Source organism: Pezoporus flaviventris, unplaced genomic scaffold, assembly GCF_033815535.1.
Source record: "Pezoporus flaviventris isolate CSIRO_AGI_PZ_B2104156 unplaced genomic scaffold, CSIRO_AGI_Pfla_v1 ptg000009l, whole genome shotgun sequence".
Taxonomy (NCBI): Eukaryota; Metazoa; Chordata; class Aves; order Psittaciformes; family Psittacidae; genus Pezoporus; species Pezoporus flaviventris.
The window spans coordinates 4,585,867-4,711,454 of record NW_026892557.1 but is presented as its reverse complement, the minus strand read 5'-3'; the positions used below and the strand labels follow the sequence as shown (position 1 = coordinate 4,711,454).

The following is a 125,588-nucleotide window of genomic DNA, read 5'->3' as shown; positions in this document are numbered from 1 at the left end:
CAGACAACGGAGAAGGCTCCGCTTCCAAAGCGGGAAACGAGAGGTACGGGCACGAGAAGAATTGGTTTGACATTCAGACATTTCACTGCTCAGGTTCAAACTGAATGCGAATCCTAAACCAAGCATCTGTGAAAGCTCCGAAGCATCGACCGTCAGCTGCTCCTTCCAGCCTCCTGCCACTTTGTGGCTGGAACATAGTCAGAAGCGCTCCAAGACCATAAAGCAGACTCTGACCTCGGGTAGAAAGGTTATAACCAGCAGGGTCAGTGATCACAGTTGTTCTTTGCCCAGTCTTTCTAGGCACTTGGCAACATTTTGACTGTTCAACGCCAACAGAGGGTACCTCTCCCCTGGGACTTGCTCACTCAGCTCCTGATGCACAACGGGCAGTACACATCTTACTCTGAACTGGCAATGCCATGGGAAAACAGAATCCTCTCCTAGTCTCTTTGTCTCCAGATAATTAAGTTCAATATGACAAAGCATCCAAGGGGGATTATTGTGAGGCTCTCAAGAGCTGCAGTAACATTAATGTTCTAAAACTATTGATCACTCGTCCCATCATTTATATTCCAGTACAAAAGCCGCTCACGTCCCCAGATGCACAAGAGGTGTCAAGAGTAAGAACCTTGAAAAATACATTGAAAAAGTTACAATAGCAAATGGCTTGTTTATGCCATAATTGGTATTAGGCAATTAATGGTGGGATGAAACATCACATTGCTTCTGCAAACAAAAAGCAATGCTGTTTAAAGACCATTTAATGAGCACGTTTTATGTTGTCCTCAGCAAGTTCACTGCCAAGCCACAAAAGACATTTATACACGCTCCCTTTTGTCTCTAATGAAAGGGTCATTGCTACCGGCCTCTTGTTAGATTCACAAGTTAAAAAAGGAAGACAGAAAAAAGCACAGATGTGATGCTTGAAACTTGAAATTCCCTCTTGAAGAAGCAGTTTCAGTTCAAAGCTCTTTGCTCGACAGGGACGTTCAGTGCTGTGCAGGCCATCAGAACGAGAGGTGAACCAAATCAGAGCCAAACACCTCCAGGAGGAAAATGGAGCTCAGTGACCACCTGCCCCAGAGATCCATTGTACACCTCCCGTACCCAGATACTCCAGATACTTGACATTCCCAAGTCTTCACTATTAATGAGGTGGGATCCTGAGCAACCAGGAAAAACAAAGGTGGAAATAATGTATTTATTTGCTAGGAATAAGTATTCCTCTGCGCAGATCAGGGCTGTTCCCCAGCCCGCAATGGAGGGGGATAGTGCCTAAATCACTTTAAACCAGAGCAATTACCTGATCTCCTGTTTCCCAAAACCCATTTTCTACATCTGTTTCTCCTACACATTTCAAACACCACCGCTCTCCATGGGCACATTTAGAAAGGCCCAGGTCAATGCACTGCATAGGAATTGGTGCTGCACTTCCAGCTATGTGAAATGGTGGTACAGACACCTCAGACACCTCCCTTGTAGGAGACCTGAGTCGTTTATTCCTTGCAAGTCCCCAGAGTAAGTCAGTGGCAGGGTTTTCCTCACGAGCCTTTTGTCTAGGTTTGAGATGAAATGACTTACAAACCTTCTCAAGAATATGGATTTCTGAAGCGTTGTGCCTGGGAAACACACACAGGAAGGAAGAATCTGAAAAAGCCTTAGAAAGTGGGGTATTCCCAGAACTAATTCATACACAGACTAAGAAACTAGCAGAGTGTGCTACGGAGATGCATCAAACACCACGTACGAAGTCTCGCAGAAACCTCAGCTCCTTTCTGATGAACGGCCTGTGTAAAGTAATAGCATTTTGATAATGAGCTGGGGATAACAAATTTATCCCCAGCTATGCCACGGTGCATTCTGCATTCCTACTGTCTGCACGCCTCAATGGTCTCTTTTTAGCCATCTCTGCAGTTTAAAAATGTGTGGTTTTAAAGAGCATATCCTGTTACACTGGAGACTGCAAAGTGAAAAGCCATGTCTTACTCTCACATAAGCACAAAAACATCTCTGGCATTCCTTCACTGAAATCCTTGGAGTTTTCTAGGGATTCGGTTTACAAGTTAAATGCAGAATATAATTTTCTGGGCAAGTTTATCAAGGCGAAGCATAACAGAGCTCCTGAACAAATACAAATCACAATTTATTATTTGACTTTTCCACTTGTGATTGGCTTGGGCTGCTTAAACCCATTATTTATCAGTTAAAGAGAAGCCTGATAACATCTGAGATACCAGTAAATTGTGGGAATTCAAGCTTCTCACGATGAAATGTACAGCAGAGGAAGTGACGGACAATTTGCAGCTGGTAAAAAGAGGTATCCTCTAATGACATACATCTGGCCTCCATTATCTCAGCATCTGCTGTACTGAAACCCAGCCTGCCTCACGAAACACAGTGGTATGCTGAGGAAAGGCACCATATCCCCTGGATTCTCTTCAACAGCTTAAAACCCACCCATCCCCTTTATCCACTGCTCACCGTTCCATTAAAGCAGCGAAAGGCACCCAGCATCCTACCCATCACTCACATTTATCACACAGGGCTGAATTATTTTGGCTCTTTGATCTCCGACGATCAGACCAGGACCACGACTCAGCATGACTGACCTCCATTATCGTGGATTCGAAACAACTGCTTTGGAGCTCTGGTTGTGATCTAGCCAGCCTTTAAGCAAGCCCTTAAATCTCTAAAGAAAAAGAATCACTATTTTAATTGGCAAATATGGGGGTTTCTACATCTTTGTTGTCACTGTTCATTTGTACTGTTTGCAGTGGGGTCCCACCTCAAATCAGTGCGGTAAGAGTTAAATCACTGCCACCTACAAGACCTCTTTGTGAAGCCTGGATGAAGGCGCCCGAGCAAGGGAGATGCACTTATTAGGGTGAGAAACATCCACTGCAAAGCTACCAATAGCCACGGCCTGTGTGCACCCACAATTGAGCCGGCCGGCCAATGACATGCACAGTGATGTGCAAGGCAAACCTCAACAGCAATGACAGTGTCCTAAATGACAGGCTTTTCAGCTCGTGGCCCAGCATCAAGGGAAAGCAAACCAACACGATGTTACTTCAGAGAGCAGCTAAAGGCCAGCAGCCCCAGTGTCTAGCCTGTGAGAGACGGTCCATGGAGGAGAATGGAGTTTGGTGGGACTTCTTGGCATCACCATGCGGGGCCGCCTGCTGCTCTGGGGTTGAGTGGAGGGCTTCCAGATTCAACTGAGGGTTTATTAGCTTGGGGAGGCAGAAGACAGACAGTTAATATGCATTCACATACAGCAAACTAAAAACACCTGCTGGCCTTCCAATACGCTTCTTGGCTGGTTTATGGAGACAGAGGGTCTAACCCCTTCATATTCCCATTTTAAAGGGGTTACAAAGGCCCCACGAACACTGAATTATGCAAAGACAAACTGTCTGCACAGCTATATACAGCACGTGTCTGCGTGTGCACGCGGAGCCACTTGGCTTTGGTGAAGTGTGAGTCTGGGTGTGCCAGAAGGGTCTGTGTGCTCGTGTATGGCCAGGATGATAAAGAAAATAGGGAAATAGTCACTGCGCTGCAAATCACTTCCATGTTTCCAATGAGGGAGCTGTTAAAATGCAATATATGTTCTTAAATACTAGCTGGTGGTATTAATATGCTATAAGCCACGTATATACTGTTATATCCTGCTGTTCACAAACCTCCATACACAAATATACGCACAACAGGATGGATTCCCATTTTCCAAAATGCCATTTTTCACCTGAAGTTTGTAACCTATTTCACAGTAAAAAGCGGCTGTAACAAACGCCTTTGCTGGCTCTGCCACCCTTAATCTGCTTGTGGGGGATGTCAGTGGGAGATTTCCCTCCCCTCTGTTATCAACCAACTTAGGCAGGTTAAGGCAGCACAGAAGAACAAGCTTATGGCCCAGGAAAAGACCTGCATTGCACAAGAGGAATGCACAAGCACTTGAACTTGGATCAAGGATATACAGAAAGTGTCCTCCCTTCCTCTGATAACTCTCATTAACTAAACCTCTGGAGCAGGAATCCTCTGAGCACCTTCCTGGGAAGAGGAGCATCTGTAATGACTGGAATCTCAACGTAGGCTTTCCTGAATTATCACACAAGTTCTACAGCAGCGCTGAGACCAAAGGAGAGGAAACAGACTGAAACACAACAAATGAAGCAAGAAATGAAAAGCAAACCTGCGGCTGAGGTGGAGATAAGGGCTTTCAGAGGCTGGTTAAAAGATGTTATCACCTGCTAGAGAGCACTGCTGTACAAAAACGCTTTGGAGAAGGCAGCACATAATGAGGAAGAAAATATTTTCTCCAACCTTTCCAAACCCAGAAATTGGAAGCACAACATTCCGATGATTTATTACAGACCGTGCTATGTATGCAAGCAGGAATTAATCCTGAAAATCCCAGGAAGGTTTCACAGCAGTGCTTATCTTTTCTGCGTTGGCCTCCGCTCCTCATTTCACTCACTAAACCCCCTGTTTTGGTTGGAACCCGTTCCCTTGTGCCTATGGCCAGTGTGGATCCCGCACCACCAGTTTCCACGAGATCCCCAGGAAACAAGGGAAGATTAGGTTAACAGTTGGACTCGAGGATCTGAAAGGTCTCGTCCAACCTAAACAATTCCATGACTATTACAGGTCCTGAGCATTAAGCCGTCCTGGGTCACTTCTCTTCCATTACACACAACAGCCAAACGCAAAGGGGCGAGTGGCCAAGCACAAGCAGACAGAAGCGGCACACCTCAGCCATGCCCCCGAAACGGTCCTTCCATAGGCTGGACCACTCTGTGGTTTGTTATCAGTCTGTCTTTTCGAGGAAGCAGCCAGCTGGGTGAGCAGCTGGAAGCTTGGATGGCCCTTGGCTACCAGACCTGGGGGATGATCTCGTCCTCTCCAGTAACGGTCCAAGGATTCAGCATTAATTCAGTCTACTTGGCACTCAGGTATCCAGTTCTTCCTATTGCCAATTACACGATGGGATCCCAGTGCTCCTTTGTGAGACTGGAGTATTTTTCATCGCTTGGAAAACAGTCTGCTCCCCTATATAAATATCCCCTGTCTCAGCTCCGGGCTCTGTTACTTTCAACAGATAGTTTAGGAGAAGAAAATGCTTAGGGTAGGCTACCCTGCTCCCTAAATGTAAAGCTCTTTGGAGCCCTGTCAGCTCCGAGAGCTGCCTTGCAAACACAACCCCCCTTTTTAATTGGTCACAGCCGGCTGCAGACATTCCCGGAAATCCTTGCAGGGAGATTAGCGCGGAGCCGACCTTCTGCCATGGTGCTGGCACTGCAGTAATGAAGGATTTGATCACGGGAGGTGCTGAGGAGTTTCAGTCCTCACAAAGGGAAACAAACCCCGTGCGTCACTTTGAAGCACTTCACAGGGCTTGGACCAAGGTAGGAATCCCTCAGAACAGGGTGGAGATGTGGTCTTCTCTGCATGGCACAATAGAAATCCCCTTCCAAGCTTTTCTTACCCCTGACAGACCTTAATGTGGGAGCAGTAAAGATCTACATGGAAATTTCAAACCCGTGCAACGTCAGCGAGAGGATTCCTCTCTCATTTGTTTGCCAAAACCTGAGCAAAGAGCTGCAAGTCGTCTCAAGAACTTAAGCCATACATTTTTCTTGCACTGAACACAATCACCTCTTTTAAATTATAATGAAATCCTTAATTCTTGAGTTCAACCCAAGGAAAGCTTGAAGAGGACAAGAAAGCCATGTTTCAAATCCAGTAAGGCCCTGAAGACTTTAGTCTCTTTTTCACCCACTATCATATTCCTTTAAACAAGCATGTCAGTAGTATTTTGCATGTGCATACACTACATCACTCATAGATGATGCTGGACAAAGCTGGACCACTTTAAACGTGAGAGCGTACATGCAGAGGGCTGTTCACTGTACTCCAGTTAACCTCTGGAAACTCAAATCATATGAACTGTGAAGTTATTCATAGAGTAATTGCCCTGCATTTACGTCCAGGTTTCTATCCAGAGATCGTGCCAGGAAGCTTGCAATGAGCACTGTGTTGTGCGTCCTGGTGAGGGATCCTGGGCCCCCGGTTTCCCAAAGGATGGAAGTCCAAGGAAACTCATTTCGCAGGTACTACCCCAGCTATTCCTCCAGCTTCAGCACCCTTCCTCTTCCTTTAAAGACTTGCTTCACAAAAGACTCCTTCTTTTTAACTGAATAAGCCCCTGCATACCCTTGGCTTGTTTCCTCTCACCGACTTCTTCAAAGAGTTCAGTGCTACCTGTTTGCCAGCTATTAAATACCTCGTGTTTGGCTGATGGACAAGCAGATAGCACAGGACGAAGCAGAGCTCTGCACAAGCTGCTCTTGTTCCACTGCCTTCCTGAGCCAAAAAGAGGGAAAATCCCAGCAGGCAGAGCTGCACGGCAGAACCACGGACTAGCAGAAATGTCTGGGCTCAGGCTCTTCTCCCCTCCACAGCAGAAGGTTAAGCCTTTGCATCAGGAGACTGCTTATAAGAGTATCCAGACTTGTTGGCTGTTGGAGAAACACTCAGCTTAATTTAGCCCTGGTATTGTTAAATATGTACTCTCTCCAATAAACTGACACCCGAAGAACCATTGCCACTATTTCATCCCACAAATGGGCTTTAAATCGGCCTTGTGAACTTTAAATCCATGCAACACCAACACAATATCTTGCTATTGTCATTCTGGAATCAGCACTGGGATCTCCCTGGTGCAGGGAAGTCACCTGAGCCCAACCAAGCATTGTCACCCATTCATGCTCTCTGGGGGCATCTTTCCAACTTGGAAAGAGGCTCCTGGGACCAAGTCTACAAGGTGTTTTCCTTTCCCCCTTTGCTTCCAAAGACAAAACCTTTCCCATTCCAACTCTGTGTGCTCTGCAGGCCTGTGTCTCTCTTTGGTTACCACCTCTAGCCCCAAGGCTGCTGCAAACCCCTCTCTCCCACGCCTCCACCCAAGCAGCCCATGCCCTAACACACTGCAGAGGCTTCAACTGAACAGCTCCAGAGATCAGCAGGAGAAATAGGGTCGTTAGTCAATCAAACAACACGGAGGGCATGTCAAATGCTTGTGTAAATGAGGGCAGCGCTAGGAAAGAAAGGGGCAATAATGGTCTCCTGAAGCGGTGACAAAGCCATTTCAGCTGCCCTTGCAAAAGCAGACACTAATCACGGGCCCTGCTTGCTTACAGTTGACCTCTCCTTTGTGCACAGCTAAAGAAGCCCGGGGCTGGCCGAGCATTCAAAACGCAGCCGGGCTAATTAGGAAGGGTCCTGTCCCTGCAGCAGCATTCCCACAGGGAGCCCCAAGTCTGAGTGTTGCTGAGAGGATCCACTCCACCAGGAAAGGGTCAGTAAGCAAAGGCTGAAGCCGAGCAGCTGATCTGCAGCACGAGAGGCAGGCAAATAACAACAAGCTTTATGCTCCCCATCCCTGCCGTGAACGTTCCAACCCCCGGTGAGTGAGGTCTCGGGCAGCACCGGAGCTGCTCCGCTGCTTGGGGATGCCGAGTTCACCTCACCCGGACCCCGAAGCCTCGGGTGGTCTGAGGGTCCTTTGGGAAGGCTTGGAGCAGAGCCCAGGCTCCCAGCACCCCCTCCCTCCCGGCAACCAGCCCTCTGCAGAAAGGTCATTTACATCCAAGCTCAAAGAGGGGAGCTCCAAAAGACAGCCTCAGCCCAAACCAAACCTCAAACACTCCATTTACAACCCTTTCATCTACCAGACATGGAAGATAACCAAGGAGTTTGGGACAACCCAGCTGCTCCCTCCGTTCCGAAGCAGTCTCTCCAGTCACTATAACATTGCTCAGCTCAACCTCCTCTTTTGTACTCCACTTATGGCAGGTTGGCAATACCACATTTGGGGGGGGGGAGATAAATCCCAACAGTGACAGCACTTTACTGGATCAAAAAGGCACCGAGAGGTAGCAGAAAAGGTGCTGAAACTGGGATAGGTAAACAAGATGTAGTGCAGACCTTCCTGAAAGAGCTCTCGTGGCCCTATCGAGAGGTTCGCCTTCAGAGTGAGAGGATTTAATGCAGATGGACAGTGCTCAAACACTACCACTTCCAGCAGCTAGGGAGCTCAGGAAGGACATCTCACCCCTGAGAGCCAGACTGATGGGATTCCGCCTGCTCTCCAGCCAGGGTAAGGACAGGATTGCTGCTGCTCTAGGCTGGCCAGTAAAAATATCCCATGCTGAAAGGTATGATAAGAGCCTGGCCAGAACAGAGAACGTCCTGCCTTTAAAACAGACACATCCCTATTTCCTCCAGGAAAGAAAAGGTGATACCATTAAGATCAGACACTGAGATTTCTGGAATGACACTAAAGAATATCACCATGGAGCAACTCAGCATTCCCTCTGGGTTATTTTCACACTGTTTATTAAACAGCCTCTCTATCAGAGAGCCCCAGTTCAGCCCAGTAAATGCTGCACAACTGTCCTGGGGAGCTGTTTCTCAAGAAGGCATCACCATCTCCAATACCAGGATAGCTTTTTAGAGGTGGCAGGTGAGGAAAAGCCTCCCATCCTTAAGACCCAGCACAAATGCTGGCTGGCACCACAGAAGTTAACCACCCTGAGTCCTTTGAGCAGTGAAGGAGAAGACGGGAATACAGACAAGTAGATTTCCTCCAGGAATGTGTTGAAAAAGCATTTACCAAGAAAAATCATTTACAGGAGTCAGTGAGAAAGGAAGCGGAAGGGAATTTGTGGCAGGGATCTTCCCGTATCCTCCATCATCACATTCCCTGTGGCAAGGACTGTGGCTTTTGGAAAATGCTATAAATAATGGAAAGCATTGCAGGGGGTTGGACTAGATGAGCCTTGAAGGTCCCTTCCAACCCAAACTACTGTATGGGTCTAAGACCTCGCCCTCTCATAACACAGTGGCAGGATGCACATGCTCCCTGAGCTGCTGAGCTCTCGTGGTGACCTTCCCACCCTCTGTCCTGGTCACTCTGGGGCTGGGTTTTTCTGACCGTGTGTGCAGCGCAGGGAACCCTTCCAGCTCTCAGGGGCTGTTTGCTATAGACTCTCATGTTACCAGATCAGAACATCTGTGAACCACCGAACACGGGAAACACAAGCACCTCCGGAAGAGCATTTGTATATCACATGAAGGCTAATTAAATAAAGCTTAGCCGCCCCAAAATGAAGCCTAAGCAGGATATCACTGATCCAGTTGTGGCAGCCCATCGCCACGCTCCCCCAGGCTGAGCTTCACTCCACAGGCCACGACCCCGGGGTTTCTTTGTTTGACCCAACTTTAATCAGCTTCCTTCTCCGATTCCAGCAAATCCCACTGCTGATGGCAGCCAGGAATAAAGGCTATTGTACAGTGCAGGGCTATGCTTCACAGCAAGTCACGATAAGCATTTCCTTTCCAAACATCCAAGTTCCCCAAACGTTACAAACAGTGGCCAAAACCAGGAGAGAGCGGATTATTGGAGTTCTGCAGGTAGAACAGCGGCCAGGGGCATCCCTTGTCTTTACCCTCTCCCCTTCCACCTGAAAATGAAAGGAAGAACACGCAAAGGCTCCTTACCGTACTGACAGCGGGGTCCTTGGAAGCCAGAGGAGCAATGGCAGAGCTGCGATGATCCCTCTGCGCAGTTCCCACCGTTGAAACAAACCCCGTAACCACAGGCAGCTGCAGAGAGGAGGGATACAAGAATTCCCCAGATCAGGATGGGAAGTGCACACGCACTAATAAACACCCATTCCCTGATGAAGTTCCCACTCAAAATTCAAAGCACAGGAGGTAAAATACCTTGGGCAATGTCTAAGGGTTTTTTACAGTGCAGCTATGTGAGGATTAGCAGGAAATCAGCAGCAGAGCTGCAGGACTGTTGATGCAACAACACTTTTCCAGCCAAGAAGTGGGCATAATAGTCAGAAAATGGCTTGTGCAGAATCATATCAGGTAAAGAAGTTATTTATTTTGAAATGGGATATACCTGTCAGGAATAACCCCTGGAAGGTGCTTCCCACCTCTCCTCTGAGCTTTCCCAGTGACCCAAAAGCAGCGTCACCTTCCGAAGGGGTGAGGGATGAAATAGAGCTAAACTGTACGGAAGCCTGAGCAGCCACGTTTCTCTGTTCTCACCAAGTGAAGTGTAAAATGTACACAGAGACAGAGAATGCCCAATTAGGCTTCTGAAATCCACCTTTTGAAATTGCCCAAATAAAACCACAAACAAGGGTGTGTTTTTCCAGTGAAACGTCTATTTCCCATAACTCACACAACACAGCCAATGGTTTCAATTTCCACTAGAAAATGATCATCTTGGAAGGAGAAACACTGTGAACAAGCGATGCTGTCACATGTGCCATGCTTTGTCAAAGTGTACAGACACAGAACAAGCTCCTGTCGATGGGGAGCAAAAAGAGCTTCACCTGTCAACATGGTGCAAGAGATCTCATGGTATCATCCAGCATTTCTCAGTGGGAGCTGGTCCAGCAGTTCCCAGTCACCTACCCTGAGGTGCCTGCTCAGCCCAGGCTGGATTGCAGACACCTCTGGTCCAAGAGCAGCAATGGGGACCCATGGATTACAGTTTAAGCATCCTGGCAAGGAATATGCCGCAACTGCCAACAGCATCACGGTCACCTGCGTGTTACTGGGGCCCTTGTGTCCTATTGATCCAGCTGATGGATCCAGAGAACATAATTATTTCAAGTAGCTGAGATTACAAAAGACAGACCAGGCAATCCAAAACCTGTTGGCTCAGAAACACAGATTGAGGAGGAGAAGCACAGAGCAAGCACTGATGGAGCCACCAGTTATGGTGACTGAAGATGCTGCTGCCCTGCACAGAGCAACCTGCCAGCAGAGTAAGTGAACCATCAACCTGCGAACACACGCTGCATCCTTAGGAAAGCATCCTCTGCTGAAGCAGAGATGAGATTTGGCTTTGGCTTTAGTGGAAATAATATGGGGAAAGATGACAGCGAGGTTTGTCTCCTGCTGGGAGAGTCAGGGTTATCCCAGTCCCAAGGCACACACTACTGGGAGCCAAAGTCCTCAAACTTTGCACCTTAGATGCACTATAGCTGAAATATTCGAGCCTCAGCTTTGGCTCCTTTAAGGACCTGATGATTCTTCAAATCCTGCCTCCAAAATAAAAGGATTATTTAGTAATACAAAGGTAGCATTGAAACCCAAATACTCACCTCCCTAAACTAATGAAACAGTGATGAAATGTTGGTTCAGAAACCTGCTATTTTCTCATCTAATGTTTTAGTTGCTCTTCATAGCCACATATCCCTGGGGACCACTGTGATCCCATCTCAACCCCGTGCTGGGCTGCTGGTACAGAACACTGGAACCTGGGAATCTCTTTCCCAAGCATCCTGCCCAGCTGAGCCATGCATGTGATGATCACAAACCCTTCCCTGTGCCTGTCCTCCCACATGGCAAAGCAGAAGGAGCTCTGGGCAGTGACTGTTTCATTGCAACTTCCCATCTCCAGATGTGCACCAGGATTTGCTGGAGCTGCAGCCTCACGTGTGGCTGGCTGTAGGCTTGCAAGAAGGGCTGGCTTCTGCTTTATGCCTTTTCTTCAGGCCCTAACACTGTTAGACAGAATTGGCTCTGTGGCCAAATTGCATAGTGAAGTGATTTGGTTTTCCCTGCCTACTTCACCTTGGTCCCCTAAGAACCATGCTTTAGGCAGGGGCCCAGTGAAGCTCAGCCTGTCTCCAGCCCTGTGTGCCAGCATCACTCAGCCCTCTGAAGCAGTTCAGTGAAACCCAAAGCGCAACAATGGAAAATATGAGGAGCAATTGCAGCAACACAAACCAGGGATTAGAAGATACGGGTGTTATTCTTGGCTGTGCCCCAGAATTCCTGAATGAGCCGGACAATTCCCTGCTCTGTGTTTCAGGCTGGCACAGCCAGAGTGGAAATCACAACAACCCACTTCCCAGCCCAGGGGGCCCGGGGGCCTGCGAGTCTCCCTCTCTCGTGTCCTCCAAGCCTTCTGCAAATCAGCTCCTAATTCAGAGCGACAGAATTTAATGGAAAGAAATTTGGGACTAGGGTAATGGCACTGTTGTGGGAAACAGGGAAGACAGGATAAATCACAGAAAGCATGGCTGCCTTCTGCTTGAAAGGCCAGACAGCATCTTTGGTGCGGAGTTAGCAAGGTGGGGTTCTTGGGAAGACAAGAGATTGATTTAAAAGGAAGAGTGATGAGGAAAAGCACTTTTCCTTCAGCGCATGGGCTCCCTGAGGTACAACGTGGCCATCCTCCGCGTGGACAAAGACGGTCTCCTAGGGGAGCCCACGGTGGGAGTCCAACCAACACCGAGGTTCAGAAGTTCAGGCAAAGCCTTTCAGCTAACAAAACAATGAGCCTCCAGGAGCCAAGAGGTGAGACACAAAGGGAAGCCCTAATAGGGAAATCAGAGCAGAGCCTGATCTGAACAAAAACTCCAATTAACGATAACCGGGAAGGGTGACTGAAGCCTTAGACCAGCAGCTCAAACCGAGCTTCTCCATGGAGGCACCAAAAGAGCAAACCACGCTGCTGGCAGAAGCAGCTATCCAGCCACACAACGGCCAAGCTGCTTCTTGGCCAGCCTCTGCTCACTTAGGCTGCTCCATTTCCTTTAGCCTGCTCATCAGAACTGGGCTTGGGCATTCCCACCCATCGCCGTGAAAGGAGAGGCCACAAGGATTGCCAGACATGCAGGCCCCTCATCCTAATCAGCAAGGGCTTTAACTGCATTATTGAACCCATGTGGAATTTAAGTAGCATCTCAGAGGCCACTTGAAACTGAGAAGCTTACTCTGGAAGTCAATCTATCAGTAATCAAGCAGGGAAAGAACCTGATGCCATGCTAAAAATGCAGAGGGTGTCTTGACTTCTGACCTTTTTCATTCCCAAAAGGACTGAGAGGATGAATGCTCCAGGACAGAAGGCAATGGAAGTGCAATAAGCCCTCATGCTCCTACCAGAAGGCTCAGCTGGCCTTGACCAGCTACACACAAGTCTACAGTGGTGAAAATTTCCCCTAAGAACACATCAGATGGGTTGATTTCTAAGTATTTTAATGGAAAGTGATGAACAGGCCAGCATTTGGGGCGAGGAGAGCGCTGCAGTGATGGGATGCCAGCCTCCGAGGGAAGGCAAGATAAGATGTCCTTGCTGGAGCGATTCCATCGTGTGGCCTCCGACAGCTCTAATTAAACTGTCAGCAGCAACAGCCTTCCCCACCTTTGTGCTCCTGGAACACGATCAATGATCTCTGGAGACAGATAGGAAGGGCCACAAATCCTGCTGACATATTTTGGCACAGCTTCGCTGTGTTCAGCTCAGCTACACCAGTGATCACAGGCTGCCTGGCGATTGCTGTGTGCAGAGCAGAAAACCCTCTAACACACATCATGCCCTGGCTGTTTCCCTGCCTCAGCACTACACTAATACTTAGTGACTCATTTCCCCGGCCAGTCCTTCCTACACCTTCTTCTGGCCCAGAAGAACAAGCTGGTCAAGGCCACAGCAGGAAAAGTCATCACACCCCTGCAACCCGAAAGCTGGGAGCTCCTCGGGATGAGGGTTCAGTTATGAAGAAACCAGAAGCATTCCTTAGGAGAGTCTGAAGATCAGGATAGAAACTCCTGCATGGGTACCAGCCAGGCAGAGCCACCCCATGGGCTCGGTCCAGGCTGTGGGATGCTCCTCCAGCTACGCTAGACCAGCCATGGCACAGGATGCATCCGTGTCCTTCCTCCTGAAATACCATTTAACTGATCACATCACCCACATTCTCGCTTTGAAGTATAAGGCTGAATGGGGGGAAGCAAGGGAAAAGCTAGGACTTTGCAACCTGGCCTTCAGCTTACTCTCCAGCTGCAAAACATCCACTAGTTTTCCTGCTCTTGGGAATAATACACAGCAAACGTGTAAACAAGACCCATTTAAAAGAGAGCAGCAGGAACTACCGACGGAAGCACGACAAGAAAATAAACACCAGCAGCACATCAGCAGCGAGTGTGACATTAACTGGGAGTCTCAAAGAGCTGCACCTCCCTCTTTTCTAGTCTTCCTCTTTCTATTCTGACCCTGCAGCCAGCAGCCTGTGGAGACCATTGTCCAGCTTCCGAGTGTTGGTCCCAGTGATGAGGATGATGAGTTAAGAGCGTGCCCTGAGCAGCTTCATTTCCTTTTCCCTGCTTCCTTCCTGGATGGAATTACTCACTTCCTCAGCAGGAAAAACCATCACAGCCCGCACTGGTCTGAGTTCATTTGAGGTGGTTATCCGTGCACCGACAGCAGGTTATTGGGCACCCATGGAGCTTCCTCTGGCACAGTGGGGTTGCTCTCCTGTGCTGCAGGCTTTTGAATAGAGAGAATAAAGATTGGCTGCTAGGCACACCTTTTTCTTCTTGCCTTTCAAACCTTTGCTTCAAGCATCACAGCACACAGAAGGCATACGCAGCTTCTCTATGGAACAAAAGGTGACTACCTGTGGGAGACATTTTCCTACATTGTGGCTCAATTACAACCTAAATCACCTTTACAATGGAGCTGGCCACAGCATCTTTCATCCCCTTGCTGGCAAGGTAGGTTGGATCCCAAACCCTTTGTTGGCTTGCCTGCCTATTACTTAAAAAGAAGCTGCTTTTCTATGGTGCAGGCAGGAGCACACCTCCAATAGCATAGTTCAGAAAGGATCAGAGCTCTAGTATGCAGCCAGGCAGAGAATTAATAACACAGCGCAGGGAGCCTGGGTGATTCTGCCTTGATAGCGACATTTATTCCTACACACATGCTCAGATAAGCCTTTGTTTGATTCAAGAGAAGATTTTACTTTGCTCTCCACACCTCAGAAGCAAAGACCAGTATATCCCCAGCAGGACGCGGCTGATGGGGTGCCTCAACATCCCTTGCTGGGTCCCACAAGGACCAAATGCTCACCCTTTGGCTATGGAGGGAGCAGGCGATGGGGAGGACAAGGTGGGTCTCAAGTTCAGTGAGTATTCAAGTAACAGTTATAGCACCCAACCCCCCCCCTTTCCAAAGTAGCTGAGGAGCCTCATCCCAGTCAGTTGAGAGATGAATCCCACTCTCACCCACGGTTTGGAGTGGGAATGGCCAGGGAGCAGGCTCCAATGAGGAACCACTGGCCAAAATCCAGTCCTTTGGGAGTGCAGCACTGAGGCCAAATTCCCCAGCAATTGGCCTAAGGCTGCCTTTTCCAAGGAAGCATCTCTAATGAAGGCCGAGTAAAACCAACCAGCCGGCACATCATCCGTCACTGGCACGTTCGATCACACAGACAGCAATTACTGGCTTTTGTAGTGAGGGACAAGCCCACTCAGGGCTCGGATTACAGCTTTCCAGAGCTTCTGCCAACGGCACCACTTGAAACACCAGTTTGGGCCTGATTTTATACATTTAGTGGCGTTTGGCAATGGGAGGAATGAATGTGACTGAAAACCCTTCCGTGCTGCGATGGGGAAATGGGAAAACCGGGAAGCAACACACAGCACTTCCTGGGAAGCCAGAGAACCCCCCCCCGATGCACAGGAAAAAGGAATACAAATAACAACCCCCCCATCCCAGCTCTTTTTAAAGCCTTTTTTATACCATTTACTGCAGGGATAGGGCTTGAACTGAGCATCCTCAGCCCAAACCCAACCCTGCCAGCAGCAGAGGGAGACTCGCACCCGAGGAGCACGATACTCACGGTAGAGACAGCCGGCATCACCTCCAAGCTGGGACCACCCTGGACAGCACTTGTACGTGGTCTGGTACATCACCTTGTAGACCTGCCTGTAGCCCGTGTAATAGCCAGTTCTGAAAGACAACAAACCCAGATTCCACCCGGACAACGTGAATTCCTGCGGAACACGGGAACGGGAAGGCTGTAACTCTACCTGCGGGTGCACACAGAGGCAGGAATTAGCTTTTCAAATGTGCTGACATTTTCCACCTGGTCTAGCAATGATCGCTGATGCCAAGGAAACACTTCTTAATGTGCTCCAATTGGGAAGAGGAGAGATGAGCGGCCGGGTCCTATAACACCCCTGACTCTTCTCCTTTGCTAAGCTATTTCACAGCTCCGAGCTCCTCTCAAACGACTCATTCGTAAAGGAAATTTAAATGTTAAGGTAGTTCAGTCAGTTCTAGTGAGCAAAGGGGGTGTCTGAGCTAAAAAACCATCGGAATCCTGATGGAGATATGAGAGACTATGAGGGTGTTGAGGCGCTGGCACAGGGTGCCCAGAGGAGCTGTGGCTGCCCCATCCCTGGCACTGTTCAAGGCCAGGTTGGAGCAAGCTGCTCTAGTGGAAGGTGTCCCTGCCTGGGACAGGGGTTGGAACCAGATGAGCTTTAAGGTCCCTTCAACCTAAACCATTCCCTGACTCTATGGCTCAAAAAGCTCATCACGTAGTTGTGTTTTCCACAGCCAGGCTCGGCAGAGCCGGGACACCGCGCTCCACTGGGGGCTGAAGGTCCCTTTAACGCCTCCTTCCAGTGACTTCCAGGGTGGAATGTGGGGCAGGGAAGCAGGGATTGATCTGAAGCACAAATAAACAGAAGTGACCCTTTCCCCTCCCCGGAAATTCGCTGTTTTGTCTCTGGGAAACCTGAAACAGGGACCACGTTTGAAGCTGATTCTCAAAAAGCTCCTTTGGCACAACATGAAACCGAGCACACCAAAGCGAAGCGGACAAACAACAACAGCTCTTGGGTGCCGCAGATGTGTTGTACGTGTCCACTGGAAGCATTTACCCCAGCTCAGTCTGGCTCTTTGGGTCTGGCTGGATGCTTGCAAACCGCCACCTCTCCCCCCAAAATCACAGCGAGCCATTAATCCCCATGCAGGAGCCCTGTGGCTGCTCTCCTGTGCCAGCCAGCACATGGAAGCACAGCTGACAAACAGGAGCAGACACCAATGCTTCCCTGGACGAGCTGTTAACAAATTCAGAAGGAAATAGTTGTGTCCCAGGAGCAGCTGAGAAAGCAATTTGCAGTCCCTCAGACACCAGAGCAACCAGCAATTGGGCTTGGGTCCAGCTGGACCCACATGGGACTCAGAGTGATCGCCCAGCCCAGCCCATTATGGCAAACACAGCACCTTGGGAAACAGGAATGGACACAGTGGATGCCACAGGCTGGAAAACACCATTCTTCCCATGCATGGCAGTGAGCAGCCTGTTCCACAGCCCTGTGTAAGGTCAGAAATGAACGCAGGACAGCTCAGGACTAACCCCAGGCTCTCTTCTGCTCCCTCCCACCCTCATCTCCACAAGCCTTTGGACACTTCACATCCCTAACTCGGCTCAAGTGGGTTCTCAAGGAGATGCAAATATTTTGCCAGGCTCAGCTGCCTGTGGGTATCCGGATGCTGCAGACTGGAGAGAACCGCAGAGATTCTTTATCTTCAGTGGTTCTGTTTTCCTTTGTGCTTTAAGGAGTCCCTGGCACAGAAAACATTGAACAACCCAGAACTAAGGCTTGAAAATCCTGCTCCTGGAAAACCGGCATCCAGCCCCTCTGGGGCAGTGCTGCTGCTCCTCCAAGATGCATTACTGCAGGGGGAGCAAAGCTACCTCCTATCCTTACCTAATTCAGGAAGACTGCACAACCAGTAGGAAAACCATCCCATTCCCAGGAATAGCGGGATGTGCAGCCCAGGGGATGCGCTGGTCAGCTGCCAAGGAGCAGACAGGCAGGGCCCACATCCTGGGCTGGTGCAGAGCAAGGTTTGTGCTCACTTTTAGGTAGCATTGCAATCCCATACATGCAAGTCCTCTGAAAGCAAATGCTCCTGGCTGCAGAATGCACAAACTCAATAGAAAACCACCTCCTGTCCCCAGCTCACCCCCCTACACTGCACTTGCAGGCACAGCAATGGGGCTGTGGCAGGGTCTGCAGCACCCTGAGCATGCCCATGGATTTTAGGACACTAACTACACATAGGACACAGCTCTAACACCTATGGATATGGCACATCAGCAACTGGTGCTGCTCCTTGCCAAGCGGCCGAGTTGGGCAGCAGCACCGAATGATGTGCCAGGGAAGGGAAGAGCAGATGCTGGATTTTCCTGGCTGCATCCATGTCCTCAAAGGCACCAGGAGCAGTTCCAGGCCAGCCCCGTGTGTGTCAGATCCTGAAGCTGTTAATGCGCTTCCTGCTCCCTGTGCTGCCAGAGCCAGGTCCAGCTGGAGCAGCTCCAGAGGGAGCATCCCTGGGAATGCTGAACCCGTGCTCTGCTGCCCTCGGCCGCTCAGCACAAGGGAGCTTGGCAGGAGATCTTCCACCTATTGGGATAAGCTCCCAGAAGAAGTTCAGAGGGAGGGGATGTGGGACAAAACCCTGCCTGGGGGAAGTTCTGCTCTTGTACTGCTAAGTTCTGCTCACAGTCCTTTTGCTGCCTTGCTTTTAGAATTCCTTGTGTGAAAGCCCCCATAGTACCTCCAGGCTTCACCTCTGTATTCCCACCAGGAACACAGGTTTAGCATAGGCTGTTCTGATCTTTATAATGAAGTACAACAGAGTTTTTTCACTTCAGTCCCTTGACTTACAGCCTCAAAACCAGACATGAAAGGACCAAAGGGGCATCTGGCTCTCAAGAGTTCCCAGCCTTTGAAGCAGGAGCAGACAGGGCACCTCTCATTTTGAACATTAAACACAGCCAAAAGAGGGACTCTGCTCCTTTGGAACCACCACGCAGATATCATCACCACGGTAATTACCGGCAATTACAGGTTAGGAGGAATTCCTCAAGCCAAGGCTTTAAAGCTGTCTCTAGTCCAAGATGCTGCTTTGAAACTACTACCGTAATCAGTGCTTTGGGAAGGCTTGTAGCCGGCCGATGAGGCCGGAAGAGCAGGTGGAGCACAGAGAAGATCGGGCACAGCAGTTTGCCCACCGGGTAGGTAACAAAGGTCCATTACTTGTCCATTATTCGCACTGCTGCCCATGCTCACAGCCCCTCCTGCCTGCTACGGCTCCTCTGAGGGTACCACGCAGTTAGTGAGGCTGGTCCCTGGGCCGGCCCCCCCCCAGGGCAACGATGGGCTCCCCGTAACCCAGAGCGCTCGGAAGGAAGAGCACGCACCTGCGCTCGTAGCCCGCGCACCGCCGCCGGGCGCCGCAGTCCGGCTTCCACACTTGGACGCTGCGGGTGAAGGCCTGGACACGCGGCTGCCGCTGCCCCACGATGAGCACCTCCGGCTCCGCGCAGACGTTCGGCCTGGACACAGAAGCGATGGTGAGGGAGCTGCTTCCTGAGGGACAGGCTGCGCCGCGCACAGGACCTGCCTCCTCGTCTCACTAAACCGGTGCGGGGACGGGCACCCCGCTCCCAGTGCGGCCCAGGCACCCCCCGAAGCACTGCGATGCCCTGCTGAGCAGCCTGTTACCAGTGAAGCACACGGGGCAGAAAGGGCACCTCTGTCTCTCAGCAGCATGTCTTTAGGCCTGAATGAATCGGTAAAACGTCGCAGAACCGCACCGCGAACATCACAAACCCGTCCTTACAGATGGAAAATCTCCATTCCGTCCACTCTCGGTTAATGAAGAATGCATGTGCGCTCTTTGCGCCTAGGGGACTGGTTTCCTGACTGTTTTCAATGCAAACACCGACGACATCTGCATCTCCTGACTGTTTGGAAAACAAATTATCCTGCTGCTAGAAATGAGATACTGTTTTGTTAATAGTGCTTCAGATTAGAATTCAGTCCGCTTAGATGCTTTCTCACTCATTCAGAGCTAAGGGCTGTAAAACTAATGCCATTAAGTAAGTGAACTGAGGGAGCTCAGGGGGAAAATGAGGGAAGCACCACTTGCATTTTATTTCTGTCTAAAACTAATGCTCTTTCACCAAGATTTGAACTAAGAAAGAGGAGGGAAACCTTTGACTCGGTAAGTTATGAGCCATTCCTTACTCGGGATCATTCCTGTTGCTTCCAATCCTTTCACACACATACTTCCTATAGAAGAGGTTCCACTCAATACCCTGGACGTTGAGAAGCACATGGGGCTGCTGCAGGGCACTCACTACCCCTGGCAGTGCCTGTGGGATGAGAGCACATCTCCTACTCTCCGGCATCGCTCCCCTCCTCACCCCACCGTGTGCCCACTGCCAAGCCGTGGCCTTGCCAAGCTCCACACACATCACTGCAGCAGCACAAGGGCTGCAGCGGAGCCGTTTCATGCCCCCAGGGGCACACAGGGACTGCTGTGAGCTGATGCTGGGGAGGGGGGGGCCCACCTCTGAGCGTCTGCTCATCCAAAACCAGGGCTGGAAGGATCCCCACGGACACGTCTGGCAGCAAAACCCTGCGGGTGTCATTTATTACAGAGAAGAAAGGGTCCTGTGTGCCCCAGAGAGTGGCTGTGCGTGCAGCGGTGCCCTGTGGGAAGGGACAGCACTTCCCAGGCGCTGCTGCTTTCTTTTCTGCAGTGCCTTGGCACACATCCCTAGGGGCTCATCCAAGAAGTTCCTAAAAGGAGTTGTCGAGGCAGGAGCACAAAGTTCTCACAAAGGGAGAGAAAGCATCTTCTTGTGGGACCTTTATCTGCTGAAAAGGGGCCCTTATCGATCAGGAAGTCAAAACCACCCGGAGAGCAGCTTGGAGCTGGCACACGGCACGAGCGACGCCGCTTCGCTACCAAAGGGATTAGAGCAGCCCCCCCTGCATGGGGAGATCATCTTCTGGCAGGGGACCAGATCCACAAGGAGGGGTTCCAAGGAAGCCAAAGGAGTAACACCCGACGGTAACTGTAAAGTGTAACTGAACAGAACGGGCTGCGTGCTGCTGCCGACAGCGAAAGGGGGAAGGACCATGCGTGAAGTGCCATAAACCCAGCAGGCCTGGGAGGAAAGGGCACAGCTTTCCCACTGCAGTCACCTCCTGCACTCCCACAATAGGCACCGTGGTTGCAAACAGTGTTACAGCAAGCAAAGACTCTGCATTCTCAATGACTCTTCCCCTTTCTGTCCCGCTGGCAGCAGAGAAAGCAGCACAGGACCCCCCCCCTCACTCTTCTGCTCTTCCCTTCCCCCTAGAGCTGGAAGTACCACATTTAGCTTCTGCTTTACACTTCCCTGCCCTACAACCTCCCCCCCACCCCCCCATCAAGGATGCTCTTATTGCTACTTACATATGGGGCTGGAGCTTGCTCCCAGAAGCAAGAGAGGACACTCGCAGGGCCAGGATGAACACCAGTGCTGCTGCATGAGACCCCATCGCACCCACAGTGCTTCCAATGCCTGGAAAACCTCGGAGCCCTCTCTCCTGTTCCTCAGAGGACACTCCTGCTCCCAGCTCATTGGTGTGCTCCTCTTCCAAAGGGAATGCTATAGGAGCACATGGGAGTTCTTGCACAGGGAGGGCAGGTTCATCATTCCTGGATGCTTGCTCCTGCACCGTTCAGCTCAGCAAGTTCCCTGGGTCCATGGGAAGTGATTACAGCACAGGCTGTCACCGGGATGTCCCCCAAACCAGACCTGGCTTCCGATGCTCATCTGCTCGCAGGGAAGGGCACAGAAGTGACTTTTCCTTCTGGCATTTGCTTCTTGACAGAGCCCAAAGAGCCGGTGGCTCACAGGACCCGGGCTCCCTCCAGCAGCGAAGCCTCATGTGGGTCTGGAGCCGGTTTGGAGTTGTGATCCGCTTCACAAGGCAATATGAAAGTCAGCACCCGGGAAGAGAAAAGACTCTCCCGTGCATGGAGCATTCCAGCTCCCAGAGCAGGCAGAGAGCTCCTTTATCCCATCTGCATCCATGGAGCCATCCTCTGCTGCTGCCACAGTTCCCACCTTCCTCCGGAGAGGGGATGGAGTCCCGCACACACGGAGAGCAGCTTCCCTGCTTTCCAAGGCAGTAACTGAACTTCCCTCCTGCCTTCCCAGGTCCGGCTCCGCTCCCTCACATGCTCTCTTGTTTCTCCTCTTGCTGACAGCCACAGATCCCTCCCACCGGCCGTGTCCAACCCCGGAGAGGAGGGGGAGACCCTGCGGAACAGTAGCAGCGTGATTCGGGCTGGTTTCTCCAAGGCAGCTCTTTGCACTGCCTAAGGCCAACGCCGCGCACACCACCCCAACCCCCTTGTCCAGCAGCTCCTAGAATATCCCCCAGAGGCTGAATCTTCTCCTCTGTGCTCCAGCAGGTAACAAAAAGGATCAGTTCCCAAGGAATAAAGGCCATAAACCAGCCAAGGACACATCCGACCTGTGCTTAGCGCTGTTAACAGCCAGCTCTTGGGGTGGTGGGGAATGCACCAGGCAAAGAGGGACTTGGGGAACGAGGTGAGATTCCTGCCTGCCTTTTCCCCAGCAAACTCCCTGCTCCATAAGGAAACAGCACGAGCAGAGGCACTGGTAGGGATGTTGCTGGAGCTGGGTGACAGCTCACTGGCCCCTGTGAAATAGAGAACAGGAGGAGAAGTGCCAAGCCTAGCGCTGAGCTGGTTCACTGCAGTTTCCTCTTCCAGAGAACTGCCATGGGCATCAGCTGCCCGGCCTGGCAGAGCGCTCCTGCCATCCTTCCTTCCTTCTGTCCTGGTCGGAGGGATGGACGGGTGCATGGCAGCCAGGACAGCAGGACGGGGAAGAGCAGAGCGGAGCAGGGATGCTGCACTACAGCTCTCCCACCTCAAGAACATGCAGCAACCTCTCCCCAGGGTGAGGGGGAATCAGTGCAGCTGCAGACCTGATCTATGGCACATACAGACCCTGAGAGAGCAGGAGGGGAAGGTCTGGGTGTTGCAGTGCCCACACCACACACGTATTTTGCCACCATTCCATCAGGACTTAATGCCACCAAGGAGCCGGGCCCAAGAGCTGGCAGCTCACAGAAGGAAGCAGGCAGCTCCTTTTTGCACCTCAACCCTTCCCAAGTCACAGGACTTGCACACATCCCCCGGGTCAGAGCAAAGCGTGGGTAACAGGGGCTCATGCTTCCACTTAAAGTGAAGTATCTGCCAAGCAGAGCAGATGGGAAGACAACACCGTTCATTCTTCCTGGAGAAGAAAGGCAGCTCCATCAAGATGTTTTATAACGACGGGGAGAGCTCCAGGGTACAATAAATTCAGGCCTCCGCTTTCCTGTCCGGACGTTAAACGTCAGGACTCCTCTTACAGCAGGGAACGCCAGGACTGCTCCCAGGGACTTCCAGCACGCACTTCTGCGACCCAAGAGGCTTCTTTGCACTCGGCCGTCCTCGCTCTGGGTCCGGCCTTGGTGAATGCGGTACCTGGACGTGCAAGAGGTGAAAGCTCAGGGCCCTGCATGAGACACGGCACAGACCCCGACCAGATGCCCACCGGCAGGAATGGTCAGAGGGGTTTGTGCTCCTTGTGCTCGGAGGGAGCAAGCATAGAACAGGAGCGTGGCTCCCTCTCCAGGACACAGCCGGGGATGCGGATCCAGCCCCCCTCAGCTCCACGCTGTGCCTCAGGAAGCGATGCTGGCCACAGCGGGCAGGGCACAACTTACCAGGAGCGTCCGGGCTGGTCTGGCTGCAAGGGGCAGTGGCGTGGTCACCCCTCGGGCTGTGGCCATCCCTCGGCCACCACCATTCCCTGGGCCATGACCGCCCATCCCCTGGGTTTGCAGGGAGAAGAGGACGCTCTGATGCAAAGAGCTGCAGCGTTAAAGGTTTCCCAGCATTAAATTCAACCCTGTAACGCTTTTATAAGTCACCTTAAAGAAAGCCGCGATGCTCCCCATGTAAACAGGCTCCTGTGAGCACGGGCTGCAGCGAGCCCAACAGAGACCTCTTGTAGCACGTGTGAAAGGTGGGTATCTGCAACCCCAGCGTCACTGAAGTCAATTTAGTGCGTTCCCAATTGGGTACCACATCGCAGCGCTGCGGAGGACGTCACCCCCTGCCTCTGGGTAAAGCAGCCCTGGGAAGCGCTCAGACAGAGCATGAAGAGGGATAGCACCTTCAGTAACGCCGGGGACCGCAGGGCAGATGCCAGCCTGCCCTCCATCCCCAGCGCTCTGAGCTGCAGGATGCGGTGGGGGCCGCAGGGCTCCGCAGGGTCCCGCCGCCCTCCTGCGCTCCCCCCCGGGGTACCGCGGGACCCGGTGCGCCCGGTCCCGGCTCGCTCCGGCAGCACGGCCGCTGCCCGCGCCGCTCACGCGTGCCCTTTGTGCTCCCCAGTCCCGCCCCCGGCGCGGGGCGGGCTCGGAAGGGGGGGGTCCCGGTGCCGGTCCCGCCCCGGAAGGCACCGAGCGCCCGGGCCGGCCGCGATGCTGCAGCTCCGGGACGCGGCGGAGGGCGGCGAAGGGGACGGCGGCGGGGACGGGGGCAGCCCCGCGGCCGCGGTGCTGGTGCCGGGGGAGGCCGGGCCGCTGCTGCCGCCCCGGCAGACGCTGCGGCCGGTGTCGGTGCGCACCGCGACCCGCGGCGGCCGCCTGCGGGAGTACTTCGTGTTCCGGGTACGGCCGCGCCGCCGGGGCGGGGGGGGGGAGCGGAGCGGGGCGGAGCGGAGCGGCCCCCGCAGCCGGTAACGTGTCCCCCCCTTGCCCCGCAGCCCGGCACCATCGAGCAGGCGGTGAGCGAGATCCGCGCGGTCGTGCTGCCCGCCGAGGACGGGGAGGTGCAGAGCGTCTGGCTGCTGGCGGAGTGAGCGCTGCCCCTGCCCCTGCCCCAGCGCGGCCTTGCTTCCCTCCCTGCACCCCCTGCGGCCTTCCCTCCATCCTGCCCCCCCCAACCCGCACATCCCCGCTTTGCTCTGCTTTAACTGCTCCTGGTTACCTGCAGAACAAGCCCTGCAGGGGCTGAGGCTGGCTGCATCATGCTCCTATCCCCGTGCAGCCCAAACCCACCCAAGGGTGAGATGCAGACCCTGAGTTAACTTGTTCCAAAATCTTACGACCCTAAGGGTTAAAACATAATCTACTCCTGGGTTGCCCTGACATTGATACAGTATTATAGCTGTGATGGCTCGGCAGCAGGTAAAGGTGAAATCTTTTATCCATGAAATGTGAAGAAACAGACAAGGTTTTCTGTGTACAGGCTGTTCTTATAGAGGAAAAGGCTGTCAGACCACACAGGTAAAGGAAACCGTTTCTTTCCCCTGAGCATGCACCACTGCAGTTAATTCAGCCAGCATGGCAGCACACTAATGGCGTGGTGTTAAACACGCTCTAGTGCTGGTGAGGGCTCATCCGCCCTGTTTAAGGGGCATTTGCTCTCCAATAACACCTCCAAATCCTCAGACTTACTAAGAAAATCAGAGTATTCCCTCTGTTGTGACACTCCCCCTCCTGTCGGACTTGCTGACTCAAAGCAAAGGCCCTGATGGAATGGGTTCATTCTCCTTCGTGATTCTTCTGCCCATGACCAAGACCGCTGAAGCTCGGTCTTGTTGCCTGGCCAGGATCGATCACTGGAACAATGAGAAGGAGCGTCTGGTTCTCATCACAGACTGGTCCCTCCTCATCTGCAAATACAACTTCATCAGCCTGCAGTGCCAGCATGTGACTAGGATCGCCCTCAGCGCCGTCGATACCATCTCGGTTGGGCAGTTCGAGTTCCCCTCTAAGTCTCTGAACAAGTGAGTTGATGCAGTAACGCTGCAGTGTTATTGTAACTCCTGTTGTCACTTTGAGCAGTCGGAGCTGTCAAACCTTTGCTCCTAACTGCTGGCCATGGCTGAGAGCTCTCCTTTTGCTCACCTGACTTCGCAAACTATTGCTCAGCCTTACTATAAGACCTTGGAGTAGCTGCTATTTTGGTGGGGCAATCAGCACTTACATTAAAAGCAAGTTGCTCAAGGACTTTCAATGTAAGATGAGTAGATTTGGGAGCAGAAGTTCATTGCCATTAATGTTCAAGGCCAGGCTGGACGGGGTCTAGTGGAAGGTGTCCCTGCCTGTGGCAGGGTGTTGGAACTGGATGAGCTTTAAGGGCCTTTCCAACCCTAATGATTCTATGTAGTGCAGTAGTAGTACCACCTTAGCATTACTAGAAAGCCATGTGTAAATGTCAGGTCATACATCAACACAGGCTATTACAGGCAATGCAGTTCAGATGTTGGGTCCTGGGCATCTAGCAAGCGTCACCTTCTTGCCCCTAGCTTATAAGAAGGTATCTTTGCATATTCCAGAGGCCAAATTCTTCTCTTACTGATCTAGAGGAAACACTTACTACCAAACTTGTATTTCAGCTTCCAGTTCTAAGCCTGTCTGTTTCAGACAGCATGTTTCCAGTTGAACTGACCTCAAAGAGTCCAGAGTCTTACCCTGTTACTTGTGTTGTCTTCAACATCAGGCGAGAAGGTGTCGGGATTCGAATTCAGTGGGACAAGCAGAGTCGTGCTTCCTTCATCAACAGATGGAACCCGTGGTCCACCAGCATCCCCTACGTCACCTTCACCGAGCACCCCATGGCAGACGCTGATGAGAAGGTGGCCTCCCTTTGCCTGGTAAGGAACTGGCCTCCCCTGCTCTAGATGGGCTGTTGAGCTCCTAGGCTGGGCATGTCTTGGATGATTTTGGAAAGATACAGCAGTTAGGTGGAAGCAGTTAAGGCAAAGAGATGGATCCTTCTCTGACTTACCCCACAGGCTGATGCCTGATGACTTCTAGGACTGCCAGCTAAATAAACACTTTAATTGCTGACTGCAAACCTTCACTTAGGTGGTTCTCCATTTTACTTGCAATAGTTGCTTTCCCTTAAAACCAGAACACCATAGTAATTTATGTTCAGCACGTCAGTGATAAGGGCAATCAGAAAGAAACAGCATTAAGTCACTGGTAAATCTTTACACATCTAGGCCATGCATTTCAGTTACACATAAATAGTGTCCTGGTATTAACTGTATCATGAAGGTTAAATGTCAGAACGTAAAGTTTATCATGGCATGGAAGATACATGATGACAGCAGTGGCATTCAGCCTTTACAAGTCAATGCAAAGGCTGATGAATGCTAGCTGTTTATCCAGCAATCTTTAAAACAAAGGAAGAACACCGAGATGACTTTTTTCTTTCAGCTGGAAAACTTCAAAACTCAGCTCATCCAGGCCGTGAAGAAAGCCCAGAAGGAGTCTCCATTGCCAGGAAGGGCAAATGGTGTGCTTGTGCTGGAGCGTCCTCTGCTGATCGAGACCTACCTGGGATTGATGTCCTTCATCAACAACGAGGCCAAACTTGGCTACTCAATGACAAGAGGCAAAATTGGATTTTGAAACTCATTGTGGGGCATCTTTTCAAGGGCAAGTGATTTGGTATGGGGCTGGGGAGAGCAGCAAAACATCAGATAAAGTGAGGAAGTCGGGGGAGCACGAGGAGGGTGGAGAACTGGAGGTTCACAGGAGGCCTGAGTTGTTCTGAGAACACACAGGCCAGGTTAATCTGACACAAGCAGTGTCACTCATACTGTGTATTGGATTTACACAAGGCTAGCTAGCAGCAGTTACTTTTCATTTCTAACTACATGTTCTTCTAACTAAATGTTAATTAAGGGCAATGGGAATCTGCTACAGCCACTGCACAATTTCCAAGACACAGCAAGACATTCATGCCCTGTTGCAGCTGTCTCCCTGTGCGTGGTGTCAAACACTGCAGTGTGCTTGGGCTTGATTCACGTTGTTTAAAGAGGTGGCAGCGGTCACAGTTCTGGTACCTTAGCGCTTAGATTAAGGCCTGTGAAGTCATTCTGTAGCTAACCAGTCAGCTAACAGTGTTAAACACCCCTGTTGCATCTGCTCAGAAACAGTCCACATGAGCTATGCTTGAATAGGACTTTATTGGCTTCCTAACTTCTTGTGTGTGTGTGCTTGCTGTAGCCACAGAATAAAGACTTTATGGAGAGAATATTGCCAAAAGCCCTTGCCAACACATCTGCCTTCAATGCTATTATTTATAAAACTGAAAAGGAATCCTATTTTGATTAGATTTATATTCTTAGCAGTTTTTCTTAAATCAAGTCTGGGAGAACAGCAGGGCAGGACTCATCCTGGAGCCCAGTAAAACTTTGGTGCCAACCTTGATTTACACTTCACCTTATACAGACGCCCAGTAATGAAATGCAGAAGCAGCATAAGAGACTGCAACAGCAATTGTGCCCAAGGTTACTCTGACCACCTCTTTCATTGCGTGTGACCTTCTAGGTGTGCTGTTTATCAGAGCATTTCTCTGCACAACTGCAATGCTGAATAAACGCTGTGCTGCAGTGGTAGATTTTGGACTAAGATGTGCTTTTTATGAAGCCTCTGTAAAGCTGAAATCATGATGGAATGCAACAAGCTGCATGCCCCTCAATTCATTTTCTATGATACCTGTTTAATTATAATTAATCTTGCAGTAAAGTTAAATTTTAACTCAATTTGTTTGTTTCTCTTCATTGTGGGGAGACTGAGGCTGTGAAATTAAGTAGCAATTCAAAAACATCCAGTAAATTCCTCAGCAGTGGGCTCCCTTCCTCTGATGGACCCAACAGCCAGCTACATGGGTTACAGAGATAGGACAGAACAACTGCTCCTTCCCTGACCACCCACCCACTCCTATCTGGCATTAGGCAGTTGGGTCAAAAGCTCCCATTTCAACTGGCTTTAGTGCATCATTCTAAAGTACCAGCTATGATCCTTCTTATAAAGATTTAGTAAATCTATAGTAGACCAGGTGCAATTACTGTCACCTGTTAATACCTTAGTCTGGAAATTACTGCAATGACTAGAGAGGACTTGATTTGCTTCTGAACACAGAACTTGTACTGCTTTAACACTAACTGATTCCCTAGAAAGTGTCATCCTGGTGTATCTACTTCTGCTACAATATTTAGTTCTAATACACCAGAAAGATCTTGTTGTCTTACCAGCCTAGATACATTGGTGTGTGCAAGTAACTGTCTTCTTGTGCTCAGGTTAATCACCTCACCAATAGCAGAGAAACAGACTTCAGAATGGAGTTAGAGCCATTGCAAGTTTGTAACTATCAAAGCATTTATTGGAAATTATAAAATTTAAATAGCTATACATTATATATACACAGCTAGTTTTAGAAAACAAGGTTTTATAGTTGATAAAGTCCAAAAGAAAGTTCAAAGACCTAAGTACTACAGTTTTCTTGCAATCCAGATCTCATTCTCTACACACAGTTGCTACATCACTTCATTCAATCACAGTACTTCACACACTGGAGTTTGGGTAGGCTTCTTCAATAAATAATCCATAAATACAAGAACTTCACACTGGGCAAAAAGGCTTGGCCCCTGTCCTCATTCCTCCTCAAACTCGTGAGCAGTTTTATGCAAAGGGTTGTTACTTTACCTCTTCTCTTTCCAAGTAACAGACACAAAAGTTGTCCTTACTCAGGAGCACCATGGAGTCTCCACTGGAATGCCAGGACAGAGACACGATTGGGAAGTCACCTGCAGAAACGGATCAGACCGATAACTGGGAGTAAATTTAGTACATAAAGCTGCTGATGGCTTGTGAAGTTCCCACAGACCTTACCTTCCACTGGGACCTGCACAGACACACAGCCGGCTGGGGACCACAAGTAGACATTACTATTCCCTGTGCATACAGCAAGGCGGGGTTGTCGGGGGTCCCACTGGAAGCACTGGATGGCACACAGCTGCTCTAGGACTACAGACAGCTTCAGCTTTTGAATATCCCAGATCCAGACAGCGTTAGGAATGTTATCTGTTGGAAAAGGAAGAGGTAATCATGTCAATACCTGAAGGAGAAAAAAAGTAGCGTGATCTTTTTACAACATGGGCACTACTGATGTCAAACACAACACAAACCCTTTGGGTACACCATGGGTGTAACACCACTAGAGTTTTGCCCAGCACTGCCTTCAATTTTGCCTTGGAAATACTGCAAAAAGGATAAAAAGTGACTTAGTTTGTTTTCCAGAACCACAGCTTCTGTGACACAGACACAGGCAGCCCTTTAGGAGCAGAGAAGGGAAAAGATTAAAGTTAAATCCATGACTCTCACCATTTGAGGTAATCAACTCCCCCACTACAGGTTATGAAGAATTCTACCTTTCAATAAACACTTGCTGTAAATGGAGGAGGAAACCTGAACCTTTCATTTTCTAATACAGCAAACTCACCTACATTTGTAGAGATATAAAAAGCATCCTACTCATTAAATACAAAGCCAAGGCCAAGTTACTGCACTGATGAGTAGCTCTGGCAGCTCATAACACTTTATGTACGCTATAAGACATAGGCTGAACTTCCTCTGTAGTTGCATGTTTGCACAGCAGAGCTGATTTTAAAGCCCACATGCAGTGAGTAAGTTCTCTCTCCAGTGTAGGGCAGCAGGAACTCACCATTTTTGGTAGCCAGGAAGCAGTTATCCGGACTGAACGCCAACATCCCGATGCCCATTTTGGGATTTGCCCGGTCAGAAGCTGGTTTGACATAGTGCAAAGAGAGTGGCACCTCAGAAATGGCATCTGGAATTTGAAAAAGAAGTAATCAAGCCTGAATGGACAAAATATTTACATTCCAACTGTTAAACACCCCTTATTTCTGAGATGACAGGGCTGTATTTCACTCATCTCCAAGATGTTCCTATCAAAAAGCTTCCACTGTCTTAAGACAGTGCATCTTCACATACACAGCTCACTGTTCTTGCCCTTCTATAAGCCTGGAAATCCAGGCAAGCCTGGGATTAAGCTACCAAAAAAACAAAAACCAGGGGATCAAGTTTACTGCTGCTTTTTCACTGCTCTTTCAAACACCAATGCAAACCACAGGTGATTTACAGCACTGCAAACAGTGAATAAGGAAGTCATCCATTGCCTTCTACAGTATCCTACTGGTCTTTAACATGCCAGCAAACCAGCCTGCAGACAGCAGCCCCTCTGGCAGTGTGCAGCACTGATTCACTGCCCTTCAGAGCACCCACTGGAGCCATTCAGTACCAAAGGGGCAGAGTTCACCTATAGCTATTACTCCTAGAAAGACTTCACGTGGCAAACTCAAGCATCTCGTAGTAAACTTTGGCTTACATTTACTTTGTGTGCTGAAGAGAGAACTAGCCAATGCTCTTGTTGGAGGGAAAGAAAGTCTCTCTGTTTCAACAGATGGGGATTTCTCCACTTCTTTATACACAATCTACAAAGAAACAAGTGAGAGTTCTACAGAAGGGCCTCAGAGCATTTGAACATGGGCTATTACCAAACCATTCATATCCCATTATCTCATTTGTAAGCATGTTGTGTCTCAGCATCCCCTGGTTCACCACCAGGGCTTCAGTAGGCAAATACCAAACTCAGCGAATCATCTGCTGTTTGGAACCACGATCAGGAAAACACTCCTGTGATATATAAATGAACCTTGAAGTCTATGAAGAGCGAGTCTGCCAGAGCACACCTCATCTGTTATTCCCAAGAGCTAAAATCTGGCAGCACAATAAATCACCTCCATTACAATGGGAACATCAGTTTCATTTCTGCAACAAAGACTCTTAATCGGATACTACCATAAAAAATGCAAAGCACAACACTGCAGGAGGGAATAGCAAAGATATTTTTATAGTCTGCCTACTACATATTATTTCCAAACACAAGCACCGGGATAAAATGCACCAACTGCAGTTCCTGTCCATGTAGCAGAGATTAACAGAGCTATTCCCATTTGTTTTCCATTACATGTTTTACAGCTAGCTGGAAGTAAGGGCATTTTTGAGTCGTGAGAAGTTTTGCTGAGGTGCATTCAGTGGATCACGCCTCACTTCTGGTTAGAGGCATCACTGGAGTCATGGGAATACTGCAGACTTCCAGTCTGCACACGTGAAGTCTCCCAGGATATCTGTCCAGACACAAGCCCGGTCCCCCTCTGCAGCAGCACGCAGCACTACTACACTGTGTTCTTTTTACCTTGATGGATGGGAACAGTTTGTGATTTTTGGAACAAAAGCCACAGCTCTCTGCCCGCTGCCAACTGCCCAGAATCTGTTGGGCCCTGCACATACAGGTATGCAATGGTAAAAATAAACCCTGACAGATGTTTACAGGAAATGCTCTTTAGGTGAGCCAGAGGAGCCTGTACACACAAGATGTAGATCTGACCACAATCCAGGTCCAATGCTGTTTAAAGTCATGAACTGTACAAAGCTGAGACAAATCTCTCCTGTTGTTTCCCTGTTTGCCATACTCTGCACACCCACATCTGTAATGCAGTCCCCATCTACATCAAAATACACTGGCATGTGACAAAGCACCTGAGAATCCGTGAGTGCCAAAGCTGAGGGGATCATACACACAGTCTCCAGACTTGAAAGGATTCCTTTCTTACATCCCCAAATTTTAATGGGATTTTCCAAGCCCTTTACACATTAGAAGGGGAAAAGCAAGGTCTCCAGAACAAAATCTCTGGGATACAAACAGCAGCATCAAAGCACTGCCAATGACTCCGTGGATTCCAGATCCATACTTACAGTCTTTGTGCTCACAACAGTTGCTGGATGCTCAAACTCTGTGATCTTCTTCCAAGTTACATGGTTCAAGATACGCACCTAGTTGTGGAAAGCATTGCAAGATAGAACCAGTATGACAAAGTTCTACAAATGGTTCAGGTAACAGAGAGAAAGTAAACTTAGTTCTTACCTTTTCATCATAGCTGCCAATTGCCAGAAATTGACTGCTGGGACTCCAGGCCACTGATTTAATGCCGAGCGACCATTCATAAGCCCGATACGTGGACAGCAGTCTGCCATCGAGGGAGTACAGCAGTATTTTATACTGAAACAGAAACGGATTATTTTAAAGACTAACAATATTGTTTAAAGTCATAGGCAGCCAAAACTATTCCTTCCAAACTTTCCTCACTAAAAGGCAGCAAATTAAATACAAAGGGGCTGGCCTTTTATCTGTGATTTGAGACAAGAGGCTTGAGGCTTCCAGTTTGGCTCTTCTGGCTCTCTCAGACCACAGCCACGTTGTCTCCAAGAGCACAAATGCCCCACTGAGCCAGAGCAGTGGCCCCTCCAGCCCACCACTCTCCAACAACATCAGCAGGTGACACTATGGAAGACCCTCATCCTCCTTCAGCATCTGCCAGCCCTCCAATCCAGGCTGTTCCAACCCTGCCCATTCCCAGGGCTGTTTTGATCACACAGCCCATAAAATCATGGCCACCAGAGGCTGTTTTTCTATACCTAGATATTCACCTACTCAGAGCAGAATGACAGCAACTTAGATATTCCTTGCTAAATTTTGGGGTCAGTATTTAACTGTAAAACTACTGTGCAATGCAAAGTACAACAGCAGGAACCTCACAGCAGAATTCCTTTATTATTTCAGTAACAGCTTCTGCACCACTTACAATCAATTTTTTTCAAGCTAAATCAGAAAGCCAATAAGATAATTTGCTGTCATTGAAGATTTACACAACAGTTTGGCATACACTCACGAGAACACCAATTACCTATACAAACATAGCAGTTAAAATGGCTTGATTCAGCTTTCACATTTAAAGGAAAAACCATGAAATTAACTATTTTAGTTAGTGCTTTATACACGGCAGCTAAAACTCAACTTGGACCCTCCAGGAATATAACCACTTTTTTCTCCATACCTCCAGACACGTATCCCACACTGCCAGGACACAGCCATTAGGAGCCCATTCGATCCCAAACAGATCTTGGGTTTCAGTGTCAAAATGCTGTCCCCAAAAGAGAAAACACAAAACCATTTGAAAGACTGTGTTAACAAACACTGTTGCACTGACTGAAAATCCTCAGTTTTATGCTATTCGGTGCTACCACAAATGCAAGAGAGCCCTTGCTATGCTAGCATGGAAACGGAAGTGTTTGCTTTTGCAACAGTATGCTGAATTCCCCGTTTCTTTGATTTCCCTTTACAGAGGAGGCAAAAACTTGTTATACCTTAAAATGAACATAATTTCATAAGAAAGGAAAAGTAATTCCACTGAATCAGTCAAGGAATCCAGCTAGGCAAACTCCTTGCCTCAAAGACCAGTATAGGATCATTATGGAAGGGCTTGGGAACACAACAAGCATTCAATGGTATTTCCTAAATCCTGCCATCAGGTTCTAAGGAGCCTCAGGACTCCTGAGCCAGAGGTGACATCAGGTACAGAGTAGTTCTTAATAGGTTTTAATATCAGATCCATCCAGTCCTCTACAACATGCGAGTGTGCATCCCTCACAGCCTAAAATCAAGCTACCAAAGTGACCGAGTTCGAAGCAGCCAGCATGCCACACATGCTTGTAGTTTACACACAAGGGAAAGGCAAGGATGTATCTTACTCTCAGTAGCTGCCAGTCACTGCACACAAAGATGCTAATGAAGTCCTTGCAGTCACGTCTTTCTGCTACTGCCATGTAGCGGCCATCCTTAGTGAAAGCTATCCCTGCAATGAGACAAAGTTAATTCAGAAAATGAGAGAGAAAACATGACAGAATAGCTGACAACTCCTCAAGGAAGAGCAATTACTTCCAATTCAAAGGATAAATGAAAAGAGAAGGAAAAAACATCCTCATAGATCACATTAATCAAAATCAAGGCAATGCATACTGTCACTAACTTCCTTGTGTCACAGTTCTTCAGCTTTCTATGTGCTACTTCTAAGGACACAGCTTCAGAGCTACTGCAGAACTCCAGTATGCCTCAAAAACCCGTGTTTGATTACTGATAGTTGTTATATAAAAGCCACAGATTTGAAATAAGCAGTTCATTAATCTAAGATAAATGGATTAGTTATGCAACTGTTGGTACTCCACAAGCTTCCAGGCATTGGTCCCCATCCACTCTTATTTTATATGGGATACATAATTGTTTGTGTCATACATGGGATACAAGCCTCAGGCAGGATACTGCTAACCACAGCCATGTGGCTAAACAGGCCTGACACAGCTTCCCTTTAAAATCTTTTCATGTGCAAGAGATGGCAAAAGCCACTTTGGATTAGTGTTTTCATCACCAATGCATCCAGCTTCATTTGATGTCTTAAAAGGACCCTTCAGAGGCAAATGCAGCAAAGATGTAGATTTGCAGAACGGGCACATGGATTGATGTGATCCTTCATTCACAGCGAGAGCATGACATCCCCAGAGCACATCTTTGTGCTGGCAGCCAGTGGAACATGGAAGGGGGCCAGGGCCCACCCTGAGACCTGTGTTTTGTCATTACATTCCTTTTCCCTTTCTGCCACGTTAAACAACACCATTTTGGTGTTAGATTTGTGTCACTTACCCTGCTGACAAGCTTTGGGATACTTGATGTAAGATACAGACTTGGTACACAAGGACCACACTGTTATCCGCAGCTGTCAAAGAAACGAAGACAAGGAAGTATGTGTTTAGTTCTGTAGATAAAAAAAGGTAAGTAAACAGAAACCAATAAACCTACTTCAGTCACACAAAGTAGATCAATGTACCCTCTGGGATTAAACTTTGCAGCTACTCTATGTAGCTTAAACAAAGCCTGAGAAGTAAGGGTGATGAATTCTCCTCTCCCAGGTCCCTTCAGGTAGCAAGGTTACTTATTGCAAATCACCATGACAGGCACACTGGAGACACCAGAGGCGTATACAGGATGAGGAACACCAATATGGAGAAAAGCTCTTCATCAACATCAAAGTTACTGATAGTAGCAGAAATCTAGCTACATGTATCATACACAGGCACTCTTGAACTGGGACAAAAAAAACAGTTTCATCTCAGGATCTAGAGGAGAGATGAGAAGTTTCTTGAATTTAGGAATGGATGAAAAGTTATAGCAACTTAAGAACATTGTACTTCTTGGCAAAGAGGTACCAAGTATGAAAATGGAGCTGTGTTTTTCAACACTTAGACACACTCTGCTTTGACAGCTAATTTCTTTTGCATTTTGCTCTTCCTTCCTCAGCGATACACCCAATGCATCCTACATCCTTCCTGAAAGCAGGAGAAAAGAACCAAAACATGCCATGCAAAGCAAGGCATTAAACATGATGTTTGGGATATTTCTGGAGGCCTGTGCATCCCTAAGCCACCCAAACAGCAGAGAAGGCAGTCAGCTGCAAAAGAAGCCTCTCCACAGCTCTTCAAGGTCACAGCCCACATTCTGGAAGCTCTGTGTTGCCATCTGCAGATTATTCAATTAAAAACAAATACTTACTCTCCCTTAGCAACGGCAGCCCCACCAGACATATGTGCATTAATCAGGATGGCATGTGAATCATTTATAGCTGGAGCAACGAATGTTCCCAGGATAGTATTTTTCTTGTGGTTTCCTACATGTTACTGCACCAAGGTAAGAGATTCTAGGAGAGATGCAGGTAAACCTGTTTCTCCAAGAAACCATCTTTCCCAGAACTATTGAATAACAAAACTAGTTCAGATTCATTACACAGGTAAGACTTCAGCATTGCCTATCCCAATACTGCATCAGATGAATCATCAGATTCACCAGCACCCTTGGGAGGAAGTTTCTGCTATGCTTCTATGAATGTTTGCCCTCAATGCACATTTTCCTTCCCTGAAGTAATCAACATTGCTCAGTGGTGACAAGGGATTCTCCAGGGCAGCATCCTATGACACTGTTCTACCTGGTAATGCTACAGACCATGTGTTTCAACAGCCCTCAGAGGTTCTCTCTTGCTGACACTATCATTTTGCTAGATGGCACGACTCTCACAGTTGACACGGTGTTCAAACCAAGCTTCAGAATCCTCATAAGCACTCTGAAGATGCATGAAGTCCCAAAGCAGAAAAGCTGTTCTCCCTACTGCTTTTTGTACACAGAAGACATTTCTGAGATTTTAAGAGAAGAGGAAATAGTTTAAATAGTTCTTTAATTTATTAGAGGAAAGAGCACAATCAGGTCAGATTCCTGTCCACTTCTATCCAAAGTTAGAGAAGGCATTGCACCCTATTTCACCCAGGGTTTATTATTCTCTTTATTTCATAGGTATGAAATTACAGCTAAACACCTACAGTGCCTTCAAGTTTAGCAGGTCCTAGAAGAACCCTTGAGCTGAAGAACATTAATCAAGTTTTATTGCTGCAACTACTCGCTTCCGGACCCACAGAAATACAGCAGTTAGTCTGCTCCTCATGCAAGATTTACTTTAAAAATACCAACACAATGCCTACTCACATTCTTCTAGCACAACTGCAATAGTGATACGCTGCTTGCTCCTATTAATTGCAGCGTTAAATGTACTTGCTGCCGTTCCTCCCCCGACCAAAACACGCAGCCTACACAACACACATTCTGCAGCCACTTAATACAAGCTTAGCAGCTGCAAGCTTCGAATGCTGAGGTCTGCACTGTAATTTTTCCCAACAAAGGCATCCAAGTTTACACTTGTGCTGCTGCTTGGCCTCAGGATCAACTCACCTGGCCTGCTCTGTGTCAAACACTTCCACCCCAGACCATGCTGGCTGACTCTGAGGCAAAACCACACTCATGTCAAGCTCAAGTGTGTAGGAAGAGAAGAATCTCTACAGGTGTGAAGCTGCACGTGATGTGCAGAGCTCTCACTGTAACTTCTCCATTGCTGGTTGGAAGGGACCTTAAAGCTCATTCAGTTCCAACCCCTGCCACAGGCAAAAAGACACCTCACACTAGAGCAGGTTGCTCCAAGCCCTGTCCAACCTAGCCTTGAACACTGCCAGGTCCTCCATTTGCTGCTCAGAACCTTCTCTAAAAGGATCAAGTTTTGCAGTTCCCCAGAGTAGACACTAATAATTGTTTCTCTGTTCATTCTCGTCACATTGTACTTAAAAGCTGAGCATGTGCTTCACAAAACTGACAATCCTTTGGTAACCAAAGCACTTCATCTTCAGACTTGATCTCCATCAGTCACAGGACACTCGTAACTACTAAGAAGGTCCTCTATTCCAGTATTATTCCTGAAAAGGCTGCAAGCTGGTGAGGGAAGTGCACAACAGCAAGGTAGAGACCACCGATATGCTCTGCCCTAACATCCTTGTAACCGCTTGCCCAAGTCACAGAGCAGGAGCCTGAAGGAGCACTTCAGCATCTATAAACTGAGGAAGTTACATTAGGAGCCTAACCTATGGACTTCACACCTATCTTACACAGATTAAGAACATGTTTACAATTAAACTAGGACAAAAAGGGAGAATCTTCATATTCCCAACTGGAACTGAAACATCATTCCGTAATCTCACCCAACATAAACTAGCCTAAGAGTGATTATTTCACAGCTATCAGGTATGAGACAGAAACATATTGCAATAAGTTTGCATTGCTCTTGCTTTTCTCAGGGACTCTGTGACAAAGGGACAATTGCTTGCACAGCAGGAGACCAGATCATGGCCAGCCAAGCCTGCAGCCAGCTCTTCTGCACTGAGCACCGAGGGGTGCTTCCTCTTTAGCACAGATCCATTAAGTGGCATTGTCAAACTCAAATCCTAAGGATACCGGTGTCTGAGAAGTTTTCAGCTGTTGTTTTGCAGTGGAAAAACAAACCAAAAGCAGCAGCATTTTTAAAATAGCCTAAAAACAGCTGAGAAATAAAAAGTATTTAGATGGTAACGTGATAAACAGTCTCCAGTGCTGGGTTCAGGACTACAGCCCAATGTTGACAGCTACAGGCAGGTGTAGGACTGGTGATTTTCAATGGATAAAAACACACTTTTAAACAACCTTGCATCTCAAATGACCATCAACTTTTGTCCCAGACTTGACTGGGTCACAACGCCTCCTTACATAGCAGTGTCTGTCAGCACTGGATTTCAGAAGATTATTCAGAGCACATTCCTCGACAGAAAGCATTTTTCAACCACTGCAGCCATTTACAGTTACTAAGGATTAGCTCCATTATACACAGAAACACTTATTCCCCCTGCTGCTGTAGTTTGAAAGAAGCTCCTCAGTGTTCAGTACCTAATGCAGAACTGAAGTATATGTAGTTGATATTATGGCTCTTGAAAGAAACACTCAACAATGCTGCTGATCTTCACACTATTTATCACAAAACATGAGTCACAAGGAAGAGGATCCATTCGCTTCCTCCACATCTTTTATCTGCAGCTTGTGTTTAAGCTCTACACGTGCCTATAAATTCAGGCACTGTAACTGGAGAGATACCTGGGACACACCAAAAATGTGGAAACTTCTGGAAATCAACTAACTAGATACTACGCACACTTCTGCATGGGAAGCATGGGAAATTCCTCTGTATCTGTAACCCGGTATTGTTAAAAAAACAATTCACTACCAAGTGATCAGAGTCTATGTACTCCCTCCAATAAGGCTGTACCACTTGGCTGCCCTGTATATCATGCTGTTTACTGCAGCAACTGTGTGAAGACTTGGACAGGTACCTCTGCCATACAATATTATGTATGTTGTGTAACAATTCTAGGACCCAAAAAACTTCCACATTATTATTACAGATCCATCTCCAATAAAATGATCACATTTGCAGAGCTATATTAACATTAGATCATCAGGCAACCAACACCTGGCTGACAGGGAAGCCCTAAGCCCTCCGAGCAATCACTGTATTCAATAACATATATAACACACCAATATTAAGTGTCCTGACAGTTTCTGTCTCGAGCACTACTCTGTCTGTCCTACCAGACTATGGATTTAGCAGAGAGAGAGTAAACACAACTCAGACACCAGCATAACCCAGGCAGCTGTCTGACAAAAGCTAATTTAGCAGCCTGTTTACAGCTGGAAAGAAAACTTATCCCAAGACAGATGCCAACTTGGCAAAGGCTTAATGAAACCCTCTAAGGTCAAACCAAGTTCTGTTGGAGGCAATAAATACTTGCTTGTCCACCCCCACATGCACATGCCACGAGATACTCACACTTGTAGCACATAGCACCAGGCTGCAGTGGGGGTTACTGCCTTCACCTCTCCCTGACTAGCAGAGGATTTAACAACTTCAGGCTGAAGTTCTGAATGAGCTCTGAAACTCATTTTGTTTTAGTTGCCATCAGGATGATTCATTGCTAGGAAAATTAAGGTCTAAATTCGTCACTCCTCATAACCCACTGTCTAAAGGGGTAGAGGAATGGAACAAGACTGAAAATCTTTACCCCAGCCAGCACTAAACATCCTTGCCAGAGAATTCTGCCACGTGTGCGTGCAATTCTTTGCTATTCTTTGCTCATTCATCTTTGCACTGAACATCACCAATCACCAACTCTAATCCAAAGACCACAAACAGTGGAGAGTCAGACTTCCCCTGGCCTCCCAACAAACCCAGCGCCCAGAAGCCACACCTGACAGGGATTCTACCCTAAGGTGGGTTCCAGAACAGGGCTCCTCATCAATAAGCACTAATAAGCAATAGATTCTATGATTCCATGAGGTGTTTTATCTCCCAAGTGGTTCCATGAACAGCAGCCCAACTTCTACATGCCAAATCAAACAGTTATGAAAGTATTTCTCTAAATTTCATCTCATACATCAATAAACCTAAGATCATACTTTTGAATTCCACAGACTCTTAAATGTTGATGGTTTGGAGCTTTATTTGGTTTTGCCTGAGCCTTCCCCGAGCGATGAACAACACATTTGATTTCTAAAATCATTTTGATGAATACCAGTTACCCCTGCACTTTCCTCAAACATATAATTTTACCTTCAAAGCCAAGTGTTCACATTCTACCTGATCATCAGGAGCAAGAGAATAAAGTGTTCACAGAATAGCTAGCATCTACCCTGGAATTAACCTAGATTACATACATGGATACAGGAAATCTATATCCATGCTCTTCACCACCATCACAGCTTTAAGAGCTTTAGGTTATTTTAAGAGGCAAAGTGCAGACAGTAACATCTGATACCAGGCAGAGTAATCATGACTTCACACTCACATGGAACTCGGTTGTGTTGAGAATGTGACGACCATCCGGACTCCAGCATGAGGCCACCAATCCTGCTGACCCCTCGTCTATCTTACAGTGCCAGTCCGGCTGCTCCAGGGACCAGACCTAGGTCAGAGAGGAAACCAGAGAGGCAACACAAGGAACCAGCAGCTCACCACCCCCTCTGCTTGCGAGCACACACTACAGCAGCAAGGAGGTTCCGCATCACGCATCAGAGACGTCAGGAGCACTGCGAGCTACGGCCATGAAGGACTGGCGCTGGATCCCACTACAAAAGTAAGCCCCGCAGCTCTGTGTGCTTATACAAGTTGTAGAGTAAGGTGGCTTTTTAGCTGTGACAAATTCTGAACTTAAACCAACTTTTAGTCCATTTAACAAGTGTGAATGTATTTATTTCCTACTGCACTGAAAGCTGGTAAGCCAGACTTCAGCTTTGAGTTTATTTTTATTCTAAAATGAATTTGTTTTCAAACTAAGATGTTTTCTTAAAAACAACAGCATGCTTGGTTATCCTCAAACCCTGCATTACCAAGAGGGAGGTCAGTTGCTTTAGCAATAACTCTGAACTGGTTACTAAGAAACTCACCCAGAGCACACACAAACCCCAAGCAGGAAACCCCCTGCCCTGCTTGGGTCTTACCTGCACAATCCCTCGCTTGTACATGGCACACAGTATGAACAGTGAGTCCGACGACCACTCTATGTACTGGATCTGGTCCAGGCACGTGTACAGATGGAGGATCTGGAGGCTGCCCGCATCCCGGACAGCCAGGCGGTACTGCATGCACGATGCCTAGGCAAGAGCAAAGCCAAAGCTGAGCTGGCCTCAAAAGCCGCAGCTCCCACTGCACCGTGCAGTGCTGTGGCTGGCTTAGGGCTAATTTCGGAAGGGCTCAGTGTGCGCTGTGAACTCCAGTAGGAACGGTTAAAGCAGGGGGAAAGGCGGTGGGGATGTTAATTCACGGAACCCTCACTTTACCACTGCTCATTACTCTAAAACATTACTCCTTGGCTCATAACTATGACTTCATTAAGTAACCGCAGTCTGGTCACCGTTATAAAGAGCCCTGACCACTAAAAGCCCCCCAGCAACCCACCGGCCGCACGCACACGCTTGTCCTCCTAGGACCAGCGGCACTATCGCTCCCCGCAGCTGCCGGCCTGTGAGGATGGCGCTCACCGGGCCTCCCCGTACCACGCGCACCGCGCCGGCTGCGGAGGGACAGGCCGGGGCCCGGCCCCAAGGCCCCGCGCTGCCGCTTCACCTGACGCTCCCCTCGGGCAGCGGCCTCGACTCACCAGGCAGCGGCCGTCCGGAGAGAACCGGCCGAGGAGCCCCGAGAGCTTGAACAGCTCCGAGAAGTTCATGGCGGAGCGGAGCCGGCCCGGCCGCCATTCAAACCCGCCCGCGCCGCCGCCGCCGCCGCCACAGCCCCGGTCCCTGCCCCGGCCCCGGCCCGAGGCGGAAGTGGGGAACGGGCGGAACCGGGCCTACCAACACCCAATCATAGCGGGACGGCGCTGTCCCGACAGCCAATCGGAGCAGGGAGGGCGGTGCCCCAGGGCACGCCGGGAGTTGTAGTCCTGGTGCAGCGCCTCCTGCGCGGGGTCGGTAATTAACATGTAAATGAGCCCCTAATGAGGCGCGTAACGGTGAGAGCCCCCCAGCCCCTGCGCGGCCTCAGCGAGCCCCCGCGCTCAGCCAGCGCCCCCCATCCCGGCGCTGTTCCGCGGGCAGCGCCCCGCGCCCCCCCGCCCGCGGTAATGACCCCTCCCGGCTAATTGCTGATGGCAATTAGGGGCGCAGCGAGGGCAGAGGAGCGCTAATTGCAAGAGGAGCTTACCTGTAAAAGGGACGGTAGCTGGATTGGAAGTAATAAAGAAGTAAAGGTTTGGGGAGGGGGGGGGGCATTCTCCTTTAGGGGGTACAGACACGGTCATTAAAAAATAAACTTTGGGTCAGAGCAAGTGTTTGACTCTTGTTTTCATATGGATCATGTATTTGGGGCCCCAAAACTGGTTACAGCAGCTCTGATGTATTTAGGGGCTGGTAGATCATAGAATCATAGAACAGTTTGGGTCGGAAGGGACCTTAAAGCTCCTCCAGCTCCAACCCCTGCCACGGGCAGGACCCCTTCCACTGGAGCAGCTTGCTCCAAGCCCCTGTGTCCAACCTGGCCTTGAGCACTGCCAGGGATGGGGCAGCCACAGCTTCTCTGGGCACCCTGTGCCAGCGCCTCAGCACCCTCACAGGGAAGAGCTTCTGCCTAAGAGCTCATCTCGGTCTCCCCTCTATCTTCTGAGTATGCCCAACGCACATAACTAGAGTCTCATTACTGATGGGTCTTGATCAGAAACACTCAATCTTCATCCGCTGCCACTCTATGCGTATCTTGTCAGGCCAGTTTTCCCACAGTGTGGTGGGACCTTGCTGATCCCCCGACCGGGCTGCCCCGGTCCTCCGAGAGCCCAGTGCTGACGAGCCGGTCACGTTGACCAGCACAGGCACAGAACCAGCTCAGCCCATCAGTGTGGCGAGAGGAAGAGCCTCCTTCGGGGTCAGCCCACATCGAGTCTCCTTCCCCGCTCCTTCGCTGCTAAAGCCCAGCCTCGGGCGCAGTGCTGCGGGGGGCTGCCGGAGCCCCGACAGCCGGAGTCACTTTGGTGACCAGCTTAATTCCCGGGCACGCTTGGCTGAGCATTCCCCACCCCCTTGCAACTGCCTCCTACTCCAGGAAGGAGCGCGCAAGCTTTTGCCTCACTTTTCACATAGCTTTCAGCAGCTCCAATGTCATTGCCTAGGCGACCAGGACGCTACTTGATTGTAGGGCAGTAAATAACATAGATCCTCAATCCCAGGCTGCTCTTGCCCGCGGGAGACCTCCAGGGGAACTCGAAGCGCTTGGGGAGCCAGAGCAGGTAGGAGGAAAAACGTGACAAAAGGGAATCCCTTGCTGTTTGTGTGCGGGAGTTACTCGGCACGACCCTCTCGAGTGTTGCTAATGCAACTGGAAGATGATTTGTGGCTGCGTTGCTTTGTAGGCTAGTTCTGCGGTATTAAAGTGTTGTGGGAAGTTTGTTCCCAAGTGCCTTAGATCTGGGGTTAAAGCATTTGTGGAGTAAAAATGGGCCATGGGAATGGGAAAGGCAGAGGTGGGGATGGGTATGACAGGATGCTGAGTTGGGTCCTTCCACATGGCTGATGCTCAGTGGCAGGCAGGGAGGATGGCTTGGCTGGTTTCGCCTCCTGCCCATCAATGAGTCTGATTGAGTTGTTTTGTATCAAAAATCCTGCTCTCTCCTTGGAAAGAAAATTGACAGGAAACTGCTGGATCCCAAAGAGGGCTCCTGACATCCAAGCGTGCTGCACTGCAGGGAAACTTGCTCATTCTCGGTTGCTTTTACAAGCCTTGCTTTGCAGTGGGAATTCAACAATGAATGAGCGATAGCACAGGGTAGTGTTGGCACCTCAGGAGTTTGCAAACATGAAGTTATTTGCTGTGGGCTGGAGGAACCGGATGGGTCTCCTTGTGTGGAGGAGATGAGAAGGTCCAGGAGCCAATGCACAGCCATCACGCAATACACAGAAGCTCAGTGTGGGAGTTGGGAATGGCTCTCACAAGTCATCTTCTTCTCTTAGGATGGGCAAGAGTCTTTAAGAATTAGGCATAGCCTCATTATACAGGGTCTATGCATTTATCTCCCTTTAAGGTGGCTGCAAAATGCTGTCACATTTTGTTGCTGGTTTTTAGAGTGGCAGGATAGTGGTGAATAGGTTATTGTCAGGTGAAACGGGAAGGGACAGTTCTAGGTGCCTAAAATTGAGGCTTAAAGTTAATGGTGAGAGCAAAGATGCTCTTCCTAGAGAGCACAGAAACTGAGCTCCAGGCATTGCTCTCAGCAAGGCTGTAACCCCCACATCACGCCTGTGGTACCTTCACCTTCTTATAGTGATGCAAAAAGGGAGTCAGTTTATACTAATTCTAAGAATATTTTCAGACTCTGTGGTCAAACCCGTGGGTTGAATGAACCTGTGGTTGAATATATGTGAGCTCATCTGCTCTGCTCCCCCAGAGAGCTGTTCTCCCATCTCTGGAACCAGTGGGAATTCAAAGGGAAGTTCCTGGACACACCTGCAGCCCCCATAGTGGCAGCCCCTGCCCGGGTGCTAAGCCCCATGGAGCAGAGGTGGCGGACTGCCTCTCCCCAGGCTTTGTCTTACTACTCCCAGCCGGGTTTTCCTATGTGCAACTTCCCTGCAATGCTCTGACCAGCAACAGAGGGAAGCAGCAACCCAGGGAATGCTGGAGCTGCATTGGGAAGCCGGTGGATAGCGGCTCTCCCAATGAAACCAAGCGAGATCACGCCAGCAGCCTGCAATAAAGCCGGTGTGCATCCTGCTGCAGGCAGCTGTCCCCATGCAGCCACGCCGAGCACCCTTTCCTCAAAGAGAGCTTCACTTTAAGAAGCAGCTTTTGGTCTCTGGAGGTGTCGAATCCTCCTGGTGTGGGTTTGGCTTGAGCTCTGTGGCAGAAGTCGGGGTGATAACTCCAACCTGGCGCTGGGAAGCTGGTGACATCAGGGAGCTGACACAGTTATGGCAGAGGGGAAGAGCCTCCAAATGGATCCGAGGGGCTGGAAGAGGCTGGGGCACCTGTGGAGCTCTGCCACTGCTGCTGTGTTTAGCCCCGGGTTAGTCACTGTAGGCACTGGGGAGGTAATTACACCCAGGCCATCTAGCACTGCTTCTTTAGCAATGTGGAAATAGGCTCTTCCCAGTCACCTTTAATTCAGCTGTGCCACAGGGTCTCCCTCCTCTCCTTCTCATCCTTCTGCTGGACATCCCCATAGGAGTGATTTCCCAGTTTCCCTGGATGTGAATGCCTCCTTCCTTCCCTGCATAACAGGACTCTAACCAGCACCTTCTTTTAGGGTAAATTACAGTCATTGGCACCTTGGGGAACCCTGTTTGAAAGCCTTTTGTGACTCTGTCAGCCCAGACACCCATCTGCCAGGCTGGCATCCTCGCGGCGAGATGCTTTCCCAGGATGTGCGATGACCACGGCAGCAGGGCTGTGCTTTAACATCGACAGCCCGAGCTTCTCTTTGTCCCGTGGCTTTCAGAGCTGGAGCGTGCTGCGACACTGGCCTGGCTTTGCAAGCGCCGCTGGTGCTTTGAAAGTGAAAGGGAACCTCCAAAACGCCCTTAAAATAGTCAGATCTTTTTTCCTTTTGACAAGGAGGGCGGCTGCGTGGTTAGAGCTGGTGTCACCCATCGTGACCACGCAGCCGGGGCGGTGCGGAGCTGCTCTGTGCCGAAGGGAAAGGCCTGGCTCCTTCCTGAAGCTCCTGCTGCCTTAGGGCAGGGAAAGCAGCATGGAAGCAGGGTAAGGCCACCCGCAGGCAGCTCTAGGCTTTTCCTTTTCCCACAGCGGATGTGCAGGTCCTTTCTCTGTCGCACATGGGACGGGGAGGGGTGGGAGGACACCAGGCTTTCACTGGTAGCTATTTCAGCCCCTGTGGCCACCCGGTCCCCGTCTGACTCAGAAGGACCCGAGCACCACTCAGGCAGAAAGCGCTGCCCTCGCGCTCGGCGGCTCGAGCCCCGCGAGCAGGAAGTCCTCAGGCTTTCACTATTAGATGTCGGGACGGAGTTGAAAGGAGGTGCTCACGCTGGCCTGGGGAAGAGGAGCAGCCTCAGAGTGCACATCCACGTCAGCCGGGGCAGGGGAGAGGTCCCGCTGCTCCCAGGGAGCGGGTAAGGGAGGAGGAGGAGGATGGTTGCGTGGCGGGGCAGAGGAAGGCAGCGCAGGGTCAAGATGGCTCCGAGCCATGTGCGAGGTGGGAAGCTCCTGCCCGTGCGGACGTGAGGCGGCATGCTCAGCTCTAACCTCGCTGTGTCTCCTTGCTCCTAGAGTGGTTTATCCTCTGTCAGACTCCCCCTCCGGGAAGATGTCCCAGTCCTCGCCCGCTGATGAAGGCACAACGTTTGAGCACCTCTGGAGCACGCTGTAAGTGATGGCCGATGGTTTGCCTTGAGGTGTATTGGGAGCAGAAGTGGCCTTGGCTCTGCAATCCGTGTCAGTACATATCGTTACTGTAGCCCGAGGTGAGACGGGTGTCTTTATCATGCTCCACTTTCCCCATTCATCTTTGCACACTGAGAATTTTGCTCCCCAACTCTGATCTCCATGCTCAGACCGTTCCGTTTGCCGGAGCACTGGTGATGACAGGCAGCTCAAATTCCATGGAGCATGTATGTCCTGAAAGCAGCGGATGGAGGAGAAGTTGGGAAGGGGCCGAGGGCCGAGGGAACGGCAGGCTGCTGGTGGTGGTGTGGGCTGTGCTGGTGAGCCGAGGGCTGACTGTGCCATTCCCTCTTCTGCAGGGAGCCAGACAGCACCTACTTTGACCTCCCTCCATCCAACCACGCCAGCAGCAATGAGGTCTCCAACCGCACGGAGGTCACGATGGATGTCTTCCAGATGAGGAGCATGAATGACTCGGTCATGGTGAGTGTGCTCAGGCTGCACGAGAGGGAGAAGCATCAAGCAAGCTGGATTTCCCCGCAGTGGGCTGGGGGCTCTGGGGTAGGAAGTGGGATGTTGCTGGTTCATAAACCACACACAAGCAGTACAGTTGCAGCGCTGCTGGTGGTGGTGCACAGCTGATAACCTGTGACTGCAGCTGGATGATGCAGGGGGCAAACAGTGGTTACTTGTGAAGAGATAAGACAGCTGCATGCAGCAGCAGGGGCTCCGTGCTACAATGGCAGTGAAGCTTTGGTACCTTGGGAGCAAGGGTACCCTGTGAAGCTTGGGACAGGAGGGGAGTGTGACTCACTCTGGTACAAACATGCTGCGCAGTGAAAGCCATTTGCAAGCGGAGCTGCTGGAGGGGCATTTGTGCTCCCGACACCCAGCTCTGCTCCCACCGTCATCCCCTTCCCTGCCGGGAATCTGGTGGGCCTCCCTCTGAGGCAGAGGGTTTGACAAGCGCAGCGGACGCGTGAGACTCCCAGGTCACTCGCTGTGTTCAGTGCCGGGAGCAGCGCTGCCTCCCGGGAGCATCCCTGAAGCGGCTCCGGCCGTTGGCTGCATCTCCCTCCAGAAGGGCTCCTTTTCCCTCCTCTCCAGCTTTGCATCCCCTCCCCCAGTCCCTTTTCCCTCGCTTTCCACTCGTTTTCCCTCCCTTTCCCTGGCTTTGCCTGCAGGGGCAGGAGCCTGGCAGCGGGATCAGGTGGAGGTGGTGGTGCTAATTGGGAGCTGCCCCTCGCTGAGCTTGCTCCTGCTGCAACCACAGTGAGCCCAGGCCAGCACTGGCCTCGCAGGGCACTGAGCACAGGCAGCTCCTGATCCTTGTTAGGGATAATGAGCCATAGAAAACGTTTACACCGGCCCCGTGGTGTTCCCGGTGGAGCCTTGTTCAGCTCTCGCTGGCTGACACGTGTGGAAAGAAAAGCAGAGATAACGGGATGCCACCTGCCTGAAAGGAAGGCAGGACACGGGAGCTGTGGTGGGGGCTCCGTGCGGTGAGCCCGCTGCTCCCGGTGGCAATGAGCACATCACCCAAATGCTCCAAGAGCTGCCCTGTGTGATGCTCCCTGCATGGGCACTGCCTTGCTCCTGAAAGCCTACTTCAGGGTCCTGCAGGAGGAGATGCTGTAATTAAAGATGGGAACAGTTCCTCAGCCACCCTTTTGCTTAGAGATGCCAACTACAGAGCTGGTAGTTTGTGCAGAGCTTTATGTATGACACTGCTGTGGACCTCCTTGTATGTGGGTGATGTACGCTGGTTCCACCTTCCAGATATGCCACTCAACTCAGGTCTGGATGAAGGGAACACTGTTCCCCGTCTGCCTCGAGCTGGAAGGAAATCTGTCTGGTCACTCCATCTATCTTTATCCATCCATCCATCCATCCATCCATCCATCCATCCATCCATCCATCCATATATCTATCCGTATCTGTCTAGATATCTATCTAAACATCTATCCCTATGTACCCATATCTATCCTTACCTATCCCTATCTAAACATCTAAATAGGGATAGCTCCGTATCTCTGAGATATGGAGCTGTCTTAGAGTCACTGCATCATCTGGTCAATGCAAATGCAGCCGACTCCGTCTGTTGGTAACAGGCTCTGGCAAAATGGGTTTCCAGGCCAGCTCAGCTGGAAGCAGCTTTCCAGCCAGGAGTCAGGTTGGATGCTGGAGCTGGACCCCCGCTCTCCCTGCAGTGGGAATGGTTGGTATCGCCCGGTCCATCACTGGGCAAGCTGGGGCCTGCCCTGTGCTTTAATGAATAGTCATGAGGGACAGAAGGGGTGGGCCCCGTTTTGTTGTTGGATGCAGCTAGTTGACAGAACTAAGGGAGATGAAAAAGGCAAAAGAGCCTACAGTTGGCTGCACTCGGGTGGCCAGCGCAGCATCCCTGGCACTGCCGCTCCGGCCCTGCTCCGGCGCTCCCTCCTTCCGCCTGCCTTCCTGCCCCGACCCCATGACTCCCGTGGCAGGACGCTTCCCAGCGCCCCGTGAGCCCCGAGACAACTAAAATGCTGTACGTTAGCGACCCGATGCAGCATTACACCACGGTAGGTGCTCCTTGTTGTTAATGGGGTTTCTCTTGCTTTATTGGAATCACCCTGTGCCGAGTGCAGGCTCCAGCTGGGATGCACCAAGGGCTTGTCCTGGTGCGAGCCTTTCCCCATCCCATGGCTGTCATGAATAATGAGCTGTATCCCTGTGGGATGCTGCAGCTCTGGTGGCTTGGTCGGGTTCCTCTCTTGCTTTGCCCAGGATGGTGCTTGCAGAGCCCAAGGCGTGATTTCAAGCTCCAGTGTGAAGGGATGCAGGCTCCTTCACTGCAGACAGGAGCAGCATCAGCCTGAGCATCCACTCAAGGAGTGCCCTTGCACCACAAGCACCAGTTTGTCTTTCACTGGGGACCTCCTGGGCCAAGCCATCAGCATTATTGTGGCCCTAGGCGGGCTTTCTGCCCTGCTTTGGAGCCTTTGGGAGGCAGAGGAAACGGTACCTGTGCTGCGGGCGATCCGATTTCAGCCCTGTCCTCCAGCGCTGAGGTTGCTTTCCCAGGCAGGAGGGTTTGAGTCTGCTCTCTGGCATTATGGAAGTTAGATACGGGCAGAGACACAGCTGGAGGTAGAACAGAGCAGTGCTGTGCTTCCTGACCAGGAATTCCGTCATTCCTCCTGTTTGTCCTATGTCTGTTGGTCCGAAGCACCGGGATCATTTCGCAGGGTAGTGCTGTGCTTGGGATGTTGTTGCTGCAGCCATGTGAACGTTTATCTGCGTGTGTGGATGAGCATACCTGTGTGGATGTGTATTCACAGACACTCAAGCCCTGCGTTGGGTTTGCTGACACAGACACACGAACGCTCTCACTTTCCCTTTCTCTTTTAGGGGACTGTTTCCAAAATGTAGTCAATTTTTCAAACAATCCTGTTGTTTTTCCTGCACCTGCCTGGGCAGGTCTGTGCCGGTGGATTTCCAAAGCCCGGGATTAGGGACATTGGTCCTTGCTTTATGGTGGTGAGGATCCCGGCTGGGGTGGCCAGCCCGACTTGTCGAGGAGATGCTCTGAGTCTTGTATCTCCTTCATGCATGAAGTGGTCACCGTTTTTCCCAAGGGAAGGCTCCCATACAGAGGTTGGGATGCTCTTGGATATACGAGGATGGTGCTGCAGGTCCCCTGGTTTGCTCATCCTGTGCAGAGCATTTACCCTCTGTTTGGTTCATTCCTAACACAGGCACATGGCAGGGCACAGGGTGTGTGTGCAGCCAGGTCCCCGCAGCCCTTCCCTGCTCCTAGGAGAACAAACCAGCTCGATTGGGATACTCTGGGGTTATCTAGGCTGTGGATCAACCCCAGTGAGCAGCAAGCCCTTTTCCCATTGCTGTTCTCTCCCTGCTCCATGCCTGAGCTTCTCTTCCCGAGGATGACTTGGCTGCAGCTTCCCAGCTGGACAACAAGGGATTTCCATGGGTGTTTTGAACACCCATTTTGCCAGAGTTTCTCACCTGGGATTGTGGATAGTTTGAATGGGGGGGGCTTGTTTTCAGCTGGGTTATTTATAGGGCGGCGAGAAGGAAAAGAGGGGTTTACGCACATATTTTAGGGGAGAAGATGGCTGTATCTGTGTAAGAACAAGCCGGATCTTGCTCAGCATTCCTCCGGTTAGTCACAGGCTCCAACGACCTTGGGAGAGATGCAGACAACAGGAGAGCTTCCCTGCAGAAGGCTGAGTGCCTTTAAACCATCAGACATCGCAGACGGTTGGGTGAGGTTGGGATCCCAAGTTAAAACACGTCTCTTGATTCCTGAGCCGTGAGCCCTTCGCGGGGGAAGGCAGGTGGCAGAGTGGGATGGCCGGCCCCAAACCGCCCCCCTGGAGCGCTCGGATCCCGGAGCTGCCAGTGCTGGGTGCTGCGGGGAGAGGGAATGACGAGGATCAGTGCAGTGGCCACTGCACGTGGTCATTGCAGAGCCCAGGCTGCATGGGTCTGCTTGGAAATGCTGCAGATTTTGGGGGGAAACCCATCCCTATTGCTCTGAGAAACAATTACATTTGTGATTTTGGGGTTTTATAGTAATTTATTTCCCTACTATAGAAAAAAGAAGTGGTTTTTTTTTTAGTTTGATTGAGGAGAGATTCAGGCTGCTTGAGCCATGCGGCTCTTGAGAGAGCACTTTAGCTTAGGCTGTGCCTGCAGGTAAAACTGCTGCCACTTTACTGGAAGACTCTGACAGTGACTGTTCAGAAGGGGAATAGGAAAACTAAATAGCAAAAGGTCAGGATTTAGCCCAGCAGGTCTGGAATAAGAGCCAGAACCAGCCCAAAGAGGCACGTTTGCCGAGTGACCTGCCTGCATCGCAGCTACTTTGTAGGTTTGAGGTTTTCCCCAAATTAGACCTGCCTGGGTGGAAGCTGCTGACAGCAAACATCCCATGTGGGGAGCATCACCCAAACCACCATTCAGAGCCGGCTCTGCAGAGGGAAACGCTTCCAGAGGTGCCCTGTGTGTGCACATGCGACACGGGAATGCACGCGGGAGGTGGATGGAGGCAGCTCCTGCCTCAGTTGGTCGCAGTGGGAATGATGCCTCACCCAGGGTGGGCGGTCATCCTCCTCCTCATCCTCCCTGACCCTCGCTGCTGGGATGGCAGCACCCATCCTGTGTTCAGGACGCAGGACGGGGCCATCTCTCCCACCCCGCAGCCGCTGGACATCTCCCACAGCATCCCTGCCTGGTCCCCTATGGCAGAACCCATGCTAGAGCCCGGGAATCTCAGCTCCTCGCTGCCTCCCATGAGGATGGAGCGAGTGGAAGGGGATGGTTTAAGCTTATCGAGGTCACCCCTCGCACAAGTGGTGACCTGTCCAAAGCCCCAAGCGACCCTTAGGGGTGTTCCACCGGGCTCCCGCACTGTCCCTTTAAGGAGGCTGTAACAGGACACCCGGAGCGCAGCACCGTGGTGAGGTTCCATGTCTCAAACTGGCTGGTGTTTTCTTTTTTCCCTCCTCCCCTTTTCCCTTCCTCCAGTCCCAGTTCAATTTGCTGAACAACAGCATGGATCAGAGCATCGGCAGCAGAGCAGCCTCCACCAGCCCCTACAGCTCCGAGCACACCTCCAATGTCCCAACGCATTCGCCCTACTCGCAGCCCAGCTCTACCTTCGACGCCATGTCCCCAGCTCCCGTCATCCCCTCCAACACTGACTACCCTGGTCCCCACCACTTTGAGGTGACCTTCCAGCAATCCAGCACCGCCAAGTCGGCCACCTGGACAGTAAGTTGTTGCATGTCTTCTTGCCTTCGCTAGGGAGATGCTTGCCATGCCCCCAGCGTTTTCAGCTCGCACACAACTGAATGTCTTGGTGGTGATTTGCAGTGGGATGCAGAGGGTTTGGTTGCATGGGGTGGATGCAGGATGCAGCCACTGTCCAGTGGGGACCTCACTTGCACGGGCTCCCCTGGAAAGCAAAAGGTGCAGTTAGCATCAGTGCTTGCTTTCAGCGATGCTCTCCAAAAGGGCTGTGAACAGCGGTTTGAATGTAACTTTTCTCACAGCAATTCCCTAAACTGAAGGTGAACATCCCTGAAAATCATAAAGTGGGAGAATCCCGGGGAAATACCTGCCTCGTTCTCATGGTGCTTCCCTACCGCTGTCAGAGGCGCAGCAGTGGGTGAGAGGGAGCTTTGCTCGCAACCACTGTCACCAATCTCAGCTTTGCCGTAAATTGTTGCTTGTCATTTACAATCCTTTTTCCTCTCGTGTCAGAAGAGTGACTTAACCCCTGCGAGTCGTGGCACAGTGACTGTAGGTGTTTAATCACGGAGGGATCGCTGCCCGGCGCCGCGACCGGCGCGCAGCAGCGCGGTCCTCGGGAGCGGGGCTGGTCCCCGTCCGTGCAGTCCCCTGCACATCAGGGACACAGGATCCGGGCAGAATGAACGGGGACTGCTTTGCTTTTTGTGGTCCTAAACTCACATCCCGGCTCCTGACTCAGGGGTTTCCGCCGGGGCTGTGGTTTGACACTATCATGAATCAAGCAGAGGGGACCAGGAGAGATAGATGAGCCCGGGGGGTGCTGGCGGCTTGGACTTTGGAAGCTGATGTGTTGAATTGCCAAGATGGTCCTTGCCGCGGCAGACAGAAAGTGTCCCTGGATGATTTCATGCTGGCAGATCCCGGGCTGCGCCTGCTGGGTGCTGCTCTGCTCACTGCTGCCGGCGCAGCACAGGGGGCTGCCCGGTGTCATGGAGAGGGTGCAGGGGGGACAGGCTATGGCGGTGGGTCTGTGACAACCGCAGGCAGGCAGAGTGGGCAAGGCAGCAGGGAGCTGAGGTCTGAATGCAGCCCAGTCCCTGGCTGGGACAGCAGAGCAGGTTCCCGGTGTCCAAGGCTGGAGCATCACGGCTTCACTGCTGAGTTGTGCTGACCCGGCGGCTGGGACCAGCTCTGTGATTAAACACGACTTGTCCTCATAGGAGCGGTTGTCCTCACTCTTTTCCTCTGTCTTTCCTTGAAGATGCTGCTAAAGGATGCATTTCTTAAGGTATTTAGTAAATAGGTGCTCAGGGTCGGATGTGATTCCAGCCCAATTCCATCCTTACCAGGGGTAACTCACTTCAGGTAACAGTGAAGCTGCACAGGACCTGTCAAGGGAAAGGAGGCATTCATGTGCCACAAAAACAGCCAAATGGAAACTGAACCCACAAAGTCTTGTCTCAGTTCTCCCTGGGTAGAAGCAGGAGGACTGGAAAGGGTCTAATGTGAGATTGCCACTGTTTCCAGCTACTGGCACTGGGGAGATGGCTACGGGATGGAGCAGACACAGCTATGGGCAGGACACCCTCAGACAGCGAGACAGGGGGTACCCACACGTGTCAAAAGACATAGAGAACACCTACTAAAGGTATGCTCTGTGCTCACTGTAATTACCAGTAGGGAAATACCCTTCTCTCCTGCCAGATGATGCTTGTTGCAGCTGCAGGGAGCAAACTGAACAAGCCACTAAGGTCTTTCTGGGCAGTTATCCCCCGAAGAGCAGAGGGTTGTGCCCCAGAGGCAGGTTTAATGCTTGGCAAAGCAGTCAGAGATGTGTAGACCCTGCACTGCAAGGCAGGGCTGATGGAACGTCCCCCAGGAGAGGGCTGCCTGCAGGACTGGCACCATTCAGCCCGCATGTCACTGCAGTGGAGCTGAGCCTTGTGAACAGACGTGGGTCAGCAGCATCTTGCACCTTGAAGAGTACAGGGGATGTTTCGCTTGCAAAAGGAATTCCTGCAGGAGTGCTGATGGTGCAGAGCGCCCGGCTCACCATGTAAAGAGTGGTCCTGCTCGGTGACAGCCAGATTCACTGCATGTCCTCCTGGCTGAGGGCTGCCACAGCCATGCAGCTGCATGTTCTGTGCTGGAAGATGAGCTGCTGCCTTTCTCCTGATCACCTTGAGCTCTGCACTGTCACTGCCATGCTTGGAAGCCTGTCCTGGTTAAATGGAGAAAGGAATTCAGCAGGAAACCATCTGTTCTGTATTGCCAGTCCATGTACAAACGATGATGTACCTACGCAGTGTGATTCCACAGAAGCGACGTGTAGCAGCGTACAAGTAAGACTAGGAAAGCTGTTGGGAAATGCAGGCACTTGGGAAGGAGAGTTAAGTGTGCGGTGAGTAAGGCTGGGGCCAGCAACATCTGACAGCTCAGGGATGCTGCAGCCACGGGTATCAGAATTAACCATCTCGGTGTGCTGAAGGACACGCATGGTTTCATTCAACACTTTGGAAGAATCCAGGCTGACTCCTCATCCATAGCTGGGGAAGCCTCACAGCTCTTGAACAAGATTAACTGCACCGAGCGATGCGCACCAGGACCATTGAAGTGTTGAACAGGGATTCAATGACGCCACCCAGCCAAGCAGCAGTGGGAGCCCTTCACCCTGAGGAAGACCCTGCCAGCCCGGCAGCTCCAAAGGCCTCCTGCAGTCTGGGATTGGATCATGGAGAATCAGCCAAGGAGCGGACAGCTGGAGCAGAGGCAATGCCCAGCCAAACAGTTTGGTGCGGGTCGTCAAATGACTTGGCATCAGCTTTGGTGGATGGAAGCGAGTAGCCCAATAGACTGCTGGTTTTGAAGGGTCCTGACCAAATCCCTCTGGGAAACACAGCGTTATCCATTCTCCCATGCTGAGGGAAGGAGGCTTATGGCCAGAGACCATCAGGAGATGAGCTGGCTGCATGGTGGCTCGCTCTGCAGCGCCTGGGCAGGGGGAACTGAGCATCATGGAGCTCCCTGCCCTCCCATGCACATGCAGCTCTCGTGTCCATGCTCCAAACCCTCTGCTGCCAAAACAGAAAAGGTCTGGGAGGGAGATCCAAGGAAGATGAAAGATTTGGAGCAGATGAAGGGTGATACCAGAAACATTCTGCGTGAAAGGTCTCCATGAGAAGAGTAAGGGTGGCTCGATCGCAGCCTGCAGGAGATGTTTTCTGATAGCAGGCAGCTCTTTAATCTAATAGCAGAAAGCATAATGAGATCCAGTGCTTGGAAGCTGAAGCCAGGCAAATTCAGACTAGAAACAAGGTGGAATTTTTTTAGCAGGGAGGATAATTAACCATAGGCACAATTTACCAAGGAATGCAGCGAATTCTCCAACTCCTGAAGTATTCAAATGAAGAGCCCGCATATCTCGCAAAAGATAAGCTGTACTTCAGGCAGACTCTGCAGGCTCCATGCAAAATGAGTAGGCAGGGACCAGCAGTGTAGGGAATGGAACCAGAGGATCATCATCTGTTCTCTGTAGCCTTACACCACTGAGTTTCTACATTAGGAAATAGGAAAATGGAGAAGAGGTGAAGCTTTCGGACAGGGCTTTGGGGTCACATCACCCGAACCGGGTCTGCCCTTGCAGAGATGGGTGACATCCCGACTCCGAGCACCTCACGTCATCCCGAATCCTGACCCAAAGCAGCAGCGCTGCAGGAAGGCCCCCCCCGGCCGCCTCCACCTCCCTGCTCCTTTTTAATGGCCCCTTCACCAGCAGAGAGCCACGGGCAGGAAACGCTGACAATAAGGTTTTCCCTGTGGGTTGGAGGCCGTGCTCCGGCGGGAGGGAGGACCGGGAGCTGCGGCGCGGCAAGACGGGGCACGCCGGCATCTGCCGGTCTGCTGGGAGCTCGCAGGACTCCCGGGTCCCCGGAGCTGCCCGTGCACGCTGGAGCTGCGAGCCCAGCCCGGCTGCTTCCTCGCGGGCAGCCCCTGGCCACGCCGGCCAGCTGGTAACTGATGGGTAATTAGGACTGTTCGCAAGTGGGGTGCGCGGCGCATCCCGGCGCCCTCCCCTCTAAGAGGCTCTCGGTGTGCCAGAGCCGGCAGAAGCGTTAATGGGGTCTTTGGCCTCCCGTGGCCTGGCTGAAAAAGGATGTGGGGAATGGAGCCCCCCGCGTGGGGCAGCTGCCCGGGCTCGCACAGAGACCCTGGGGCTGGGGGGAGAGGGACAAACCTCTGAGCTGAGCAGACAGGGGGTCCATGAAGCCAGGGATAAGCATAGAGGGGTCCCCATCCAGGGTTCTGCCTGCTGCCTGTGGGAGCAAATAGCCTGCAATGGAAAGGATGGAGAGGTTCAGAGAGGAGGTGAGGTGCTCCCGCTGCAATGGAGCACCCATCACCCACAGCAAACCAGTCACCCACAGCAAACCAATCACCCACAGCATCCCAGTGCTTGGCCAGTGGGAAACTGTCATGCTGACCTGGGTCCAGCAGCTCCACTGATCTTGCAGCTGGAGTGTGGGTACTGGGGGAGCTGAAATGCTTTGTCTGATGCAAACTGAATGAGGAAGGTGGGAATAACTGGTGTGGCAGGAGGTAGGTTCTCCCTTGGTCACTTGTTGGGGTAAAGGGGGTTGTAAACAGGAAGGCAAGACCTTTAGCAGCACCTACAGAAAACAAGCCCCTCTCTCTGGCACTTTACCGTGTTTTAGGGAGGTCCCCATCCAACAGCAGCAGGCTGGGGATGAGCAGGGGGATGCGTAGTGCGGCACAGAGCCACAAACATCTTTGGTTGCACCCTGGTGGCTGGGCAGAAGAGCGTGGCTGTTTTGGTGTGCCAGGAGTAGGAAAGCAGCCTCAGCATCAGCGCGCTCCAGGCCCATTGAAGCCAGCCCACTGGAGGCTTTCCACCAGCTTTCACAGGGCGTGGATGAGGCTCCGGGAGCTCCAGACACAATGGAATTAAGGAAAAAAAAAGGCAAAGGAATTCGGTGTGCGATGTTCCAACACGATCCCGCTATCAGCTCCACTATCTCGAACGTTTATGGTATGCACAGGTCAAGGGAACGACTTACTGGCAACTGCTGCTCCAGTGGGAAGGCAGCGCTCACCTACAGAAGTGGGAGAGGATGTACCAGGGAAATGGGGCTGCTCTGGCCGGCTCCTCTCCACTTGGATCCACACCATGCAGGGGATGTAGGGACTGAGGGACCTGCTGGAGGGACTGAGATAGTGAATAGGCTGCAGGAGGAAATACATATCTGTGCTATCACAAGTAACAGCCCCACCAAGGCCTTTGGGAGGAGATGTGGCTGCATCCCATGCCACACATTCCTGGGAAGTCTAAAGGATGGGGAGAGACGGATGCTGCGTGTGCCCCCTGCAAACCACGCTCTCTGCCTGTGCCCACTGCAGGCAGGGCTGTAAAGAAGCAGAAGCAGCTCCCTGCTGCTTGCCAGGGATGCTGCGGGTGGTGCTGATCTCCCCCAGGTCCAGGTCTTGCCATTGTGGCTTTTGTATTTAGTTTCCCAAGCCCAACTCAGCCTCTTCTTCCCTCCCAGCTTGCTCCCTGTATCCAATCTTGATAACACAGCACGGAATAACTGCCTTGCTGGATGAGAGGGACCTCCAGCACCGGCTTGGTCAGGGGACCCGAGTATCCAGACACACAGAAGGAGTCAGACTTACTAGAAGAGATTAAACCAAGCTCCGCGTGTGCCAGCGCTGGCTGGTTGCTCGGTGACTAAGAACGGCTGGGATCCTGGCTGGCAGTTATTGTAAGGATGTGCACACCGGGGAAGGAAGGGAGAGCACTCCTTTGGGGGTGAGCAAAGGGATTGTAATTAGCAGTAATAGCACGATAATAAAGGTAGAAGAATGTAGGCTGGAGCACACAAGGCTTCTCTTGCTGTGTCTGCTCCAGTGGCAGCCCCAAGGCATCACTGGTGGCCCCACTGTGTTGCCTGCAGGTGGCACCCAAGTTGTCACCACCATGGTGCAGGCACTGCCAACATTGGGCAGCCAGGGTTGGGGCATCCCTTAGAGCTGCTCTGGAGCAGCATCTCTGCTGCCCAGCCCCTCACATGGCTCAGGCAGCACCGCATGCTCTTGGGCATCAGTGATGCTCTGGCTGTGCTCTCGTAGTAAAGGAGGCACAGAGGAGCTTTGGGAAGAATTTCCAGCTCAGTGAGAAGTTCCAGAGGCCGGTGATTAAAAACTGGTTATTAAAGAGAAATTAGAGAGAAGAAAGGCCGAGCTGTGCAGCCGGCATGTCTTCAGGATCTGTCGTAACAGATTCGTCCGAGCCGGTTAACGGTATTTGCGGTTTGCAAGATGCTACATGTCTGAGTGAGATGACAGACACGTTATTATCACCTCTCGGCTCCGATCTGTCCGAACCTGTCCCAGGATGCAGCTCCGCAGCTGCTTGCTGGGGAGCACAAGGAAATTAGCAGCCGGAGGCAGCACTTTTCTTCTCTCTCTCTTGCCAGGCTAGTGGCTTTATTGGGATCCATTGACTGCAGTCCTGGACACGTCTTGAGTAGAGCTAATGAGGAGACTGGAATGTAGGAGAGGAGGAGGAGGCTGGTAGGGAGGAGGGGGGAGGATTTGTGGAAAAAGTAATTGTTGAGCAAATCATTTCCTTCAAGAGGGAAAGGAGGACTTGGCTGCGGCCCTCCCGGAGCAGGCAAGTCTGGACGCCTCAGTGTCAACAGTTGAAGATAAATAAGATTTTATCAGCTCCGAATCTGTTGGGACACATCCTCGTAGCGGTTCTGCTGCCCAGGGAGGGCTGGGGGAGATGGACGTTGCCAGTCGGTCTTCCCACACGGAAGATTCGGGTTGTGAGGCTGTCAGCATCCATAGGGAAAACCCATGGCTATGGGTCCATAGTGCAGTGGCCTCTTTTGGAGTGGGTGCTAAGGGTGCATCACAGCTCGCATCAGCCATCGTGAATCATTGTGGGGCATCGGCGCATTTGGATCTTGTGATGTGTGAAGCCCTTCCTTGGATGCAGCAGTGGCAGTGCAGGATTACCTTGGCAAGCCCCTGCAGTGCCCGGTTGCACCACGGGCTCTTATTTCCCATTACTGGTGCAGCGCGGTCTCTGTCTCACCCAAGTAGTAGCTGCATTTCAAACACAGAGGTGAAAGAAACCCCATCTAAAGACACTTTGGGGTACCACATCCCTAGAGAAACAGAGGTTGATGCTGATTTACTGCTGGTGTTTAAACAATCTGGCTTTTCCAGTTATTCCTAGCGCTCTGGACTTGCACTGCAGGACAGATCACAGGAGCAGGGAAGGGACAGTGATGGAGCTGGTGTTCTTTCACCCCAGCAGATGAGGGCTGGCGCTGAAAGCTGCCCAACTACAGAGAAACCCAGGGGAACAAATGTGCTGCAAGTTTATGTGGGCTTCAGGCAGATTGCGCAGTGCTGTTACTGCTCTTTGACACAGACCCAGCACCCACAAGCCACACGAGCAATGAACCTCTTGTGCTCTGCAAACGGGCATTAACAGACGCTCTCTGGCTTTTTCTACGGGCAGAGATGACCTTGGCAATAACGTAACTGGGGCACAGATGCTAACGGCCCAAAGGGTAGAGCAGGACCTGAAAATACAGACAGGAGGTGCCCAGGGCAGAACGTAGCCAAGCTCTTCTGTAGGTGTGAAAGAAGTCCTGGGGCTGAGGTCTGGATGTGCTGATGCCCCAGCGCTGGGAAGTGTTCATGTGCAGCTGGTTTTAAGAGGTCAGCTCATCCAAACACCATGGAACAGGCAGGATACGAGTGAGCAGCCTGCAAAGCATCAGTAAAGCACGTTGTGCAGCACAGCACTGCTCAGGGATGCCCACATGGAGGGGGATTAGGAATACAGATAAGCACGTAGGAGCAGAGGCTCTCTGCCCAGTGCCCGAGCAGGCCATGCGTTTTGCTGTCCCCTATGGAAAGCATACGCTGCCAATGGCTTTTCCTTGGCTGGGGATGCTGAGCCTCCTCCTGGGATCCTGAGAACATCCTGCTTGGTGGCCATGGACAGGCTGGGTCCACGGGACCAGGAGCACTGCCGCACAGGGCACAGCCCTGACTTTGCTCGCCCAAGTTATCAGCACCGAGTTCCTTAAAAGAATCGTTTGTTATTGTGGAAGGATCTTTGAAGGCAACCCCGGAGCTGTTAAGACACGATAAGGTTATCAGTGGAGGCATGCCTGCGTTGAGCGGCAGCCTTTCCCCCTGCGGGGCAATCGCTCTGCTATTTAACAGAGATTTATCCATGTCATAACATGGTATAATGAGAGAATTTGTTACCAAAGAACTTGCCATAATGCACCTCTGCTCTTCCAGAGCAGTTAGATTTCCCAGGCATGTCGAGGGCTGCCCGGGAATGTCTACATGAAAGGATCCTTTGACAGGAGTTGTCAGTATTTTAACACCTGGCAAGGAAGAGCCCCCCTCCGAATAACCCTTGTTTTGCCATGTGGGCTCCTCAAACGAGGGTGTTCAGCCCCCGTTGCGCTGTGGGTGAGCAGCTTACCTGGGCCATGGCCGAGAGCTTCCTTCCTCCAGCCAGGCAGAGGGGAGCAACTGCCTCCCAAGCAGAGCCCGTGCTTCCAGCTCCAGCACAGCCCTCTTGGAGATGCAGGATGGCGCCCAGGAACCCAACCTGGCCATGGAGTCATCAGGTTCCAAGGCAAAACACGGGTATTTCAGTTAATGGCGATGTTTCTAAGCATCCCTTCTCCCTGGGCAAGTCCACATACCTCCCACGCTGAGGGTGATTTCTTGCTGCCAGATTGAGCTCCTTGTATAGCTCCTGATTGCAGCCTCTAATGACCACAGCATCTTCCTGCCCTCTCTAGTGCTGGGCAGGCTCTGCCCACTGCCTTATCCCTCTGGGAGGCAATACCAGCATTTGACCACCCTCACTGCTGCAGTTTGCCTTGGCAGAAGCTTCTCCCCTTATATCCTCCCTACAGAGACCACCTGGAAATGGTTTATCTCGTTTCCCCCTTCAGCTGCTCCCCGGGGGTGGGGAGCTCATCCAGACCTGCAGGCTCCATGGGAGCCTACAGCAAGGGCAGTGAGGCCAGGAGGCACAGCTCCCTCCTGCCGGCTGGGCTCGGGGCATTGGGAAGACAAGGGATGCACCACTGTGTCAGCCCCACAGCACCCTCCCGGTGCGGCGCTGAGCCCTGCTTCAGCATCCCCTGATCCCAAAGAGGGGGGCAGCAGGAGCCTCGCTGTCCCCTGCCCACCTGTATTCGGGTGGCTCGGGACAAGCGTTAACATCCCAGCAGTACCCTGCACGGTGGTATTTTTTTGGCAGCGGGAATCTCGTTGTGGGGATGAGATAAAATCCTTTGAGCAGGAACATGCCCTGCCATGCAGGGACTGGCTTCTCCCTGTGCGGCAGGGGTGGGCTCCTGTATAGCAAACACATTCCTTGCGAGATGGAAAACAGCGTGGCACCGGCGAGGTGGAAGGGAATCGCACAGCCCCACACCTGGGCGCTGACACACGGGGTTCCTGGAGCTGAGGGACAGGCTCTGCATTCCCCAGCTCTGGAAGCAGGGAGGGTTGGAACGGGCAGGAACCACAGTGTCCCCTTTGCGGCAGCCGCACAGCATCACCTCATGGCCAGGACAATCCCTGCCCGGGCCACACGTGCTCCATAGAACTGAACTCCCAGGCCGTGCACCGTGAGCTGCGGTCCTGTTATTGCCATTAAGCACGAACCCCTCAGGCTGTGGTGCGTTGGTGCCCTCGGTGATCCCAACCCTTGGCTCAGCCAGGACTCGTGTGTGATAATAGACTCAGCGTGATGCTTCCAGTGATGTCTGAAGGGGGTTTATGCTGATTTGCAGCAAGGCTTCCTCCAAGTCTCAGTGGAGTGACTGCTCTGCTCTGCCAGAGCACTTGGGCTGGCTGGGAACCCCTTCCTGCAGCTCCCAGCCCTTGACAGGGAAAGCAGACACGATGCAGCATGGGCAAATACGGTCACATTTAAGTATTTCCAGGGGAAACCCGAATACTGATCCTAGAGAACAGTTACCATGAAGAAAGGCTGAACTTGCTTTGGTCACCATGCCCTATGACTGCAGCAGCAGTTTGCAGTGCTGAGATCCATCATGGAGCCACTGGGGTGATTCTGTGTGTCGGCACCTAGAGCAGCCTTGCCCTGGCACGGTCCCATTCCTAGGAAGGGGGTTTATAACCCTGATTTTAATGTGCCATGTTCATGCTTCACATGGAGCAGTGAGGAAGCAGGAGGTGGGTGGGAGAGGAGAAGAAGGGCTGGAAATGCCTCTCGGTGCAGTGGGACCATCATCTGGAGGCGGACGTGAGCCCCGTGCAGGGAGGAAAGAGAAGGGAGCAGCCGAGGAAGCCGGGGGCAGGCAGGGGAGCATCCACCACCCCATCGAGCCCAGTGCCGCTCGCCCCATGGGCATCTCTTCTTCTGCAGTACTCCCCCCTGCTGAAGAAACTCTACTGCCAGATCGCCAAGACATGTCCCATCCAGATCAAGGTGTCCTCGCCGCCGCCGCCGGGCACCATCATCCGGGCCATGCCCATCTACAAGAAGGCAGAGCACGTCACCGAGGTGGTGAAGCGCTGCCCCAACCACGAGCTCGGCCGCGACTTCAATGATGGTGAGCGCGGCTCTGCCCCTGCGCCGGCACCGGCGCTGCCACGGCCCCTAACACGGAGCTTTGCCTTGCAGGCCAGGCAGCCCCCGCCAGCCACCTCATCCGCGTGGAAGGCAACAACCTCTCCCAGTACGTGGATGACCCCGTGACGGGAAGGCAGAGCGTGATGGTGCCCTATGAGCCTCCACAGGTACCTGCCACCAGGGGATGGGGGGGCAGGACCAGCACCTGCCTCCAGCAGGGATGCTGCTGGTGCTGAGGGTGAAGCTGCTGGTGCTGGGGCTGCTGGGTGGGAGCATCCCACTTGTCCGTGCCCATTTGAGGCCACCCCTGCCTGCCTCCCAAACCATCTGCAGCTCCCAGCCATGGGAAGCATCCGAGAGCATCCCATCCCTGGGAAGTGGGGTGCAAAGAGAGATTCCCCCCCCAGTTCTGCCCTTGGGGGCCTCAGGAACCCTGCAGCCCCTGCACAGTCCCATCTTCTCTCTGGCTTCCCCCAGTGAGGGGCCAGACCCACACCGGGGGTTCCCTCCCTGCGTCCCCATCACTCAGTGCCTGCTTTCCCCTCCCGGGCAGGTGGGGACCGAGTTCACCACCATCCTGTACAACTTCATGTGCAACAGCAGCTGCGTGGGAGGGATGAACAGGAGGCCCATCCTCATCATCATCACCCTGGAGACACGAGAGTGAGTGGCTGTCGGAGCAGGGACGGGCATCCCTCACTGCTGTGGGAGGGCTGGAAACCCTCGGGATGAATCCCCCCCTCCAGGGAGCAACCTCAGGGGAAGGGGATGTGGCAGCCCCAGCACACAGCAGGTAGGAAAAGGGCTGGTACAGAGGGACTGGGGACCAGGCACAGAGGGACTGGGGACCAGGCACAAAGGGACCAGGAACCCAGGCCAGCATCAGCTTTTCTGGCTGCAGCTGGAACCTTCCTCTGGCCAAGGAGCCCGCTGCTGCTGCAGGGCAGCACCCTGGGGATCCATTGCTCCCTGAGCAATCCATTCACACGGAGGGATGGGCAGACCCTGGTTTCCGTGCTGGACCATGATGCGCTGGATGCGCTGTGGTGCACTTCCCAAGCAGAAGCAGGGTCACTGATTCCCCTCTCCTCCCAGCGGCCAGGTCCTAGGGAGGAGATCCTTCGAGGGCCGGATCTGTGCCTGCCCGGGCAGGGACCGCAAGGCTGATGAGGACCATTACCGGGAGCAGCAAGCCCTGAATGAGAGCGCAGCCAAGAACGGCAGCACCAACAAGCGCAGTGAGTCCCTTGCTGGAGAGGGAGGGGGGCTCAGGGAGCTGCTGTGCTGCAGCCCAGGCTCCTGCCAGCACCCACACCCCTTTGTTACTCACATGATGCTTCTGCTTCAACCCCTTTCCCATCCCAAAAATCACTGCGCTCCAGAAGCTTGGGCTCAAGACAACACCCAGCCACAACGCTTTGACCTTCTCGACTAAATCTAAAGTCTCACAACCAGGACCCCCTCCCTCCTGCCCCCAGTGCAAAGCTGTTTGTGCAGGGCTTTCATGTCCCAGAGTATTTGTTCATCATTATCACTACCCAAGGGACATCACCAATGCCAGAACCCAGGTGAACAGCAGCATCCCGCACGGCTCTGGGTGCTGTCCAGATGTGCCAGCTGTGCGCTGCCTCCCAAGGACAGCAAGCCAATGCTTTTCCTCTCTCCTTTCCAGCGTTCAAGCAGAGCCCTCAGGGCATCCCAGCACTAGGGGCTGGCATTAAGAAGCGACGGCACGGGGAGGAAGAGATGTATTATGTGCCTGTAAGTGTTGGTGAGCTGTGCTGGTTTAGAGCTCGGCTTGGATGGGTGGTGAGAAACACCTTGGGGATGTGATGTGGGGCAGGATGGGGATCCTGAGGCACAGGTGATGAGAACAGGGGCAAAAGCATCCATGAATCCATGTGCGAGGCAGTCCCAAATAGCCCCTGGGCACAGAGATGTGGTTGGGTGGAAATAAGGGTCCATGGGGAAGGCTGCTGGGAGGGGTGGGAGCAAGGCGAATCCCTGGGCTTGTTCCGTCCTGCAGGTGCGAGGCCGGGAGAACTTCGAGATCCTGATGAAGATAAAGGAGAGCCTGGAGCTGGTGGAGCTGGTCCCGCAGCAGTTGGTTGACTCCTACCGGCAGCAGCAGCAGCAGCTCCTGCAGAGGCAGTGAGTACCAGACCCTCACTCGTGGCACTGAACCCCCCCCATGGGTGCTGAGCGCTCTGATCGGTGCCTGCAGCCTCAGCAGGGGGTTCCGATCGCCTCTGGGATCATTAGGGTTGGAAAGGGCCCTTTGGAGGTGATGAAGGATGGGGCAGGGTGGCTGCAGGGACCAATCCACCGCTTGGTTCCCACACACAGGACCCAGCTGCAGCCCCCGTCCTCCTACGGCCCCGTCCTTTCACCCATGAACAAGGTCCATGGCGGAGGCATCAACAAGCTGCCCTCGGTGAACCAGCTGGTGGGGCAGCCCGCACAGCACGGCTCCGGCTCCGCGCCCGGCCTCGCACCCATGGGTAAGAGCCTCACCCCACTGCGGCACCACGGGAGCCCCTCACCGTGATGTCTAACGGGTGGTTGTTGTGCCCAGGACCCGGAATGCTGAACAGTCACCCCATGCAGCCCAATGGAGAGATGAATGGGGGCCACGCATCCCAGTCCATGGTGTCTGGATCACACTGCACCCCCCCGCCGCCCTACAACCCTGACCCCAGCCTCGTCAGGTAGGGGAGGCAGCCGGTGCCCTGTCTGTCTTGTCCTCTGATGTTTCTTGCTGTTGTCCCTCCCTCTAACCTTTGGATCTGTGTAGTAACTGGTCAACTGGCCACTGGTCCCAACAGAGAAATCACTGCTCAGGAAACCACGTAGACCATTCTGAGCCCAGAAAGCAAAGCCCAGCTACTGAGCAGTTAGGAAGCCCTATTGCCATCACATACCCCTATCTAGCAAAGCCATCCCTGCTTAATTAAATTTAATTACAATTTAATTACAATTTAATACAAAAATTAAAGGCACCTGAATGAGGCTCTTTTCCTGCACACCAAACTGGCCCACAGCTTTGGGAACTCCCCCCTTCCCCTTCCTTACCAGCAATGCCTGGAAACAGCTCCACGTGGCTTCTTCCCATCAGGAGCACATCAGCAGGCCTGCAGCCGCTTCTTAGTGTGTCGGTCTTCAAACAGACCATGGGTGTTCCGCCGGACGCCCTGCTGGAGCCAGGGATGCTGCATGGGCAGGGTAACCAGAGGTGCACGGTGTGATGCGACACCGCCTCGCTGCCCAAAGCCAAGCCCCAGCCTCCCTCCCAGCAGCTCCATCTCGCCTGAGTCATTCCAAGGACGTTACTGAGCTGAAACCTGATGATCAGGAGGAAAACGTGGGGAGCCTTAGGATCGAACACAACCCCATGCTTCACTCTGATGGTGGTGGCAGCTGAGGGGACCCCCGGGACGGCAGCAGGACCAGTCTGCCACCGCAGCGCTGCCTGGGAGCACAGCTTCTATTGCACTGCTCAGGAGTTAACGCCACTTTTGTCTTCCAACTGTTTTCTGCAGTTTTTTAACAGGATTGGGGTGTCCAAACTGCATCGACTATTTCACCTCCCAGGGCTTACAGAACATTTACCACCTGCAGAACCTATCCATAGAGGTAAATGCTTCGGGGAGATCTGTTCTTACCACTTGTTTCTATCGGCTGCTGGTCTGAAACCCCTTTGAAAGGAAAGGGAGACCTGGGCACCAATGTGCTCACAGCTTTTGTGCCCTGGATTTATCCCTTCCAGTTACACATCCTTTGGGTTTAGTGGTAGCTCAGTCCTTGAGAGCAGCCACAATTGGTCTTCACCATCAGAAGCAAGAAAGGTCCCCAGAGCAGAGCCCAGGTAGATCTGCCCCTAACTCAAAAGAAGGCTGAGGTGCTCAGCACAAAGCCCATGGAGCCAGTGGGAACACCTGCGTTTTAAATCTGATCCAATCCTGCATCTTCCCCTGCTCATCTTTAAGTCAAGAGGGGCTGAAATAAGGGAGTCAAGCCCAGGGCATCTGTATGATGGGAGCTCTGGAATGAAATAGCCCAGGTCAGGCAAAAGCTGCTATGAAAATAGCAATGGGATGCTAAAGGTGCCTGAGCTCGCACAGCCTCAGCTTCTTGGCGCTGACAGCCCCATCAGGGCAACAAGAAGGGAAAAACCCTAAGAACCTGAAACCCCCTGAGCCACAGCAAGCCCCATAAACCCAGCACTGGTGTTTGGGCTGGAACAAAGCTCCTGCCCCATCCCATTTGCCCCCAGGAGCAGGCAGAGCGAGCGATGGGACATGAGGCCATACAAGACACAATGATTTTCCATTAGTAGCTGGGGCCAGTGGTGTGACCTTAGCCTGGTTTGGGACCATTCTCTGAACTAACCCCATGGAGTCTGTGAGCTGTGCAAGGAAACGCCGGGTACGGCCAGAGCGTGTGTGCGAGTCGGTGTGTGTAGTTACTAATCACATACTCACTGTCTCCTGCAGTTAACGCTCCCAAGTCTCTGTGTTTGGCATTAACCTGATCTCTGGCAGCTCTTTGCTCTGACCGTGCTCGTTCTGGTGCAGGGCCTGAGGCTATGGACCTGGCTTGGCTTTACGAGCTCAGCCCATGGCCTCGTAAGCACTGGCTGCTAACTCTGCGTTGGGGCATGACCTGGGCAGGGGCTGCTCCAGCCTCCTGGTCCAGGATCAGAGGAGAATCAAACCTGTGTGAGCAGGCATGAGGATGCTTCACATCCTGCTCTGCAGCCTGGTCCGAAGGAGAGGTCCCGTCCCTCCCATTTCACATCACTTTGATGTGAAGCCAGCCCCGATGCAAAGATTGTGTTGGAGTACCTGGGCCATGGCCACCGGTTACATGAGAAATCGCCTCTGGGGGGATGTGCCATGGGCTTGTCATGACCACAGGGCGTCCAGCCCCACCACCACGGGCACTGGGGGCACTGCGACCACACACCCCAATAAGCACAAGCTGGGGTGTCCGGGCCCCACTCCCATTGGTGCAGCCCCACGTCTCGGAGCTGTGCCTCAGCGCCGCTGTCCTTGCAGGACCTCGGAGCACTGAAGATCCCGGAGCAGTACCGCATGGTCATCTGGCGAGGGCTGCAGGAGCTCAAGCAGAGCCACGACTACGGCGCGCAGCAGCTCCTGCGCTCCAGCAGCAACGCCTCCACCATCTCCATCGGCAGCTCGGGGGAGCTGCAGCGGCAGCGGGTGATGGAGGCCGTGCACTTCCGTGTGCGCCACACCATCACCATCCCCAACCGCGGCGCTGCCGACGACTGGGCAGACTTCGGCTTCGACCTCCCCGACTGCAAATCCCGCAAACAGTCCATAAAGGAGGAATTCACGGAGGGGGAGATCAACTGAGGGGCTCCCGTGAGCCAGAGACCCGGGGCGGGGGGGATGAACCCCGCTGTGAAAGACATTTTCAGCCTTGGGTGGCTGGAGCAGTGTGACGGTGGTGTCTGGAGGGGGACTGCAGCCCTGTGCCACAGCACGGCCCCAGGCGGTGCTGGCTTCGGGGGACGTGATGAGGAGGGCGGCTGACGCCGTCGCAGGATGGAGCACGGAGAGCAGGCACCGTGGCTCTTACCGGAGCAGCCCCACGGTGGTGGATGCGGCGTTGCTGTCCTCTTTGGAAGACCGGTCTTTGGCACCGCCTGCCCCCGTCCTGTGCTCTCCATGGTGTCCAGAACTGAGAGGCTGTCACTGCTGTACACGGACTCAGCCCTGCCCCGTCCCGTGCTCTGCACACTCGCCAGCGGGACGCACCCGCTCTGCTTCCCCGACGGACTGCCAGGAAGTCCCCATCCCCTTCAGTTCTTGTAGAGCCAAACCTGTTTGTTCCCCCACGTGTTCATGTACTTAACTATTGGTGTATATAAACAGAAGCGATTGTACATACGTATCCTCATCGTGCTCTAAGGAGAAAAGATTTATTTTCATGTAAGCTATAAAAATTGATACTTACTCCTGAGACACTCGAGCGTCAAGTAAATTAATTCCATGTTCTAGCATGTAAACATGCAGAAGATTGTGTCTCCGGCCTCATCTATTCCACAGTCAGTGTTCCCCCTTTCCCTCCTTCCTTCCCTGCCCATTTCAACAGGCAATGTCCCACAGCAGGCACAGGAGCTGCTGCATCTGCCCCCTGAGGTCCCTCAACATTCCAGGTGGCCTGAGGGAATCCATGCGGGAACAACGCTGCCCAGCACATCCCCACTGCAGCATCCCCTCCCTGTGCTGCCTTGGTGATGGAGGCCACCAGCAGGCAGAGCTCCAGCTCCATCCCATCTGCCCCGTGCCTGGGAAGGAGCTGGGAGACCCTTCACAAAGCCCTGGATCCTCCAATCTGTAAAGGGACAGAGCTCAAGTTCCACTTACGGCATTCCGGGCTCACCTCGGATGCGTCTTCCCTCCCCATGGGGAAGCTCCATCCACACACGAAGGGAGGATCATGAGGAAAACCAGCAGGAACCTGTGTCCTGTGGGAACAGCCGATTAAAGCACTTGAATGCTTTAAGGGGTTTGAGACAATCACTCGTGGTCCCAGTGTTAACCGAGGCTTCTCCCAGCAGCATCCCACCACACACTCCCACCACGGCAGGAAGGGCACCTCTGGAAAACGAGCTCCTCTTGGAGCTGTGGTTTCCCTCTTTGTCTGTTTGGTGACACAATAAAAGCACACGTGGGAATTACAACACCTGGAAATCAAAGTCTTGCTTCTATGATAAGGAAAGGGTGCTCCTAAACCAGTGTAAACCTCAAAGGGCCTCAACCTGCTTTGCTTCATCAAACAACCACAAAGCTGGGAGCTGCAGCAATCTTCATCCTTAAGACACAGCTTTGAGTTTGAAGAATTGCACCGCTAAAAGCAATTTCCAGGAGCGAATTGGCTTTAGTTATAGATGTCACCCCTCTTTCTAGTTCTAGGAATATGTATTCCATCTGTAGGAGCTGGAAACTGATTGAACTGCAGGATCTCGAGAGCCAGAAGTGTCATTTACAAACTAACACTCGAGGCAAGAACCTGATTTTAATACAATAGAAACAGCTTTTGAAAGCTTTTGGGAAGTGGTGTGTGAGGAACAGCCACAACATCTACCTTGGAGGTTATTAGAGACACAAGCAGACAGCTTCCAGCACGTAGCTGCAATGAGGCAGATGGTTCCACATCCTCCCAGGGGCATTCTGTTCCTTGCATATCAAGGCGTTACCACACATTAGAATACTGCACACTGCACCTTCTCTAACAGCAGCAGCTGCAATTACCTTCATTAAAACTTTGCATTTCCATTTAAAATCCAGCAGCTTCCAGGTTTACGGTTGGTTTAAATTAGTCGGGAAACCCAGAGCGTGTCAGCTTGGCACAATGCTCAGTACATTCACATCTTTAACTGGGCTGAGATCAATGGGAACGTGCCAGGGAAATATCATAGAACCATGGAAATATCATAGAACCATGGAATGGTTTGGGTTGAAGGGACCTTAAAGCTCACCCAGCTCCAACCCCTGCCATGGGCAGGGACACCTTCCACCAGAGCAGCTTGCTCCAAGCTCCTGTGTCCAACCTGGCCTTGAGCACTGCTGCTGCTGCTCAGAGAGAACCTTCTCTAAACGGGCCAAGTTCTGTAACTCCCCAAAGAAGCCATTAATAATGGTGGGGAACTGAGAGAGTTCAGAAACCAAGACCCCATCTACAACCTCCTGAGAAACTCAGCTTCTGTTCCACTAGGCAGCTCCTTCCACTGGCCCATGATGGAACAGTTGTCACGGCTTCCGTGGCTCTTACACCCTCACTCTTCCCAGCAGCAGTATAAAGTGCACAGGTCCACCATAAACAATCACAAGACTGAATCCTACCTGCACGCCAGTGAAAACAGCGTCTGGTGAACAGCAAACTGACAACACCCATGCTGCGCACAGCAGCACTGTAAAGAATTCCACCTGGAAGAAGCAAAACTGGGTGTTAAGGGCTCCACATTTAAACCCCCCAGTGAACAGACACCTCTGAACTGCACTGAGATTGATAAAAAGGGTCCCCATAGAAACTAATACTAAAAGCAAACACGAAAATGCAACAAAGACTGGCAAAGAAAATGCCACGGACTCGAGCTCTACGTACACGTTCACATTCAGCTGAGTGCTACCAAAACCTCAGCTGAGGTCCAGCCTCACGGAGGCTATGAGTGCAGCCCCTCTTTGTCCAGCCTGCTTTGAAGAGGCAGTGTCAAACCTCACAGAGAAGGTGGGAAGCACCAAGTGGCGACCAGTGGAGGGCATCGAGTCTTCCCTGAGGGTGTCCATGCTCATGGGGCAGCTGTCAGCAAGGTGATGGTGGGGAACCAGCAGCTTATGATGGGAAGGCAGAGAGGGAACCATGCTTTACTGGTGCTGGTGAGGATGAAGGACGGTCAGGCAAGCAGCACGGGCGCATCGAGCTGGGTTCAGCAACATCAGGACCTGCGTAGTGGGGCGAGACAAGAGGGTTTGGGATGAGGCTCTGTGATCCCCACCGAGAGGTGCCACGGTCCCAGCACTCACCGGAGCAGCGTGAAGCTGGCAGCGGTTGCCATAGCAGCGGCCGGAGGAGAGATGCTCAAGGATGCGGTAGCGGTGCAGCCGCAGGGATGAGCAGTTCGGAGCCTCCATCACCACAGCCCCGTGCCCTGGCCCTGCTGCTTCACCGCCAGCCCTGAGACCTCACCATGCGGCCGGGCAGCGTCCTCTCCTCCCGCCCATGGCGCGGCCCCGGAAGCGGAAGGCGCGGCCCCGCCGCCGTTACCAGGCAGCACCGGGGCGGGAGGCAGCCGCCGCGGCGGTGCCGGCACCACAGAGCACCCGGGCCCCTCGGGATGGAGGCGGCTGCAGCCCCCGAGGGAGCAGTGAGGGGCAGCGGGGGCTGGCGGGAGCCGGCTGAGCCCAGCACCGAGCAGGAGCTCCGTGAGGAGCTGCGGAGGGCAAGGGATGACTACAACATGGCCACAGGTACCGGGCAGGCATCCAGAGCACACCCTCACCCTCCCTTCATCCTCACACCACTCTGCTCTGACTGAGAGCACGCCCCAGATCAGGCTCTCACGAGCACAAAGCTGACTTGAAGGCCACTTGCATTAAAACCACTCAGTTTCCCCCTCCTTACACAATACAACCCAGCCAAAGAGCATCCCAAGCACCATCCTGGGGCATCCAGCAGCACTTCTGCATGGTGGCAGACCTATTACCAGCTCTAGTAGTTCCCAGAGCAGCACACAATAAGGTTAGTTTAATATATATTGAAGTACTGCAGAATACATAACCAGCATCACTGCGGCTGCAGCATTAACTTCACCCTTTCCACACTCAGACGGTCACAGCTGCAGCTCCGTGTGTGCTTACCTGAAGGAAGGAGCTGTGCAGCTACAGGCAGGGGTTCGGTTTGTTTAAGAGTCCTTCTCCAACCCTACAGGCACCATCTCCTCCTTGCAAAGACAACTGGATATCAAAGAGTCCCAGCTCCGGAGAACCAGATCTGAAACCGAAATGCTCCAAAAGCAGCTCAGAAAGCAAGAAAGCCACTTACAAGACATGTCTGCCAAGGTACCACCTGAGGGCAAGGTGTCCATCCTTGGGGATTCAGGCCTCAGGCTGCAGCTCGCCTCCTCATAGACAGGAGGTGCACCCGTGAGCTGTGACAGTGAAGGGTAAAATAACTTCTTCTTCAGTTTTGCAGTCTCAGAGAACAGAAATGTGAAGAAATGATGGTGACAATGGAGGAGGAGAACCGCAGCCTCCGACAGGTAAACTCAGTGCAAAGCTGCTATAGGGAATGCTTGTATTAGCTGCTTAGTTGTGCTTGTTTCAGGCTCGGGGGAGTTTCCCACTTAAAACCCCTACTCAGTCCAGAAGTAACAGCAGCCACCAGTGCCAACAAGGCTGTCAGTCTGCAGACTCTGCCCAGGAGACAGAAGCAGCGTTTGGACCAGACACAGGGAAGATGCGGCCAGGCCTGCTTGTTCCTTCCTCACAATCCGGGCTTGGTTTCTGGATCTCTTCAGGTCCTCTCAGAACAAGAATCCAGGCTGGCCGCGCAGCACAAGCTCATCGGTGAGCTACAGGAGACCATCGGGCAGCTGCAGACAGAGGCGCGCTCCCACCGGTACCACATCCGCACGCAGCAGCGGCAGCAGGAGGCAGCCCAAAGGGAGGTTAAGGCACTGCAGCAGAAGGAGCTGCAAACTCGCGTGGCGCTGGAGCTCATCACCAGCAAGGTAACGCGGCCTCGGTGTCAGCATCCTCCCTCCCTCCCTCCCTCCTGGGGACGCTCCAACCCAGGAGCAAAGAACACGAGAGCACAGAGGCATTACTCTTGGGCAGCAGCACAGCAGGAGATGCACCAGGGCACTGCAGTCCTGGCTGCCCTCCACTGCCACAGGGCCACGGGGCCAGAGGAGCAGGGAACTCATCCATTTCCTTCCCAGCTTTGTAGCATGCAACTCCTACATCACTTACAAAGCAAACAGGCCTCAAATACCAGAAGCCCTTGAGAAACTCGTGTTCAGAACAATTACATCATCAGGTTTCTAATAGCCTTCTAGATTCAAAGTAACAGGTATCACCTTGAAGCCATTTCAGGGAGGCACAGGGTGGCAAGCACAGAGCCCAATACCTGCGTAAGGAACTCAGTCCACCCCAAAACACATCATTATCACAGTACTTGCAGCAAAGCCCAGTCAAACCACGTATAATTTCACACAAACAGGCCTTTCATTTCACCCTTCAGTAGCACGGCACCCAAGTCTAACAGCGTAGTCTCTGTAAATCCCTGTGAATACCAAAGAACTGTATATACAAACTAAGCCCATCTATTCTCATCTTTCATCAACAGTTTGAAAAGTATCGAAGCAAAATAATCCAGGCCACATTCAGCACAGCAGGCATCAAGCCTCCGCAGGCAGAGACCACGGATGAGGAGGTGCTGGAGGCAATGCAGGTACGTGGTTCACGTGAACTCTGCTTCCAGCAAGGGCCTGACGAGGTAAGAGATCACTGCAGTGCTGATCCCCACCCAGTGCATCCCCACCTCTTTACACAGCCCTCATTTGCAGAAAATCATTAACGAACGGATCGAGTTCCATCAGATGCTCAAACAGAAAGGCATCAGAGTCCCACCGCTCTACGGCACCGACACCGCTGCATCACCTACTAGTAGGGGAAGGAGAAGGAGTAGCACAAGGCAGCAGCATGTCACCCCTGAAAAGTAGCCCTGATGGCTGAGCAGAACACATCACCAATGTCAGGCTCCTGTTCCCTGGGTCTGAGGTCGACGTACTAATGAATTAAACCCATCCTCCTGAAACCAAGTCCTGCAGGAATCTCTCATTCAGTTGTTTCAACCAACTCACAGCACAAACCACTGTAAAACACTGGTGTGTAGAAACACTCAGCTTCACAGGGAAGCTCAAAGCACTACTAAGGTCTGCCTGGCTACAGCTAGAAAGCACTGAGTTCTCATTTTTGCAGTGTTCAATAGCTGCTTGGGCAAGGTTGTACGGTTACATGACTGGAAAACTCACCAGTGCCAAAACCCATCAGTGCCCAAACACATGACAGTGACATGACTGTAAGAACCGTTTTATTTTCCCATTCATAAGCGAGTCCCAACACATGGATGTATTTGACACAGTATCTCCAAGTTCAGTTAGAGCTCTGCAGCCTCACTTTCAACAGCACAAAACTCCATCTCTAGGTCACCATTGCTTATGAAGAGGTTTGCACTCATAAGGTGGTAGCCTGGATGTAGCTGCCACCCACTCCAACCACTCCAACTACCGGTGCACCAACACTCTTCACGTGGAAGTGTGAAAGCAAGCACTCTGGCCATGAGTGCTTGTACTCTGGGGAGACAAAAAGCTTTAGTAGCGTCAACACTAAGCAGCATCAGTCCTCTGAGTGGAAATGAACTTCACGAGCATGAATGAACTTGGTGCTCCATCAACAGTAACTCAATGGGTACGCAACAGGGTCACTACAACTGGTGCTTCCACAAGGATGGGCGATGGCTCTGCAGTGCACTGAGACACAAACCCCTGCACTCAATTCAACTGACTTGGCTTAGAAATGGAAGCTGTGTTAATGTCTGAACACAGAAACCATCCTTTAAAACTCACTCCTCGAGTTCTGACAGCAATTACATCGTCACAATTACTCCAGATAGAAAATCACGCTGAATGAGATGTCAGCAAAGCCATTTGGCATCCCATCCTCGGTAGGGGCATGCAGCACGTGGCTGTTTCAACGCTGTCACCAACTGATTTCTCAGTTTAGCTGCCAAAATAATAATCCAGCTGAAACACACCAGGAAGAAGCAGGGATCCAGCAGAAAAACACGACTGCATTCACATTACAGATGCTAAGACACAATGGTTTTCTCTACAAGTGAACATGTTCTGACTTCCAGCTTCTTCTCTGCCTTTCAGTTCTCCCTACTCAGACAGAACGCTGATGGCTTTCTATTAAGGCTGAAGGAACACAACCCTGCTTGCCACAGCCTATCAAACGTGACAGTAGCAGGCGGGATGCACTGCATCTTGTCCTTACAAACCCGAACAACCTCACTGCATACAAGCTGCGTTGTTGGCATATGGCAAAAAAGAAAGGAAATGGAATCATTCTGTGAGCTCTGATAGCTGCTAACGTATTACAGTGAGGAGAGAGGACACTGTGCTTAGGTCAGTTTTTGAAGGATAAAGTACTTTCAAGTTTCCATCTGTGTCCACCACTCGAACCTGCTCCACAAGCATCGGCTGAGCGTTCTGGCTGGGGTTCAAAGCTGCTGGTCCACAAAGAGCATCAGATTCGTTATCCGAGCCTGAGTCTTCCTTGTTTTCCAAGGTAGATCTGTTCAGTTCTGCAATTTTCTGTTAAAAGCAAAACACAGAAAACAAGATTAATTCTGTGGCTGAGAGCAATTCCAGGCTGCTTCCAACAGAAGTTGTTGGCAGCAGCTGAAGCCGTACGAGCACTAAGAAGGGAAGGTGTTCAAAGACAAACCCTACATTTCTAATTGTGGTAACACAATGTTATTTACCTGGGTGAGTTCTGAGGTCTGCCAGGGAATCAGGATATAAGAATATGAAAACCCTTTGCAATGTGGAGATGGAAGGGTGCAAGCATGGAAGCAAGGATGGGAAAGCAAGTGAAGGAGAGGGAAGAATACTACTACTAAAGTAAAAATCAGCTGCTGTGTTCTCCTCAATGCATGTGGGCACTACGCATCCTGTCGAGAACAGATGTGATTGTTTTCCTGAGCTACTTACCAGAATTAGTGTGTCCATGACATCTTTGCATATCTGTAAGCTGGTATCACTTGTCACCTCCAGAAAGAGATCCCGGGTGTCCTTCCTGATCTGGAAGGATTTCACAGGTAAAGCCAGTGAGATGGGAGCGCACTCGCCCACAGTCACTTGGCAACACTTCATGCACAAACTGAAAGAAGATGTTCATTCAACGCAGCTCAGGCAAAGTGCTGCCTTGCTTTACAAGTCAAACACCATACTCTTGCCCTTCAATAAAGCCATCCCTGCTTAGAACAGAGCTCTGGCCAGAGGCTGCCACACTGGCAAAGGTGGAAATGGCACTTCCACATCCAGCTCAAGCTGACCACCTAGCAGGCAAGACCCAGGTTTGGAGATTTGTATTTGGAATGTAATCACAACAGGCACAGATTTGGGCATATCTCTGAATGCAGAGTTCAATCTCAGTGGAAAAAAAAACCCTCACTTTAATTCTGATCAACACATTTCCACTAACAGATTACCTTTGTCTTCTCGCTGTTGGTTATGGGTGGGAAAGAAATCACGATGCCTTCAGCATCCACCAGACAGGGGTAGTTGTCTTTGCCATCCAGTAACTGGAGATACCTGCCAGGAAAAGGAAAGCGGCAAAGAGTGGGTAATTGAACCAGCAGCAGGATGCAGTGGCACAAGAGTGTGACAACAGTGAATTAGGGTCTTCCTGGTCCACCATGGAGCAAAAGGAGTAAGAACATGGAAATTCAGTAAAGGTGTATCACGATGATACAGCTGAGGGAAGCCACAGGATGTCATGCACTGACCTATGCAATCCAGACACATTCTGGCGCTTCTTCTGCTTCCTCTGCTCCTCAGCTTCTAACTGCAGCTGGCGGAGAAGATCCTTTGCCTTGATCTCCTTTCGACCCAGAGGTGTTACCTACACCGTACAGAGCAAATACCTGAATTTAAGAGCTGCTCAGTCACAGGGGTTATTCAAACTCCTGTAAGCAAGACAATAACTGAGTTTAAACCTTTGTGTGAGCTACAACACCCACTGGAAAACCATTTGCTAGCACTAATTCCATTCTGTACAGTTCCAGAAGACAAAAGGGAACCAAGCGGAAAGGCCCAGGGATGCTATGGGCCCTACCTTCAGCATGTCAGGAGGCTGAACATCATACATCAGAGGAGCTTTGATCAGCTGCAGGTCATGGGTGGCAATAGTGGCTACTGTCCGCTTTTCACAGATGTCTTCATGCAGTTTGGTCTGAAACAGAAAGAAACCTATCAAAGCAGATCCAAAACATCCACATGATTTACTCCTCAGAATTACTCTTCACAGATTCTTCTGTATTTAACATTTGTAGCTACTCAAGTAACTCTTTTGCATTAAATAGAGCCTTTCTGCAAACTAATTTTACCTGAATTGCAATTGAAATGTAAAGACAGCGAGCATAACCCATGGCATCTCTCAACTAGGAAACAAATGGTTTTAAATCAGAATACCATCACAGAGTCTTGTAATCTGAAAGCACCTAACCCCTGCCACCTAATGGCTGGGCAGGCCATAAATCAGGGGTGACAGGCTGTGGTTATCATACCTGTTGGTTTCAGCACAGATTAGGGAACCTGGAGCCAAACCAAGGTACTTCTAATGTGGATTGGGTTCACTAATAGCTCTCAACAGGTTCCACAGCACCAACAAGCTGCTGCGACAGAGCAAACGCACTCAGGTGTGCGCTCATCTCCCTCTCATAGTAACACCTGAGCTCCTGTTGGGCTCCTCAGGAAAACCAGTTCTGCTCGTTCCAGAGGGACTGGGCAGCAGCTGCTGCACCCTCCCCAGCTCCTGGGTGAACAGCTCTCTCTGAGCTCACCTAACACAAGACCGCAGCACTGACCTGTGCGGACAGGAACCTCTTCAGAGCATTTCCTGGCTTCAAGTTCACTCCCCTAAGCACGCAGCACACGATGAAGGGTCGAACATCCTTGATACCCGGGCTCACTTTGACCACCAAGGGCGCCGGGTTTTCAGAGACGTGAAGAACCTTCACCAGCAGCTTGCTCGCCTCTTCCACCTCGTCCTGCTCCCCATCCCCACTATCCTTCTTCTGCTGCTTCTCCCTCTTCTTCTTCCTGGCCTCCTCCCTGGTGCTCTCAGCCTTTCCCTTCCCGCGGCCCCCAGCCCGCAGGTAGTCCAGGATGGCTTTTGTCTGGCAGCCATTGACCATCTTCTCCAGCCGCTTGTCCTTCAGCTGGTTCCCCCTGAAGTTGGCTTCCTTGAGGCGGGGGCAGTCGGCCAGGGCAGAGGGCAGCTCCCGCAGGTGGTTGTTGGCCACGTCCAGACTCTGGAAGAGACAGAGACTGGGGGGTCAGTGATGGGGACCCAGGTGGGCTCTGTAGCAGACAGCGATGAAGGGGTCAGTGATGGGGACTCAGGTGGGCTCTGTAGCAGCCAGCAATGCGGGGCAGTGATGGGGATCCAGGTGGGCTCTGTAGCAGCCAGCAATGGGGGGGCAGTGATGGGGACCTGGGTGGGCTCTGTAAGAGACAGAGATGGGGGGGGGGCAGTGATGGGGACCCGGGTGGGCTCTGTAGCAGCCAGCAATGGGGGGGCAGTGACGGGGACCCGGGTGGGCTCTGTAGCAGCCAGCAATAGGGGGGCAGTGACGGGGACCCGGGTGGGCTCTGTAGCAGCCAGCAATGGGGGGGCAGTGATGGGGACCCGGGTACCCCTCGCACCTTCAGTGCCGGCAGGGCGGCGATGTCAGCGCCCAGCTCCTCCACCTCGTTGTCCGCAGCCTCCAGGCGGCTCAGCAGCGGGAAGGGCCCTCCCGGGGCGGCGGCGGCGGGGGGGGGCAGGAGCCCTCCGGGCAGCGCCCGCAGCCGGTTCCCGGAGAGCAGCAGCGCCTGCAGCTGCGGCGCGGCGCGGGCCAGCCCCGGGCCCAGCTCCCGCAGCCGGTTCCCGCTCAGGTTGAGGCTGCGCAGCTGCGGGAAGGCCGGGGCTGCCCCGGGGGGCTCCGCGTCCGCCGCCCCGCCCAGCGCCGCGGGCAGCGCCTCCAGGCCGTTACCGGAGAGGTCGAGGACGCGCAGGGCCGGCAGCGCCCCGCCCAGCCCCGCGCCCAGCCCGGCGGGGCCCAGCGCGTTGCCGCGCAGCACCAGCGTGTGCAGGGCGGGCAGGGCCGCGGCCAGCCCCGGGCCCAGCTCCCGCAGCGCCGCGCAGCCGCTCAGCTCCAGCGACTGCAGCAGCGGCAGCGCCAGCAGCGCCGCCGGCAGCCGCCCCCCGCCCGCCGCCACCCGCTCCGCCACCGCCGCGCCGGGCAGGGACAGCTCCCGCCGCCGCTCCCGCGCCGCCGCCTCCAGCTCCGGCCACGCCGCCGCCGCCGCCGCCGCCATGGTGCCGCGGGGAGGGGCCGCGGCGCGGGCCCGCCTCGCCCCGCCGGAAAGGGCCGGTCCGGGGCCGCCTCCGAGCGCTGCCGGGAACGCTCCGGAGCCGGTGGCGAAGGCGCGGGTTTAACCCTTACAAAGAGCGAGAGCATCGCTAAGGGTGACCCCCTCCGTGCCCATCCCCAGCTGTGCGAGCGGCGTCCGTCCCTGCCTTGGGGTCGGACAGATTCCTGCGCGCGGGGCAAGGGCTGCTCCAGACGCGTCTCTGCACCTCGGGTGGGTGAAAAGCACCCGGCTGGCTTTGGGGCACAGCGAGGAAGCGGTCATGCACAGATCAGGCCCGCGGTCTGGTCACTGCCGTTGTTGATTTAAGCATTCCAGTCCAAGTGTTTGGAGAGCTTTCCTCCTGCTAGCCAGGCCTGCCTTGTGCAACATCTCTGCTCCGGGATGCTTTGCAGTACAGGAATAAGCATCACTGTGTTTCACACCCGCGTTGTTTCTCCCACTGCAGAAGACACAAAGAGTGAGCAGGCGCTGGGACGGGCAGGGTGATCATAGACTGGTGTGGGTCGAAAAGACTTTAAAGCTGATCCAGTTTCAACCCCTGCCACGGTCAGGGACACCTTCCACTCTAGCAGCTTGCTCCAAACCCCTCTGTCCAACCTGGCCTTGAACACTGCCAGGGATGGGACAGCAACAGCTTCATGACCCAATACACTGCCCTGGCCAACCCAAAACACACAGCAGGCCTTTGCTAACGGGGCTTTTCCAGTGACCTACACCAGGAAAGCTCAATTTGACGTCCAAAAGGGAGGGTGCTCGGGGCACAGCTCACAGACCATCACAAGTGCTGATCCCCAAGCAACATCAACACGTTTTGCCTGCATAAGTAATCAGGTTTTCAAATAAGAACTTGTGTCACTAAAGAAGAAATAAACCCACGCATATGTTAATATATATCCTCATGTATATCTATATTTATTGATATATGTAATTTGGAAGAGTTAAACTATAGAAAGGTTTCCAAAGTACAAGCACACTGATCTGCCTGTGACATCCCTTCTCTTGCAGAGAGGCTGCACACAAACTAGAAACTGTAATAACAAAATCAGTGCAGAACATACAAAATTCACTCCATGGTAGCAAAAACCCCAACCCCAAAAGGTCTGTCACCATCCTCACCCATCTTTGTACCTGTGGTGACACAGACCACCACTGAATTCTGCCCTGGAAAGCTCTGGCCTAAGTGTTACAGGTTAAAATCGGGACGGTTGCGTTAAGGCAAAGCTCCACACACTGTGCCTGAGCAGAATTTGTTCTCTGCAAAGCTGTTAAATGGTCACATGCTGTATCCTACAGATGCTCATTTTAATCAAGATCTAACTGGAGAAACTCAGCATTTAGAATTATCTGGATATAATTTTGGATTTAGAAGCGAGCGAGCACGCTAAAGCAGGAAAAAAGGTCTAAATGGTTAAGTCAGGGTTTCCAGGGCCCCACTAAGGTTTTCTTTTCTTTGAGGGGCCATTTCTTGGGGTGTATTTTGGAATGAGCTGGGAGGTTATAAAGAATGACTTTGATTGCTACAGTAGCTCTGTGGGGCCACTCTCATGAACCTAAGGGCATGCTTAGGGTTGAGCTTAACCCTGTGGTCAAGAGGCCTAAGGCACTTGGTGTGCAGCAAGCAGCCACAGAGATCAGCCACTTCGTGTTCATGTGGTGGCAGGTCATATGGCAATATCCAACCAGCCCTTTGGCTTTTTCCTTTGGTGCTAATTCTTGACATTAACAATATGCTTGAACTCATCAAATTACAGACACTGGTGTTAGAAACAAGAGCGAAGTGTGTTACCACCACTCTCATCAGGGAGACAGTTTACTATGAGTAACTGGAGATCAATGCCTGGCCTGCTTTGTGCCATCAGGGAATGTGGGAGGCCGGATCCATCCCAAAATATCCGTGTGTTTCCAGTGTAAGCATTTCTAGGAGAAAGCCACTGTGCTGCACAGGCAGCTGACACAGTGCTGTGGTTATCAGACTGGCAAGCGCTGCTCAACAGGCCCGTGGAGTCAAACAAATAAGATGAAATGAATTTCCCACACCTTTTAAATACCTACTATAGGCCAAAGGAAAAAATACTTGTCCTGTCATCGCTTTGTGTATGTTTTGCCACTGATTTTATTTGGGCTCCCTCTTGGGATTGGGATCTTGCTTCCTATAGAGGGTGATCGAGCTTTTGCTCCTGGAGGACCTGGTTTCCTTAAACACTGGCCACCCATTTTGCCTGTGAAGAGAAAATACAGGTCGTTATTGCAAGGACATCTGGTCCCAGCCTTGAATTTTATCTACCATTTTGATTCTCAAGAACTATGAAGTCTGAATGACTGATACTGGCAACTAAAAGTTGGTGGGCATCCGGTCTGAGGTGAGTCTCACAAGACTAGACGGTCAGCGTTCCTTTCCCATCTCTAGGAAATCGCTCTGGAGCTTTAGCTGTATCCAGGCAGGATTTAAGTTCCTTCTGTGTTTCCAAATTCTAAGCAGCAGCAAACTAACTAGCATTCTCACAGGCAAATAGAAAACAGATGGACAGACATGACTGTATGTCCAGTCTGACACTGGACACTGTTGAGTTTAACCACATTCACTTAGCAGAGCTGACAAGATTCTGTCCAGGATGCTGGAGTAGCTGTAAAATGCAGGTATGAGCAAAGCAAATACCAGACACAGAGGTTAACTCCAGCAATGACCTGAACACACAGGGGACTAAAGAGCTCTGAGAAAAGTCTGAAGGAGGAAAGGCTCTGGATGTTACTGACCAAGAGAGTTTTGGTGCTGCAGGCAGGGAAAATAGCATGTTTAACTTCTGCGTCCAGGAAAGAAAAGGATTTTGCTTCATAAATAGAGATGAGTGTTAAAAAAAGCCACCTGACATCAGCATCAATTTCTCTCTGTTGGTAAAGAAGCTGCACAATCATAGATTCTGCCTACCTCCTGGGTCTGAATGGCAAAGGAAAAGCAGTACACAGCACTAACTATTCAATTCATCTCGTAATTAGGATTAGATTAGCATCCTCTGATTGGACATTACAAGCTAAATCGGGCTCTCAGTTCTCTGTGTCAGCGTTCAGGAGCTTGCCAGAATGTTAACTGTTTCCTATCACACCGATTGTTCTATTCACAGTTGTACTGTCATGCAGAAAAAGCCCCAAACTGATCAAATACACCAGCTCTCCAACCAACTGAGTTAATGCCTTGGTTTGAAACAGGATTGTTATGAAATGATTTTGAGAGTTTGCCCCCCGAGTATGCTGTAGTTAGGTTAGGTTATGTAAAAAACTGAGTTGAACAAGTAGCAAGAGTCTGCTCTCGAGGATGAAACACTCCTCTTAAGTAAAAGGAACACAGTAAAAAGCATAACCATTATTATCATAAAACAGTATCTTACCAGGCTGCACCAGAAGAGTTTTATTTAAGATGGAGAGCCTCCGCTGATTCATTTTACAGCCCATCAAATGAGATTTCCAGCCCTGAAGTCAATCAAAAAGAAGTGATACTACAACACCAGCAAAATCAGCCAAGCTCTTAGGTAGTCACTATGTATGCACATAGATGTTGAAACCATGAGGAAAAACAGGGTTATGAACAGACCTTTTTGTGACAGCATTTGAATCTGCTCACTCATAAAAGCATCTTAGGCACCTTATGACTAAGTGAAATAGAAATTAAGATATCCAAATCTTGATATGATACCAACAGATATTTTCAGCTGCTGAAAGCACACTTTGGATGTGCCAGAGATTTCCCAGCATTAGGCAGTAACAGGGAACAGCATGGAGGAAGTTCTTCAAGGCAAGTTCTGAAGTCATTGATATAAGGCAGTGTTAGAAGAGGACATGAATTCAGTCCCAGTGCCATAACATCAGAGCAGTCTGGAAGGCATCTTACCTCGTCTCCTGGAGGAAAGTTGTCATGGCACAATGGGCAATGGTTTGCCTCATGTTCTGGCTTGGCAGCTGAAATGATGAGAAAAATAGTGCAAGAATTGCAAAGGCAGGCTAAGTTCAAATACAAGAGGAGAAGCTGCACAACAAAGAGTGTAAAACTACTCCATGGCTAAACCAGCTCCATCCCTTTTATCATTAACTGCTCTCAAAGTCCCGTGTTTAATCATCTACACCAAAACAAGATCAAAAGGAACGTTGGGGCTTAATCCTTTGGGCTTGACGTTTGAAGTTCAATCCTCCTGTTTGAAGCTACTCACAATTGCAAGTCTTGCTCTTAATATGCTTGGGCAACTCATCTTTTGGAAGGGCTTCACCACACCGCTGGCATTTCCCAAAATTGTCCTTTTTATCACAGTCAGTCAACAAGTGCTCTGTCAGGCTGGCTATTTCCACCACCTGCAATGGAGCAAGAGGCACCCAGTGAGCCTTGTGCTGTGCTGAGTAAAAGAGGAGTATTTAAAACTCTGCTTATATGATTTTTGGAAGTTAAATCACACTTTCCAAAATGGCACAGGGAAAATGAAATTTTAGTCCATTTATAATACTGCTCTGTCCAAAAAGTGCTACCCAAGATCACACTTGTGTTCAGCATTTGTCTACCTTAGCATTAAATATTATCTTATAGCACCTTAAAAACAGAATAACAACAGTTAATGTCTTGTAGTAGCTCCAGACAGTTTATGCCTAACCTGTTTGCAGTGCTCACATCTGGTTAACATACGGCAGTGTTTCCAGTAATGGAGATCCAAGCCTTCCTCTGTGAAGGATTCGTCCCTTTCACCACAAAAAATACATAAGCTAGGGAAAAAAAATACATGCATCAGTAACATCACAGAGTGAAATGGAGGAATACTGCTGCTTCTGTTAGAAGCTATTCTGAGTAACAGCTACTATCTTGGTACACCTCATTTTCTTTACACAGTGCTTATAATGCATTAGGGCATGTACAGATACTATCACATAATTTATGGTAACTACAACTGTGAAGCATTTGCTCACATAGAAAGATGTAATTCCCCAGAAGCACTGAGAACAGCTCACTGAGACTGGCTGTCATGGCTCCAGAGTTTTCTAATGCTTCCTCTGAGCCCTTATATCCTACAGTACACATGACAGCTACAATACATCTTTGATCCATTGGAAAAACATTAAGCACTTGGTATAACCTGCAAGCTAATAAGGTGGTTGGAAGCTGCTCATCTAACTTACTTATCCAAGTAATTTGCAACAGAGGAACGATTGTCTGGAATCTCCACTGTTGCAGGCTGTGGGCTTTCCATTACTTGATAACCTGTAAAAAGAGAACTATTAAAACCAAAATCATATTGTAATTCACTGTCATGCATGCCTAGAAATACTGTTTCTCTGCATCTTCCCAGCAAAAACACTGAGCAGAAGCACACCATCACCATCGTGGTAACAAGCACCAAAAGCCAATATACCTGTAGGCAACTGGGAAACTACTGCTTCAGTCATTTACAACAGTAAAATATTTCAGTGATGATTTTTACATGTAGTAGATGATCTCCCTCAGGCTGGGGAGAAATCTAAAGTGGTTTCAAGCCATATTAATTGTTATTAGAAATTAACTGGCTAGCTGGTGGCAATTTTTCTCCCGTGAACTGGTTTCCTCTATGGCAGGTTGAGCCTCGGCCAATCTGAAGCACTCTGGCATGTTTTTAAATAAGATAATTCAATAATCTATTAAGCACCTGCAGAGTTTCAGAGACATCATGAAGTATGTCCACATTTCTTAACACTATTTGAAACATTTGCACATTTCTTAACAGTGTTTAAAACTACCTACCTTGAGCCTTTAGCTTCTGCAAGTCAGAGTCTTTCTCCTATTGAACAAAAAAAATCTAAGTCAGAAATGTACTTAATGACTGTGATACTTGCCAGGAAGAACACATTATATTCTGATTTTTCTCTGTCATTAAAAGCTTAGAAGCAGAGCCAATGCATTACAACGTTTGTGCTTCTGGTCCTACAGCAAATCTCTCAGGTACTGAGGCAAAACCAAACCACCCTCACCTTTCCAGCTTGAACTTCTGCTTGCATCTCCATCAGAGCTGCCAGCTGACCTTGCAGAACTTTCATTTCTTTCTTCTTCTGTTTCTCTGCTTCTTCTCTTGCTTCCTTTCTCTGTGCCTGTCAAGAAACAGTCTTTCAGTTACAAAAAGATTTTGAACCATCTCTCATATAGAAGAGACTGCAAAACACATCAATGTGGAACAAATGGTCAATGCAACAAGAAATATCCAGCACGGTTAAATGTTGCTACAGCAACACCTCCTTCCCCCCAGATTCCTCTGTCCTACCTGAAAGATAGCACTACTACTATAGTGTGTACTACAATGTATTAACAGCACACCTTATGATGCTCTGCTACTGTGTCCTCCAGTGCCTAATAGAGCTGTGAAATCAATATTTTGCTCAGTTGGATGCAATGTTTAAAATAGCTGTGTGGGTCTGCAATCTGATTACGTACCCTGATTTCAGCTTCAGAAAGTTTGCCATCTATTTTGGTGAATCCATCAAAGAGTGTTTTATAGAGAACAGTCTTACGAATGGTTGCATCATCTGGAGGCAGATATTCCAGTACAGCAGTCCTGTGCTTCCTGTACATGTCAAAGATAATCTGCAACGCCATATCACGGACTTCATAAACTCGGTGTTCCAAAGCTCCTGTTGCAAACTGAACATAATAATAAGGCTCTATTTCCCCACATTTTTTAAGGACTTCTTTATTAATCTATTATTTCACTGCAGTGGCAGAAATCTTCAGGCAAACAGGTTTTTACAAACACTTTCTGACACAGTGATTCTTTTTCCCCATATTGGCATCTTGCTTCCTCACAGGATTGTGTGTTGTCACCTCCAAGAGGCTCAAATTCTCTTCAGTAATCCACCAAACACTCCAAAATGGGCAGCCCCAATAAGACAGCAACAGAAAATGCTTCCTGTGCTGTAAGCTCAGGCTCCTACCTTCATGACACTGCTGATGGTAAACCCGGAGTTTTCAGTTCCCATGTCTTTCAAGAGGCATTGCACTAATTCCACTTGACTCATCGCCAGATGTGTTGCAGAGTTGGGTTTTAATGGTTGAACCAAATGAACTGGAACAATCTGAAGAGGTCTGACCTCACTGCACAGTGCCATTTCCTAGAAACATGCAGAGAGGCAGTGTGCATGTCGGAATCCTGAACAAGGGAAGTTAACTGCCTTTGCAAAATAGAGGTATATTCTAGGTTACTTGTAATAAGTTAAGTAAAATAAAATAAGTCTTCCATAAGAAGTAGCTGCTTATTTGTTACTTTAGCAGCGAGAAGCTGCTTGCAAAGGTTTTAAAGAGAAGATTATCCTGAAGTTTGGTTTCACTTTCGGCATCAGGGAGAAATCAATAAAGTCTTCGACATGCTCAGGTGAGTTATAGAACTGGACTGTGAGAAACGTTTCAAGAGCTGATCTTACCCTGAGCTATATGAGAAGGTAGACAAGAAGTGTTACAGAGGATACAAAATCCTGATATTGCTGGACATAAACAGCTGGAAAACACACTGCAAGTTGGTTTTACCACTTTGCCTTCCATATTCAACATCATCCTTCGCAGCAGCAAACTCTGGTCTCAAAGTCAAGCCTGGTTAGATGTTACCTACCTACCTTTGAGCCCTGTGAAATTCTTAATGCAACTCAGACCATAATTTGAAGCAAAACACTTACCTGAATGAAGTTAGAAGCCACAAGGCGAAGACGGGATGAAGAGTCTCCTGTTCTAGAAAGCAAATTTGGCAGCGTTTTTTCCACACAATGAGAAGTCTCCAGCTTTCCCAGTTTATGTTTCGGTATATATTGGGTAATGATCATTTTTAGAAGTTTCAGGGATGCTTGAAAAACCTAAGTTAAAAAGAACAAGAAAACAATGACCAAAAATAGCACACAGATCCCTGTGTTCAGACAGTATTGTAGACTCTTCTCTGTACTAAAGAACAGCAGCAACAGGAGTCTAGAATTACAGTGACAACCCTAATAGAAGCTACTTCAGATACCTCTCTCCCAGAAAACATCTTGCTAGGGCTTAGGTGAAAGGCTTCTTATAAAGAGAAACACAGCTCTTGAGTTTTTTCTCTTCTTCTTGTTCTTTTATTTGAAGCCTAAGGCTCCTTAGGCTGACTGCCATCGCTCAGGCTGGAAACTAGAGGTTACTTCATTGCTCTATTTCAACTTGATAAAAACAAACAGGATCAACCACACTACACATTTATTGTAGCAGCAATAGTTCCTCAAGCTCATTACCCAGCCCAGGGCAGTATTTTCTGCGCTGCTGAATGACAGACATTGCCCAGTCCTTGGGCCCAACTAAAAACTGACATTCCACTTGTTTGGGGGGTTTGGATAGGCTTGTTTGCTTGTTGGTTTTAGTTTAAACTTACTCAACAGTAGTTTTACAAACTATTTGTTCAAAGCATCTTAACCACATGGTTCTACAATTTTGGCTGCTAGATCTGCACTGGAGTATTTCTTACCCAATATATCACAACGTACCGAAGGCACTATGTCTTTGATGGCTCTCCTCACAAGGAAGATGGCAGCTCTCAGCATGTTCTTTAAGTCCTCCTTTGGAGTGGTCACGGACACTTCCATCAGCTCCTTATACACAGCAAGCAATGCATCTTCTCGATATGACCAGGTTTTGGAAAATGCTCCTGAAACCTGAGCACAGAACAAGTTAATCTCTTAAAATGTCAGTGCTGATATTTCAATATTTACTCAACATTAATATACAGAAACTGCCTCAAAAGAACACATGAACTTCAGCATGAAGTCCCCACGTGTTTCCAGCAGGAATTTGGCTTTTATTAAAAGCTCAGATATTTGAGAAACTATGAGGGAAATGGATTAACAGGTCAGGCTCAAGGATCCGTTTCCTGCACAGCAATGGCTTCTCTCCCTACAATAGACAGTGGCAAGTTATGGGTATTCTGATAGGGTCCATACCCAAAAGCAGTCTACCACATACTATCTGCTTAATAGCTCATCAAGTAATCAATCATAAAAGCTACAGCACCATACAAACACTGCAAACACGAACCCGTATGTCCAAGGTCAACTTTTAACCTCATATTTTTAAGTAACAGCTCTGAACAAGTGAACATCAGTAGGTGTTTGCTGACAGAGTGCGTATCAAATCAACTCCACACAGATCACAGTAATCTATGGGCTCATTTTGGTGTTCTTTACCAAAGCTTCTCCAAACACTTCAACAGTGGGGCTGGCCTCCCTCAGTGCCTTCTCACTTAATGCTTCTGGCTCCCCAGTAATGCCACTTCTTGGAGTATCATCAATATACTCTTCAGCCATCCCCGGCTCAAAGTACGCGATGGCTCCATCAGATTGTTTCCGGATGGCTGGAAGAGGTGTCTCATCATATGGTAAAAACTGAACCTAACAGAGAAGATAAAAGTTGCTGTTCTAGAAATGACTTAGATGTGAAGTTGTTTCATCACAAATTGCCTTGATTTCAATGCATTTTTCCCCCATTAAGGCAGTATTGCTTTACAATTACATCCAGGTGTTGTAGTTCCCATAAAAACATCATGAAGAAATGGAATCAGTGCCTGTGTATGAAACTTATTTCTCATCTACAGAGTACAATAACACACAAAATGTCTTTTGTGGAAGTGCGTGCACATATAGAAGAAATCACCTGCTGATAGAAAGCCAGCAAGTCATAAAGCTTTATTTGTTAACTAAGTCAATATCCTGGTAAGAGCAAATATTGCTGCTACTAGAGACAACACAAGTCTTCCTTAGCTTTGCCAAAAGCAGGAGCATCAAAACCTAAAGATTAAGCTAACCAGACACTGTGATTTTCTTCCTCTCCTTAGACACGACACCAAGACTCTTATTCCATAACCACATTCCAACAAATTCCCTTGCAACTGTAGATTCACCTGACCTGATCTCTCAGACGGAGATTTATTAAGCCACTAATGGAGCAAGCAGAATTCAGCTTCCACTGTATTGGACACACAAGCCCTGAATAGTCATTTAGTGTCTATTAGCTTCCAGTCATCTGTTTGTAAATCAGATAAAATCAATCCCTTTTTGCCTCAATCTCCGGTAATGTATAAGCCATGCGAATAACCACAAAGCCCTTGTTTTAAAGGCTGAATGCACAACCACTTGCTCTGACAGACTTCTGCAGTAACAGAGGTTCACTACTCACATTTTCTTTGGGAAACGCTTCCCTAGAGGTTGTGGGATGAGTCTCAGGAGGAGGAGGGGACTGATGGAGAACAACAGGCTCAGCAGAAGCGGGATCTGCTGACCTCTCTTCTAGCAGAGGCTCTGCTCTCCACGACTCCCCTTTAGGGGGCTCTGTGTGCTCACAACGAGGTGAAGTTGCAGGTTTGGTGAGCTGAAGATTGTCAGCGTAAGTCATAGGCTCCAAAGGCAATTCAGATGGTTTTCGAACCTGAGAAAAGGAAGATTTTGTAAAGCAAGGCTGACAATGTCCTAAAATCAGGATTGGCACAGCCCCAGCTCTGACAGTCACCAAGATTCTCGTGCTTTCAGATAACTGTCAGACCCCACTCAGAGATGGGTAATCATTTCCACTGGATGCAGCTTTGTGAATCAGGAAATAATTCTGTGTGGATGAGTGGCAGGAGATGATAAAGCTTCCTGTTCCAAGAACAATATAAAACTATATGTATCTTATCACAGTAATTCTGTCTGGTCAGCTTTGACCTGTTACACCCCTTCAAAATGTAAGAGAGTTTCTTACTCATCTGCATCAGGTAGTCCTCTAATTCTGCAAAACATTCAGGATTCTTATGTCATTTGCTTGAGACCTCAACAGTCCAATGTAATGTAGTTTATGGAGAGTTAATCATGTTCGTAAAATGCAAGTCTTTGGTTAGGGAAATCCACATAGAAAACTTAAAATCCTCACCTAATTGTCATAAAATACCAGTGTACCAACTCTTATTCTTTGAATCTATTAGGCTGCTCGGCCACTTCTCTTTACACTAGCCTCCTGAATTAGGAACAGCAGTACCCACCATCAGCTCTTCATCCAGAAGGTCATGGAGCTCCAGCTGCTGATACACCTTCAGGCGATATGCTTCCATTTGCTGTTTCTTCTTTTTAGCAAGATCATAATCCTCTTTCTCCACAGCACAGCGCTTCTCCACCTCGTACCTCCCAAGTCTTTCCCCTACCTAGCAGACAGCATAGCAGGCTAGTTTGGAATCACATTACTGTACCTATATTAAAGTTATTCAACTAAACTATCTGTTCTTAGAATTACTCTTTGAAAACATACTGGAAACCGTTATGATTCCACATGAACACAAGGGTCTCCAATAGGCTGCTGGAATACTGTTTGGCTTAAGAGACAAAGAGCTTTTCCACAATACCTTCTGCAGGTCTGCAATAGCTTGTTTGAGTTTCTTGGCATAATCATAGCGCTCGTGATGGACAGCTTCCCGCTTCTTCTCATCCAGTCTACGTATTATCTGAGCGACTTCTGGATCCTGATACATGTCAAAAGCCAGATCATCCAGAGGTGAAATGGAGTCGCATTTCCTGAAGATATAAAAGGAATAAACTAAGCTTTCAGTTCATCCAGAATAAGCCAGGCTGAGTGTTTGTATTCTCTTTCCACTAGCAGGGAACTAACAAAACAGAGGGACTGAGAACTACTTTATTCCAAGCAGACGTTTTGCCAGGGTATACACAGAAGAACATCCTTACCCGAGGTAAGTTCCATCTAAGGCAGGATCATCTGATTTAATTCCTAAGTACTGATCTATCAGCTTCTCCCTGGAAGGCTTTGCAAGGGGAAAGAAGAAATATCTTAGTGTGCATTCAACACCAAGTGCACATTCAGGACAGAGATTCTGACTTCCTACAATTGACATAAGCAATGTAAATTATAACCCTTGTTATGTATTTTGGGGTATCCTGAGAGGCTGGAAGTGCAAATGTTCCAAATGACTGTATTTTTTCTACCCACATATCAGGCTCCATTCTTGAGAACATCATTAAAACATTAAAGAAAATAAATAATTAACACATGGCAGCTCTGCTACAGCACAAAACCAGCAGAAGAAAGATGCACTCCATTACCCCAGGAACCCTGTAACTGAACACATGTAGTAACAGTAAAAAGACAGGGCTGCTTTGCACTTACACTGTTAGTGCTGTCATTACTGTAGTCTGCTGGATCTCCAATAATGTTTATAGCTACTAGGGCGACCTGGGATAGATTTAAAGCAAATGTAAATGCATAAGGTCATTACTTTTTCCATATCTTATGAAAACTGAAACAAAAAAAGTGGAACAAAAAGACAAAAAGTAGAGCTGGTGGTCTCCAGAGTGATATGGAAGCAAAGAACAGCACTAACTGCCAAATGTACTTCATGCTCCATTAAAAATTTATTACCAAGTCTCCAGACCACATTGCACAGCCATCGTTGCTCCCTTTCCTGGTCTGGGATGAAAGGAAAGAGACTCACTGTAGAACTGAGGTAGGTATTTGCTGTTTCTGTATCAGGGTGGCTGTATAATACCTTCACTTGACATCACCTCAGATCCTATAGACTAAGAGTGCCTTTGTAAGGACCACAAAGCCATTCTCAGAGGAAGCCCTTTGTCCTCAGAGCAGAGCTTCAGGTGCTCTCTACAACCCAGGACAAAAGGCAATAATGGAATGGGCACTTGATTTGCTTGTTCTGGATAAGCTGCATGCACTTGGTCATGATCCCAAGTCACTTAGAACCTCTTATTTGTATTTTCTGGTTAAAACAAACCAAATATAAATCCAACTGACATTTTTAGCTCCTATAAGTGAAGGGAGGAGATTTCATTGCCTGTTCTGTACTACTGAAGTGTCATCTAGTTTACCAAGTAAGGACTTGTAACTCACCTGACCATATAAGTTGTATTTATTGACATAATTTTTATGGAAAATCAGCTTCAAGTACTGGCCAACTGCATCCATGTACACAGATTTTAACTCTCGTGCTTTGAAATCAGTCTTTTCATTGTCCGAGAGAGGAACATAACTGAGAAGGAAAATGTAACAAGTAAGCAGAGGAACTGTACAAATACGCAGCTGCATCTTTGCTCCTCAGGTGAGGGCTTTGCTAAGGTATAAAACTCATAAGTGAAACATGTGCTGTGAAGTGACAATACTATTCATGTCTCTTACACCTACATCTGCAGCTTTGTTACCCACCTAAGCAAATAGAGAATCTCTGCTGCTTCCAGCACACTGTAGCCATATTATTGCACATTATTTCCTCCTGAAGACATTTTGATTAAGGTAATAAAACCATTTAGAGCTGTTTTGCTTACCCTAGTCTGTGAAATCTCTCTGACTGATAAGGAGCAAAGTATTCAGGCAAGCTTTCGCTGATGTAGAACTCAATTTTGCTTGAAATCATGTACTGGTGAGCAAGCAACTGCAGCTTTCGTATTCGACATCTCTCCACCAACTGCAGAACAATTTCCTGTGGATACTGACAGAGTCTGAAAACACACACAATTTCTGAATCATCCTTTTATAGACGATTCCACTTCCAACTCGAGTAACATTTAATTACAAAGCTTTCCAACATTATCACTTACATCAACATTACAAATATCATGAAAAGAAACCAAGGAGGAGAAACACTTTTCACTTCACTGCACGCATGGGTGTGTTAAGGTGTCCATACATGTCTAGAGGATATACTGAAAAGACTGGATTTTTAATACTAAGCCAAAGCAGCTGCAAACTCCAAAACTGACAAGAATACAAACAATTCCCTTTCCTTCTTTCAAAGAACCTTTTTTTCACACAATGTGATGCCTTTAGGTGGTAACCAAGGCACTTTTTCCCCTCCAAGATAAGGATTCCATGGGATTAAAGTAACTTCTTTTGGTGGTACTGGACACAGTACATCATCCGCTTATTTTAAACCCAGTGCATGCATGTCCCAGCCCCTTGACATACCTGGATGATCGCCATCCATTCACTGTCGGTGCGTGAACCATCAGCTCCTTCGCGCTGAAGCCATCTTCGTGTCCTGATGAGCTAACAACTATAAACCCGATCTTGTGGGGCATCCTGCAGGCGTAAGCCAGTCAAAGCCACAGTGTTTCAAGCTTAAGGTAATCCCTGGAAGGGCAAGAGAAGAACACTGAAACACTGCAGTGAAAGCATTAAGTCCCATGGGCTGTCGAGTCAGCAGATGATGATGGCAAATTAAGTTTTCTTTATAATATCAGCACCATAAACCACACCATGTTCTCATGCTGAGCGTTCTACTTGCACTTCACACAACGAGAGGTTAGCTAACTTGTGTAACAGCCGAAGTTATAAATTAAGCAATAATGAAGAACTGGGTCAATTTAGCACCTTTCCACAGCTACGCACACACCTGGGCTGCTGACGGGCAACACAGGGAAGGAGCAACGGGAAAGACAAACACCAGAGACCACCGCCAGCCCTACCCCCGGTACCGCAGTGCTAGCACAGCATCAATTTCGGCCCCCTCCCTCCTCCTCCCGCTACCCCCGGCCGCTGCAGCACAGGCCGCGGCGGCTCTCCACCGGCTCGGGGGAACGACCGGGCCGCGGAGAAAGCCTCGGGGCCCTTGGGGCCCGGCCGGAGGAGCAAGGGGTAAACGGCCAGGCCGGAGCAGGCCCCACTTACCTCAGCGCGGCCCCGCCGCCGGCTCTCATGGCAACGCCGCGCCCAACGCCGCGCATGCGCGTCCGGCCGCCCCGGGCCGGAGCCGTCTCCTCCGCTCGGGGCGCCTGCGCGGCGGGAGCCGCTCCGGGGGCTGGAGGAGCAGCACCGGGGGATGGCGGAGCCGCTCCGCGCTTTCCGGGTGCGCGGGCGCTGCGCCCCGCGCAAATTCGGGGTGGCGGCGGGGAGCCTGCGCGGGCTGCTCCGGAAGAGCTGCCGGCTGCTGCAGGTGCGGGCCGCGGGCCGCGGCGCGGGGCAGCGGTCCGGCCCGGCCTCACCCGCCCGCGGGGCAGCTTCCCTTGCCAGGCAGCCGCCTCTGCCTCTATGAGGACGGGACGGAGCTGACCGAGGGCTACTTCCGCGCCCTGCCGCCGCAGAGCGAGCTGGTGCTGCTGGGACCGGGGGAGACGTGGCACGGCTGTGAGTGCACCGGGGCCGGGCGGTGGGGTAGTGCCTGGGAGCGGCCGCTCAGCCCGCGCCGCTTCGTCCTTACCGCAGGTGCCAGCGATATCGAGCGGTTCCTCGCCGCCTTCTGCACCCAGCGGGAGGCCGTGGTGGAGGCCGCTCGGAAGCTGCTCAGCGATGAGCGGGCTCCCAGGAGGCAGAGGCTGCTGGCGGATCTCATCCACAACCTGAGCGAGAACATCCTGGCCGAGGACAAGGAAGAGGATGAGAAGTGGTTTGAAGGTGCGTTCGGTGACTGCAGGGAGCTGCTGTAGGCACTTCTGTCAGTCCTGCTGTTCTTGAAGTAGAATCATTCTATCATAGCTTAAAAATGTGGGAGCAATTCTAGCTGGAGCGGTTTGGTACCCTGTCAGGGGAGCGGTGATACATTTTCAAGGCTTCCGTACAGGATATGCATATTTAGCATCAGAAAAACGGCTAAAACTACTCCAGTGTTCCTTCTTGCTCTGTCCAACAGAGCATCTGGAATACATTGTTTTCCCCATTAGTACAGGTGTGCATTTACAATCTGTTAACGATTTGCTATTAGCATCCTGCTAATTGCAGGTACCAGCTAACCTTCTTTACATTTTCTTTCAACCCCCTTCACAAGCTGCACTTCCCCTTCCCAAGTCGTTGTTGTGGTGCTTCCTGAACAATTGCTTTCTTTTCACAATCTCTTTAGCAAGTAACAACTATAATATCAGCTACTGCTCTCAGCTGGTGCACTGGGTGGGCTTTTAAATGCTAAGAGCAGGGTAGTCCTGACCCAGTAAAGCAAAAATAGAACGAAAACATCTGCACATAGGGAGTTTGGAAGGAAGGGGGAAGGCAGAAGCCCTGCACTAACAGTAGCTAAGTTACAACACACTTAACTCCCTTTAGGTCTAGAGTCTCGCTTTAAGAACAAGTCAAGCTACATGCGATACAGTTGTGAAAGCAGAATACGGAGCTACATGAAAGAGGTAAAAGGTTCTGTTGAAGTAGCTTATTTTCAAGATGCAAGTTAATTCTGTGATCACATATAAAAGACTTCTATAGTATGAAATAGCGATTGTAGAAAAGAGCTTCAGGCTGCTATAGGCACCAAGGAATGATTGGTTTGGGGGTTTTCCCTTTTCTAGGTTAGCAGCTTTATTTCAAATGTTCATCCTACAGCAAGAGATGAGTATAAAAGGATCATTGACATGATGGCAGATAAATTGAAATCTGTGAAATACAATGGATGCTACTTTGACAGAAGGGAGGAGGAGGAAGCAGCCCGCCTGTGCACCACAGAGGGGTGGTTCTCTTGTCAGGTGAGTTCAGCCCTTTCTAAAGCAGAGTCTTGGTTCCAGCAGGCAGCACTCTGACTTACAGTAGAGGAAGGACAGAGTTAGCTGGATGTGCACGCAGTGTGATAATGATCTTGGGAGGGCAATGATGTGGGTGATCTATCTTGAGTCAGTCATGATGAGCAGGGCACCCTCTTGTTTTATAGGGACCCTTCGACAGAGATGACTGCCCATGTAAGCATTCCATCAACCCCTACAGTAACAGGGAGAGCAGAATCATCTTCAGTACCTGGAATCTTGATCACATGTATGTACAAAATATTAATTCAAACTACCCTTCATCTTAGGCAGGAAAGGAACAGCCAGAGTCTTTACTCACCCCACTGCACTGTGATAAAAGATGCTTGGGTGCTGCAGCTGCTTCTCATGACATAAAGTCCTGAAGGCAGATGACGATGCTGTCTCTCATTAGCTGCTTTGCTTCTGTTCAGATTTTTCTTGTACAGAACATACCCCTCCTCACTATGTCCCCCTTTGTGGGGACTCCTCTCTGGCAAACTCTCAGACCTGTTTTCAGGCACTGTGCAGTTGTGAAGCAAACAGGATGTGCTATATTTCCTCGGGTTGGGAAGCCTAGTTACAGTGAAGGAATTCACATTCTGCCTGCTTCTGAAAGGAAGATGGATGCTCAATTATTATGAAAAAAAGCCTTTAACAGCAATATTGTTTTCTCTTTTGTGCACTGAAGAATAGAGAAGAAACGTGCTGTTGTCCCAGAACTGGCAGAAGCTGTCAAAACACAAGATGGAAGGGAAGTGAACTGGGAATACTTCTATCAGCTGCTGTTTACTGTGGATAATTTAAAACTTGTACATATTGCGTGCCATAAGAAAACCAATCATAACCTCAGCTGTGACAAAACTAAAATTTACAGGAGAAGAAAGCACAACCACAGGATTTGATAGTGCATCTCTGGAAGTGACTTCAAAATGTTGAAGTCACTTCAATATTTGGTTGGTTTTGAACAGCTCTAGTTTGCTAAAGGACTTATTTCAGAGTCCCTGCCAAAAGGGACTTGCCAAGTAATTCAGATGCCATCTCACAAAGCATACAGGTACCTCATGCATAATTCTGCTTTCCTGCTTTCTCACTTCAAGCCTGCCTTCCATCACACTGTTAAAATACAGATGCAAGTCAGTATAAAACTGAGGCCAGAGGCTGACAGGGATTAAGCTCTACTGCCTCTCTAGCCATGACAAACATAGGTCCGAAAAACTAATGCTAGATGCGCATTTCTCTGAACTTTAAGCCAAACAAAGTACTTCAGGATAATTATTCTGCTCCATGCCTTTTCCAGGTGATAACCACTGTATTTCAGGTGCGCTAAAGGGCGGTTCAGTGACAGAGCTGCTGGCTCTTCTGTGCTGAAACACCCACACTCATGCATGACCACATCTTTGCTTCTGCTACCTTGGTTCTTTAGCATCTTCCCCACTGGTTTCTCTCTTTCTGTTTCTGCCTCTGTAGCTTGAAGCAACACAAGGAAAGTAACTGCATAATCAGTTTTACCTGGTGCTCCAGAGAATATTGCCTTTGTAAAACACTTCCTACCTCAGGTAACAAAATACAAATGGATCAATTTTTACTTGTTTTTTTTTTAAGTACCAGCTGACAGCAACTGAATTTATAGGGACTGTCAGTGTAAGTGATGGGAATTTCTTCAAATTAAAAAATTGACACCATTTTCCTGTGTTGTTATGTGGAGGCAGAGGAGCAGGAGTGGTTAATGAGGTCTAACATAGCATGGCAATTCAGAATGGAAAGGCTGAGCACAGGGAGATTGCTAGTAGAGCACTAGCTGCTGACTGTGAATAACTTCACCCTCTTTACCCCCATATTGTTGGTCCTCTTCCCTACCTAAGTAAATCCAAGCTAGTCCACACAGAACAGTGTAGAGGTGTAACTGATGGGTGAGCCATGACCTGCTATGTCTTGGAAATGCAGGAGCTTTACTACAGAGACTAGCAAGCTGCAAACAACAACCCAGCCCCCTCAAACATTTCAATATAAAATTTAAGTAGGAGCATTTTAAATGCAGGATTTTTAACACCAATGCACTTAATCAATCCTTCCATATTACCTTACTGACTATACAGTACTCATACCCAAGATACAATCACTCACTGCACTGGTTTGACATTGGGGATGGCATCACAGCTAAGACCCTGATGACAAAACAGTTGTCATCTGTAGGGTGCAGTTCCTACAAACTGCGAATCACTGTTTTGCACAGTGCTGAAACAACCCCAAATGTCTGTGTGCAAAGCCATATTTGCTAGAAAGAGACAGCAGCAAATAAATCATTTAAGGAAGGGTGGGAGAGCTGCTTCAAGCTGGAGTTGTGCTGAGAACCATGAATATGCTATTAAAAAATTAGATTTTTCTGTGTTAAAGAATTAAGAGTGAAAAGGAGCCAAGAAATATCATTGACAGAAACAATGCATCAGCTGGAGTGGAAATGTGAATAAATTAACATGTCATGCATTTACAATTTGTTTGACTTACAACTTTTGAACATTTAACAGGCTGTAGCTGTAGAAATTAATATTTATTTAAACCATCTGCTGATAACATTTTCTCTATGTTTTATAGAAAAGGAGAAGAAACTGTAACAATAAAGATCTGGGAGCTTATCACATAATCACACTTTTGAAGATGTATTATCATAAACACTGGGGGAGTTCACAGTCCTCAAACCATCTGAAATTACTCATTACTGGGTACAAATGCAGGCTAGAACGTGGTGGGCTGCCCCCCATCTTTAGCGGGCAGTACTCGCTCACCTACAGATCAAGCCTCACACTGAGCAGTTTTATTCCTCCTTTATCACCACTGATGCATTTGTATACAAAATCCCTATTCCTAACCCTGGGAAGTCAACTGAAAATACTGCCTATGTTGCCACAGGCAGTGCTCACAGCTGCTCTGGTGGAAGAGGGAGGCAGCCAGCTTTATGTGGTGGTTATTAAGAGAACTGAAATGCAACAAGAACTACTTGACTCCCAGAGATTACCATCGCTGCCCTCACACTGAATCCATGCTTTACCAGCAGAACAGCATTTCGGAGGTTTAACTGGTTCTGGTTTAGATACAAACAGTGCAGCACACACAACAGAGCCTGGTGTCCCTCTTGGTTCTGGGGAGTCAACTGGCTGCATTACTAACAGGATGCCACAAAGGCAGACATCACAGAATTCATAGCAAAAGGAACTTGTTCTCACCTGGTTTAATTGGCTATTTCTGAAAAAAGGAGCGAGACCAAGTGTTCATCCTAGGCAGGACCTCAAAATCATAAGCAAGCTCTGAGAGCTTCCATTTTCCCAGTTTTTTTCCTAAACATTAGTGGTAAAATGCTAACTTGCAATTTCTTTCCAAATCACTGACAATTCAGTCAATCTTAGCCCCAGACAACTGTGGGAGAATCCTCTATCTGCCAACTCAAGGAAAACAAACTCCACCACCTCTCTCTCTGAGAAAAGGCAAACGCAGACACCTTATGTTAGCAACAGCCAACCAGCATCACGTGGTTGCAATGAGAAAGGGGTTAGTTTATTTACACTTTGCTGTTAGACAACATCCTCTTCCTCCTCCTCTTCCTTCGCAATGAAATGGAGCTTTCGGAGTTCTCGCCTGCTCATCGTTGTGCTTGGGAGAGCAACTGCTGGGAGATCCTTTAAAGAAAGGATAAAAGCAGTGAGGAAAGTCTGTTGTGGCAAATGGCAGAGCTCCCGCCTCCCCAAAGGTTCACATCCTGCCGCAGCTGTTACACCAGGCACCAACACACAGTGAGAAAACATTGTGACAATAACACCCTGTCTCCACAGTACAGCTCTGTATGTCTTCATGAGTAAAAATACCTGTCTTATAGAACTGGACTAAAGAATTTAGTACAAAAGATTTTACATCTGAAATTAATCTGGCTGGGCAATTACTTCCAGCTCTGATCAAGACAGTTCTCTCTAGAGGACAGGAATACGATGCCAGAGAACTACAAGTCCAGCCTAATTTAGTTTGCAGTTGTGAGACTTGAGTGGAACAGAGCTGAGCATCACCTCATCATGGAACAGAGGAGGTCATCATCTCACCTGCAAAAACTCCACATCTCCAAAGAACCGGTCCATGGGCATCGGCTGGTTGCTGTCTTCATCCAAGAAGGTGCTGCTGTCCAGTCGCATCGGCTTCGTTGGGAGAGCAGTGTCCTCCGAGCCAGACCCATCAGAAAGTGCACTCTCACAGCTGCTCTCTTCGCTGCAGACACAAGCATGCGCACCTTCACCACTGTCCGTTTCTGATGGAGCATCTCTTGATTTCACCCCACGTGGCTTGTGAGATGCATTATGCTCCTTTTCCTGTTCCTCTCTGTTAGTCTCTGGAATGCTTTCACCTTTTTGCTGCTGAATTACAGCATGGTCTCCTGGATCCTCTGAACACTGATCCCCATCCGTTGTTGGGGGTGTTTCCACCAACGCAGCAAGGGCTCCCCTTCCACGTGGAAGTCCTAGCTCAGATTTTACTAGACCAGGGTGTTTGGTTTTTAGCCTCTTTGAGGGTCGTCTCTCAGCTGTTTTCTGTGAAGAGCAGTGGTAGAAGAAGGGATAAGATCCTAAAGCTTAACTGAAATAAAGAAAACCACCCTATCTCTTTAGCTGCAAGGCTGGATGTGGACCTGAAGGGCTTGAGCAGCACCTTGATGCACAGCTGCATCACTGAGAAACAGGACGAAAGAGGAGCAGATAGCTTGCACTACGGCACAGTCCACCGCCAGGAGCAAGTTACTTCTCAAAGCATAAACCATCACCGTATGTGGCTAATCACCATTTCCATGTTTTCCTGGGGACGCTGTAGCTGGCAATTAATGTAGCAGGACGGACTATTGCTAGGCTAACATCCCATCGCCGGCTTTTAAACGGTAAAAAACTCCAGAGCTGGCCCTGGAGCACACAAATACGGTCACAGGAGCGTAACGAAGTGGTGGGGAGGGAAGAACCACGTGAATTCTCCAGGTAACTCCCTCACGGCCCTGCTCCGTTTGCGGCCCTTAACCATTACCCGCACCCCCGGCCCCGCAGCCCGCCCCGCTCCTACCTGGCCTGGCGGCTGGGCCCCCCCCCGCTGCTGGCGCCGGGCCGCAGGCGACGCTTCCCCCGCGGGCTGAGCGGAGGCGGCCGCCGGGCTCCCGCCCTCCAGGGACCCCTCCGCGCGGTACCCGAGCAGCCGCTCCCGCCGCCGCCGCCCCGGGAGGGCCGAGCCGGGGGTCCCGGTGCGGCTCCCGCTCCGCGCCTGGCCGCCCGCCGCCATCTTGGGCAGGGCGGGGGAGCCCGCGCTCGCCATCTTGTGGAGCCGCCGGGCTCCGGGGGGGGAAGGCGGAGGGAGGCCGGGTCCCCGCTGGCCGCAAGCGGGGCACAGCCCGAGCACAGCGCGGGGAGCCTGCCCTGCCCCGCCGTTAAATACGAGTTAGCAGATTGGGAACAGGAGTTTGCCTCCAAACTGCCTAATGGGCTTCTGCTGCGGAGCAGTTCTGCCTCCTCGCTCTAGAGGGGATGGGCGTTTCAGGGCTTCCTTCTGGAGCAGGGCTTGCTCCCGCTCCAAAGTGTGCGGCCAGGGTGTTACTATTCAGAGATGCCTCTCGGTTCATCTCCACAGCCTTCAGGGAGCAAATAATGTCAGTAACTCAAATCCCTCTTTAACTTCCAGGGCTGCCGATAGCAGAGGGACTCCCGTGTGGCAGAAACATCTTCATTGAGGATGAGGATGAGGATGAGGAGATGAGTGCAGTGTTTGTGCCCCTGTCCCACGGGTGAGGCTGCACCTCAAATCCTGTGTTCAGTTCTGGCCCCTCACTACAAGATAGACATAGAGGGGCTGGAGCGGGGCCAGAGCAGGGCAATGGAGCTGGTGCAGGCCTGGAGCCCAAGTGTGATGGGAACGGCTGAGGGAGCTGGGGGGTTCAGGCTGGAGAAGAGAAGGCTCAGGGGGGACCTGATGGCTCCCTACAAGTGCCTGCCAGGAGGATGGAGCCAGGAGGGGCTGGGCTCTGCTCCCAAGGAACAAGGGATGGGACAAGAGGAGACGGCCTCAAGCTGCCCCAGGGCAGGTTTAGATGGAGCTGAGGAACAATTCCTGCCCCAGAGGGTGCTCAGGCATTGGAACAGGCTGCCCAGGGCAGGGCTGCAGGCACTGGCCCTGCAAGTGTTCACACCCCGTGGAGACGAGGCCTCAGTGCCATGGGGCAGTGGTGGCCTTGGCAGTGCTGGGGTAAGGGTTGGACTGGATGAGCTGAAAGGGCTTTTCCAACCCTGTTGATTCCATGGCTCTCAAGCAGCCCAACGCCTGGATTTAAGGGTGTCATTATCTGCACTTTATCAGAAGAAGCAGTGCTTGCCCAACATGCCCTGACGGAGGAGGGACACAGCGGCCCCGGGGGCTCCATCCATCACATTAAACTACAGCTCTCCTCTGTTAATTCCATGCTTTGAGGACGCTGGGGGGACTTTTGTAATTCTATGTAGCTGAGGGTGCAGGAGGTTGTTTCTTTATAACAGCCTTTAATGGTCCTGCTCATTGCGGAGCCACGAGCCTCAGCGGCTGGAGGGTATTACTTGTGCTCCTCAAGCCAGCTGAGCTCATCAAAGGCTTGTCCACTCATCCCGGCCTTAAAAAACCCATGAGCAGCCATTTAAATGGCTGAGCTAAGTGGCAAGAACGGCCCCGTGGGAATACTCAAGTAAGAGGTTTTTGCTCAAAAGCAGAAAGTCTCTCTGTTCAACCGCACCGCGCTGGAGAACACCTGATGGTTGCGCTGCAATATCTCCTGGTGCTCAAGGGTCCTTCTGTGCTGTGTTCCCTGCCCAAGATAATTCGTATTCTCCTCCGAAAGCTTCTCGACTTGCTCCGCTCCCTGCCAGTGCAGTTGCTTGCAGCCACGGAATACAGATGATTGCTTTTATTGGGCACTGAAAACTTACACTGTCTCGTAAAGAGGAGAGGACCAGAAGGGGCTGAAGAACAGTGTTTCTGCAGCTGGAAGGCTTGGTGGTTGGTTTAATTTCCTCCATGAGCTCAAAATAGCAAGGAAAATTAAATGGTGAAGATCTTAATAAATACTTTCCACAACACTGTACGTTTCCCATTCTTTATGCTCTGTAAAATCGATTTGAGTGGTGAGGGAGAGGTGGCTGAGCCCTACAGCAGCATCATGTCTGTGTGGACACAGTGTGTGGCAGCACATAGTGATGGAGATGAAGGATCACGAGCACTTGAGGCTGCAGGGTGGCCTTGGACACTTCCATGGGGGAAGCCAAGATGGCAGGGCTCCCTTGCACACTTCCTCTACTACCTTCACCACATTCTCCCCTATAACCACATTATTTAGGGGGAAAGCGGTGCCAATTCCCTCACTGCAGATGCTGCTGCATTTCCCCACATCCAGCTGATCCCTCTTGGAGAAAACGAACAGTCGCACAGTGCCGAGAGGGCTGCGAGGGCGCAGCTCCCCCCCGAGACCAGCCCACATCCCAGCAGCAGGCTGAGCCTCCTGAGCCACTTGAAAGGCTGCGCGGGGACTGCTACCAGCCACGCAGCCCTTAAAGGGAATCAGAGCAGCACAAAGTATTTACATTAAGCCCACATTTCCACATAAAAGAGGACTTATTTTCAACAATATTAAGAGGGGTTTTTATTAGAATCTCTTGTCTAAGCAGGCAGCAAAAAGGAAGATTTTGAGAGCTCCCTTATTTGTATGAAAGCTGCTGGCGGGTACAAAGCGGCAGCTGAGGAGCTTATTGAGCAGGAAGGGAGGTTCAGGCTGTGAAACTCGATGTGTAAATTAGCTTCTCGCAGCTCTTGTCTCTGCGCCTGTCACTTGCACCAGTGTCCCTGTCTGTTACAATCCTCCCGGTTCATTTGGATAACTATCAGCAACATGCCAGGGACAGCAGCCAAAACCCGCGCTGCCTGCAAACAGAGCGGCTGTTAACTGGGGAACGCGAGGTCTACCAAAGTAAACAGGCATCCAGCGGGAACGCCGGTTGGTCTTTTCCTGCTATGGGAGCCTTATTTTTAGTGAAGGGGCTGAATGCTTCATTAGCAGCACTTGGGAGAAAGCAGGAGGAGGATCCGCTTCCTACTGGCTGGCACAGGGAGCCTCGCTCCCTGCCTGGACCGTGCTGCAGCATCCTCCCTCCTCGGCACAGCCAGTGCTGGCAGGATAATCCGAGGACACAAGTTCCTAGTGGTTGTTCTCTCCTGCAATGACGGTGTTGTGCCAACTCGGGTAGTGGCTGCAAAGGGCCTGTTTTGGGCTCCCAAAAGTCTCCTGGCTCAGTTTCTGATGAGTTGATAGCTGAGCTGGAAACCAAGCATTCAAGGGGGCCTGCCACCCTCTGATGTGGCTGTCCTAGACAGCTTTGCACCAATGAGACCTTCATTTTCATTACTGAGGAGTTACAGACATGGGAATAGCAAGGAATTTATGACACATAATGAAACTTGATTCTTGCCATGTGAGAAATCTCTCCTCGAGTGTTATTTTGGATTTCTTCCTAATATCTTATCAAGAACCAAACGTGGAAAGCCAGTATCTGAAGAAATTAACACAACTGAGCAGAGTACATAGGCTTTGCAGGAAAGAGCAGCAAGGGGAAAAACTATGAAAGTCATTAATGGAAATCCTTAAGGGACACCTTAGAAGCAGAGGATACAGAAAGTTGGGATGCTTGCCTGCAGAGCTGCATGGCCATGACCTCCTACAGGAGGTCCAGCTGGAAGTGTCAGGCCCTGCTGATATCAATCACCCCCTCTACTGCTGCACAAACCCACTTTTCCTAATGATCTCTGGGATGCTTTACAAAGGAACGTAGGGACAGGGCAAGGGAATGGCTTTACCCTGCCAGAGGGGAAACTGAGCTGAGCTCTTCGGCAGAAGCTCTTCCCTGTGAGGGTGCTGAGGTGCTGGCACAGGGTGCCCAGAGAAGCTGTGGCTGCCCCATCCCTGGCAGTGCTCAAGGCCAGGTTGGACACAGGGGCTTGGAGCAAGCTGCGCCAGTGGAAGGGGTCCTGCCCGTGGCAGGGGTTGGAGCTGGAGGAGCTTTAAGGTCCCTTCCCACCCAAACCAGTCTGGGATTCAGTATCAGGCAGCCGCTTTGCCCAAGCTTTCCTTCCCTTCCAAGGACCTGAGCTGCACTGAGCAGCATCACTTTTTGAAGAGTTTCACCAAAGGGAAGTCAATCTCTGCCAGCACAGAGCGTCCCGCGGGACCGTTACCTCTGCTCCGGGAATCCGATTACACGGGCTGCGGCACCTCAGCCTCGCCGCTGCACAGCAGCAGCTTACAGAGAGCTTTTCCGGACCTCATTTAGCAGCCGCTTTAGCTGCGGTCACCCCAACTCTTCCCCCTCTCGCTCTGCTGCGGCGCGATGCTTCAGTTCCGTTCTCGCCGCGGCTTCAGCCCGGCTCGGCTCCTCCCGCTGCCGGGCGCTGGGGGTCAGTGTTCCCCCGGCGGTGCCGCCCTGCCCGCAGCCCCGGCTCCAGCAGCTCGGGCAGCCCGTGCTGCCCTGCCCGGAGGGACCTCGGCGACCCGCAGCCTTTCCCCTCCTCCACCTGCCCAGCTGTGAGCTCTCCGCTGGCTCCAGGCAGAGAAACCACCCAGCCTGACCCTGCCGTCACCCACTGCATTCCACGAGGCTGAGCCCCATCCAAAATTAGACCCAGGGTGCTCTTGCCATTAGGTAGATTAAAACACAACCAGCCTCCCCCAGGAAGCTCCCAACCAACCCCAAAAGACCCCCTTCCTCTGTTAACCTCCAGCAAAGCCAGGCTTGCCCAGCCCTAGCCAGCTTTGCCACCAGTGACAGGTAACATTTTGTTAAGTGCTGTGCATTATTTAACAGAGTTTCTTCAGGGAGATTGAAAATTCTTTGAGTAAATGCAACTCTTCCACACGCACCTGACAATGATCGAAGGGGCTGTTTTACACAAGGCTCATTAAAAATAAAACCACAGTGTTGATTTCAGCAGCTTAAATTACTTAAGACACTGTAATAGGATAAATATTTGATGGTGAAGTTTAAATTTCCACCACCATTATGTTGCTGCTAGAAAGATAAAGGATTCTTTAAAGCCTGCTTGGTGGTCTCCTTTCAAAGGAAAACGGTTGGAAACTTGCCTCAAAACCTGCCTGCGGAGATTGCTTTTGGGATGGGAATGAATTCATTTCTTCCCTCTATTGTCTGCAGGTAATAGAAAATTCTTCCTGCTCCCATCAGAACTGGTCAGTCCCTGCTGGCAGTGGGAACTGCACCCAGCTCTGGGGCAACAACACAAGAGGGATGTGGAGCTGCTGGAGCCAGTACAGAGGAGGTCACAGAGATGCTGCAAGGGCTGGAGCAGCTCTGCTCTGGAGCCAGGCTGAGAGAGCTGGGCTGGGGCAGCCTGGAGAAGAGAAGGCTCCTGAAGGGGAGACCTGAGAGCAGCTCCAGTGCCTAAAGGGGCTGCAGGGAATCCCAGAGAAGCTGTGGCTGTCCCATCCCTGACAGTGTTCAAGGCCAGGTTGGATGGGGCTTGGAGCAAGCTGCTCTGGTGGAAGGTGTCCCTGCCACCTAGATGAGCTTTAAAGTCCCTTCCAACCCAAACCAGTCTGGGATTCTGTGATACGGGGCACCCGTTCCCTTGGAGCTGGTGGTGTGGTGCAGTGCCTTGGGGTAGGGACATCTCTGCAAGCCGCCATCACTGCACAGGTCATCACCAAACAACACACACGGGAATTCTGAAGGGCTGAAAATCCTTTTCAGTTCCGATTTTACAACACCTTACCCAAGCTGACCACATCAGCACATGCTTTTGGACCCAGCGCGAGCTGAGACTTACCTTCAGCAGAGCTGCAGCCCGCGTGACTGTCAGAGCCCGCTCCTCGAGTGCTGCTCCGGGCATCAGCAGCACATCTCGTGTCAGAGTGCAGCGGCAAGTTTCACAGTCCCGAGCCTATAAATATTTCTGTTTGCCTTTGAAATGATTGCTCTGCAGTGGCACTTCCCCTCTCTATCACAGGATTAACTCTCCTTTTCTATCACTTACCTTGGGGTAATGCAATACATAAAGCTTATAACGCCTCAACAATTCAATTCTTGGCTCCCAAGAGTCACCAGTTGCTAGGCAAATGAATGATACCTCCAAGGGCAGAGCTGGCCCAAGCAGGGGGGCTGTCCCCAGCAGCAATCACCAGTCTGACATGGAGAAGGTGGCTGGGCCAGGCAGCACCTTCTTAGCAGCACAAAAAGCCATCAGCATTCTCCTAAGAGGCACCTTTCTCCCTGGTCCCTCCCAGGCGCCACTCCAGGGATGTTATCACACTTCAGTAACTCCCCAAATTAAAAAGGGATAATGACAGTTGAAGCACCCTAGAACAGGACCATGGAATGCACCACTGATGGCAGTCTCTTGTCCAGTGTCACAAATACCTTCCAGGAGAGGAGCAAGCTTCACCCAAAAAGCACTTAGATTTGTTTTTTTACCCTCCATTACCAATGCCAGAGGTTACGTGTAAAGAGCTGTAACTGTACCTCAGAGAAGACCTTCTACCAGTGGGGATCCTCAGACAGCATCTATCTCAAAAGAGCAGGGAAAAACAATCAGAGGAGACATGTTCTGTTCATGCAACAGCAAGCAATATTGTTCCGTTGGCAGGATTCACGCTAAGACAACTGCTCCAGTGTCCTAGAATGCTGTGCCTTTATGCATTCCTTCCAACTGGGGACTTCAGTGCAAGAGGAATGATTCAGTTATCAGCCCTACGAGACTCCAGCAATGAAGCCAGATCTTCATTACAATCTGGTTAAGTATTTCCAGCATGCAGCGTGCCTCCATCCAGAGCTGTCTGCTTGCTCTCTTGAAGCTGGTTTTCCAGGAGCAGCTCATTACACAGCACCGAAGTCACCTTCCACCTCCTCGCAGGGTCAGCTCGGAGCTTTGCCATCTGCACCTCGCGTGCTGTAAGGAAGATGCTGCACGACTGTCCAGGCACTATTCAGGGTGTAATAGCTGCACTTCACAGACAGATTAATCATGTAAGTGAGCAAAGACTTCAGCCAAGAGCTCCTCCACAAGCAGCGAGTGTCTGGGGCTCTTTCCTGCATGCACTGATAGTGCTTAATACTTGAACAGACTTGGAATTAAATGAAACCCAGGAAGAAAGCAAAGAGCTTAGAAGTGTTCTATTGACTCATAGAGCTACGAACCCGACTGCCACATCTTGCCACCCCTCTCCTTGGCTCCCACCGCTCCCAGGGCTGGTGTGTGGCAATGCAGGCTGCATTCTCCACCCAGGTGGCAGCTGTCCCAGCAGTGTCTATGGCCAGGTATTCCCAGCGCTTGCAATGGCTCTGCTGTGGGGATGCCTGGCACAGGGCAGAGCTGCAGCACTCAGAGGGGTGGCTCTTGCAGTTCCAGCCCTCTCAGATTCTGCTAAGTTTTGCATTAGTTTGTTCCCATCACATTTTCTTCACTAAATAACCCTTGCTGGTTTTCTTTACAACTAAATATCTGCTCCTGAGATGGCCATGAGTGGCCAAAAGCTGCTGCTTGCAGACCAAGGATGTTATTTTGACACTTGATTTGATGTGAGGATACATGAACAGAAAACCACCGATGAATAGAAGAATCTCTCAGTATTCCTTGCTGTCACTCCAGCTAGAAAGCAAAGCTGGCAGCTCTTGCTCTTAGGGAATCTGAGATTATTCGGACAAAGGCTTCCCCATGGGTAGCACACTGGCAGGAACAAAGCAGTAGGGTTCACAGTATGAACAAGTGTCCTACAGCCAGTGGGATCAAAAGCAAGCCCTGAAACAGTGTGTAAACCAGGTTGGGTAGGACGGATTCAGCAACAATCAGGCTGCATGTAAAATGTGTTCAGATAGCAGGTTCTGTCCTGTGCAGACAATAGCAATGCTTGAGAGGCTGCTACAACACATGGCTGTGATTTTGTCATCCTGCTTAGTAGGAAAAGCCACCAAGGTCCCTGGCAGTGCTCAGAAATGTGCCTGACCAGCTCACGGTCCCTGCGTGTGTCCATACCCTCCCCAGGGCTTGGCATTGCTCCATGTCCTGCAGAAAACCAGCCACAGCATCCCCAAGGACCTCCACTCCCATGCTTGCCTCAGTGCATTTTGATGTCAGAAGGGTTTCAGGATAGATTTTAGGGTTACAGCAGTCGTTGGAGCTACACTACCTGGCTCTGGCTGGCTTGGAGCATCCTGCACTGCACTATGTTCCATGGCAGCAGCACTGGGCTGGGCACTGCCTGTACCATCTCTGGCTGCAGCAGACTCTCCCCCACTGGTGCCAAAGCCAGCAGAGCTGCCCTGACCCTGCTGCTTTGCCACCCAGCAGCCATGTCAGGGTGACCCTGCAAGAGAAAGGCTCAGCACACAGCGAGACACTGGCTTCTCCTTCCCTCCGAGCTCTCCAGAGGCAAACTTCTCCGGCCCAGAAGCTAAAAGGCTCATCAGGAGCTATTCCAGCCCCACATCTCGCTGTTCCCTCGGGACCACATCGTTCTCACCTCTGCTTGACATCCCTGCGTTGCCGAGGCCAAGCTCCCTTCCCTCTGCGTGCCACTTGCCAGCACTTGACCCGTGGCACCGCTCTGCATGTGCAGCCGCACGTCTCGCCCCGCTCCACGCTTTCAGTCACGCTCCCGGGGGAAATGTGTGAATGCCTCAATTTTGTCTCTATGCTCAGTAAGCAGGGAAGGAAAAAACCCTTCAGAAGTGCCGAGGCTGCATCTTCGCGGAGCAGAAACGTACAGGTGTGCTCTGCCATAAATACTGCAGGAAGGGGCTGATTAGATTCTCCTAACACGGCAAGTGCTGCATTACAGATGCCAAGCGCTTTGGAAGGAAGCCAACCGCCAGTTCCCTAAGGAATATTTGCATTGCCATGGCACCGTGCTGAGCAGGGATCCTTCTCCTTCGAGCGCCGGTAGCTGGTCAGGAGGATGAGAGGGGCCACCACAGTCAAGTTGAAGCAATTCTTTCTTCTGTAGTTTAATCCTCTTCCCTCCTCTTGATACAGTTTATTTAATTGCAGAGACAAGATGCATTTCCTTCTGGAGGGATTGTGGGAGAATATTTGTAATCCAAGGGCTGTAATTGAGCTCTGTAGTAATAATTATACTTCTCTTCATTAATATGTCTTAAAGCTCATTACAAACTATTTTTGTGCCAGCATCTTTGCTAAATCCCTACAGGGTGAGAGATAACTTTCTGTTCCACTACAGCAGCAACTTCAGAGTTCTCCTACTCTCACAAGGTAGCAGTGATAGCCAAAGAGAACCCTTAGATTGATGCTAAGGCCAGGGAAGCCTGGTCCCGAGTGGTATAAAATGGCTTAGGAAGGGGATCTCCCCCACTTGCTACCACCCAGCCTTTATCACCTTCACTGCTCCTCACCAGCCACCCACTGCACCCAGACTGGGGCTGTGCAAGGCAGGGGCCTCTGGCACATCCCCCCAGCAAACACTGAAAACACCATTCCAAGCTAAACAGTGAATGATAGCATAAAAGACCTTGTTTGAGTTTCCCTGTCCATGCTAGGGGGGTCTTTATGGAGGCATTTCTGAGGTTTGCTGGCTGCAGGGACTGCTGCAACACAACCACCACAGGAATACAGCTGTGTTTCATGAACACACAGACAGGCAGGGACTGGGACCTGCCTTTGTCATTGCGTATCCTAAGGGATGGATCTAAAAGCGGATGCTTTTCAGTACAAGAATGTCTATTCCAGATCACAAGCCTGCGATTAAAATGAAGAATTCAAACTCATTTTACTTAGACAAGAGCTAGGAGGCATGCAGTGCATTAAGACAGCTTCCATACTCCCAGATCCCATTAGTGCTAAAGTGAGGTCCTGGTGCAAATCCCAGTGCGCAGAGGGGAAAACATTCCCTAGATTTAAGATAACGTTAAACTACTCTCTGATGTGGGGATGCTGCTCTTCCAATATTTAAGCTCAGTCTGCGAAACATGCTGCTTATCTAACATTCATTATCCTGTTTGTGCCAGCATCTTTGCCAAGTCCCCAGGGCACCGGGGAGAACCATTTTCTTGCTACAGCAACAGCACCGAGGTGTGCTGCTGCAATTACAGGGGAATAGAAATTTATAGCTCCCCTGAAATCTCAGCGCTCCTATTAAAGCAGCCACTGGCTCTGTGCTAAATTTGCCCAAGCAGCAGCACGCCCGGACAATGAGGGCCTGTGGTGGTGCTCCAGGATGCTCCGGGTGCTGCTGTGCCTGCTTTGGGATGAAATGAACTCCTCTTTCTCAGCTCCTCCGCTCATGGCAGTTCCAAAATAACCTGAAAACGGAGCAGAACAAGTGGCAGCAGTCACAATAAGCTTTCTTTGAAGCAATTCTTCCAGGTATGTATGAGCTCACTCCCTAGATCTGCAAGTAGTTGTCAGAGAAATTCAATTCATTTCCCTCAAACAATCATTGCTGCTTTCCATTGGGAACTCTCCTGCTGAGCTCACCTGTGACATTTTCAGTTCCTATTCCCCAGAGCTGCTATAGCCACTGGCAGCAGGAGCTGCCGGGTCCCAGAGGGCTGTGGCTGCATGGCCGGGGCACAGGGACACCCCAACCACCTTCAGCCTGCAGAGCCATCAGTCCTGGCCCTGTGAGCAAGGAAAGCTCTGAACTGGATCATCAGCTACAGGTGGAGTTCACAGGGACACAAGAAAAAGCAGCTGAGAATTGTGCTTAAAAATGATGACTTTGGGGGGTGAGCGGCAGGCATCAATGCCTGGAAAATCCTTTCCATGTCCTGTTTTGGAGCAGAGTGAAGCAGAAGACATGTCAGCAGGTATCCTGGCTGCAAGGAGATCGTTTCCTTCTCTCCATCCTTGAGACCTGCGGCTGGACAATCCCAAGCTTTTAGAGAGAGCCTCAAATCACACCGAGAACATCAGAAAGCCCCAGCAGCAGCATTTCACTGGGCTGAAGATGACAGCACACAAAGCAGCAGCTTGGAAATCATTTTTGCCTGTCTTAAAGCTGCCTCTGTGCTGTGAGCAGCAAAGGCAGCACAGATCTGTATGGGAGCCAGACAGCTGGGTGCAGACAGGCACAGCATCACTGAGCTGGAGCCTGGCATTTCTTCCTGAAGGGATGTGAAGGAGCACAAACCTCCACTTCTGTGGGTGAAACAGGGGCAAGTACTCACCCGAGGGCTGTTTCCCCCCATCATTCCCCATCCCAGCCCTGGTGGGAAAGAGGATCAAGCCCATCTCGAAACGGCTGCACTCACCACACGTCTGTTCTTGCCTCTCTCTTCCAAGCCATTTACTTCTCAGAAGATTTTTGCCTCTCGGTTTCACATCTCCTTCCAAAACATCACATAGCCCTTAAACTGACTTGAGTGCAAACCATGCAAATGCAGGAAGAAGGTAATTAGTCTCTGAAGGCTACAACTGGGATGTAGGCAATCAAATCACTTCAGTACAGTTCCACCTAACTGAGAAGGGAATAAACCCCTAAAGAGCACAGTGCTCTGGGGAGGGGTTGTAGCCCAGCTAAAAGCTGCCACCCTCCTCTTGAGGACCTGCACAGACTGAAGCTGCCTTCAAGGCTTTGCAGCCCAAAGCAGGGCAGGAGGATGGGCTCAGGCTGTAGCTCAGCAGCTCCACACTGTTCCCATCTCCATCTGCTCAGCCCCATACAAACACCCAGCCCCGTGAAAAGACCCAAGTGCTCACCTCCATGCTCAGGGCTTCACCCCAGGGGCTCCGTGTCCCCACAGCACCCAACTGTCACCTTGGAGCCCTGAAAGTCATTTCCTAGCCTGGCCCAGGAGCTGCAGCTGCAATCAACTGCCTGGGCTCATATGCTCCAAATCACCCTAATGGCACTTCAGAAAAGCAAATAAAAGTGAGATTATGATATTTTACGTAAATAAGCAATGTGGCAATCCCACACTGGCTTGGCCTGCCAGGGAAATACACTGGAGAGATATTAACATTGAAATATGTGAGCGTGTTTGCATGGAACATTTATTGTATAACTCCGGGCTCCAATAAAGCCTTATATAAATTATTCATTTTGGAACCGAGATGAAGTGCCAAGAAACCCCACCCACCAAGGGACTGTTTTTATTACTACCAAACATCTAGCCTTAGTTAGCAACTAAGCTATTAAGACAGCATGCAAGGTTACAAGTGGGAAATGAAGAGTCACCTCCCTGGTGACACGTGCCCTGTGCTCAGGGCAGCTGCTGACTGTCCCCTCCACTGAGCTGTTCCGGATGATGCAGAACCAGGTCCCTGTTTAACTCAGAGCATCAGCTCCTGCCCCCAGTTCCTGCCTGGAAAGCAGGGAAAGGTTTGCTAAGGGAAGCCATAGCTTAAGTGCCAGCTTGGCTTTGGGGACCCTCTGGATGCCCTGGAGCAGAGCAGGCACCATGGGCAGAGGAGCGGGACCGCTGTGCCCTGGCTGGGCACACACACTGCCAGCACTTCCCTGTGCCAAAGCACAAGAAACCCGGGTAGCAGTTGCCATGGCAACTCCTCTTTTTAAACGCTGCTGTTAAACATCGCATCAAACCCACCACCAGCATCCCGGGGTCCTCCTCAAGCTGTGGCACCATCCTTGCTGCTGCATGGGCTCATGCTGTTCCCTGCCTGGCTGGCTGTGGCCCAGCACCGCATGGCGAGGCGCAACGACAGGTTGCTGTGTTTTCTGGAGCTGCAAAGTTATCAATTTGCTGTTAAAAAAAACAGGGTTTTCACCCCATCTCCAATACCTGCAACACCCACAGTGCCCAGAGGCAGTTGCAATTAGTTTTCCATGCACCCCCTCCCTCCTCATACCTTCCCTTCCTCAGTTCCTTGGAGCTGATGGATCATGGGCATAAGCTTGGGGGGGCTGCAGGGACTCCCTTTTTGAGCTCCATCCTCACCTCCTTCACCTGAAGCATGCTCCACCAGCCTCCACACAGCTCACTATGCCATCACCCTCCTCACCAGAGCCCTTCCTCCCAGCTGCAGCTTTTATAGCCTTGCAGCCTTACACCTGAGGTTCATCAGGCTGCTCTGGTACTTCCATTAACCCTCTCCTGCCTTCTTCAGTGGCCCTGCCTTCTGCACACAGGGTGGGATGCAAAGGCTCTGCTCTGTGTTAGAATGTGGCCAGCTGGAGCAGTTGGGTCTCTCCCTTAGTGCTCCATGGGCCAGCCTTTTCCTTGCAATGGAGCCAGCCTGTTCCATGCTTCTATGATCCCCAAGCCACGGGTGCCACCGTGGTCCTGAGCTGCACATCCTGGCTGGCACATGGCACCCCAGGGATCGGGATCAGTGGCAGCAGCGGTGCTTTATCCCCGCATCAGCAGCGCAGTGCTTGCACAGTCACTGCCACCCCGCAGAACTGCATTAACTTTTCTTTACCAGCTGCAACTTTTCTCTATCAGCAGCTGCCTGTGCCTCCAGCAGCGTTTTATGGATCATAAGAAAGGCCAAGTGGAAGAGGGGAAGTTTTCCTTGGTTTTGGAAGCAGATCAAACAGCCCTGCTCAAACAGCTCCGTGTGGTCTGGAGCGGGGAGGTGGGGTGGGAGCTCTGCTGGGTTCCTGTGCTCCTTGGGAAAGGTCCCATGTCCTATAGCTCAGTGAGAGGCCCTGCTTGTGGTGTCACAGCGAACACAGGAGGCAGGAGCCGCAGAGGGGTGACTACAACACGATGCTCTTGTGCTCCAGCCTGTGCTTGGCTTGTCTCAGCTGTAGGAAGGGGAATAATTTCATTGCAGGGAATGCTAATAAGAGGTTTGTGTGTGAGAGAGAAACCCAGAGAGGTGAAGGTACCTATCACAACTGTGAATAATGAAATTAGGAGAGTAATAATTACCAGAGCATGAGATTCCAAGCAGAACAATTATCCCAAGTGCTGTATCAGTGACTGCCTTGGGTCTCTGCAGACACCTCCCAGCCCTCGGCTGGTTTTCAGCTCTGGGTGGCCCTGGTGCTCCACTGCGGCTGCTGCCATCCATGGGGCTGGAAGAGCATTTCCTTGCCCTGCTGCTTCTGCTTGGGAAAGAGGCCAAGTAACCTCTTTCCTTTGCAACCCTGTGTTTAGAAGCTGAAGACAAACAAGCCCATGGCTGCAGTTAGATCTCGGGTGTTGGGATTCCTCTATGGGTTAGGAGATAACCCCTGCAATGCTGCCTGCTCCAGTGCTTTCACAAGCCATCTAAAGGTGTTGGGAGCACTGGGACAGCGCATACAGGCGATGCTGGGCTCAGTTCCTGCCTGCTGCTGCTCATGGTGCTCAACAAGCCACCAGCACAACCGCATGGGAACAGCCCCGCGGCTCCAGCTTGGGCATGAGCCGAAAGCGAACCACATTCTGAATGCATCTGAAAAGTGCATCTGAAGCCGTCTCGTTGTGTAATGAGGGATGATACAGTTCCACATTGTGGCATCTTTAGTGGGGATTTTATTTCTTAGCCTGCAGCACTGTGGCTCCGGGAGGGCTGGGTGTTTTGTTAGGGAGATGATCAAATAACTCTGAGGACCTGGGGACAGGCAGCGGTGTCAGCCTCTCCTCACCCAGTGTGGATTTAAAGCCTGTGCATTGTGCTGGAACACTGATTTGACAGGTTTCTGAGGGCTGCCTCTCGCCAGCATCCACCAGCACTCACAGAAGGGGTCAGCTCTCAGCCCCTCACCTCCCCTGAACACACAGGGGAGCAGGACGCGGGAGCAGGATCAGTGGGAGATATGGAATATCCCTGGTGCCTGGCACCACGCGCTGGTGCAGGGGGCTGAGCATGCCCCACAGCTGAATGGGTTTGGGGGGGTTTGTCACATCAGTGCTACTGCTGCACATTGATCATGGACGGCCACATGCTGAGGAGGGTCTCATCCCACCCAGGCACCTTCCGACCCAGCACTGAGGTGATTCAGCCCTGCAGAAACCCAAACAATGAGGGAAAGTTCAATAAACATACACTTTTTACAGTCCATTATCTTACTCTTGCCAGCTCTTAGGCTGTAATTGCACCAAGCCATTTAATGCCCTCCATGAGCGGAACATGCCATTTGTGTAACGCAGCGTAATGGGACCCACTAATGCCTCCCTCTCCCTGCCACGGAAGCATCAATATCCACATTCTCAAGAACAATCCCTTAGTTCCAGGTTATTTGCACTGAACACAACGATATTGCTAAAATCCCCCTTAAAATCAGCACAGATGATGTTAACAAAACCAATAAAGCGTATTAATTAATAAGCTCAGTGATGAATGCATGGATATAAACAGGTTGCTGCATCTATGTGTAAGCTCTGTCAGGAGCAGACCGTGATTTCTTGACTACAGTCATCAGAGGACATGGAGCATTTGCAGCCGAGTGGCTGGATCAAGTCGGAGCTGACTTGCCCTGGGAGCAGAGGACACGTTACTTGCTGTAAGACGTGCAGTGTGGCCTGTGTTCACCGCTGTTTCCACTTACTGGCCTTCCAGAGCTAGTTTTCCTTTCACAATAATTAAATGACATTTCCAGTTCAGTGCCGGTTTGCTCTGTTAGTGGTTGAATATAAGGTAGAGTGAAATAGCAGAGTGAAACCCTCCGCACAGCTCCCTTGTCCCTCAGCCCGTGCCTCTGCTCTCAGCACAGGACTGAGCTGCTTTTGCTCTTCCATTGCTCCTTGTGCCATGGCTGAGGCTGCTTCCAGGGTTTGCCAGCAGGAGGGAGCATGAGCAGCAGCGTGGGGGGGTTATTTCAACCCCTTTCTGAAAACGCTGTTATGAGCAGGGTGACACAGGGACAGCCCTCATGGTGCTGCGGGCACAGAGCTGGGATGTGCTGGGTGCTGCTGGGCGAGCATCGTCCAGAGCCAAAACCAGCCTGGGGACACCCTGCCTCGAGTGTGGCTGGTGCTGGAAGAAGCCGGAGTCGCTGCACAGAGCATGGAGCTGGAAGCAAAGCAGAGCAACCCAGAGGCATCCCCACCGCTGCTCAGCACAAGGTCCTGGCGCCGGTGCCAAGCCAGGACACGCCAGCGCCGAGCTCACATTTGTAAATGTTTGGATGCCGCAGAGATCTGTATCGACAGCAGCAATTAATCCCTGGATTTATTTGCTGACCTGCTGCATAGGAGGGGTCACATTCAATTGAGCTGCTGGAATCTGCTGTTGTTGTCGGAGGCAGCGGCTTCACTTCGTGCCTCGTGCCAGCTTTTAGGTTTTATTCTTCTGAATCTTGGCACTGAAAAGCAGAACCCCAGGCAGCACTTGAGGCTCGTGTGCGGTGGAGCGCAGAGGGAAGCTCTCCAGAGGACCGTGTGTTCTGGATGGCCAGGGGTCATTACACCAAGAATCAAGGGCTTTACCCCTTCCTCCTGCTCCACTCTTACAGAAGCAGCTTCAGGAAGGCGTCTGTGGGGGGGGGTCTTGGCTTTGTCCTCATGGATTTGCCTGCTGGCACATGCAGTCCAGGGAGAAACATCAGAGAATCAGAGAATCAAAGAATCACGAATGGTTTGGGTTGGAAGGGACCTTAAAGCTCTTTCAGTTCCAGCCCCTGCCACGGGCAGGGACACCTTCCAGTAGAGCAGCTTGCTCCAAGCCCCTTCCTATCTGGACTTGCCAAGTGCATCCCAGGGGCATCAACTCCCTACATGCAGCTGGTCCCGGCTCTTTTCCGGCTTCTTCTTCCAGCACTATCACTTAAACATTTTCTATTAGGAATTGATTCCTAATCTCCTTTCAGAGGAAGATCAAACAAGCCCTTATGTCTCTGTTGGCTGCTTCCTTTGCTTGGTTTTAAGTCATTACCCTGGTTTTGAAGTACGATTAAAAGGGAAGCGAGGATCCGAGTGTGGAGTGCGCAGCTGGGTGAAGCTGCTGCGGGTTGGAAGCACAAGACCCCAGACACCAGCTCCCCACAGCTCCCCACGGCTCCCCACAGCTCCAACACCCTCTGCCCCACACACATCATCCAGCTCAGACCATCCCACTGCTGCAGGGAAATCAGCACCTGCATCCTCGGCTCTTTGCCTCATGTTTTATTTCTTCTGAGCAAGAGTCTGTCATTAGCCTTGCTCCGCTGAGGAATTAGCACCATGGTCCGGTGTAACTCCCTTTCCAGTTTGCAGCAGTTCAGCTGCGGCACCATTGCTGCAGGATCTTGGTGCATCACTTGGATGTGGTGTTAACACCTAAAACCTCTCCTTGCCAAGGCAAGACAGGGTCTGCACCCTCAGTGCTCCTCCGGTCCGTTACCGGTGCATCCTAAAAAGAGAACCAGTCAGGAGCACCGCCGTGTGCACAAACCCATGTCCTTGCAAACCCACCATGCTCCACAGCAGCGAGTGCTTTACGTTAGATAACACCCAGGTTTTAAAGCTTTATCCCTTCCTGTATTGTTAAAACCTGATGCTTAAACACCAAAACTGAAACACGCTGGAATGTGAAAGGTTTTTCTGCACACACTGTCACCCTGCACCATTGACAAGAGCTTGAGGAGGATGATGCCGCTTTTCTCCCTTGAGGAAGAGCTCAGAAAACGAATTGTCTTGCCCAAGACAATGCCCTTGATGCACAATAGAGGATCCACCCCTGAACAATCAGGGGCTGATTTGTATTTTGGCTTTAACTCCGCTTTCCCCACACAGGTGTCCAATTTGTTCCTGCCTGTATAAATCCCACCATTTAAACGACTCGGCTGTTGGCACAAATCAACCCAGGAGAGATTTCCCTACCTGGGGAAGGCAGAAGCATCACGCCCATAAAGCTGCGGGCTGCGATACAGTCGTGTCCTGGAGGAGATTTACTGGGATAAACCGCACGTGAGGTTACAGCAACAGCAGCTTCCTCCACGGTGCCTTTCCCTGTGGCCTCGGGAGCTCTGAGGGAGCTGCTGCCCAAACCCCTGCCAAGTGCATGGGCAGCGGCTGCTGATTTACTGCCTGCGCTGGCAGCGCGTTAGGTGCAATAATGCGAGGGAGCATTTCTGAAACCTTAGGACAAGGGTAATAAAGCTGGATGGGATGCACCTTGTTCCCTGGAATCCGTCAAGCCGAGCTCCTCTTTCTCTTTCAGGAAAGGTCACAAAACGCCTTATTCTACAGTGTACAAGAGAACAAGGGCAGCGAGCCCGCTGGGGGACTGAGACTGTTTAGCAGACTTGGAGGTGGAAAGGTGTCGTTCATGGGAAGTTCATGGTGAGATGATGGAGAGGAAAGCCAGGACCTGGCAGCAGGCAGCACTGCATCCCAGGCGTCCCTTCAGCCGGGCTGAGGCTCCCAGTCCCCACAGACCCCCACATTCCACGCTGCTATTTCCTCATTCCCACCCTCCAAGAGCCACCAAAGCCCCGTGTACCTCAGCAGGAATAACTTCGGGTTGTTGTGGAGATTCAGAGGATTTCCCACCATCTGGGGCCAAGGAGCAAGGTCCGTATTGCATAATTAAATACAGGCATCGGTCCTCCCTCTGAAGTGGCTGGAACTGGTGGTTTATTGATGGCGTTTACTCTTTGGAGCATGACCTGGACAAATCTAACACCACCACAAGGTTTCACTTCAAGGGTCTTAAAAGGAGAATACAAATATTTAATGAAGCTCTTTTTGCAGTGGTGGAATAAAGAAAAGCACAGCCAGTTTGCTCTTTAGCGGCCCAAAGCGACGCTGCTATCCAGTCTCAGCACCTGCAGCACTTCACCTGAGTCAGCTCCTCCAGGCAGCTCAGGAAGAGTCTGCAATCCCACATTCCCTGTTAAATGATGCATGTCGGAGCAGGCCATTGCGTGCTCGGTCAGGCTAGGGTGGAATCCTGCCCTGCCCTGGTTCTGCTGTGGGCAGCCCACAGCTCCCTCCTGGGCACACAGAGGCTGCCGGTGAGATGGTGCCGTACTTCGTAGGATCATGGATTCATGGGATCTGCTCAGTTGGAAAAGACCTTCAAGTCCAACCATTCTCCAGCACTGCCAAGGCCACCACTGCCCCATGGCACTGAGGCCTCGTCTCCACGGGGTGTGAACACTTGCAGGGCCGGTGCCTGCAGCCCTGCCCTGGGCAGCCTGTTCCAATGCCTGAGCACCCTCTGGGGCAGGAATTGTCCCTCAGCTCCATCTAAACCTGCCCTGGGGCAGCTTGAGGCCGTCTCCTCTTGTCCCATCCCTTGTTCCCTGGGAGCAGAGCCCAGCCCCCCCTGGCTCCATCCTCCTGTCAGGCACTTGTAGGGAGCCATCAGGTCCCCCCTGAGCCTTCTCTTCTCCAGCCTGAACCCCCCAGCTCCCTCAGCCGTGCCCATCACACTTGGGCTCCAGGCCCTGCACCAGCTCCATTGCCCTGCTCTGGCCCCGCTCCAGCCCCTCAAAGTCTCTCTTGTAGTGAGGGGCCAGAACTGAACACAGGATTCGAGGTGCAGCCTCACCAGTGCCCAGTGAGGGGGATTATGGAAGGATGCAGGCATGCAGATTTTGATGTTCTTGTTGTTTATATGGCATGAGTGAATCCCAGCCTCTTTGGTTTGCTCCTACATAATTCAGACCAATCAGTGCTCCTCCTAATGCAACATGCTCTTAACTTCACTGAGCCCCAAGGCATGGAATTCAGATTCTGTTCTGCTGCTGTGAAAATGAATGGTGTGACAGTGACAAGAGGAAGAAGGAGCTTTAAAGAGAGAGAAGAAGCCAAAGAGAAAGAAAGATAGTTGAAAGAAGGAGGAAGACAGGGAGAGGAGGAGATACAGAGCAGCAAAGTGGTTTATAATGGAAGGACTGTAATGTATTTTGACACTAACCATGTATTATTCATTCGCAACAAAAATAAACCTTATTAACCAGGAAAAACAGATCTCCCGTCTCCAGCCCACGTTGTGACAAGCGAGTGGCGGTGCTCAGGATCCTGACAGCCGCCAGCCCCGCTCGTGCTGCATCCTGCACTGTGGTCCTCACCCTGCAGAGCAGCACCCATGCGTGCCGGGGCCGGAGCAGCGTGAGGAATCACTGGCGTTAGTCACTGAAGGGAAGATGGCTTGGCTGTTGGGGGACAGATAACGCACTTAAATCATGTCCATGCCCCTTCTCTCTTAGTCTCTCCTCATTCTTTCCAGGCTATACACAGCCAGGTCGCTCCGTCTGCTGCTGGCACCACGGTGATGGGCCCTGCGGTAGCAGCATTCCAAAGGCCAGAGGAAAATCAGACAGACTCAGGGCTCAGCAGGAGGGAACAGCAACAGCCGGTGTGAGAACTGAGCCAGGAATGCTCTGCTGGAGACACAACGCTCCTGCCATGAGGGGATCTGGGATTTGGGAAGCAGCAGGGTGCTGCCTTTGGACAGGGCGTGCGGCACTGCTGAGGGATGGAGCCCCCCAGTACCAACCTGCCTATACAACCCATGGGATGCAGCTCAGCTCCCGGAGTCAAGCCAGCCCTCCCTGCCTCCTGGCAAGATTTAGAGTGGATTTTAACGCGTTATTACTGACTTACAAAGCTTTAAAGAATATTGGGCTCTTCACATCTTCCAAATCTACTTCCTTTTAATATCCCCGCTCAGGCTTTAAGGCCTAAGCCTGGAGATTTACGGGGCTGTCCTCTGTACCTCAGTCACGTGCGGCTTGTGATTCCAGTGTTCATGTTCCCGGTTTTTGCAGCAGGGTCTCCATCCCGCTTTGGGGTTTTACTTCACCATGAAAAGCAAATTCATTTTCCTTTTTGCTGCCGTAAGAAGGTTCCTGGAGGAGCCCCTGTGGAGTCGTGCCCGGCGCAAGCAGGACACCGTGCTTAGGGAAGCAACCAATTACAAACGGGGGTATTCAGTCTCTGGGAAGCTTACATTCAATTCCCCAGCCAGAGCTGCAGGGGAAGGAATTAGAACAATAATTATCAATTTGCTCTTTGTATCCAAGGGCAATTTTTAGCACTTAGAGGACAAAGTTGTTGCTGGTTTCTTTATTCCCCCTGCTCTTTGCAATCCTGATTAGCAAAATGCACATTGCTGCTGGAAATGAACTATTTCTCTGTGTTTCCTTGGAAGAGGTCTTCGGTGCCTTTTGCTTAAGTCAGAGACAGGTTGGAAACAGTGGGTTTGCCCATAGGGAAAGCTGCAGGAGATTCCTGGGACCCAATCCTATTGCGCTCCCTCCACCTCTGTGCAAAAGGCAGTGGTCCTGCTTTCTCCTCCCGGGAGCAGGCAAGGATGCCAGCGAAGGATGCTCAGGGTCTGGCATCTGGAAAAGCAGCTTTGCCTGGAGCCTGCTGTTACCAAACACTTTCCAGCAACACACAGTGCTGTCCATGGGGTGTTCAATGAGAGGGTGTAGAGGAGAGGAGCCCTCAGCACTCCCCACCCCTGGCCCCGTGCTGCCATCCCCATGCAGGACATTCCCTCCTCGCTGCTCTGCTCACTGGCCTCCTATTCCACCTTCCTGCCACAGACTTCCCACTGCACCGCTTATTCCTGGCGCGTTGTCTCATTATCGATTCCATTTCCTGTTAATAGCCCCCGCCATAAACCACAGCGACAATAATGAGGCCCTTTATGTTGATTGTTGGTCTATGGGAATTTCCAGAACTGGCATTCTTTATTTATTCAGCAGCATAATGGTAATTCAATATTGCAGCTGTGTAAATGAAGGGTCGGGTTTTGTTCCTCTGGCGGGGAGCTGGGCACAACGTGGCTTTCCGAAGCAGAATTGCTCCTGAGCAGAGGAATGAGGCAGGGACCCCTTCCACTGGAGCAGCTTGCTCCAAGCCCCTGTGTCCAACCTGGCCTTGAACACTGCCAGGGATGGGGCAGCCACAGCTTCTCTGGGCACCCTGTGCCAGCGCCTCAGCACCCTCACAGGGAAGAGCTTCTGCCTAAGAGCTCATCTCAGTCTCCCCTCTGGCAGGTTAAAGCCATTCCCCTTGTTCTGTCCCCACATTCCTTTGTAAAGCATCCCTCTCCAGCTCTGTTTCAGGCTTTAGTCTCATCCTTAGTGCCCCGCAGCCACGTGCTCCCAACAGGCTTTAATTCATAGGTAATGGACACTTTCTTACAGCTATTATTTGAATACATCAGTTTCTGCTTGACCTCTCTGAGCAACTTCTTGATGGATATTCAACCTCTTTCATAAACGGAGCTTATCCTTCAGCTCGCGGGAAGGATGAAACATTAACAAGGAATATAAAATGCAATTCAGCCTCTTCCCGAGCAGACTCATCCCTCGCCAGGGCTGGATGTGCCGGTGTTCCCACAGGAGCACAGCATGGAGCTGCTCTGCCCAGTGTGAGGGTCCTGTGGCTGGCTTGGATGGGTGAAGGCAGCATCACCCAACACATCCCCGCTTGCCTGGGTCAGTGGCTACAGCAGGGCTGCTCCATTGCTGGTGCTGAGCTTTCCTTGCTTATCTCTTCCTTCTGGGTTGTTTTGTAAGCATGATAAGGCTAAAGATGCCAAAGCTGGCACGGGAAGCCTCCTGGAATAAGCCACATTATTAAAAATGCTCAGTTTAATTCAGATTGATAACTGCATTAAAGTAGCATGTTTTCCCTTCCGTAATTGAGTTACACCTACGGCACTGAAGTCAAGATGATTTTAATCACCGGCAGTGTTAGGTGACGTCTGCGGAATTCCCGGTGCCGATGCGGGTGCCGAGGAGCATCAACCGGAGACGCGGCTTCCTGCTCCCTCCTCCTCCGTCGCCATCGAAGGCTGTGAGCCGGGGGGCAGCTCGGGCTCACCAGCGCCTCCCAGCCTGCTCGCTCTGCCCTCTTTGAGCTCCTGCGCTGCTCCTCGCTGCCCTCAGCCGCTCCGTAGGGATTTGCCGGCAGCCTGGGAGCCTCGCATGGGATCAGCCTCACCGGCTGGAGCCCACAGGAGGAAGGGAAACACCTCAGCCCCCTCCATGGGGAGCTGGGTGCGAAGCTGGAGCTGGATCTCATTCCCAATGGACTCTCCTGGAAAGCACAGTCTCAGGTTTGTCTCTATTGGATGTATTTGGTGCCTGGGTGTACAGCGGGGACACGCACAAACAGAGCACCCCCGGCCCGTGACAAAAGCCAGACTCTCTTACACTCTGACATCAGATAACCTTGACAAATTCTCTTATTAAATTTAATATCTTGGATCAATCACAGTAAAAACTTGAGGAGATGAATTATTAAAATGAAGACTCGCTTTGTAGGGTTTATGGCCATTGTGCTCCCTAAATTAAACCTGTAGGTGCTGTTATTTAAAAGAAAAGAATATTCCTGCCGTCCCTAAAGGCACGTGCATCCCTTGGGCTCCAGCCAGAGATCTCCGATAGCAGAAACCACTGCTCTCCTCATACACAAGTCAAGCAGTGCTCTGTTCTCCTAAGCCATGAATTACACCATGGGGTGATGCAGCAGGTATCTGGGGTATTCCTCACCCTGGGATGGCCCAGGAAGGTCCCCACAGCTCTCCATGTCCCAGGGGATGTGCTGGCTCCCTGGGGACATGGAGCTTGCAGGTGCTGAGGGGGTGACAGCACCCTGGGCTTAAAAGCTTAACAGCTGAGTGTGTATACACAGATAACTTGAGGGCAGAGGCAGTAATTCCTCCACCCAGGAGACCTCAAAATGGGGTTTAATCATTCCCAGGCTTATTCCAGTGTTTGGCAATCCAGGACACAAAGTTTTGGCTTTTTTTTTTTTTTTCTCTTGGTAAAAAGGCACAAACCAACTTAGGTTTTAGGGTCAGCAAGCAAAGGAGTGCCCAGGATCTGATGGATGCTGCATGCAGCTGACTTCGGTGGGGAAAACACCAGCCCTGGGGCACAGCAGGAGAGGGGAAGATGGTGCATGGCCACCCTAAACGAAACACCTCTGGAATTCAGGAGCTTGTGGAGATACAGCTCCATAGGCTTAGGTCCTGGAAGCTTTCTGTGTTTTATTCCTCCTTAGATTGCAGGGAAAGACAATTAGGAGGGATCAAATCAAATGTGCTTTAAAAGAAGGCACTATTAGGTGCACGCAGAGCTGTCTTGTCAAGATGAGCTGTGAGGGACCAGCGGGGTTCAGGGTGGATTATGTGTTTAGAGGGATAAAGAACAAATCCAAAGCTACAGTTCTGCACAAGGGAAAACCTGCCAGGGTATCAGTGTGTGAGGCAGGAGGCTGAGGGGCAGGCAGGGAATCATAATCAC

General features: G+C 50.9%; 9 protein-coding genes and 1 long non-coding RNA gene across 18 annotated transcripts; 4 read left to right on the top strand and 6 right to left on the bottom strand.

Annotated features, from left to right (window-relative positions):
* Positions 1 to 2,595: 2,595 nt before the first annotated feature.
* LOC133267792 (multiple epidermal growth factor-like domains protein 6) lies at positions 2,596 to 22,238 on the bottom strand. The gene is made up of 5 exons (XM_061450405.1): positions 21,146 to 22,238; positions 19,098 to 19,232; positions 15,717 to 15,826; positions 9,565 to 9,669; positions 2,596 to 3,233 (listed from the first exon to the last, which is right to left on the bottom strand). Exons 1-5 carry the CDS (start codon positions 21,229 to 21,231, stop codon positions 3,163 to 3,165), a joined length of 507 nt encoding a protein of 168 aa, XP_061306389.1. The 5' UTR covers positions 21,232 to 22,238; the 3' UTR covers positions 2,596 to 3,162.
* A 1,975-nt stretch (positions 22,239 to 24,213) lies between these two features.
* Positions 24,214 to 28,325, top strand: TPRG1L (tumor protein p63 regulated 1 like). The gene is made up of 5 exons (XM_061450404.1): positions 24,214 to 24,432; positions 24,528 to 24,619; positions 25,377 to 25,553; positions 26,270 to 26,423; positions 26,992 to 28,325. Exons 1-5 carry the CDS (start codon positions 24,244 to 24,246, stop codon positions 27,184 to 27,186), a joined length of 807 nt encoding a protein of 268 aa, XP_061306388.1. The 5' UTR covers positions 24,214 to 24,243; the 3' UTR covers positions 27,187 to 28,325.
* Positions 28,326 to 28,914: 589 nt separating this feature from the next.
* Positions 28,915 to 42,204, bottom strand: WRAP73 (WD repeat containing, antisense to TP73). Of its 3 annotated transcripts, none has more exons than XM_061450400.1 (12): positions 42,088 to 42,204; positions 41,429 to 41,581; positions 40,777 to 40,893; positions 35,180 to 35,252; positions 34,234 to 34,337; positions 33,540 to 33,626; positions 32,570 to 32,704; positions 32,401 to 32,478; positions 30,971 to 31,076; positions 30,287 to 30,412; positions 29,455 to 29,646; positions 28,915 to 29,369 (listed from the first exon to the last, which is right to left on the bottom strand). In XM_061450400.1, the coding sequence occupies exons 1-12, from the start codon at positions 42,154 to 42,156 to the stop codon at positions 29,260 to 29,262; spliced, it is 1,350 nt and encodes a 449-aa protein (XP_061306384.1). In that variant the 5' UTR covers positions 42,157 to 42,204; the 3' UTR covers positions 28,915 to 29,259. The 3 variants fall into 3 exon arrangements, with proteins under 3 accessions (XP_061306384.1, XP_061306385.1, XP_061306387.1); XM_061450401.1 differs by having other exon boundaries at positions 41,429 to 41,698; positions 42,088 to 42,164; XM_061450403.1 differs by lacking the exon at positions 32,401 to 32,478.
* Positions 42,205 to 43,581: 1,377 nt separating this feature from the next.
* Positions 43,582 to 68,650, top strand: TP73 (tumor protein p73). 3 transcript variants are annotated; one of them, XM_061450397.1, is made up of 14 exons: positions 43,582 to 43,707; positions 46,704 to 46,799; positions 47,177 to 47,300; positions 52,353 to 52,598; positions 63,046 to 63,232; positions 63,304 to 63,419; positions 63,806 to 63,915; positions 64,348 to 64,490; positions 64,925 to 65,013; positions 65,279 to 65,403; positions 65,599 to 65,753; positions 65,828 to 65,960; positions 66,792 to 66,885; positions 68,310 to 68,650. In XM_061450397.1, the coding sequence occupies exons 2-14, from the start codon at positions 46,741 to 46,743 to the stop codon at positions 68,628 to 68,630; spliced, it is 1,902 nt and encodes a 633-aa protein (XP_061306381.1). In that variant the 5' UTR covers positions 43,582 to 43,707; positions 46,704 to 46,740; the 3' UTR covers positions 68,631 to 68,650. The 3 variants fall into 3 exon arrangements, with proteins under 3 accessions (XP_061306381.1, XP_061306380.1, XP_061306382.1); XM_061450396.1 differs by lacking the exon at positions 43,582 to 43,707 and adding an exon at positions 46,040 to 46,175; XM_061450398.1 differs by lacking the exons at positions 43,582 to 43,707; positions 66,792 to 66,885 and adding an exon at positions 46,040 to 46,175 and having other exon boundaries at positions 68,310 to 68,455.
* LOC133267615 (uncharacterized) lies at positions 56,428 to 61,502 on the bottom strand. The gene is made up of 3 exons (XR_009742819.1): positions 61,343 to 61,502; positions 57,656 to 57,792; positions 56,428 to 56,910 (listed from the first exon to the last, which is right to left on the bottom strand). It is a non-coding gene; the product is annotated as an uncharacterized LOC133267615 (long non-coding RNA).
* A 3,459-nt stretch (positions 68,651 to 72,109) lies between the features above and the next one.
* Positions 72,110 to 74,605, top strand: CCDC27 (coiled-coil domain containing 27). Of its 2 annotated transcripts, XM_061450394.1 has the most exons (6): positions 72,110 to 72,251; positions 72,712 to 72,842; positions 72,968 to 73,042; positions 73,301 to 73,513; positions 74,131 to 74,235; positions 74,351 to 74,605. In XM_061450394.1, exons 1-6 carry the CDS (start codon positions 72,119 to 72,121, stop codon positions 74,504 to 74,506), a joined length of 813 nt encoding a protein of 270 aa, XP_061306378.1. In that variant the 5' UTR covers positions 72,110 to 72,118; the 3' UTR covers positions 74,507 to 74,605. The 2 variants fall into 2 exon arrangements, with proteins under 2 accessions (XP_061306378.1, XP_061306379.1); XM_061450395.1 differs by lacking the exon at positions 72,968 to 73,042.
* A 255-nt stretch (positions 74,606 to 74,860) lies between these two features.
* On the bottom strand, positions 74,861 to 79,933 carry LRRC47 (leucine rich repeat containing 47). The gene is made up of 7 exons (XM_061450392.1): positions 79,280 to 79,933; positions 78,439 to 78,885; positions 77,688 to 77,804; positions 77,359 to 77,474; positions 77,062 to 77,164; positions 76,562 to 76,651; positions 74,861 to 76,162 (listed from the first exon to the last, which is right to left on the bottom strand). The coding sequence occupies exons 1-7, from the start codon at positions 79,931 to 79,933 to the stop codon at positions 75,935 to 75,937; spliced, it is 1,755 nt and encodes a 584-aa protein (XP_061306376.1). The 3' UTR covers positions 74,861 to 75,934.
* Positions 79,934 to 80,919: 986 nt separating this feature from the next.
* Positions 80,920 to 94,738, bottom strand: CEP104 (centrosomal protein 104). Of its 2 annotated transcripts, XM_061450387.1 has the most exons (22): positions 94,641 to 94,738; positions 93,939 to 94,103; positions 93,299 to 93,472; positions 92,868 to 93,006; positions 92,133 to 92,198; positions 91,694 to 91,770; positions 91,357 to 91,525; positions 91,000 to 91,158; positions 90,162 to 90,410; positions 89,174 to 89,377; positions 88,478 to 88,645; positions 87,656 to 87,829; positions 86,921 to 87,097; positions 86,424 to 86,630; positions 85,967 to 86,083; positions 85,740 to 85,776; positions 85,142 to 85,223; positions 84,622 to 84,730; positions 84,190 to 84,328; positions 83,874 to 83,941; positions 83,374 to 83,455; positions 80,920 to 82,209 (listed from the first exon to the last, which is right to left on the bottom strand). In XM_061450387.1, the coding sequence occupies exons 2-22, from the start codon at positions 94,049 to 94,051 to the stop codon at positions 82,073 to 82,075; spliced, it is 2,847 nt and encodes a 948-aa protein (XP_061306371.1). In that variant the 5' UTR covers positions 94,052 to 94,103; positions 94,641 to 94,738; the 3' UTR covers positions 80,920 to 82,072. The 2 variants fall into 2 exon arrangements, with proteins under 2 accessions (XP_061306371.1, XP_061306372.1); XM_061450388.1 differs by lacking the exon at positions 94,641 to 94,738 and having other exon boundaries at positions 93,299 to 93,453; positions 93,939 to 94,096.
* A 43-nt stretch (positions 94,739 to 94,781) lies between these two features.
* DFFB (DNA fragmentation factor subunit beta) lies at positions 94,782 to 97,841 on the top strand. 3 transcript variants are annotated; one of them, XM_061450390.1, is made up of 7 exons: positions 94,782 to 94,905; positions 94,970 to 95,096; positions 95,175 to 95,363; positions 96,006 to 96,085; positions 96,245 to 96,418; positions 96,601 to 96,701; positions 97,143 to 97,841. In XM_061450390.1, exons 1-7 carry the CDS (start codon positions 94,792 to 94,794, stop codon positions 97,354 to 97,356), a joined length of 999 nt encoding a protein of 332 aa, XP_061306374.1. In that variant the 5' UTR covers positions 94,782 to 94,791; the 3' UTR covers positions 97,357 to 97,841. The 3 variants fall into 3 exon arrangements, with proteins under 3 accessions (XP_061306374.1, XP_061306373.1, XP_061306375.1); XM_061450389.1 differs by having other exon boundaries at positions 94,970 to 95,363; XM_061450391.1 differs by having other exon boundaries at positions 94,970 to 95,363; positions 96,886 to 97,281.
* Positions 97,842 to 98,962: 1,121 nt separating this feature from the next.
* CUNH1orf174 (chromosome unknown C1orf174 homolog) lies at positions 98,963 to 107,380 on the bottom strand. Its single transcript, XM_061450027.1, has 4 exons — positions 107,318 to 107,380; positions 101,540 to 101,839; positions 100,540 to 101,022; positions 98,963 to 100,125 (listed from the first exon to the last, which is right to left on the bottom strand). Exons 1-4 carry the CDS (start codon positions 107,378 to 107,380, stop codon positions 100,021 to 100,023), a joined length of 951 nt encoding a protein of 316 aa, XP_061306011.1. The 3' UTR covers positions 98,963 to 100,020.
* Positions 107,381 to 125,588: the final 18,208 nt, after the last annotated feature.

Coding starts and splice junctions, on each gene's coding strand:
- TPRG1L (XM_061450404.1), top strand. CDS start 24,244: ATGCTGCAGCTCCGGGACGCGGCGGAGGGCGGCGAAGGGGACGGCGGC. Junction 25,554..26,269: donor CCCTCTAAGTCTCTGAACAA/GTGAGTTGATGC, acceptor CTTCAACATCAG/GCGAGAAGGTGTCGGGATTC. Junction 26,424..26,991: donor AGGTGGCCTCCCTTTGCCTG/GTAAGGAACTGG, acceptor TTTTTCTTTCAG/CTGGAAAACTTCAAAACTCA.
- LOC133267792 (XM_061450405.1), bottom strand. CDS start 21,231: ATGGGGTCTCATGCAGCAGCACTGGTGTTCATCCTGGCCCTGCGAGTG. Junction 19,233..21,145: donor AGCAAGCTCCAGCCCCATAT/GTAAGTAGCAAT, acceptor TTCTGTGTCCAG/GCCGAACGTCTGCGCGGAGC. Junction 15,827..19,097: donor TGCGCGGGCTACGAGCGCAG/GTGCGTGCTCTT, acceptor GTTGTCTTTCAG/AACTGGCTATTACACGGGCT.
- DFFB (XM_061450389.1), top strand. CDS start 94,792: ATGGCGGAGCCGCTCCGCGCTTTCCGGGTGCGCGGGCGCTGCGCCCCG. Junction 95,364..96,005: donor GGATGAGAAGTGGTTTGAAG/GTGCGTTCGGTG, acceptor AACTCCCTTTAG/GTCTAGAGTCTCGCTTTAAG. Junction 96,086..96,244: donor TACGGAGCTACATGAAAGAG/GTAAAAGGTTCT, acceptor TCCCTTTTCTAG/GTTAGCAGCTTTATTTCAAA.
- LRRC47 (XM_061450392.1), bottom strand. CDS start 79,933: ATGGCGGCGGCGGCGGCGGCGGCGTGGCCGGAGCTGGAGGCGGCGGCG. Junction 77,475..77,687: donor AGCCTCCTGACATGCTGAAG/GTAGGGCCCATA, acceptor TGTACGGTGTAG/GTAACACCTCTGGGTCGAAA. Junction 76,652..77,061: donor CCAACAGCGAGAAGACAAAG/GTAATCTGTTAG, acceptor AAATCCTTCCAG/ATCAGGAAGGACACCCGGGA.
- CUNH1orf174 (XM_061450027.1), bottom strand. CDS start 107,380: ATGCCCGGAGCAGCACTCGAGGAGCGGGCTCTGACAGTCACGCGGGCT. Junction 101,023..101,539: donor GGGCCCAGCCGCCAGGCCAG/GTAGGAGCGGGG, acceptor TGCTCTTCACAG/AAAACAGCTGAGAGACGACC. Junction 100,126..100,539: donor GAGATGTGGAGTTTTTGCAG/GTGAGATGATGA, acceptor CTTTCTTTAAAG/GATCTCCCAGCAGTTGCTCT.
- TP73 (XM_061450396.1), top strand. Junction 63,916..64,347: donor ATCACCCTGGAGACACGAGA/GTGAGTGGCTGT, acceptor CTCTCCTCCCAG/CGGCCAGGTCCTAGGGAGGA. Junction 64,491..64,924: donor CGGCAGCACCAACAAGCGCA/GTGAGTCCCTTG, acceptor TCTCCTTTCCAG/CGTTCAAGCAGAGCCCTCAG.
- WRAP73 (XM_061450400.1), bottom strand. CDS start 42,156: ATGAACTTCTCGGAGCTGTTCAAGCTCTCGGGGCTCCTCGGCCGGTTC. Junction 41,582..42,087: donor CTCCGGACGGCCGCTGCCTG/GTGAGTCGAGGC, acceptor GCTCTTGCCTAG/GCATCGTGCATGCAGTACCG. Junction 32,479..32,569: donor TTGGCAGCTATGATGAAAAG/GTAAGAACTAAG, acceptor TTCCACAACTAG/GTGCGTATCTTGAACCATGT.
- CCDC27 (XM_061450394.1), top strand. CDS start 72,119: ATGGAGGCGGCTGCAGCCCCCGAGGGAGCAGTGAGGGGCAGCGGGGGC. Junction 72,252..72,711: donor TGACTACAACATGGCCACAG/GTACCGGGCAGG, acceptor CCAACCCTACAG/GCACCATCTCCTCCTTGCAA. Junction 73,043..73,300: donor AGAACCGCAGCCTCCGACAG/GTAAACTCAGTG, acceptor GGATCTCTTCAG/GTCCTCTCAGAACAAGAATC.
- CEP104 (XM_061450387.1), bottom strand. CDS start 94,051: ATGCCCCACAAGATCGGGTTTATAGTTGTTAGCTCATCAGGACACGAA. Junction 91,771..92,132: donor GTAATGACAGCACTAACAGT/GTAAGTGCAAAG, acceptor CCCCTTGCAAAG/CCTTCCAGGGAGAAGCTGAT. Junction 89,378..90,161: donor AAGCGTTTCCCAAAGAAAAT/GTGAGTAGTGAA, acceptor CTTCTCTGTTAG/GTTCAGTTTTTACCATATGA.